This window comes from Phoxinus phoxinus, assembly GCF_949152265.1.
Source record: "Phoxinus phoxinus genome assembly, chromosome: 16".
Classification (NCBI taxonomy): Eukaryota; Metazoa; Chordata; class Actinopteri; order Cypriniformes; family Leuciscidae; genus Phoxinus; species Phoxinus phoxinus.
Genome location: NC_136891.1, coordinates 12,045,296 through 12,189,474, shown reverse-complemented (window position 1 = coordinate 12,189,474; position 144,179 = coordinate 12,045,296). Strand labels below are relative to the sequence as shown.

General features: G+C 40.7%; 5 protein-coding genes across 7 annotated transcripts in view; 4 read left to right on the top strand and 1 right to left on the bottom strand.

The window, feature by feature from the left end:
* Positions 1-26,500: 26,500 nt before the first annotated feature.
* On the top strand, positions 26,501-100,634 carry htr1e (5-hydroxytryptamine receptor 1E). Of its 2 annotated transcripts, none has more exons than XM_079584055.1 (2): positions 26,501-26,639; positions 98,499-99,725. In XM_079584055.1, the coding sequence occupies exon 2, from the start codon at positions 98,575-98,577 to the stop codon at positions 99,694-99,696; it is 1,122 nt and encodes a 373-aa protein (XP_079440181.1). In that variant the 5' UTR covers positions 26,501-26,639; positions 98,499-98,574; the 3' UTR covers positions 99,697-99,725. The 2 variants fall into 2 exon arrangements, with proteins under 2 accessions (XP_079440181.1, XP_079440180.1); XM_079584054.1 differs by lacking the exon at positions 26,501-26,639 and adding an exon at positions 84,874-84,943 and having other exon boundaries at positions 98,499-100,634.
* Positions 100,635-105,768: 5,134 nt separating this feature from the next.
* On the top strand, positions 105,769-125,394 carry znf292b (zinc finger protein 292b). Its single transcript, XM_079638926.1, has 8 exons — positions 105,769-105,979; positions 112,754-112,908; positions 112,996-113,074; positions 113,903-114,038; positions 114,141-114,343; positions 117,326-117,462; positions 117,626-117,767; positions 117,859-125,394. The coding sequence occupies exons 1-8, from the start codon at positions 105,818-105,820 to the stop codon at positions 124,813-124,815; spliced, it is 7,971 nt and encodes a 2,656-aa protein (XP_079495052.1). The 5' UTR covers positions 105,769-105,817; the 3' UTR covers positions 124,816-125,394.
* A 2,746-nt stretch (positions 125,395-128,140) lies between these two features.
* On the bottom strand, positions 128,141-131,597 carry gjb7 (gap junction protein beta 7). 2 transcript variants are annotated; one of them, XM_079584430.1, is made up of 2 exons: positions 131,238-131,597; positions 128,141-130,185 (listed from the first exon to the last, which is right to left on the bottom strand). In XM_079584430.1, exon 2 carries the CDS (start codon positions 130,169-130,171, stop codon positions 129,398-129,400), a length of 774 nt encoding a protein of 257 aa, XP_079440556.1. In that variant the 5' UTR covers positions 130,172-130,185; positions 131,238-131,597; the 3' UTR covers positions 128,141-129,397. The 2 variants fall into 2 exon arrangements, with proteins under 2 accessions (XP_079440556.1, XP_079440557.1); XM_079584431.1 differs by lacking the exon at positions 131,238-131,597 and adding an exon at positions 130,325-130,448 and having other exon boundaries at positions 128,147-130,185.
* Positions 131,598-134,340: 2,743 nt separating this feature from the next.
* On the top strand, positions 134,341-139,078 carry smim8 (small integral membrane protein 8). The gene is made up of 2 exons (XM_079638925.1): positions 134,341-134,820; positions 138,371-139,078. Exons 1-2 carry the CDS (start codon positions 134,680-134,682, stop codon positions 138,527-138,529), a joined length of 300 nt encoding a protein of 99 aa, XP_079495051.1. The 5' UTR covers positions 134,341-134,679; the 3' UTR covers positions 138,530-139,078.
* A 2,672-nt stretch (positions 139,079-141,750) lies between these two features.
* Positions 141,751-144,179, top strand: part of LOC307012371 (uncharacterized protein) — a 32,634-nt gene continuing 30,205 nt past the window's right edge. Inside the window, exons 1-3 of the mRNA XM_079638927.1 lie at positions 141,751-141,980; positions 142,517-142,588; positions 142,662-142,785. Coding sequence (XP_079495053.1) covers positions 141,932-141,980; positions 142,517-142,588; positions 142,662-142,785 — 245 coding nt within the window. The 5' untranslated portion in view covers positions 141,751-141,931. The remainder of the gene's footprint in view (positions 141,981-142,516; positions 142,589-142,661; positions 142,786-144,179) is intronic.

Genomic DNA, 144,179 nt, shown 5'->3' with positions numbered 1-144,179 from the left:
AGAAATTCACTGCAGCAGCAGAGGGATTGAGACTTAGTGAGGAGGCTCTGAAGGATCTATTAAATTATGCCCTTGATGAGCCCATACCCTTTGGCATAATGAGAGGTTTGAAGAGGTCGACGTTTGAGGAATTCATAAGGCTCCTAGAACGTCACATAGATCCTCCTGATTCAGTGGGCCGGGAGACCCCATCTTTGGTGGTCCAGGAGGACCCGACTCCGGTGGTCCCTGTTCCGGTGGTCCCAGTTCCGGTGGTCCCGAGTCCGGTGGTCCGGAGACGGAGTAGGAGGAGAAGGGTCTCCCCAACGACTTGTCCGGTGGCTCCTAACTCAGAGACCATCCCGGAGGTGACTGCCATCCCGGAGGTGACTGCCATCCTTGATGTGCCGCCCAGTCGCCCTGCTCTGCCCGCGCCGCCCAGGCGCCTTGCTCTGCCGGCCCCGCCCGAGCTGCTCGCCCTGCCGGCGCCACCCCAGCGACCTGGCTCGTCTGCCGATCCAGAGATTGTTCACGTCACGTCTGCCGAGCCTGTTTCTTCGGACAAGATGGCCGCCGCCGAGCCTGTTCACTTCACGCCTGCCGAGCCTGGGTCTTCGGACAAGATGGCTGCCGCCGAGACTTTTCACGTCACGTCTGCCGAGCCTGTGTCTTCAGACAAGATGGCCACCGCCGAGCCGATGGTGTCTGTTCCTGTGCCTGAGCCGGTGGTGTCTGTTCCTGTGCCTGAGCCGGTGGTGTCTGTTCCTGTGCCTGAGCCGGTGGTGTGTGTTCCTGTGCCTGAGCCGGTGGTGTGTGTTCCTGTGCCTGAGCCGGTGGTGTGTGTTCCTGTGCCTGAGCCGGTGGTGTCTGTTCCTGTGCCTGAGCCGGTGGTGTCTGTTCCTGTGCCTGAGCCGGTGGTGTCTGTTCCTGTGCCTGAGCCGGTGGTGTCTGTTCCTGTGCCTGAGCCGGTGGTGTCTGTTCCTGTGCCTGAGCCGGTGGTGTCTGTTCCTGTGCCTGAGCCGGTGGTGTCTGTTCCTGTGCCTGAGCCGGTGGTGTCTGTTCCTGTGCCTGAGCCGGTGGTGTCTGTTCCTGTGCCTGAGCCGGTGGTGTCTGTTCCTGTGCCTGAGCCGGTGGTGTCTGTTCCTGTGCCTGAGCCGGTGGTGTCTGTTCCTGTGCCTGAGCCGGTGGTGTCTGTTCCTGTGCCTGAGCCGGTGGTGTCTGTTCCTGTGCCTGAGCCGGTGGTGTCTGTTCCTGTGCCTGAGCCGGTGGTGTCTGTTCCTGTGCCTGAGCCGGTGGTGTCTGTTCCTGTGCCTGAGCCGGTGGTGTCTGTTCCTGTGCCTGAGCCGGTGGTGTCTGTTGCTGTGCCTGAGCCGGTGGTGTCTGTTGCTGTGCCTGAGCCGGTGGTGTCTGTTGCTGTGCCTGAGCCGGTGGTGTCTGTTGCAGTTCCTGAGCCGGTGGTGTCTGTTGCAGTTCCTGAGCCGGTGGTGTCTGTTGCAGTTCCTGAGCCGGTGGTGTCTGTTGCAGTTCCTGAGCCGGTGGTGTCTGTTGCAGTTCCTGAGCCGGTGGTGTCTGTTGCAGTTCCTGAGCCGGTGGTGTCTGTTGCAGTTCCTGAGCCGGTGGTGTCTGTTGCAGTTCCTGAGCCGGTGGTGTCTGTTGCAGTTCCTGAGCCGGTGGTGTCTGTTGCAGTTCCTGAGCCGGTGGTGTCTGTTGCAGTTCCTGAGCCGGTGGTGTCTGTTGCAGTTCCTGAGCCGGTGGTGTCTGTTGCAGTTCCTGAGCCGGTGGTGTCTGTTGCAGTTCCTGAGCCGGTGGTGTCTGTTGCAGTTCCTGAGCCGGTGGTGTCTGTTGCAGTTCCTGAGCCAGGGTCTGTCCCTGTCCCGCCTTGGTCTTCACCGCCATGGCCGCCCGAGTGGTCGTCTTCACCCTGGTCGTCTCCGCCCTGGCCGCCCGAGGGGTCGTCTCCGCCCTGGCCGCCCGAGGGAAAGTCTCCGCCCTGGCCGCCCGAGGGAAAGTCTCCGCCCTGGCCGCCCGAGGGAAAGTCTCCGCCCTGGCCGCCCGAGGGAAAGTCTCCGCCCTGGCCGCCCGAGGGAAAGTCTCCGCCCTGGCCGCCCGAGGGAAAGTCTCCGCCCTGGCCGCCCGAGGGAAAGTCTCCGCCCTGGCCGCCCGAGGGAAAGTCTCCGCCCTGGCCGCCGAAAGGGTCGTATCCACCATGGCCGCCCTGGTGTCCTGCACAGCCTGCACCATCCTGGCCCTCAGCCAGGACTCCTGACCTGCCTGAAGTTCCGTGGCTCAACCCTCCCGTCCCTCCCTGGTCGCTGCTTTGGACCTTATGGACTTTCATTTTGGCTCTGTTTTGGCTCCCTTCTCTCCACCGCCTAGTATCTGTGTCTTGTTTACCTGACCTGTCTGCTGTGGTGTTTGAGTTGTGTACGTTTTTGTTCCCGTCTCGTTTTTATGTCTATCTTTAGGGACGCCAGGTGGCGTCCCTTTAGATGGGGGGTAATGTCACGGTTCTGTCACTTCAGTCTGGTTTATTCTTAGTTTAGTGACAGAGCTCTGACATTCCCAGTTTGTCATGTCTTGTGTTCTAGTTATGTTTATTGTGAGCACATGGCTTGTCATGTGTTTCCTTTGTGCCATGTGCTCTCCTGTCTATTGTCTAGCCCCTCCCATCTTGTTATCTGATTATTGGTTTAATTGTCCCACCTGCTTTTCTCGTTACCTTCCTTGTTTGCCTCCCTATTTAGTCTCCCTGTGTTTGTAGTTCTGTGCTTGTTTTATATTAATGTTCACCCGTGTTCAGAGTTGTGTTCCGTTCCATGCCTGCCTTGTTACCTGGATTTATTTTCTACCATTATTAAATTATTCTCTGCATTTGAGTCCTCGCTCACCTTTCCACAACCACACCGTGACAGTTACTGAATGAATGTGTAATCATGTGAACTTAAATGAAAAGAGTTTCAATGAAATAGTGTTGTCTGTCCTACAGTAATATTATTGATTATTCGACTGCACTGACACTATTAGATGAGAACAAAACTTGAACTGAATTGAGCTGGATAAAAACACTATTGTCTTCTGTAAAGCTGCTTATATGTGAAACTGAATTTCTTAATTAAAGGTACAATACGTCATTTTTTTCACCGCCAGAGGCTGCATTTTCAAAACAATAGCAAAGACGCTAATGGATCCCACCTTCTATTCGGATCTGGCCACAAGACCTCGTCAACATCACAGGTGATGTCCTCGTGGGCTAGGCATCGGGGAAAATATCACCTTGTGTGCCGAATCCACCCTTGGATTGATCCCACCTCAATGTCTCCGCATGCCTCTTCCATTGCTTGCAGAAGAGTCATTCGAGCGTGTGATTGCTGATCGTATACTTTCCACCGCCACGCTGAAAAGAATTCCTTGATTGCATTTAGAAAGGGGCTGTAAGGGGGCAGGTATAAAAGTGTAATATGGTTATGGTTGTTGAACCAATCTCTGACCAGAGCAGCCCGGTGGAAACTAACATTATCCCAGATGACAACAAACCTGGGATGCTGTGGTCTGTCAGGCACAACTGCATGTAGTGCATCCAGAAATGCAATGATCTGTCCAGTATTGTAGGGACCTAGAGTGGCATGGTGATGCAGAACTCCTTGGACACTAATTGCAGCACACAAGGTGATATTTCCCCCACGCTGCCCAGGGATCATTACAACAGCCCTTTGTCCAACTTCGTTACGGCCCCGACGCCTGGTTTTGGCCAGATTGAAGCCTGCCTCATCCACGTAGATGAACTCATGTGGCAGTTCGGTGGCATCAATATACAGAACTTCAGAATATACAGTCTGTAACAGAAAATATTGAATACATTGTAGTTACATACAGTAACTACAATGTCTATATTTTCACACAAGTAGGGGCTGGGTTGGGTCAGCATAGACAAACACTACAAGCTACAGGCAGGGCAGGGCAGGTAGCAGCATAAACCCTCATTCCCACATCACAATATATAGTGTGTAAAGTAAAGTGACACATACCTGCACATAATCATGGCGCAGATCTTTGACCCTGACCATGTTCCTCTCAAATGGCCCCCTGTACAGCTGCTTCATTCTGAAGTTATGTTTCTGTAGGATGCAACTTAGTGTAGAAATGCTGACCCTGTTGATATTGTTGAATACATTTCTATTTGCAATTATGCATTGTTGCAACTCACGAAGTCGGATTGCATTATTTTCTCGCACCATTTCAATGATGGCAAGCTCTTGTTGTTGAGTGAGAGCCGTTCCCTTCCACCTTGAGGAGGTCGTCCAACCACTCTGTAGAAAATGCCACCACAATATGTCATTGGTTAGGTTCTTTTTCACATACTGTACTTTCAAACTGTACACGGTACTGTAACATCACAATGATATTCCTTTACATATACCCATTTTTATATAGTACAGTTTGTACAGTAATACTGTTATATAATACAGAATCATGTGACACATACAGTAGCTACAGTCTGGAGTAGAAACTTGAAGATATATCTGTTCTCCAGTCGGAATGTCCTTATTATCGATGCTACTGTGGCGACTGAGGTTAGGGTGGACTCTTTGCCCAGTCGCTCTCATGAACAGGCCATGATTTATCACATGGTTCACCAGAGTAGCCCTGCTGTCATCTGATACACGTCTCCGCACTGGTTCTCGTCTTTGTCCTCGTCCTCGTCCATGTCCACGTCCGACTCGTCCCTCTCTTTGTCCTCCCCTTACGCTGACTCTCAGTGCCTCCATGCTTGCAAAGTTCTCAAAATGGCTTACCTGAGGCCTATTTGTAGTCTCAGACCGATTGGTGTTCTGTTTTCTGTACAAGTGTTTTCAGGTGTGTATAAGTGCATACAATTGCCAGATGAGTTTTGAATTTTGAACAGAGTGTTTTCCCAATGATAACACGTGATTTCGTTTTTGAACAAAGTGTCTAATGTAAGAAAACGTTTGTAGTGTTTTGCAATAAGCGTGTTACAGAATTGCAAACAAAGAGCAAAGTTGACAATGTGTTTAAGCTGTGCACTGTGTTTATATGCTACAAGAAGTTTAGGTGTTGAGGCTTTGGTCTAAGCCATAGGCAACTTCGGTCCTGGAGGGCCACTGTCCTGCAGAGTTTAGCTCCAACCCCAATTAAACACACCTGAACAAGGCAATCAATGTTTTCAGGATTACTAGATAGATACAGGCAGGTTAGTTGTTATCAGGGCTGAAGCACTTGTGGTGGTGATTAGACGAGATCTGTGGTGACGTCACAATTGTACTGCATTGTGGGAAATATAGGTGCCTGAAGTGTAAATATGAAGTTGACTCGCTCCCTCGGTCTAAATCGAGGGAATGCGTGTCTGTCCATATAAACTTTCCTCGTCCACTTCACGAAGTGGAACGCACTTCAAAATGGCGGCAGGGATTCCCCCGAGGGGAAGTGCTTAGGGAAGTTCGCAAGTGCGTGTCTAAAAGTGGACTGGAACGCAGCCCTGGTGAATAAGTATATAATTTTGATAGGTTGTGTTTAGAAAAGGAAAGCAAGTCACTTCCTGTTAGATTTTTGTGTTTTAGGTAGAGAATTGTGTGTAGTGTTTTGAAAAAAGTGTTTTATGCAATTGAAAACTGAGTCAAAGGCTGAGAAATAGCTTATGGTTTTGGAGATTTGGTGTGTAGTTACACTTTGAGTGAGATGTTTCAAAAATCGTGTGACATGAAAAGATTTTGTGTAAGCAGTTGGAAAAAAACTGTTAGCACATAGTTGATATAACTGAAGGCTAAGAATAACATGCAAAGGACTAGTGTTTGGTGATTACCAGTCTGCGTGAAAGGTGCAGTTTTTTCACAGTCTATATTGATTTTATTAGTCATGGAAGACAGGACTGTGTGGGATACTCGAGAGGACCTCCTTTAACAGCCAGTGGCTTGTGACTGCAAACCCACTGAAACAGGGTTGAGTCTGGTCAGTGTCTGGACAGGAGATCTTCTGTGAAGCTACGGTTGCTCTTGAAGGACGATAGCAGTGCTTCATAACACTAACACCACAGCACACACACCACACTGGGAAAAACCCTTTCTCAGAAAACTAGATCCCCACATGTGCCCTGACGGCATCATTCTGTCTGTTCCTTCATAAATAGTAGAATGCCAGAAAAACACTAATAATATTAAAGAGAAGACACATTTATTTTATTTCAGTTGAAAATGCACTGTATTTACACCACATTGATTTTGAATGTACACTTTCCACTGCAGAAAGAAAGTCATATGGATTTGGAACAACACGAGGGCAAGTAAATGATGACAGAACTTTCTAATTTACTGAATTGTAGTAAATCAATGCAGGTCATTTTCTTCCAGTGCTGTCCTGGTCACAGGACTCTGCACAGCACACATAGACAACTATTAACATTAGTTTTACATGTCAGTGCTGGATCTACTAATGGAAGTAGAATACATTTGCTTAGTAAAATGTAATAAGCAATGTGTTTATTGTGTGGTAACTGATTTATGCGAGCAATAAGGCCCTTGATGTGGTGTTGTGAATTTAGAGCAGACTTATATTGATGTGTGATCATTTGTCTTCTCAATTTCCGCACAAACCATCCGTATCAACATGGTTTCTCTGTTCACTCATAACGTGCATTTTCTGACGGTGACCTTGCTTTGGAAACAGATGTATGATGCCATTCACCTCAACCCAAACCCTGACACCATCTCTGTCAGATCTAGATCTAGGACCGCACATTTCCAACACATTAGAAAAAAACGCATGCTGTGGTTCATCAGAATTATGACAATAAGTGTAAATTTAAGTCTTAATTATGAGATGAAAATTTTAAATTTTACTAATTGTGTCATAATACATACAAAACATCTAAATTAAAAGAACACAATAAATCGAAATTGACATACTAAATAAAATGATTTAGTATGATATAATTATGAATTATTATGTCATAATTTTGCCTTTTTATGTCATCGTTTCTATTTTTTTGTGAGATTTCATAGTGTGAACGTCATAATTTACTCCATCATTCGCTCTCATTGAAATTAATTGTGTTCCATGGAGAAAAGTAAAGTCAATCTGGTTTGGAAAAACGACAGAACGCTTGTTGAAAAGCCAGTAAATGTAAGTGATAAATCCTTCATTGCAAGTTTATTTTTTTCAAAACACCCATTTCAAATCAAGGAGCTTATGCATGTAAGCTGAACATGATGACCACTGCAGGACAGTAACATCACTGTGTGTGTGTGTGTGTGTGTGTGTGTGTGTGTGTGTGTGTGTGTGTGTGTGTGTGTGTGTGTGTGTGTGTGTGTGTGTGTGTGTACAATGCTTGTGCTCTCAGTGTGTGTGACAGGATGGGCTGTTGTCCACTAACCCACAGCAGTCTGATGTGTGTGTCTTTATGAGAGCGAACAAAGTCTGGCTATTTTCCTTCCAGTGTCACAGAGCGTAAATGCAACATGACAGAAGCTCTGCCAGACGCCTGTGGACTTCAGTGGCTTCAGCGTTTAGATGACGCTCCCCATCGACAGACCGAGAATTACACCGCGCTGTGTGTGTGTGTGTGTGTGTTTACCCACGGCCTCATTAGTCACAGAGTGTCATGTTGGGGATCAGACATGTCGTTTCAATGCTTTGGCAATGCAAATTGTACTTTTGTCATGCCAATAAAGCTATTTGAAGGGAATTGAACTGAATAGCAGCAGTTCCGCTTTACACGGCACTTAGGAACAATATGAATGTCTATATGAACATGTCTGTATGAACATGTCTTTATAGGCTGACTGTTTGTCTCTCGTTGTGACTGTTGAACCTACAGACTTACATCGAAGGAGGAACCTGACCATCATAGGGAACTGAAAAAGGGACAGCAATCCACTTTAGCAGTGAGTTTTCACAGCCAAGACACACATTTTCTTCTGATATATGAAGAGCAGTCATAATGATATGGCTATGTATGAAATGCTGAAATGCTCATCTTTAGTCTAGACTTTAAGTCAACACTCATCCTCACTTATAATAGTAAAGATACAAAAAAGCAATTCTAGAGTCTCCTGAGGTGTCGTTCGTAAAGATGTATCTGTCTGATTGACAGCACATGCGGGATGTTGTTGACATAATGACAACTTAATGACATATTCTGTTCTGAAAAGCTCATAAACTACAGCATAGAAAAGTATAACTATGTCTGGCAAACACAAATGTTTGACTATGTCTAGTCAACAGAGCCATCACTTCCGCCCACTGAACCTGATACACTCTGCCCACCGGATCACAGTCACCTGAATTCTAATCACCTGCACGTCATGATTACACTCCCTATATCAGCCGTTCCCTTCACTTCAGTGTCTGGTCTCGTCTCTACACGACCTAGACACTTGAACTTTCAGCTACAGATATCTACTTACCTGAAGTCCTGTCATTCCCCGTTGTCTCCATTCATCGTCATCGTCTTGGTTGTCATCGTCATCATCTGTAAAGACATTATTCCAGTTCAGCTAAGTGTTCACCATTATCAGCACTCCTGTCATCGATCATCACTACCAGCATTACTCACTCTGCACTTTCAATAAACCTGTTTGTCACACTTTACCCTTGTCTGCCTTCTTATGGATGTGACAATAATACAAGCACAGCTATAGTATAGCAAATAGTTTTCCTGAATGAGCACTTATACTGTGTGGTCCTTATTCTGAAAATCTTTGAATGCTGAATGCCACATTGACATTACAGTATCATGTATGCACAGAATAATAACATTATTAGTATATATATTTTTTTAAATCTTTCAGTCAACAATGTTTCAATAATAATACAAATTGATAACTGGAACACATAACAAGAGCCAAAAAAATCTCATGACATGCAATTATTTATTTATTTTATTCAATTTAAACACCATGCAATGACTATTAGACAACAGTTGGTGAGTTTAGCAGAAGTGGGACAAAAAGGTTTCATGACTGACCGCCCTTGCAATATCAGGAGACAATTAAATGAAACTATCTGGCACAGATGCGGGGAGAGATTTGAGGCTTGGATCCAGTAAAAAAAAGAAGAAAAAAAGAAAGAAAAAGGATAGAGGAGGTGACCGCAGACATAGGTGCAGCGCAGTGATGGGAGGGTTACTGCTAATGAATAGTGTTAAAAATTAAGTAACATCCCTGAGGGTGAGCCAAACTAGCTAGCAGGACAGCATTATGCAAATGTGTTGTAACTACATCATGAAAATAGTGGCAGGACTACAAATACAGATTCAGGGTGTTTTCTGTTGGAGAGATTAACTCCCTTTGGTGTGGACTTCGTGATTTGTACAAACAGCTTTATTACCAACGCTATCTCATGACCAATTCGTACGTATTTTACGAGGTGACTAATACGTACGATTTGTCTAAACCCCATGACGGGTAGGTTTAGGGCCGGGGCAGGGGGTCATTCATACGAATTCTTAGCCACCAATGTAAAATACGTACGAATTGCTGTGAGATCGGGTTGATATTACACACTAAAGAAAAGGTCAAAACAAAAGTGTAATAGGTCACCTTTAAGCAGTGTTAGAGGACAGGAAACCCTCGCCTGAATCGCATGCAGAAGGTAAGTCCTGCACTACTGTAACAGATTGAAAGAAAACACCGTAACGCTAATCTAATCTAGTTTCTTGAGATTCAGATCTCACACTCATTCTCATGTAACACACTGTATCTCAGCTGCAGCACAGAATCAAATTAAATACATTACCAGCATGTGATGAATACAAATCTGATAGAAAATAATGAGGCAATATTTCAGTACATTAGACGAATCCAAAAGCACACACAGATAGAGCAGGTTTGTTGAACAATAATGAAGCATCTGTGAATCCAAACATGTTCTTATAATTACACTTGTCATTATGAGCCCTTTAAGCTGCAGATTTGGATGGTTTCCCTCTCACCCTGGTAATTACATTGCCCCTTTTCTTTTCGTTTCTTTTCTCCTGGGACGTTTTGACAGCTGAGATAATTCTGCATTGAATCTAAATCAAAGCTTCTCCTTAAAAGAACACAACAGGCTTAATTAAAGCATAGAGAACAGCTGAATATAAATAATGTGTGCTTTTGAGGAGTGTGATATTTCCAACAATGAATATTAATTATGCATAAACCTTGTTTTTTATTAAGTCAGAGACACATTGATAGCAAAGAGAGAATGATAATTCTCATTTTATTGTTCAGCTTTTTCCATTCTTACAAGCCAAGCAGGATGAGCCTCTAAACCAGGGGCGCCCAATCCTGTTCCTGGAGATCTACCTTCCTGCAAAACTCCGTCCCAGGCCTGATCAAACACACTTGCAGCAGCTAATGTAGATCTACAGGATCGTCAGCGAAAAGTCAGCAGTCAGGTCTATAATATTGCTGAATAAGTGTCCCTAAATAAGCAGCAGGGGTCTGTCTCCAGGGCTCGTCTAGTTGTCATGGCCAAGACAACCTGACCATGTGTGATCCGCTGTCACGTGAGGAGGAGGCGAGGAGACGTGGAGTGAGATTTATAGTAAAGTGTCTCAGTGCAGTCAGCACTTGAGGGTGTTTCTGACTGCTGCACTGTGGGAACTTTAAAATGAAAACACTTCGCTCCTGTTTTGCTTTCTCCTCGAGGGAGGGAAGTTGAACGTCTGCTCCCCTATGGCAGCCCTGGTGGCAACTGAGGGGCATCTCCTCTGGTCAGATGAACGAACATGGTGTGGTTTAATTCCCAGCTGAATCACAAGTATTCATATTGTGGATTGATATCATTCAGAATACTTCATCCAGTTCCTTCTGCTTGAGATAGGGATACGCCAGTATTTGTTGGGGGGAGTTGAAGCTGGCTGTGCAGTGGACTTGTCTTGTTCTCGTGGTCTTCACTGAGGATCTGTGCCGTTGGCTGTCTAGTTGACGAGGTCTTCACAGAGGTCTGTCTCCAGGGCTCGTCTAGTTGTCATGGCCAAGACAACCTGACCATGTGTGATCCGCTGTCACGTGAGGAGGAGGCGAGGAGACGTGGAGTGAGATTTATAGTAAAGTGTCTCAGTGCAGTCAGCACTTGAGGGTGTTTCTGACTGCTGCACTGTGGGAACTTTAAAATGAAAAATTTTGGGGGGTAACGCTAACGCTAGCTTATGTCTCTTTGGTGTGGTAAGGTAACAGTTCAGAAATTAGCTGCTTAAAGAGGACCATAAACCAGATGGTGGAACGCTGGCCTGCTCTTTTTTTAGAGAAAATCAGGTATGTTCAAGAGTGTAATTACTTGTCTATCTTTCTATTATTATTTGATGGCATTGTTCAGTGTCATTTACAGACCCCCATGCTCTCCCAGATGTATATGACTTACTTTCTTCAGATGAACACAAACAAATATTTTTAGAAAATATTGAATCTCTGAGTATACCCCCAAAGTTGACGCTTTAAAACCCTCACAAAGCGAACCGCAGTTGATGAATCAATGGGTTTGGATGGATTACCTTTGTTTTCACTTAGTGTGGTTTTTGAAGCATCAACTACCGTCCTGTACACTTGTATTATATAAGCTCTCAGAAATTATTTCTGAAAATCTTTGTGGTCATCAAAAGAAAAATAAATTCATATACACCTGGGACAGCATAATGGTGTGTAAATGATTAGCAAATGTTCATGTTTGGGTAAAATCATCCCTTTAATCTTTTCTCACGCACAACATTTTGAAATGTAATGCTCTGTATTTTTCTCTATTTTTTTATTTATGGTTCAACAGGATTGTGTGAAAGAACCTCAAGCAGGAGTTTTATGAAAGCATTGATTAACACAGTCTTTGTCTTGAGATCTTTCGATCTAAGAGTGAATTTTGGATACAGCTTTCACAACAAACCACGGTTGTTTCATATCCATTATACACTTGCATAGTTTTTTGTTTAAGTAATAATAACATGTCACAAATCTATATTACTATTAATACTATATTGGTTGCCCAATACAATCAAAATTGTGCTTTGTTGGTTCTGCATTCTTGTAGATAATTCTGGTTAGTGTAGCTATGTAACTTAATTTTTGATTTTTGGTGAGGACCAGCCGGCCGCATCACAAATATCTTGAATGGGAAAACCCGATGACCAAGCCCATGACGAAGCCATGCCTCTGGTCGAATGGGCCTTAATACCTATGGGGCAGACCTGACCCACTGAGGTATAAGCCATAGAAATGGCATCCACTATCCATCTAGACAGTCTTTGCTTAGCCCTTTGGATCGGCCACCAAAACAGACAAAAAGCTGTTCTGAGTGTCTGAAAGACGCAGAGCGCTCCAGATAGATTCTCAGTGCTCTGACAGGACAGAAAAGATTGACCTCCCCTATCCTCGGCAGAAGGGGGAAGGGCCAATAATGTAATAACCTGATCTCTGAACAGCGTTGAGAGCACTTTGGGTAGATAACCATGCCTGGGCTTGAGTGTTACTTTGGAGTCACCTATTCCAAACTCCAAACAGGAGGGGCTCATGGAGAGCGCCTGCAGATCCCCCACTTGCTTGATAGATGCCAATCTCAACAGGAGAGAAGTCTTTAGCGAGAGAGGTTTAAGGTCAACCGATTGGAGCGATTCAAAGGGCGGACCTCTTAGAGCCCCCAGGACCGTGGATAGGTCCCAGGGAGGCACCGAAGGAGGTCTGGAGGGGTTAATCCTCCTAGCGCCTTTCAGAAACCGAACCACCAGTTAATTTCTTCCTAGTGACTGGCCAGCTACCAGAGCGTGATGTGCTGCAATGGCTACCACATACACTTTGAGCGTGGACAGGGAATGGCCCACGTCCAACAGCTCCGGTAGGAAGGAGAGCACCACAGGTACCTCACATGACTCTGGGTCAAAACGACTTTTCAAGCACCAGCTGGAAAAACCTGACCATTTTAAAGCATACAGTAGACGGGGTTCCTAGCCTCAGAGATAGTGCTTAAGAGAGGAGGTTTCTCCGCATTGGAACAGGCCATGGGACTGTGTCTGACAGCTGAACCAGCTCCGGATACCACGGTCTGGATTTCCAGAGAGGGGCCACCAGAAGGACTCTGCATCCGCTCTCCCTGACCTGTTTGATGACTTGTGGAATCATTGAAACTGGGGGAAAAGCATAAAGAGGGCGGTTCGGCCAGGGATGGGCCAACGCGCCCCTGCTTTTCGAGAAGAACACCGTGCAATGAGTGTTGTTTCCTGAGGCAAAAAGGTCTCTCCGAACACACTCCATATCAGACTGACCGTCTGTGGGTCCAGGGACCACTCGCCTAGGGGAGTGTTACCCCGTGAGAGCACATCCGCACCCATATTCTGAATGCCCGGGATATGCGTTGATTGGTCTGTGCCCATACGAGGAGGTCTCACGCCATGGCATACAGGCTGCCTGACCTGATGCCCCCCTGGCGATTTATGTAGGCCACCACCGCCATGTTGTCCGTGCGGACTAAGACGTGGTAACCCTGTAGGGCCAAACCAACTGCTTTCATCTCCAGACAGTTGATATGTAAGCTCTGCTCCGTGCTCGACCAGAGGCCGGAGGCAGGCTTGCCCTCGTGCAGCGCTCCCCAACCTTGGTTGGAGGCATCTGTGAACACCACTTTCCTCCTGGAAACCACTCCCATGGTCACACCCTCGATGTACCAGTTCTGAGCCCGCCAGGGAATCAGTGTTCTTTAAACAACCGTGATTCACCGTGATGCACAGGCTGCCTAACTGCTTGACTGCCATGCATGGGTTGGCTCATGCCGTTTCAGTCAGTGCTTCAGCGGGCGCATGTGCAGTAATCCCATACGGAGTACTGCTGATGCTGCTGCCATGAGACCGAGAAGTTTCTGAAATTTCCTGAGGGGTGGGCTCTGAACGAGGCTGCCAGCGTCCGCACAGAGAGCGCGCGTTCTTGTGTGAGCCGCGCTGTCATCGTCACCAAGTCCAAAACTGTGTCCAGAAAGACAACGCTCTGACTGGGGATCAGTTTGCTCTTGGCAATATTGATTCTGAGACCCAGGCATTGTAAATGACCGAGAATCAAATCCCTGTGCGCTAGAAGCTCGGTTCTCGACTGTGCTAGCACCAGCCAATCGTCGAGATAATTTAGAACGCGCACTCCCTGATGTCTCAGGGGAGAAAGCGCAGCGTCCATACATTTTGTGAATGTACGGGGCGCCAATGACAGACCGAACGGCAGAATGGTGTATTGATAAGTCTGACCCTCGAAAGCGAATCTCAAGAATGGCCAGTCACGAGGGTCTATCTGAATATGAAAGTATGCATCTTTCAGATCCATTGTGACAAACCAATCCCCGGGGCAAACTTGCGCGAAGTTTGATTGTTAACATTTTGAAGGGCTGTCTCATGAGAGCCTTGTTCAAATGTCTTAAATCTAGAATGGGTCTGAGACCGTCGTCTCAACTACCCCCTGAAACTTTGGGGGTCTGTGAGCGAATTGGAGCGAGTAACCTAGCTTTATAGTGTTTATGACCCAACTCGACACATCGGGATGGCTTGCCAGGCCAGCACCCGTGTGGCTAGGGTTCGACACACTGATTGGGATGGGTCGCCTAACATATGGGGACCTAATACCCTTGGACTGACTGTACCAGCTTTCGTCTGGGGGGAAGTCAGTGTTACAACAGGGAAGGGGCCACCTGGTGGAGGGGGACAGTAAACCCGTGAGTTGTGAGTCTGAGTTTGGCCTGGTAGACCTGCAGCATGGACATCGTGTGCAGGGCCGACGCAGCCTGACCGGAGGCGGAATACGTGTGTCCGGCGAGGGCTAAAGTGGTTCGGCATGGTTTGTTCGGATGAACATTGCTCTCAAAATACTTGAAATTTGCTTAAATCAATAAGAAATTAAAATCTGATGTGAACAAGAAATTAATTGTTCAGAGATCTGAACATTGTTTTGAGAGAAAAAAAGTCTGATTTGAGAATTGAGCCAAAGTGACTGAGAAAATTGTAACTAGACAGGACAAGGACTGTAAGAACACATGCTAGAACAAATGAGGGAACTGATAAGCTAATTAATTGGACGACAGGTGTAATGATCCTCACAGACACATAGGCCTACTAGAAAAACTAGAGCTGTGTCCGAGATCGCCCCCTGTTGCCTGAAATAGGGCACTATTTGAGGGGACAGCCATTTGTAATGGTGTCCGAAATCATAGTGGACATTATCAAGTGCACTCATTCAATCCTACAATGCACCGCGATAACGAGTGTTAAACCGATGTACGATACACAATACCCATAATGCACTGTGAGGTCGTGCCGAATGAATTCCCGTATCTGACCAGAAGATGGCGTCTGCAGCTGAATCATCCATTTTCCTAACCGCTGGTCTAGCGTAATATCACACAGACATAAATTCCTTTTTAATTGATTATTAAATTGTTTAATTAAGGTTTATACATGCTAGTTTCCAGTGGTGGGCCGTCAGGGCCAGCAAGGCCTTCTCTGCTGGCCTAAACACTATGAGAATCACTAACTTGCACTTTAATATTTTTTTTTTATGAATGAGTATTAAATTATTCCCAATAGTCCGTTCTCATAATTTCATAGCTTTTCTCTTGGTGGCGCTGCTTCCAGTAGTGAATATTTATTTTAGTGCTTTTATCCAATCATATTTCAGCCATCATGTGTTGCCAGGGTCAAATATATCTGCTTCGAGGCCTTCAGAATCGATAGTGCGGGCGCCTGTAGCTTAAATGAATGGCAATGAAACTGTTGCTTTAACCAATCAGATAATCGGTCAGATTTAATCAGCCAATCATATTTAGAGTTGATTGCACCGGGGCCATCTAGCAGGCATACAATAACGTAAGCATTTTCACGCCCTTTGATTGGATGGTCAGAGCGTGTACTATTATTACTGGTAGTCAGAGCTAGCTAACCGGATCTGTTGCGAACTGTGTAAACTAAAATACCTGTAGATTTAATAGTTTTTCAACCCACAAATTAATGTTTATTTCCTTCCTCGACCACCAGCAGGTTCAAACCTACCGGAAAAAATCCCTTATTCAGCTTACGCAGAGTCACGGAACTCTATCGATCTGTCCGGGTAAAAACAGAACAGACTGCAATGTAAAGTTATGCCAGGACTGATTTTGAAGGCAAAAGTCCCGCTGATCTCAATGATATCGTACAAAAATCTGTGTTTGTGGCTGTAACGTTACACATCGTCATGTTTTGCGGTGTTTCCCTGTTTAACATTACTGCTTCTGTCGAGCAGACACTCTCAGCACTAAAGCCAATTAAAACTTATGACAGAAATACGACGGGACAGACTGGACTTTCAGCACATTAGCCTCGATGGCGATAGAAAAGGTTGCTGGGACTGAAAAGCACAGACAACCTGTACAACCAAGTAATTCAAGTCTTTTTGAGGAAAGAAATTAGGATGGATTTTGTGTAAAAAAATCAGTTTTGGAGAGTAACGTTACACCGTGTCCTAACTACACGCGACGCGATAAAATTCCAGCGACAGCAAGTGTGTCTGTCCACACTAGACGCGACGCGACTGTGAGACGGCACACGTCAATCAAAAAATCACAGCCATTCAGAATAACGTGTGGGCGGAGTCTCTCTGTGAAAGCGCACTGCTGGCCCGCACTCGCATTGGAAATGGGTAAGGACATAATCAAATCAAGAAATAACATTATTAAAAATCAAAACATTAACAAAATATACTTATTGACTAATTTTGTTATGAAGTAGGCTACAGTTGTATGTTTGCATAGAATTCAGTTTGAACGCTATATTATATGCTTTCCAAATCTGAGGTAAATTATCCATTATCGCTTGTGGCACCATGACCTATTTTTAACTAAAAATAAATAATGTGTACTCATAACCAGTGTAATTTCTTCATATGACAATCAGTTTATTCAATGAGATCTCTGTGTGGGCGGATCTGTCAGCTGCGACGTCGCAGAAATAGGAACCGTTTCTAAATTAGAAACTTCGCGTGTCGCCGTCGCGTCTGGTTAGGACAAAAACTCTGATTAACATGGAAAAGATACCTTTTATCGCGTGTCGCGGCGTCGCGTCGCGTGTAGTTAGGACACGGTGTTAGCCTAGGCCTATATGCATTTTTTGCCCCTGTTTTTGTCCGTGCTGAATATGATTTTCTTCCTAATTTTTCTGGTAAATTTATGATCGAAACAACTTCTTTTTTTCCAAACATTAATACTATAGGCTAGCCATTGAAGGATAAGACAGGGATGAGGATCCGTTTTTGAATTTATAATCGGAACGCAAGAACCACTGTACACAAAAGCCGAACTCAATTGCTCGTTTCTCTCTACCCGGCCTTTCGCGAACTCACCGCATTTACCCTATAACTGCCGGAGCAAAATAAAAACAGGAATTTCACAACAATTATTGAGAGTAAGTATGTGCGTGCGCTGCTACACTATTAAAAGTTATTAATTCAGGGTGGACATCACTGAAGGCCTATGTGTGAAATGCACGGCCCGCCACTGCTAGTTTCCATGATAGAGTTCAAGATAAATCTTTTAATTACTGCTGGAGCTATCAGTTTGTTAAGTTTCCAATGATTATTAAACAGCAAGTACAAACTATACAAAAGCGGCGCTATTAATGTCTGAATTTACTCACTCGTTTTCATTCACTCCCTCAAGTGGCCTATATTAGTGGAGTAATGTAGGTATCACATGCCTGTCCTGTCTTGTGCTGCACATGGGTGTTTTGTTATTTTGAGCCATGTGCTTGTGTCATTGTCTGATCCCTCCCCCTTGTTATCTGATTATTGTTTGAGTTCATCCACCTGTTCCCTCCTGATTAGTTTCCCTTTTTAAGTCCCCTCTTGTTTGCAGCCTGTGTTGGTACGTTGTTTCCCATTCCCCAGTATTTTTCAGGTTCTGTTTTTGTTTTGTATTTATTAGTTATGTTTTGTGGGTTTTATTTTGTGTTTGATATATTTTGTAAATAAATAGAATTCTCCTGCACTTGAGTCCTCGCACCTTTTTGCATTGTACCAGCCGTGACATGACGTACCGACCCAGACTGCAAAAACACCCATGTGCAGCACAAGACAGGACAGGCATGTGACAGTGGGGAATTGTGAATGAGGGTGTAGAGGGCAATTTTGAAGACACCATACTATGGTGTAGTCTAGTTTTTTGTAGTGAGTATACTGTGACCCCCCGCCTAACCCGTCTCATACTAACCCGTCTCATCACCCCATAAGCACCACCACACTCACTAATGCATACAGTATGCAACGACATGTAATTGAGAGCATTATGAGACTAAGTGTTATCAACATGTCAATTTATTATAAGCAACACAAGACTTTAACAGCCAATGACATTTACAGCTGAGGAGACTGCTGATTTTCTACTGTTTAGTGTTAATCATCATTTAACTTAACAGTTAAGAGCTACATTTAGCCTTAGATGTTATATGAATATGGTCCCTGAAGCACAGGTTTTATCAGCTGACAATAAAAAAAATTAATAAAAAAAAAGATTATAGGCACAAATACAAATTTACTTTTAGAAATGGTGCTTTTGAAAGAAAATGGTGTTATTGTTTTGGCAAGTTTACTGTTTAAATTACAACATGTATGAACAAATTTGTGTGATATTCCTTTTTAAAATAAGTTTTAATAGATTTCATTATTATTATTATTTTACAGTAATTTTACTGAGTTTATACCGAACTTTTATTTTGACAGGTTGTCGTAAAGACATTACAGTTTCTGTGTGTGTATGATACGAATGAATGACGAGTTTTATCAAATGAAATGGTGAAATTCTCATGAAGTGACTCTCATAGCAGCTCTGCGATGAAGTGCAAAAGTGTAGCCTACATCATGTCCTCATAGCTACAGTGAAGCGCTGAAAACACCACGAGCGTGAAGTCACGCTTGCTTCAGTGTGTGTGTGTAGTAGAGCACACATCGAGCGCTCATTCCCAGAGACGCGTTGAACAACTGCAGTCTCTTTGAGTTTTTAATATTCACAGACACTAGTCGAGATTTGATTCATTGTACAGCCCTACTTTTGATTTATTCATTCAAAAAATGACAAAATTCAGTGACGTTCTGCTTTATACAGTTGTGAGTGGATTCCTCGAGTTGATCTGTGTCCATTGCAAACACAGACGCGGTGAATTTATGAATGAAAGGTGAAAGTTCTGTCACAAAACGAAGTTGTTACGTATCCTCACGCTTTTTTTAGTGGGTATACGGAAATACTTGGCATTTCCTAGTGGGTATACGGCGTATACCTGCGTATCACGTAGACACCACTTATAGGTCATCTGACAGGGCACAGAGGTAAACAGGACGGAACCAAAAACATTGAAACAAAGTAAAAACAGAGCATGCATGTTACAATTTCAGCTTATTTTTAAAATAATAATTTTTAAAATAAAGTTAGGTGCTGTATGGAGTTTTTCTACTAAAATTAATCAATTTTTTATTACCTGTGTAAAGGGGTTGTAATCTCACAATAAAATTATCCACTTGGCGGGTTTTGCTATTACCTCTGAAAGCAAGTATTCCTATTTCTATGTGAAGTCTCCTGGTCAGATTTGCCGCGAAATCCAGTGACGTGACTGAGACCTGCATGCGCGCTCCCGAGCGTCTCGCCTCTCGCTTCGTCTACTACTTTGCACTCAACAGCGACGACACTGCAACTTTATGACATGGAGTCTGCTAATACTAGGAAACGACTAGCACAACACAGACTCAAACACAAACTCCACATAATAATACAAAACAAAAGAAAGCACGCGCAAGAGCACTCGCTTGTAAACGCATTGGTTGCAATCTGAAACATCACCGCTAGATGCCGCTGAAAACTCCATACAGCACTTATTACAGCACAATGTCCATACAAAACATTTTAATATTTTTTTATTTTTTTTTACTTTTTTGCTTCAAATCAAAGTTTGTAGTGTTGTGATTCACCTCGTAGCTGATTGGCTTGGTTCATAGCTTATAGTTATTTGCTGAAGATTTTTTTTTAAATCCCTATGGCAGAAATGAATGTAAAAATGACAAAATCTATATTACCAATGCAAACTATAAGAAGAGTTTTGAAGATTCAGTAGTGACTGTTAACGATAAAAAAAAAAAAAACTGTTCACAAGTTTGTTTGCCCATATAATCTTTAAGCTAATAAGGTTAAGCGTATTTGGCTTGCTGTCTGCAGTGGAGGGGCTCGAGGAAGCAGCTCCATCTCGAGCTCAGATACACTCTGCAGTGGGATTACTAAGTGTGTCCACCAAAGCGTTTTTTTTTTTCACACGGCGTGTTTTTTGGTAATGCTTTAGATTACAGCCCGGAAAGTAGGCTACTGTGTAATTAAGACGAATTTACAACATAACTTTCGGTAATTATAGTGTACCTATAAAGTAATTACGTAAGGGAACAGTATGTAAAGTTTGGGGAATAAAGGGGTAACAACCAGGAGAAGTAAAACAATATTTATACTATATTATAGAACTAAGGGGTACTTATTCTACTATTATACAACAATCTTTTTCTCTAAAAATTACAGGGTACATAACTATGCATTATACCGTTTTTTGTTTGTTTGTTTGTTTGTTATGTTTAAGTTTGGGCTTACATGTTTCAAGGCAAGTAAAGCTAAAACTATAAAAAAAAAAAAAAAAAACTGGGAAATGTACTCTTGTTCCATGTAGTTACAGGGGAAGTGTGACATTGCGGGCCGTAAATAAAGTGGTGCTTGTTAACCTCTTGTTTCATGTAGTTACAAGGTAAGTACAATAAAAAATACACTAATATCACTGACTCGGAAACCTTTATTTGAAAAACAACTTATTTCAGTTGGTCTGAAACGATAGTCTAGAGTTTAAAAAGTTTAAAATATTGTCATTTTTCTTACAAACACCTATCGTTTCACTTCAGAAGACATTGATCCACCCATTGGGGTCGTCTAGATTACTACAGTTATTGCAGTAATGTGCTGATTGATGCTCCAACTTTTAGGAACACATGAGCTTGCATTATATGTATTCCCAGAGATCTATTTTTTATTTTTCTCAAAACCTTCATTTGTGTTATTTGTATTTCTGGGTGTACTGCATTTTCTTTTAATACATAATACAGAAGAAATAATAATCCATTTAATTCGGGCTTCAGATTCATCAGTGTAAAGAAAGAAAAAAAAGAGGGAAAAAAGGGAGAAGCCAAGCAAGAGAAAAAAAGCGGGGACAAAACGTGCTACTTTCTGTCAAGAGTTTTGAAATTAATTGTTTTAAAAAAGCAGATTTAAATAAAAAAGAATGTTGTAAATCTGTTTTTAATTAAGTTGTTTTGTAAATAAAGGTTTCCGAGTCAGTGATATTAGATTGTGTGTACTGTATGTATTTTTATTGTACTTACCCTGTAACTACATGGAACAAGAGGGTAACAAGCACAACTACATGAAACAAGAGCTTTCCCATATGTTTAAGCAAAATTTGCAATAGTTTGAGTTTTCAGTGCACTTTTGTTAAAAAGATTACTGTATAAATGCGTAGATATGTACCCTGTAATTTTTAAAAAGCATACAGTATGTACTGTATTGGTGCACCATTATTACAAAAAGGTACGTTCTTGCTAAATTGCTCCCAAATGTTAGATTTTTATATCATAATAGTAGAATAAGTACCCCCCTAGTTCTATAATACTTACAGTATAAATATATATTTTTTTATTCTCCTGGTTGTTACCCCTTTATTCCCCAAACTTTACGTATTGTTCCCTTATACTTACATGTAAGTACTTTATAGGTACACTTTAATTACAGAAAGTTACACTGTAAAATCACTTGAATTACGCAGTACTTTCCGCGCTGTAATCTAAAGCGTTATCTGTTTTTTCAATTGTTTTCAATGGGAGCGCCACGTTTTTAAAACGCCGTGAGCGTAACGAGGCGCTGAAAGTTTTTTACAGGTCGCCGATAGTTGAAGAATGTTTAACTTTGGGTAAAACTCAGCGCTCATCACTGTCACTTTTTACCCATGTTGAGGGTAGACTTGACTGAGTTGTCATGAGCAGATGTAAACACTCAGGAGAAGTAGTTGGAACAGATGGAATAAAATTTATTCACTCCAATTAAGGCCAAAGAAAGGCAATACAAATTAAAAACAAAAAAAACAAAAAAACAAACATACTATTTAGTAAATAAAGTAAATTGACATGAGAGCCAAAACAAAAACAATCACAATGTTGTAGTTGCTTAGAAATTGACCTTAACACAAGCCACTATAGAGAGCATTGACAAACTTATGTCCTCTCACCACCTGCCCTCATGAGAGAGTGAAGATATTCGTCTTTATAGGCATGAAGGCACCCCTGAAATTGGCACATACCAACAATATTACAATACAGGGGTGTCTCAAAGGAATAGGCCATAAATGCTTAAAAACAGCCAAAATGCTACATCTATTAATCTAGAAAATACATAATATTACTTATATGGTCCCAGCTAACATTTGGCAAAGCCACAATTCATATTAACAGCTAAAAAAAATAATAACTCAAAATCCGGGTCACTTCCTGTTGACCCGGAAGTCACAGCATCATTTAAACCCCAGCATTGTGGCAAAAATTCCTTTACACCAACAAACAGAGGAGTCATCAGTTAGACACAAAGAGGGTATGTTAAAGCTATGTTCCTTTAAAACTAAATAAACTGATACATAATTAACAAAAACAAGTGTTGCGTGGTTATTGTAACTGGATAAGTTCGTGAAGTAAATGGCGTGGTTTTAAACAGTAAAATATGTGTTGATAGTAGTAGCTATAGCATATAAATCACCGTAGCATTAGATGTTAAGTGTGCACGAATTCTACGGGATTTCTGTGGGAGTTTAGATGAAAGGCTAAGTTAATGGCAGTATGAATTGAAACAGTATGAAGATTAACAGAACACATTAACACGCTAGACAAACAAATAAAGGCAACATTTGCACTCAGTCTTTGTGAACTGGCATAGGTAGCGTATCGCTGCCGTGACGGTAGCTATGCGCCCCGTCACAACCCAGCCGTCCAATCACAGTGAAGGAAGGGCGGGACTAATACCACACCGACCGTCACATTCTGCTTGTACAACGTCAACAGATGACAACAACAAGCACAATAATGGAACAAAATAATTTAAAACAAGAGCCAGAAAAAATACGTTACATTGTACCGATATTTACATTTACATTTATGCATTTGGCAGACGCTTTTATCCAAAGCGACTAACATTGCATTATCCTATATATTTATACATAGGTATGTCTAATCCCCTGGGATCGAACCCACAACCTTGCATTGTTAACGCAATGCTCTTACCACTGAGCTACAGGAAAGCATTTCTATACTTCTATATTTTAATATGGAATCAACACAGAAGCAAAATATATGCTCTGGTGTTTAATTGAAACATTAGATTTACTCCTCCCGAAATTACGTTTAGGAACTTAAAGGTACACTGTATAGGAATGTCTCCCATCTAGCGGTGAAACTGTATTTTTGCATTCAAACGAATAGTGCTCTCTAGCTTCTCACTTTTTCATATGCGCTTTGCAACTACGGTAGCTGTTATGTACCAAGAAGCTTTGACAACATGCCCAATAGCACTTTGAGTTTAACTATACATGTTATACTGTTATGCTGCCTATATAATGAATTACACAACCAAGCAATGAAAAAAAGCTTGTAATTTAGACCGTAACATTGACTTACCTGTCGAAAAGAAAGCAGGCAACTTCAGGATCCGTTTCAAAGTCTTCCTCCTTCATTTGATTTTTCCACCTGGGAAAAGCTATCCCGATATTTACCCTCGTTTTGTGAATTCGCCGGTCACATTTCCTTTTAAATTCAAAATTGGCTTCCAAATTTCAAGGATTACTTCTCCTGTGGCTCGGCATAAGTATGATCCTGAATTATGAAGTACCGTGCAGTGCTGGTTTCAGTCACGTGACGCTGGCTCTGAACGAAAACGCGTTGTGGAATCACGTTGAGATAGGCTAGTGCTTTTTGTCCCTCTCTGCTGTTATAGTTTTTCAAGATGGCGGAACGACATGGAAGCCTCTGTGGACTTACCTGTCCCATGTAAATAAAGACAATAAATTCTTCGCTTACGAGGATATGTCAGATCATTGGCAGAGGTAATTTTACACCATTGAGGACATATATATGAATAAAGACATTGATTTTAATAAAATACTTAAAAAACTACACAGTGTACCTTTAACTAAGACAACAGTCACTAATGAATGATATAATGGTAGATTTGGACCAGAACTAATTTTTATTTTATTTTACATTTTTCATGTTTGCTGTTGTATCGCTGAATCCACCAATAACCATAATACAGAATCACATAGGACAGCCATTCCCAAACTGTGGTCCGCGGACCACTTGTGGTCCGTGAGGGTACTGCAGGTGGTCCGTGGAAAGGCAAAATTAAATAATATGTTTTTACATTCATTTTACGAGGAAATTCCCATAAAAAAAAATGTTAAATAAAAAGAATATGTACTAGGCATATATAAAATTTTAATTAAATTGTCAAGTTATTGTGTGATCACTAGTGGCGCTCGGCCATGACGTTCAAGTTCAGTGCCGTTAGAATCACAATATGGATCGGTGGATAGCAACAGGTTCTCTGAAGAGAAAAGAGGCAGATATTGATAGTGAGTCGGACTTATCTACGTCTACAAGCCAGATTCCTCATAAAAAAACTAAGAAAAGGAGGGTGAAGAGAAAATACTGCGAAAGCTACTTAGCATTAGGTTTCAGCTACACCGGCCCCGAAGACGAGCCGTTGCCCTGCAGACAGTTGTATAACTTACAGCGCGCTGCGCGCAAGGACAGAATTGAGCTCTCTTTCGCGTCTGAATGGTCAAATACACACAACGTTATGTCTAAATGTCCGTTTTGGAGAGTATTCGCGTAAACAAAGTTGGTTATGTCTTTACAGAACGTACAGTTGTGAGAATATCGGATGTGCATCAGTAGTGCTGGATCTGCACACTCCTGTCTTAAAATGACAGTGCGTAATAAACCTATTGCCCTCTGTACACTTAATATTGATCAAACAACAAAATAAAAAGAGAAAAGCATACACTGCTGTTTAATAGCTTTAATAAGGATTAATTATATTTAATTTATACAAATAAATATATCTGCTTGAAAGAATAAAGAATGATGTATGTAAGTTAAAGACTAATCATTCATTGGAGGAACAAAAAGACTGTTCTACTTTAGAAGTTTAAGATATTATTTTGTTTCACAGTGCTAAATCTGTGTCTGTGTTGCATGTTCAAATTTTAAAAATGATTTATATTAACAGGTTAATAGATGTTTTCTGTAGGAATATAATGGGTTTGGAAATTTTAGAGAAATTTGAAATTAATGCATTACAATTGAACTAAACCCATTCTATTTTAGTCGACTAAATCTACTGTAGATTTAGTAGACTAAAATCTTATTGGATTTAGTCGACTAAAACTAGACTAAAACTAAAACAATTCAGATGACTAAAATATGACTAAAACTAAAATGCCATTTTAGTCAAAAGACTATGACTAAAACTAAAGCAAAATTTGCTGTCAAAATTAACACTGGTGTAAACACATTTTATTATGCGTAATATGAGGTGGTCCGCAAAAATTCTTGATTACAAATAGTGGTCCACAAAACCCCTGACATAGGATGTTGTGAAAGATGACATTTAAAAAAATATATAGATTTCATATTTTATAAAAACAATTTAAGACATTATTGTCAAATCTGTGTCAATATGTTGTCTTTGTGATTAAATTACACTAGTCTAATATTTGAAAATATTTTTGGTGGAAATGTTCATTAGTTGGTTGAACTGTTACATTTTTTAAATGGACTTTCAGATAAATCCCCATCCTCAAAAATATTAACGTGAAAATTTAGTCCCATAATGTTACAAATGTTACGTGATACACACTGAAAGGTTGAATTGATGAATGAACATGAGTGTGAGTGTCTCAGTATTTGGTATGTGTCGCGTGAGCTTCACTGCAGAAGAGTCCCGTGTTCAGTCACTTATTTAGCCTACTGACATGCATTAGAATAGACACAGGAATTATGCACAATCTGAAAGATTTACTTATTTCTCATCATAATGTATATTTTACATTTCATAAATTTAATTTTCTCTCATAAATCTTTGTTTATTGCCAGGTTTAAATGAAAAAAGACTAATTTTTATTGTGGTCTTAGACTTTAGGCTACTTTATCTATTTGTTTGTTTTTTATATATTCATCGTAATGAATAGGCTATATACAGAACACAGCAGTTACGATATTCGTGTCGCTGACTGGCGGATAATAAAGCGTGTTATCAGCAGCATCGTGACGTGTAATCTCGTCTCCATGGTTGCCAGCCTCAGCTGATGTGAGGAGCCTCTGCTGTTTCACATCGCGCGCAGGGCTTCACGGGCTCGGACAGGTGATGATGATGATGATGATGATGATGAAGCTTTCAGAGGCAGATGTCCAGGTGTGTGTGGGAGATTCATAAATACACACCTGATGAAACCGTTCGGCAGGGCCAGTTACACACCGATGTGGATACCGACAAACGTCGACTCTTTTCCATGGATGGTCGATATTTGATTCTGCAGAAGTGCACGGACGCAAGAGATCATGCAGGTGAGTCAAAGTTCCTCGCTCCGATAAACCTTTGTTGTTTCTTAGCTCTGGATTGCATTGAAACAAAAACTTCATGAGAAACGAGTTCCAGTCTGACTTTTCACAATATGATTCTTAAGGGGAATGGGATTTTTTACACTTTTATCAAGTAGCCTATTTGTCCCGTTTAATTTCATGACACACGGGAGAGCTTCGAAATGGACTCAAGTCATTCGTGGACTATTAGGCGTACTGCACAGAAAAGCAGTTGATATCTGCACTTGTTTGATGATACACTTTCATGTGACTGAAACATGCGGTCTGTTCACACGATAACTATTAAAGAAAATGTAGTTCTAAAAATCGTTCTCAATATAAACAATAGCAGGGTTCACACCACAGCTTTAAAGATAACGATATAGATAAAACATTTAGTAGAACGATTTTATCCAGCTGATTAACGATACATTTTTTTTGACAGCCAATCAGAATCAATCCTGCTGTAACGAGCTCGAGCATTTAAAGCAGCAGACAATTGTCTGCACGCGCTTACTGTGCGTTCACACCGGACGCGAATAGCGCGTCAAATTCGCGCCTGCCGCGTCTAGTTTGACGCTTGAACATTTTGAATGCATTCGCGCGTCCAAAGGGAATTGGAGCGAAATTGACGCGCGTCCGAGGCGAAATCCGCTTCTTCTGGGAGAGACAAGTGCTAGGCGGTAGAAAGGCCGCCAAATTTAAATATAGGCTAGGCTATACTGTCATTGTGTCACGAAATGTAGTTTTAAGAGTTGTTCAGTCGAGAATGTAGTTGTTTAAAGCTCAAATCTGTGGTTTATTTAAAGATGGCGCCTATTTAAAAATTTGTATGTGACGTTTCGGAGTTGTGATATCCAGGCGATCACCGGGCGCTCAGCGCTCATGTAACCCGCCTGGAACAGCCTTACCTTGGCTAGTCCTCCTGACGTTTGCCGCTGGTAAACAATGTTTAAATTCACATTATATAGATTCGGTTCTATTATGTGAAACATAAGTTAAAATACATTAATGAGTCATTATAACGTAGGTCAAACGACTTCTCTAATTATGGGAATGGTAAAATGGTAAATTATGTGAGTTTTTCTTCATCTCATTCAGAAATGTAGCCTATGACTGCAAGTGTTCAGTGTCACATTCATAATTAACATCTGAACAATGTCATTCCTTCTTTCATGCGGGCATTTAGTCATTACAAAATAATTAATTGAGGCCAAACAAATAATAAGTTATTGAGGCCAAACATTTAAAATGACATTATTATCTGAAAAGCGGGCCTGCCCCCGTTTATCACGTCACTTCACCACGTGACAGCAGCAAGCAGGCTCCGATTGGTTAACGTGGCGCGAATTGATGCAGAAGTTCAGATTTTTCAACTCGGGCGGCAGACGCGAATTCACGTCAAGCGCGTGAATGCACAAAAAGCACTAGCCTACATAAAATCATTCGCGCGGAATGCGCTTAACGCGGCAGACGCTCAATTCGCGCGAACTTGACACGCGAATGAGGCGTATTCGCGTCTACCGCGCTGCACTCTACGCCTCATTCGCGCCGCAGGAATTTTTTATGTGCGTAACGTGTCTTTGCATTGGCTTAAAGGATAATTCCGGTATTTAACACTTTGAGTCTATATTGTAGTTTGTTTTGGATGAACAAGAGTGGTGGACAACATTTTTTTGACAATGGTTCCTCTCTCGAGTTTTTGACTATAAAAGAATTGGCCATGGACCCATTTAACATTGCAGTCAATGGGCATGTCCGAAAATGGCATTAAAACAACCTTTAACATTAGTTTTCAAAACTGTGCAACTCACCGAGTGATTAGTGATGTTAGCTGATGTTCCAGAAACAAAACGTGTTGCGAAATACAGTTTCTGTCGTGTTTTATTCGTCATTTTGTAAAATCCCATTGAATTCTGTTGAAGGACTGAGTGCTCGTTAATATAAATGCGCTACCGGAAACGGAAAGGGGGCTGTTTACATTTGGTGGATGTAGTCTTTTTGCTCGCTTCCGTTTCTCATAAGGCTAGCGAGCAGAGCAACTTTGCTCCGGGAGAGTAAGCGAAATAAACAAAAAACATTTTAGGAACTTTACCGCAGTTTTTGACCGCACAAATTCTAACCAAATTGAAAGACGTGACCACTGACCAGTGGAATATGAAGTTGAACTCGACTGTGACTGCGAGTGTCCCGCGAGACATAAACATCGGTTATCGCCATCAAGTGGTCGGGAGTGTGCTAACGCTTCAGATTCAAATATTGAGCGGAAGTTACACGGTTGTGAAGTGTCTGAAAAAATAGTTCCACTATAGCAAAATAAACGGATTAGAATCATATATTGCGACGATATATTGTTTATAATCATCAACGAACACCACTAACCACTCGGTGAGTTTAACAGTTTTGTAAACGAACATTATTGGCTGTTTTAATGACATTTTTGGACATGCCCATTGACTCCAATGTTAAATGGGTCCATGGGCAATTCTATTATAGTCAAAAACTCGAGAGAGGAACCATTGTCAAAAAAATGTTGTCCACCACTCTTGTTCATACAAAACAAACTACAATATAGACTCAAGGTGTTAAATACCGGAATTATCCTTTAACATTAAAATCATTCGCGCGTGACGCGCTATTCACGTCCGGTGTGAACACACCATTAGAATAAACACAACGATATCGTGCGCTGGACTAGCCTGGCTAACGTGGTCTGGGAACCACATGTTAATTTTCTCATATTTGAGGCATGGTTTACGAATGCCCAGAGCCGTTTATTGGGACGCTACGAATGTCTATCAAATGCACTTGTACGTAGCTCATAGCCAATCGTTTCAATTATACCAGTTGACGTATGTAGAGCGACAGAAATTAGACGAGGACAAAGACGATGGGTCTTAGATTTATGTACACGATGGCATTCAGCATGTCACAGTAAGAAATTACAGATTCAATAAAACTCCAATAAAACAGTGTCATTAACACTGAACATACTTTAAAATAATTAATTTTTCTTAAGAAAAACATACGCTGTTGAACCTTTTTACAAATGGCATCAGTATTGGCATTAAAATTTAATTTATTATCAATCACTATACCCAGGTATCGATATTTGTCCTCAAGCTCAATGTCTCTTCCATTTATAACCGTATACTCCTATAGGAGAGACCGAAATGGCTGATTTTCCAAAGTCTATAATCATGTCTTTGGTCTTTGGTCTTTGATATATTTAGATTTAAATTACAATTTGCACACCAGGAGACAAAATCCCACACCACAGGTCCATGAGATGTCTCCTCACTTGCTAGGAGACTCACAATCACTGTGTCATCTGCAAACTTTAGCATATACCTATTTTCAAATGTACTCCAACAATAATTAGTGTACAAAATAAAAAGCAAAGGGGAAAGAACACACCTTTGAGGGGAACCAGTAGAAGAACATAACTTGGAAGAAAGCAAACCATTGACTCTCACACACTCAGTCCTGTTCAATAAAAAATGGACAATCCATCCTACTAAATTAAGATCAAGGTTTAATAGTCTGACAAGTTTATCGGCTAAAACAAGTAGCCTAATTGTGTTAAATCAAATGCGGATGAGAAGTCAATAAAAGCTAGTCGTGTCCTTGTTTTTGGGGTCTCCAGATGTTGAGCTACTAAATGTACAAGAGTAGTTATGGCATCCTCAACACCAGTCCCTGCTCTGTACGCAAACTGGAGAGGATCTAAATTGTCTTCTACATGATTCAATATCTCCTCTCTCACAATTTTCTCAAATGTTTCCATCACCAGAGAGGTGAGGGCTACCGGTCTAAAACCATTTAAAACCTTCGGACTCCTGCATTTCGCCACAGGAACAAGTGTGGCATGTTTCCAGATTTTTGGTACTATTTGTGTTTTAAGAGACATGTTAAAAATCTGTGTAAATATGCCACTTAACTGTAAACTACACTCTCTCAACACCTTTCCACTAATATTATATGGTCCAGGGCTTTTTTTTTTACTTTTATCTTTTTAGAAAGCCTAGCCACCATGGGAGCATCGATATTAAACACCATATTACTTTGCCAAGAGTCATACTTCACATTATCATCATCCACATTAAATCTTAAATAAAAGTTGTTAAGTTCATTCGCTAAACACACATTCGATGTGTACCCATTTAAAGATATCGTAGTTCTGTTACTTTCCTGTAAACCTTTCATTAATTTCATTCCATCCCAAACTGCCTTTTGATCAGAATTTTAAAATCTATTCAGATTCAGATTCACTTTATTGTCATTGACAAAATACAAGTATAGAGCCAATGAAACATAGTTAGCATCTGACCAGGAGTGCAAACAGGAATAATAATAATAATAGAGTAATAGAATAAAATAATAGAATTAGAATAATAGAATAAAAGGGACCTGCACAGTGCAGTTGTCTAAAAAAATTGGGGGTTGGAGTTTAGTATATTGACCGCAGATGGGCAGAAACTGTTTCTGAATCTGCTCGTGCGACAGTGGAAGCTCCTATATCGTCTCCCAGATGGGAAAAGAGTAAATAGTCCGTGGGTGGGATGAGAAGTGTCTTTAATAATGCATCTTACCCTTTGTAGGCATCGCTTGTGGTAAATGTCTTTGATCGAGGGCAGTTTAGTGCCAATGATGTTTTGGGCCGTTTTGACCACCCGTTGAGGGCATTCTGGTCTGAAACAATGCAGTTACCATACCACACTGTGATGCAGTTTGTTAGGATGCTTTGGATAACGCATAGGTAGAAGTTCAGCAGTATAAGGGGGGACAGGCGGGCTTTCTTTAGTTTCCTAAGAAAGTAGATGCGCTGTTGTGCCTTTTTGATGAGACTAGCAGTGTTGATGGTCTAGGTAAAATCCTCAGAGATATGTACACATAGGAATTTGAAGCTAGACACTCTTTCCACTTGAGACCCATCAATATAAATGGGAGTGTGTGTGTAGCCTTTCTTAGTCCGTCGGTAGTCCACAATCACCTCCTTGGTCTTCTGGGTATTGAGTATGAGATTATTGCTAGCACGCCACTCTATCAGGTGGTCTATGGTCTATTTTTTCTTTGTAATTATGTTTTGCCTTCACAATAGCTGACAATTACTTCCTTCCTAATAATAGAATAAGCAACTTTATCACCACTTTTAAAAACACTTTTTTTCTTAAGATTTTTCAATTCTGCATTAAACCAAGGCTTATTATTTGAATGTCGGGTGATAACCATAGTATCAATCACATTATCTACACAGAATGATATATAACTACACACCACATCAGTCCACTCGTTAATATTGTCCGATGATGCGTGAAAAACAGACCAGTCCGTGCACTCAAAGCATCCTTGTAGGGCCAATATACCATCCTCATTCCAAACCTGGGCTGTCCATGATTCTGTGCCTTTCCTTCGCAGCACAGCTTTATATTCTTTAAAACCAGTCTCCAAACGTTGTGGTTTTTAATTGTTTACAGGTAATATTGTTTGGAAAAACAAGGTCATGACATATTTTGAAATATTAGGCGTGTAATGGTACACAGAAGTCACAGGTCGGTACATACCTTTGTTTTGGATTCACAACAGGAAAAAGCAACAAATCCTCAATGCTCGGTTTCTTCTCATTTATTTTGATCAGACAGTAGTGCAAATTACAGTTCCACCTAGTGGCATTTAGTCGCCCTGGGGTAGTTGGTACAGTACAGCCTAATTAGTGTATTGAGCACTAAGCAGTAACCAGAATGCACTCTTGCGCATATGTTTTTGTAAAGCTGATTAAAAACCAGATTCCTGATTGCTTAAAATAAAAAAAATTAAGGAATTGTTGATTTGTTACTCTAATTGAAAGATTGACCAATGCTGCGCCGTAAAATGCAACAGTTTTCAAACGTATTATTGGTTTTATTTTTGATTCATTAACGTGTTGTGTGTAGCCTACGCAGTCATTTTCTTTGCACGTGAGAGTTCATTAACATGCACTAACAAAGGCAGATGCACTAATGGCGTGTTCACACCAAACGCAAATTTAATTATTTGCTCGAGTAGATTACATACAAAGTCAATGCAAAGACGCGAATTCGCGCGGGGCTGCACAAATTACGTGAATTGTGCGACGCGTTTGCTGCGAACGCCTGATATTCGCAGCAATTGCGTCTTCCGCGCAAGTTGAAAAATTCGGATAATTCCCATGATGCTTAGTTGCGCAAGCCAATCAGCGAAGAGCTCATTGATACGTCCGGTTACTATCACTGTTGTGTGTGAAGAGACTCCTTTTCGAACAATGTTTTCAATCGTGGGATTGATGTGAAAAACAAGAAACATCCCACGAGTAATCTAGAGCGAGTAACGCGATGCAAATATACACTTCGCGTTCACACGACACTTCCACGACACTCGGCACAATGCCTCGTCATAACAGTGGAAACAACTTAAAACTATAATGAGTCATAGTTATAATGCTGCGTTAACACCAAACCCGAATAGAGCGTCAAATTCGCGTCTATCGCGTCTAGTTGGACGCTTGAACATTTTTAATCCATTTGCGCTTCCAGAACGAATAGGAATGTTGTGCATTAGAACCACACCAGACATTTAGGTATATTACAAAATGATTTATTGAGGCCAAATAACATATAATACCAAATATCATACTCAAAGTTCAGATATTTCAACTCGGGCGTCAGGCGCGAATTTGTTAAACGTGTGAATGCACAAACAGCAAGAATTCGTGTCCACCGCGCCGCGCTAAACGCCTCATTCGCGCCGCAGGACCTCCAGACGCGCGTAAACGTGTCTTTACATTGACTTAACATGGAAATCACGTTTCAGGGTTCAGGACGAATCCATGCCGTTACACCCCTATTAAATATATTAATTGATTTTGCTCTGCTAAACAATATTTTACATTACAAGAACTACTAATGTACTGGTGTACCATAAGTCATCTTAAGAGCTTTTGAAAAAGGCATTAGATGTTGTGTGTTCTTGGGTTGTCATCAGTCATGACATTATGTTCCTGAAGATATACATTAGTCACCTGATATTTACAGTGCAGGTAATTGGCTCCAATAAGTTGAAGATGGCATATTTCAAACTGTGTGATTCCTGTGCTTCATCCTCACAGTCACAGTCAGGCGGTCAGAGGAAGTAGGATAGAAAATGTTGTTCCTGAACAGTGGAAGCTCTAGCGAGAAGAGTCAGATGTGTTAAAGTGCTGCTTTGAAGATCAAGTTTATTTCCAACAAGACCCCTCAGTCTGATCCGAACAGCTTGATTGGCACATTTCAGAGCTGACTGATTTATGATTTATGAATCTGTCACAGTGTGATGCAGCTGTTATTAAAGGATGGAGCCGTTTAAAGATTCACAGGCGATGTCTGAGTACAGCAATCAGACAGACGATCTACAATGCAACATTTGAATGTAGTGTGCATACTAAGTGCTTTGGGCTGAATTTCAGTACTGAAATCTCTTGAAAAGAAGTGCTAGATTTTTACATTTCCCAATGAAACATGCTGCCATGATGCTAGGTGTTGTGGGCAGTGACCAGGGTGTTGCTAGTAGTTTACTTACAGTTAGGGATTTGTTGAGATCACTAACCCTACCTTATATAAGAAAAAAAAAAAAATATATATATATATAAATATATAGTGAATCACACTGTATTCTGGGTACTTTTAGTGGGTCCCACTTTATATTAAGTGGCTTTAAGTACTATGTATTTACATTGAAATTAATACTTTGATACAATAGACTTATTGTGTACATACTTGTTTTTACATTGTACTTATATTTTGAAAATACCTGCATGTAATTACAGCTGTAATTAATGTATGCAATTACATTAGTAATTACACTGTTGACCCTTCCCTTACACCTTAACCCACCCAAAACCGACCCATATCACCACACATGACCCTAACCATACCAGTATCACACCTCAATAGCAGCAAAAGTGTTTTACAATACAACATCCACACAACAAGTACATTGTACTTATTTTTCAACATTTTGGTGACATTACAGTTACACTGTAAGAGTATTGGACATGCATTCATGTTATACGGAAAATACACGGAGGTCATTCTATCATTTTACTTATAGTGACATAAAAAGACATTTTATTGAAATAACACTTTGAGTGGGTCAGAGATGCACTAGTTATATAGGAATAGTGTGTTGAAGACATACTCCAAATATGTTGTAATGTCATGAGTTCAGGCTTCTAATGTTTTAGGTATCATTGAAATGAATGTCTTGCATATTGCGATGACATAACCGTTACACTTGAAGGGTACACTCGCTAATTTCATCATCTTTGTGAGCTTATAGTAACTGTAAATTATTTTACAATTATTGGCACTTTTAGAATTGCAAAACATTTAAAATTCACTAATGTTACAGTAATAAATTTGCTGAGGTTGCGATTTGATTTAATTTCAAGTGCTCTTAAAGTATTGTAGACTCCATCCATGCTACAGTACATCTGCTCCTTAATTGTACCTCAAGAAAATGAATTATTATTTATGTCATGTTGCAACCCAGGTTCGTTGGAAAAATGTGCCTCTACAGTTTTGCAAAACGTATCAATGCATACAAATCACTGCAGTTTTCAGCTGAGATGAGCATAGGTAGAAAATAAGCAACAACTTTTATTCCTTTTACACTAAATTATGATTACATGGGCAGATTATCGATTAATGAGACTTATTTGCTCACTACTATGTTATATGAGCTCAAAACACTTTTATCATAGTGCATGATTTTAAAACGAACACATTTGACGTATTATTCTTCAGCAGATGTGTTTTTATTTCACGTTTGCTTTTGTTAACAGTTTAGGGCATGTTAGGATTTAGTGTAGGGTCTACATTATTTTAGCGCTACTCACCGGACGTTTAATTATGAATTGCTGTGATAACATAATCAATAACCTATAAAATAAATTGTTGCCAGATTCACGAACATCTAGAAAAAGCAGAACATGCTTTTAGCATTTCACTTTGAAAGTGTCACGTGTATTAGTCCATTAATTGTTTGATATGTCCCGACGGCAGGGGAATCCTAGAGAATGACGTATTGAGAAAAGCACTAGTTCTGCAGAACAGCACTGCAATATAAAGTTAAGGAAACTAAACAACCGAGAGAAATATATGTCTACCTCAGATTTAATGTTTGATCTGTACATCAGCATCGATGAATACCATTATAATCTCGTTCACAGTAGAGAAAGCTGCTTACACACAGGGAAAGTAACCGTGAAGACGTTGAACATAAATGCAGCTTTTGTGTTTTTATCAGCTTTTCCGCATATATAGAGAGCCTAAGTCCCTCCCTCCGCTTCCGGCTCATGGGACCTTATTTCGGAAAAAATATGTATGGTAGTCAATGGCGAGAGACAACTCATCTTTTTATTGGAATTACACATATGATGTTTGTCAATTTAAAAGATAATTATGAAAGTCAAGAAAGTCCCAGTTTGTCATAAAACGTATGACAGAGTAACATTTAGTTTTATGTGAAAATCGCTTAATGAACTACATCTCTCGTCTTGCACTATGTACGTCACCAATGTGTGCAGTCTGGTTCAAAACACTTAGTCATGATGGCGTAACGTTACGATTATAACGTAAGACTATAGAAAAAATGACAGACGTTAGCTTCAGTAAAGTTAGCTTCATTCATTGAGAGAGAAGGTATGACGTCACATGTGCGCTTTTTGGGTTTGTAGTCTTTGTAATTACGTATTTTCACAGTCTTATACCTTAACAGTTTTACATCAAACTGCGACTTTCTTGACTTTAAAATGTATCTTTTAAATTGACAAACATCATACGTGTAATTCAGGGCACAATTCAAACGAGATCAAAATATTTGTTGTCTCTCGCCATTGACTACCATACAATATTTTTCCGAAATAAGGTCCCATGGTGGTCCACCAGAAGGGGAGGGACTTAGGCTCTCTATACTGGCCCTGATCATCATCACACAAACACTTACCGCTTGCTCCATTTCTGTAAACCCGTTTTTATGAATGACTCTCTCACCCGTTGCTCTAGTGTTCGTCAACAGCCGCTTGCGCCCCTGCTGGAGAGGAAGACTAACAGCAGATGGAGATTATGAATCATTAATCTACTGATATTCCTGCGGTTCCCGGATGTGAAACGTTAAATTTTCTGTCAAATTTGAACCACTGAAGTGAATTTGTAAAGAGAAATAAAATGGACTATAAAATAAAATGAAAATTGCCTGTCGAATATTATAGGTTATATACATAAACATAATTAATATTTTGGAAGTGAAATCTGAAAAATGAATATGGTTTATTGAATATTTAATAATGAAAATGTTTGGAATTTAAATATTCACATCTTAAAAATATAACCCATTGAATGTCAGCCCATAAAATTACAAGCCCTGAAAATACAATGCATTAAAATGCAAGCACAGTTAACGTTTTTTTTTTTTTTTTTTTTTTGCAATTCAACAAGCTTTTTTGTTTCAAAAACATTTGGCATTCATTTTCTTACATACCCGTGCGAGATGCAATATCATTATATCATTGTGCAGAAATGTTTCCACAGGCGCATATCTCCTGGGTTAGTCATGCTCATAGTTCACATGCAGTGGTCAACACATTCTGACTCAGCTATCCACTGACATTCACAGCCCATATCATACCAGTGATTCACTCTTCTGCATGATGAACATCTGGATTTGATCCTGTGTCGTGTGTACAGCTGTACTCTCTTTCCCCGCAGCATCACCACGCAGATGCTTCACAAGAGTGCTTACTTTGTGTTCTTCCCATAATGCAGTGTCATTTCATTTACCTTTCTGTTGTATTGGAGGAGCATAAGCATTCAGTCCTGTCAGTCATAATCATAAGTGTATATAATCAGCATTCATTCCCAGCATCAATTCTTCTTCTTCGGCGTACATCCGCCCCCCCATCTCCGCCTCCGTTCAATGGGTCCTCTTTATATATTCTGTATTCTGTTATATGGGGTTTAGCTAGAAGCTTCCCCAGACAGCAACATAGTGTCGGCCCAGATCCGTCCCACATCTGGGCTTTGTGGAATCCATGTGTACCAGATCCGTCCCACATCTGGGCCGTGTGGAATCCATGTGTACCAGATTTGGCCAACATCTGGGCTGTGTGGAATCCATGTGTACCAGATCCGCCCCACATCTGGGCAGTGTGGAATCCATGTGTACCAGATCCGGCCCACATCTGGGCCGTGTGGAATCCATGTGTACCAGATCCGCCCCACATCTGGGCTGTGAGGAACCCATGTGTACCAGATGTGGACCGGGTCTGGGCCGACACTCATGTTGCAGAACTAAGCCCCTCTTTCAAGGACAGCAAGTTCGTATCCAAATTTGTTTACATTTACCATGAGTTATTATGACTATATGGAGAGATGAACTCATGAAATAAGACATGAAACCTCTGTCAGTGTACCTAGGACATTTTTTGAAGCACTTTTTTATTTTTTTTATTTTTTTTTATTTTAAACTGATACTGAAAATATGCTTAAAATGGTAACGATAGATTTAAACCTTTTCAAATGATAGTTTCATGTCCCTATAGTAAAAAATAAATACACCAAATTGTATTTAAAGTACATTTATTTAAAAAATAAGTAGAAAATTTAGCATACTAAAAATACATTAGCTTTGTATCTACAGTATGCATTAATTGGACATATCCTGAAATATGCTTATTTCATACTTTTTCAAAAGCACACAGAGAAACTTTGATCACTACAAATGAAGTGCTAAAGTAGTTATTATTATTTTTTACATCGATTTTACAAATGCAATTATAAGGTAGGTATGAGATGGAATATAGTGTACTTTCAGATACTTCTTGTGAACTTATAAAGCAAACACAAACGAGGATCATTAATAGAACACAGCTGACACGGATGAACTAATAATGACTGTAACCAAGGAGATAGATGAGTGGCGGGAATCTGAACAAAGACATGTGACAAAGGACAACAACCTGAAAGTCCATGAAAACAACACTAAACAGAACATAATGTGACATCTTGTTTGGTGCTTGTTTCCAACTTTTTAAATTTTACAGTATGATTCTACAACATGTTTGAAACCTGTCTGTTAAATGTGATTATCGTGATATGTTCTTTATGCACAACAAAGTACTTGTAATATGTTCAAAGTTTGTCTTTGTGCAAGAAATAAGCTAAGTACAATTAAAGGGTATTTTCAATTAGCACATAAATACGTATGTAATGTGTTTTAGTATACTTAAATTGTACTTAAAATAGAAGTTTGTGTATTTCTTTTTTCTTGGTATATGAGCTATAATGCACTAATAACAGAACTTCTGATGAATATATTGTGCTGTAATGATTGATGTTGTGCATTAAGCTATTAATAGCACAGCAAGGATAAAACTATTGTTTTCATTTTCTGATCTTCAACAATGGATAAAAGGATCTTCAAGTCAATGTGTTGAAATCCATCATCCTCTTTTTCTTTTACACATTCGAAAGAGACTTTTATCCAAAATAACTTATGTTTAGATTGAATTCAAATATGTGAGCCCTAAAAGTGATATAAAGTCATGGGATATCTTTAATGTTTTTTTTGTTTTTGTGACTGGGTTACAAATCTCATTTAGCTACTTAGTGGAAAAGAGAAGATGCGTATCCTCAACTGAACAGAGCTGGTCACATCAAAAAGAGAAAAAGATATGATTGGTTCAAAATGTATAGACATTTTAAGAAATAAATCATTTAGAGTGTTTTGACAGTCTGTGTAGTTGACAGTCTGTGTGTACCAGAAACTCAGTAATGATGTGGGATTGACAGATACAGATTTAAAAAAACAATACAGAACTCTAAACTCTAAACTAGAGGGTTCTTACGGTTCTAAATAGAACAGTTACTACGTGTAAAGAACAGTCTTTTTTTTTCTTTTCTTTTTTGAGTGTACGTATTTACATTTGATCAGATCTTGCTTTCCCTGGAAATCAAACCCATGACCCTGGAGTTGTAGGAAATCTCACATCGAGTCATTTTCTGAACAATAACTGCTGTTATGAAATACTTCCAGGTTGACAGTATCACAGTTCCAGTCACTTTGCCATGTCTTTATCACATATCAAATGTTCACAGAAGTTAAAAGAGCTCAAACATTCTGCTCAGGGTTTATTCTAAGCACTAAACTTCAGTATTGTTGGATCGGTGAGATTTCAGGGCTACACGGCAGAAATAATAATGAAGCAATCGACAAAATGTCCTGTTGCTCGTCACTTTATCTCACCATGTCTGTTCAGGAAACAGTGTTAAACTGCTGATCCTCACAGTGTGAAGCAGCTCTGATGCTGCGATTCATTTACAGACTCCAACCTGAACCCACTGCAAACTTTAACACTAATCCTGCATTTCCTTGAGGCAATGCAAATCTAGTTTTAGCTGTAGTCCAGAGATTCAGTTGTGTGTATCAGTGAAATGTGTGGAGTTTGTCCACCCACATGCGGTTTTCTTGACCTGCTGTAGTTTTGCCTGATTGCAGAGAATCGTTTCAATCAAGAAAATCAATACAGTCATACTTTTGACCTGTTGCAATACTCATACAAACACAGAGAGAATGAAACACAGACATTAAAATAACACTCTCATCTTTACATCCTCTGAGCCGCGCATCAATGGATGACCTGTTCAGAACAGTTCAAATGTTTTACATATTGCAAAGAAAATGGAAGAAATCTGCCATTATGGTTTCCACAAAAACATTAAGCGGTTTTCAACATCGATAATAATCATAAATGTTTCTTGAGCATCAAATCATCATATTAGAATGATCTCTGAAGGGTCATGTGACACTAAAGACTGGAGTAATGATGCTAGAAATTCAGCTTTGATCACAGGAATAGATTACACTTTACTATATATTCACAGAGGTATTTTAAATTATAATAATATTTCACAATATTACTGTTTTTACTGGGTTTTGGATCAAATGCAACTTTGGTGAGCAGAAGAGACACATTGAAATGGCACAGACAAAATGATTGACAGCCTAGATGTGATATTTTGGTCTCACAGCCTTTGGTCAAAATAACTGCAATCAAGCACTTCCTAAAAGCATCAAGAAAAAGCGAAGCACATCACTGAAGATCGTCCATGTTTGACTGCCTGTTCTTTTCTCTGAAAGCTTCATTTTATTTTCTGAAAACAGAGATGGTGTGGTTTACCAGTGAGCTGTAATTTGGTCTCGTCTGTTCTCACAGAATTATCCCGGGTTTTGGCTTGTTCAGGTGTTTGGGGGAATTGCAGTCAGGCTTTCTTACAGGGTCCTCATCATTTATTGTAACTCGGTTTCATTGAACTGGCAACGGATTGTGTGAGCTGAGCCTGTATGGTTTCTCCACCATTCGAACAATAGTTTGCTGAAATCGTCCATGAAGTTTTCTCTTGCGTACACGTCCAGTGGGGTTGGCTAAGTGCCATGGACCTCAAACCTCTTGTTAACATTATACGTACGGTGGAAACAGAAGCAATAAAGTCTCTGGAGATGCACTTTTAGCCTTGAGATCGTCCATGCTTGATTATAATCTTGTGTCTGACCTTCTCAGTTATTTCATTGGTTTGATTTTTTCCTTCTGTCCATGTTCTTCTTGCTGTACATACAGGGGAATGAGTAATTTTCTCTATTCAAACTGCCTGAATACCTGACTTCTATACTGCAGGCATTTTCAATTCACGCTCAGTCCAGAGTAAACCAGACAATTTGTTCGAAATCGAACTATTTTTGACTACTTCAAGAAGGAGCCAGTAATATTTTATAGGACTTTTCTGTGAAATTACCTAAGATTTTAAAAAATATTTAGTTTTGTTCAACTGCACACTGACGATATACTGTACATGTGGGTAACAAATGTTTAATTTCTGAAATTTTCTGGAAGAAATGGGGGATTATTTGTGGCTGGCACTTTACATAGACCCACAACTGAGAAACAATGCAGACGTAATACACCTGCCGCGTGTTAACAGCCTTTGAGAGAGTTCTAGTGATGTGGTTATGAAATAAATCATCAGTAAGAGCTTCAAATCTCATTATTATCTTCGCTGATTTCTCATTATAGGGGCTTTCGCACTGGGTAGTTCTAGGAAGTACAACTATATGTAAAGGTATTAGCGTATGCTGTGTGGTTGATGTCCAGTGTTGCTGCGCAGAAATACATAATCAGGTCTCCTCAAAGTTGCATTGGATTTTCTCCCCTAGCGTAAAGATTAAGAGGTCGATCTATCACTGTTTTCCATGTTCGTAGAGTTAGTTTGTGGAGTAAATATTAGGCTATAATCTGTGTGTTTACACAGCCTTTTTTTAAAATGGCGGGTGCTGGTGTATCGTGTGTTAATATTTTTCCTTGTAATAATGTATGATTTGCAAAAATGAAAACTGCTGCGTCTGTTTAGATTAGAGAATCAAAGTGTATGCGCGTTGTTCACACGCTACATATTGGCCAAGCACGTGCCCTTAAAATAGCATATGACTAACACGCAACGCGCCACTGTCTTTAGACTAGGTTTTTCCTGGTCAGTGGCGGAATTGTTTTCTAAAACTGCAAAATAGCACCTGGGAACGTTTGCGCCGGAACACTCCTCTTTTCGTTGAACCGACCCCGGGAGCGCAAGTTTATTCCCTAATTTACCGACGTGCGTCTGTGGAGGGAAATGTCAGCTGTGCGCAGGTGCAAAATAGAATGATACATGCGTCGGTGTACAAAGTCAATTGTGCTGGGTGCAAGATAGGGAATATAATTTCACGAGTTTACACTTACATATAATTAGAGGGAGTAAAGTTTAATGCGTATTTGGCGTGCTGTCCGGGGGGAGGGCTCCAAGCTCGGAGTTTGGCCTGAACCCAGAGTACTCCTCCCGTATGTAAGTGGTTAGGACTAGAAGTGTGGAGAAGGGGTGGTGGAGGGATACTGCTAAATTGTCAATGGATTGAGGTGAGACTGCTGTATCTATATATATATATATATATAGGCTACCTCTTAGCATTGATTGCTGAGTGCTCTCCCCTCGTGTTAATTATCTGAACATGCTCCTCCCGAACTTTGATAATAAAACATAATTTAGTGCTCCAGCTTTGTAGCTGTAAAAGCAACAATGGATAATTGAAATTAAACAAGTGGAAATAACCACGTTCAAACTGTGAACAAACAAGTGTATTATTTGACAAAGATTGTTTTAGTAACTCAGTAGCCTATGTATTTTTAATAATGTTTAAATGGTGTAATATTTGTGAATTTGATTATGTACTTATCCATTTTCTTGCGAGTGCCGTCAAGATTACTCTCTGGTGCTGTGCACTCGCAGCGAGACTCCGCCCCCACACGCTGTTCTGATTAGCTGTGCACAGAGCCATAGAGACAGAGCCATAGAGAGAGAGAGTTGCGACATTCTTTGATGTCGCCGCTGTAGCTGTCACGTGGTTCATGTAAGCCCCAATAGTTCCAAAACATACGCTGGCTGTCATGTTATTCTATGGGACAGACAGCAGCGATTGCATTATTGAACGGTAAATATAAAATAAAACACATACCCAAGTACTTTTTCAGCTGTTATTGCATTTTGTTAATATCAGTTTTGCATTTGGAGGGGCAACGAGGTACTGTATATTACTTTTTTTAGTTTTAGGCTATATTTTTGGAGGGAAAAGCATAGTGTTCATGGTCGCATGGGTAGTAGCACTGGCTTTAGCGGCTCTAACTTAACTTTTCCATATCATTCATCTGATGATGGACGTCTCATGATATTTATTTTAGCACAACTGGGCTGTATTAGGCTATTGATTCCCGTGATTTTGCTTATAAATTCCTATTCAGCCATTAGCCTAACGTTACCTTCGTGATCACGCAGAGATCTGCCGTGGCGGTCCGTTCAGTATTCGCTTAGAAGCTAGCTCACTTCTTCTGATGAAAGTGGCCACCCCCAGGACCACAACATGAAACATGATCATGTTAAGACTAAGAATATAATTTTAAGATTAAGCCATACACATATCAAAACTATAACAGATTAAAAACGAATTCCACTGATACAAATTAAGGTTTTCAAATAAAATATTTTTTATTAAACAATGACAGACAACAAAAATGTGTGCTTGTGTTAATGTGTGTGTGAACAAGAAAACCAAAAACCAGGGGCAGGTGATCCAGACAGGACTGGTGATGGCCATAACAATCCTAGAGGTCCAGCATTGTTCTCACAAGCCGCTACACTCAAAACAACAAATTAAAAGTTAGTATATCCCAAAAATTCAATTAAATAAAAGTTGCTATAAAGGTGGTAGCGATTCATTACCGAACGAATAAGATGCTACCTTCACAGCTGGCGAAGTCGCGCTAACTAGCAAGCAGGCAATGCTAGAAAATCGGTTGATACAACCAAGATAAAATATAAATAATTACGCTGTGCATGTACAAATGAAGACCAGTATAAGCATCGCAAAGGGCCTCTAAAACAATATAGACAGTTGACAATTCAAAAGAGGTCGATATTTCAGCAAGTTCAACAACTCGACGCGCAGCAATGTAAGTGAATGGGGTTCAACGCACAAATGACAGTGTTTGGAACTAATCCGATCTTCAAATCCCAGAAGTAGGCGGTTAAAAGCGCCGCCATTTTTTACAATGGAGGTCTATGGGAGTGTCGCAACTCTTTCTCTCTATGGCTCTGGCTGTGCACTCTCCGCCAGACTCCGCCCACATGCTGTTCTGATTGGCTGTGCACTCGCTGCGAGACTCCGCTGCAAGACCATTTCCACAATTAAAAACACATTGCCGTTTACTGTATAAGCTGACCATGCTGAATCCAGAGTTGTGTGACATCAGCAAATCCAGCGTTCACCGCTGTGTGTGTTCTGTGTCAGGCTATTCATGCACACATGATGAGCAACTCCAGAAAACAACCTGACCTGCTAAAACACATGAGTTATGTCATTGCAACTACACCACATATCAGGAACCACGAGATTGTGGAGCTCTGGATGGAAGCCATGTCCCAAAGTCACAGGACGTTTTTTGTTGAGGGATTTATTTGGTAAACATGTTTCCATCGTAGTTCATGCGCATGTCTTCTAATCAGATAAAAAGTGGATGTAATCCACGTTAGTCTGATCAAATCAAGCTGTACCATGGTATTTTTGCTAACATGCTGTAAAGTTCTGCAGTCTTGGACTTTAATGCGGCAGGTTTTTATCAGGTCATCTGAGCGATTGAGGTCGTGGCAGAACATTACGGCAAGGAGCCGACAACTTGACAAATGCTTCTACAGCACTTCTGCGCTTCTGGGAGGCTGTTTTTGCAGATCACTTTTCAGGTGCCCCAGGTGGGCATTGACTTTATGCTCTTTGCAAGACCAATTGGGCAAGAGAGAGAGAGAGAGAGAGAGAGAGAATGAGAGAGAGAGAGAGAGAGAGATGAGGATGAGCTCAAGGACAGGCTGAATCTGCTTTAAGTCGATATCAGAACGTGGTTATTAGTTTGAAAGCATGAGAGAAAGTATGCACAGTAACTCTGATTACATACACCAATATAAGCGGTTAGTAATCGTCAATCAGACATTCAGACTAAAAAAAAACTTTAATGAAAACACCTAAACGGATCTGAATTAAAATTTAAGTGATTGAAAGAGGTTGTGTAGACCTGAAGGAATCTGATCAACTGGGAAAAATGAAGCATGTAAATACTTGTAATCTGACTATTTTCTCAGTTGTTGTGGCAAAAATGTCTGCGCTGCGTAAGAGATACTCTGAATCAAATGAGATTTTATAAAATGATTTATTCTTGCAAGAAGTTCCCTGTCACCACACAGAAGTTACCCTGTGAAGTGAGTGAGACACCGAAGGGGAGGGCTGCGCACATTTTATACCCATTTTAAGGTCTTCAGTTGCTCTTCCGAGTAGTTTTCCTCAGACCAAGGACCCATTACTGCTAGCTTCAATTTATCACTAGTTGACCCTTAAGCCACCGCCCAAACTAGATGACCTCTGACCTCTGCCCAGCCGTTCCCAGTGTCTCGCTCTTTCACTTCAGGTGTATAAACATACATAAATTTCATACACAGAATCTTCTCTCACTACAAGGGAGAGATACATATGTGACATTCTTTGAATCATCTATATTTTACTAAAGATCAATGAATATCATAAAATTGCCATCACACAGTCGTATTCAAAACAAAAGTACATTGTGCACATGTGCAGTGTTGTGTTTCACATCATACGTTTCACATCTTACATATGTGCGCATGTTTATTTACATCTCATGTCTCATCAGTGGAGGTCATGTAATGCACATGTAAACAGACAACAGCCGAGGCCTGAGGAGTGTGTGAGTGATTGCGAGAGTGTAAAATGCTTTGCTTCGGGGTAAAGTCAGCGTCACACATGTGGTTTGATCCACTCCGGAAAACACTCACATGGCTTTTTTAGTTGCCACGACAAAATCTGCCTGTATTATAACAGTTGCCTGTTTAGATTAAGACAAGGAAAAATACTTTATGTGTAATGAACAAGTATTCATTTAAACGAGCTTTATGCAAATTGTTCCAGTTTAATTCACAATTTATATTAGTACATTGTTCAATAGATTAATATGTATTTTTTCAACCTCAGTGCTGCTGATGGTAGGTCTGTGTTTACAAGTTTATTCTCTATCACGTAAAGTCTCAATATACTCAATGGAGAAAATTAATGTTTGATACTCAATTGCTGCTTCATTGCAATTGTGTCTGGTTGAGTTTATCCTTGTGAAAAATAAGTCTGCCTAATTATATTGAATGTTTAAACCCTTAAAAGTATTTTATTTGCAGATATGATAAATATATAAAAAAGCCATTTAAGTCCACTTAAAGAAAGTAGGCCTACAATTTAATGTCTTTCTTGACACACACATATATATACACACACACACACACACACACACACACACACACACACACACACACACACACACACACACTATAAACAGTAGCCTAAATTTGTAATTATGCCAAAATTAAATCATTATGTTTTAACAATCGTTTGTCGTGCTTTAAAGGAATACACTTATTTTGATGTGTTGACTAACATACTAAAGCAAATGTAAAGTACTTTACTTTAAGTATAATTTAAATATATATATTTTTATTTTAGTGTTTTTCAATATTACATTTAAAGTTAATATATTTTAAATTTCAACCTCATCATTGCAAATTTGTAATTGCAATATTTCAATACATGACAAACACGTTTCATTAGGAAAACATTTTAAGTCTATTTTAGTTTACCATAATTTTTTTTTTCAGTACAAGCACCACTAATTATAAAATTAACTCATGTTCAACTAATAGCATTAATATAAATTTAAAATATAATAGTTCTCATTAAACTGTAAATAACATGCAGTTCGGTGTCTGAAAACATTACATTCATCACTTACTGTAAGTATATTCGGTAACGCTTTAGATTACAGCCCGGAAAGTACTGCGTAATTACAATGAAATTACAGTGTAACTTTCGGTAATTACAGTGTACCTATAAAGTACTTATGTGTAAGTATAGGGGAACAATATGTAAAGTCTTGGGAATAAAGGGGTAACAACCAGGAAAATACTGCGTAATTAAAACTAAATTACAGTGTAACTTTCGGTAATTACAGTGTACCTATAAAGTATGTACGTGTAAGTATAGGGGGACATAATGTAAAGTTTTGGAATAAAGGGGTAACAACCAGGAAAATACTGCGTAATTAAAACTAAATTACAGTGTAAGTTAACTTTCGGTAATTACAGTGTACCTATAAAGTATGTACGTGTAAGTATAGGGGGACATAATGTAAAGTTTTGGAATAAAGGGTAACAACCAGGAAAATACTGCGTAATTAAAACTAAATTACAGTGTAACTTTCGGTAACTACAGTGTACCTATAAAGTATGTATGTGTAAGTATAGGGGGACATAATGTAAAGTTTTGGAATAAAGGGGTAACAACCAGGAAAATACTGCGTAATTAAAACTAAATTACAGTGTAAGTTAACTTTCGGTAATTACAGTGTACCTATAAAGTACGTACGTGTAAGTATATAGGGAAACAATTTAAAGTTTTGGAATAAAGGGGTAACAACCAGGAAAAAAAAAAAAAATATTTAGGCAAATTATTAAGTATTTTAGAACTACGGGGTACTTATACTATAATACAATCTTACTTTTGGGAGCAATTTAGCGAGTAGGCTACATACACTGCACCTTTTTGTAATAATAGTGTATACAAATACAAGGCTTTTTTCAAATTACGGGGTAGCCTATATATCAGTGCATTTATAAGTAGGCTAATTTGTTTTTATTGCAAAGGTGCACTGATTAAGTTGTTTCAAGGCAAGTAAAACTAATGCAACTTTTTTTTTTTTTTTAAATGCTGGGGAAATATACTCTTGTTTCATGTAGTTACAGGGTAAGTATGACATTGCGGGCCGTAAATTAAAGTGGTGCTTCTTACCCTCTTGTTTCTTGTAGTTACAGGGTAAGTATGACATTGCGGGCCGTAAATTAAAGTGGTGCTTCTTACCCTCTTGTTTCTTGTAGTTACAGTGTAAGTATGACATTGCGGGCCGTAAATTAAAGTGGTGCTTCTTACCCTCTTGTTTCATGTAGTTACAGGGTAAGTACAATAAAAACACATGTAAACACACAATCTGATATCACTTGGAAAACTTTATTTGAAAAACAACTTATTTTAAAACGGATTTACAACACTTTCTAAAAATACCAAATATTTAAACATTTTAAAGACTATCGCTTCCGTTCCGACCAACTGTCACTTGCGCGTGCATGAGAGGGTTGAGTTCACGCTCATGCCCGCAATGTCATACTTACACTGTAACTACAAGAAACAAGAGGGTAAGAAGCACCACTTTAATTTACGGCCCGCAATGTCATACTTACACTGTAACTACAAGAAACAAGAGGGTAAGAAGCACCACTTTAATTTACGGCCCGCAATGTCATACTTACACTGTAACTACAAGAAACAAGAGGGTAAGAAGCACCACTTTAATTTACGGCCCGCAATGTCATACTTACCCTGTAACTACTACAAGAAACAAGAGTATATTTCCCCAGCATTTAAAAACAAAAAAAGTTGTAGTTTTACTTGCCTTGAAACAACTTAATCAGTGCACCTTTGCAATAAAAACAAATTAGCCTACTTTATAAATGCACTGATATATAGGCTACCCCGTAATTTGAAAAAAGCCTTTATGTATTTGTATACACTATTATCACAAAAAGGTGCAGTGTATGTAGCCTACTCGCTAAATTGCTCCCAAAAGTAAGATTGTATTATAGTATAAGTACCCCGTAGTTCTAAAATACTTACAGTATAAATAATTTGCCTAAATAAAAAAAATTTTTCCTGGTTGTTACCCCTTTATTCCAAAACTTTACATTGTTCCCCTATATAATTACTCGTACGTACTTTATAGGTACACTGTAATTACCGAAAGTTACACTGTAATTTCATTGTAATTACGCAGTACTTTCCGGGCTGTAATCTAAAGCGTTACCGTATATTCTTTTAAGGTAGATTATTTCCATAATTTTTATTCACAATAAAACATGGTTATGACTGCTTCACCCAACGGTTCTATGTATCACTGCACAACACCTTTAGCAACCACTCTTAGCAACGTGAACACGTGTTTGTTCTCATTGATATTGTTCATTGATGCTATTGCTACGTCTACATTAATCCGGATACATTTGAAAACGGCGTTTTTGTTTAAAAACGCTCTCTGTAGCTTTTTCATGCGTTTTCCAAAGGTTTCCCTTCCACACTGAAACGAAAATGTATTAGTGTGGACAAAGCCTGAAGCTTACTTTATTATTTAGAATAGTATTGTGTGTGAGAAAGAGAGAGAGACAGAGTGAGCGAGTGTATTACCTGCATTTAGATACAGCATTTAGATACTGACACTGACAGATAGTCAAAGCATTTGTCAGTCATGTCTTGTTCACAACAAGTTTCAGTCCTTTCAATATAAAAGTCTTCCCCACTGACTGACTCACTTCTAAAGACTTAAAGGCATCTACTGACGAAATAATGTAACTTCTGTTGCTGTTCATGGTCAGGGACTATTTTTTCCAGCGGAAGGAAGGCTTTTAGTGATTACTTCATGAAAGTTGCATTGACACATATTTTTGGGATTTAATATTTGTATTGTGTGGTAACCGTTTTATAAAAGCAACAAGGTACTCAAGGCTAGTCCTACATGGTGAATAAGTCACGACTGAAGGGCACTGTTAGTCACGACACAAAGAGGAGTGCCTGCAACTTATTCATGATACAGCACTAGCCTCGAGTACCTTATTGCCTCCATAAGTGCTCTTTTTAAAGTGTACTTCTTTTTCCTCAATGGTATTCATATTGCAGAGATGTGGCAGGATATTATGACTAGCACATTTTAGACACGACACAGTGGCACTTCCTCTGATGTGTTTCTAGCAGTCCAGAGCTCCATCAGTGTGAGACTTTCGGCCTTAAAGAGACTGTCAGTCAACACTGAAGAGATGAATCCCCCTGCCTGGAGACACACACACAGTCTGTTTCTGCTGAGTCTCACTGGGAGACATCACGCTTTCTCTTATATTTCCAACACGGCATTTCTGCTCTGCCGCTGCATTTAATGTCATCCTCCAGTGAAGTGTTGTGCTGGTGGCTAATCCGTGAGCAGATTTGTGGTGGGTGCTCATCACTCAGTTAGCAGATATACTGTACGCTGGGTTATGGATACACACAGTAATGTAATAATCAGGCGTTTAGTAAACTCTTTCATCCACACTGTCTGCCGGCAGTGATGTGAGCGTGTGTGTGCGATGACTGAAGTGGCGATGACATGAGTCATTCTGTAAGTGGTTTAAAACACACTCGAGTGAAGGTTCTATAGAACCTTGAAGGGTTCTGTTCAGCTTCATACTGTATATAGAACTTTTTGTGGGTTCCCATCATGGGATCATTTAATTTTTAATTAGTAATTTTTTTTTAAATAAACTATGATTTTAACTGCTTGAAAGCATGGTTTATCATTAGAAAATATTGAAATAACCTGTTAAACATAAAAGTATTATGCAATAATTTAAGACATTTCTCCACATATATAACCTTCCATATAATGCCACGTCTGGTCTGTGTTTTGTTTCATTTGGACTTTGAGTTAGTTTTTCACTGTTCTCAGTTCAGATTCATGCGTTTTCTTTTGGCGCTTTTCCACTGCATGGTACGGTACGGCTCGCTTTAAATAGTACCACATCTGTTGAGGTTCCAAGCGTACCGATACTAAAATGTGACTTGAAAATACTGCAGATCACTGATTGGTCAGACAGAATCGCCACTACCAGCATCATTGTATTTGCGACACGAGACATCCAACCTGCTAGATTTAAATAGCCAGTAACAGCCACTGCTGTAGCACCTGTTTTTAAACTGCTTGCTTGAAGATTAGTTTTTTTTTACTTCCAAAAAAGAAATATCTGAATCGTGGTCAGTGGACGAAGTGCAGACGTTCCTCTCGTTGGTTGCCGAGGAGTGTATAAACTATAACGATCAGTCTATTATCCCACACACTAGAAAAGCAAGCCGAGCTAAAGCGAACCGAGCCGCACCACGCAGTGGAAAAGCCAAGCGAGCCGAACCGTACTGAGCCGTACCATGCAGTGGAAAAGCCAAGCAAGCCGAACCGTAGTGAGCTGTACCGAGTCGTACCATGCAATGGAAAAGCCAAGCGAGACGAACCGTAGTGAGCCGTACCGAGTAGTACCATCCACTGTATGGTACTACTCGGTACGGCTCACTACGGTTCGTCTCGCTTGGCTTTTCCATTGCAAGCGAGCCGAACCGTACTGAGCCGTACCATGCAGTGGAAAAGCCAAGCAAGCCGAACCGTAGTGAGCTGTACCGAGTCGTACCATGCAATGGAAAAGCCAAGCGAGTCGAACCGTAGTGAGCCGTACCGAGCCGTACCATGCAGTGGAAAAGTGGCATTAGATCATGCTCATCTGTTGGTTTTTGATTTACTCTTATGTGTCTCACCTGTGTCTTGTTAATTACCTTGTTTAGTCCAGTGTTTCCCTGTGTATTTATAGCCCTCATTTTCAGTTGCCCTTTGACCAAAGGTGATAAATATCCAAAAACGAATATGCCCACAACCATATAACTTTTAAATCACAATATAAAGCTTAAAACAAGCTGGGCTTTTCAAATAAAAAAATAAAAAATAAATAAATAAGCTCATTACACACTATGGCTATATTTTTAGGGCCGCCTTTAAGGCATGTTTGCATTCAAAAGCAAGCTCCCGGACCTTGGATGGGCTGAGCCTGTTTCTTCTGTCTGAGATAATCGGCCCACTCTTTCAGTTGGCAGAGATGTGGCCACATTCCTTTGATTCCTCTGATACCGGGCAACGATCCTATGGAGACCTCTTGTCATCAAAATGACTTTGGAGGCAGTCACAAACCTACAAAAAGTAACAATTGTTTACATACAATTAATTATAATAAAGTCAAAATCAATATTACACATACCTCTCTGTTAAAAATAAGGCTAGAGAAGAGCATCATTATAGGGATAGTTCACCCAAAAAGGACAATTAGTGTCATGATTCTGCCCTCGTGTCCTTGATTTTCTCTAGTCTTGAGGCAGGATCATGACAGACCCATGTTTTGTGTGCAAGCACATGGCCTTGTGTTTGGGCTGTGTGCTTGCGTTGTCTCATCACTTAACCCCGCCCCCTTGTTCTCCTCGTTAGCCTTCATTGTTGTATCAGTTTCACCTGTTGCCATTTATTAGTTTCTCCCTATTTAATTCCCTTGTGTTTGCTGTCCTGTGCCGGTTCATTGTCTATCATACGTTGTCAAACTTTGTGTGAATATACCGTGAGTTACCTGTCTGGTCTGGAAAGTGGTTTTTGATCTTGTTATTACTGTTAGTTTAGTGTCTAGTTTATTTTCTGAGTCTTAGTCTTTTGTTCCTGTCTGTTTTGCCCCCTCGTGGGTTTTGTTTTCCCTGTTTTTGTCTTTAATTAAACATTGTGTGTTGCATACTGTCTGCGCTTGGGTTCATCTGCTATCTACATAACAATTAGCCCATGATTTACTCACCCTGAAGCCATCTTAGGTGTATATGACATTCTTCTTTCAGACGAATACAATCAAAAAAGTTATAGTAAAAATGTCCTGGCTCTTCCAAACTTTATAATGGGAGTTAATATAGGTATATTTTTTTTGGAAGTCCATCAAACCCTGGCTCCGCCCTCCTGCATACTTCCGCTCAATTTTCATTTTCCTTCAGTACTACGTCTGGGATTGTGGTATATTCTTGGGTTTTCTCCGATACTTTTTTTTTTACCTGTCCTATCAGCGAACAGAGGGAGTGGCTGAGAACGATGACGTTGAGGTTGTGCGCTAGTTTGAGTCGTCCTACGTCACGACCAAACGTTAGCGATTGCCTATGGCAGATCCAGAGTGGCTCTGGGCAGATCCAATATTTTTAAACTTCAACAGAGTGCCCGCCTACAAGGAAGTTAACACTTGTCAATGGAGAGAGGCCAGACTCTCTGTACAAATGAAATGTACGAGAGTCTGGTAGAACCAGGCTATCAAAGCCTATCCGTCCATGATACAAGTGCTGGAAACTGCTCTGGTAGATTAATAAATGTCTTCTGAAGTGAAAGCCATGCGTTCGTGTAAGAAAGATATCCATATTTAAAACTTGATTGACTAACATAACCAGCTTCCGGCAGATGGCCGTACGCAAGTCAACTTACGCCAAAAGAGTAACACTTGAACTTGAAGCACAGGACATTTTTTTATATAACTCTGATTGTATTCGTCTAAAACAGTTGTCTCAAACCGGTTCCACGGAGGGCCTAGTGTATGCAGGTTTTCTCTTTTACCTTGAACCAAACTGATTGAGTAGGTCACTAATTGGTTAAGATCTCCCCTCACCTGGTAGTCTAGGTCTTAATTGGGCACTAATTGAAGGGAAAGACCAAAAACCTCCATACACTAGGCCCTCCGTGGAACCGGTTTGAGACAACTGGTCTAAAAGAAGAATGTCATATACACCTAGGATGATTTGAGGGTGAATAAATCATGAGCTAATTTTCATTTTTGGGTGAACTATCCCTTTAAGAGATACAGGGGCGGTTTCCTGAACAGGGTTTACATTAAACCAGAGCTGTGTCCCAATGTGAAGGCTGGATCCTTCGAAGGACACACCATGCATATAGCCTTCGTAGGATTTCCTAATTGCGCAACCAGGAGTTCCCGATTACCGCTCCAGGTTGCCAAGCAACGGTGCGAGAGGACAACTGCCATCCTGATAATTTGATATAATTGAGTAAACAGCTATGGAGCCAGAATTGGCTATTGTCATTTTTATGTTTTATATTTTACTGGAGGACATGGTGAGGATGTTTCAGGTCATGTAGGCTACTTTCGGCTTAGCCGAAGATTCAAATGTTAATTTATGTCTTACCTTCCGATTTTGTAGGCTGTATTTATTTTATTATGCACATAAATTGAGCATGGTAAATATTTTTACACAGGTTTTCAACCCTATTTGAATATAAAACCCAGTTGAATATAAAAAAGTCCAGTGCGAATGTTACTCCCGCTCGTCATCAGCAGCTGTTGCTAGGCGACAAGAACAATCGTCCGTAGGCTAGACTGGTCCGAGCGCTTCAGATGCGCCCTTTGAAATGGGTCGGAGCTGTAGTTAGCAACAATTTGTTAATATTGTGACAATAGGCCTACATTTTGTTACTTTAATTTTCAAAATAACCAGTGGTGGTATGTAAGGAACTACATACTTTGTTAATACTCAAAATTAACGTTAATACTCAAAACCCCGTGTCCTGGCCACATTCCACCGGCATTGGCCCCTACCAATCATGGCCTCCTAATAATCCCCATCCATTGAATTGGCTCTATCATTCTCTCTCTCCTCTCTCCACCTGTATCCGGTGTGTGGTGAGCGCACTGGCACCGTTGTACTGTCGCTGCCGTTGCATCATCCAAGTGGATGCTGCACACTGGTGGTGGTTGAGGAGAGACCCCCTGATATGAATGTAAAGCGCTTTGGGTGTTCAGTAGTACATATGAAAGCGCTATATAAATGCCTCATTCTATTCTGCCTCATTCTAATACTCACGTACAAATGTGAAGTACTTTTTTCCCACACAGAACAGCAACACTACAAAATTGTTATTTTACAACATGATGCATTGTTTTACATTAAACTACACTAAAGTATATAGTTTAAATGTATCAACCTTGAAAATATTCAGAAGTAAAATGCAACATATGCAGTAATATAAATGCAAAATCATCATAAAAACTTTTTTTTCCTGCAGAATTCCTTTACTTTTACTCTTGATACCTTAAGTACATTAGAGTATGCAAGATAATTTTGCTAATTTTGGTAAGGCCACCAGCAGGAGGCCTTGCCAGGGTCTCTATTGTGGAGCCCATCCCGGTCCAGCAGCACACCAGGGTCTCCCGCTCAGCTGAATAAAAGTCTACTTTTTAATTTATTTTATGTACTGTAAATTTAAATGTTTATGTTGATTTTGAGATGTTTAACATACGTTGGAAATAGCCTGGCCATCCTCTCCCTACTCTCCTATGCTCTCCTCGCCTCTGCCTCCCTCTGCAGTCCCATGTATTCTCTAATCAAGTCCAAAAACTCGTCCTCTCTGTCTCGCCTTCTTCGTGGGCCTGCTGCTGGTGCTGGTGCTGCTGGTGCTGATGCTGGTGCTGCTAGTGCTGATGCTGGTGCTGATGATGCTGGTGCTGGTGCTGCTAGTGCTGATGCTGGTGCTGCTAGTGCTGGTGCTGCTGGTGCTAGTGCTGATGATGCTGGTGCTCGTGCTGGTGCTGCTAGTGCTGATGCTGCTGGTGATGCTGGTGCTCGTGCTGGTGCTGGTGCTGATGCTGGTGCTGCTGGTGCTAGTGCTGATGCTGCTGGTGCTGGTGCTAGTGCTGCTGCTGCTGCTGCTGCTGCTGGTGCTGGTGCTTGTGCTGCTGCTGCTGGTGGTGCTGGTGCTGATGCTGATGCAATTTAATAAATTTAGCTGTCTGCTCCTTGCTCCCTGAAACAATTATTAAACTAATATTAGCACAAGTTTAGCATCAAACCACCTGACAAATGAAGTTAAGATTAAGTTTATAAGAAAGAAAGACTTGTGGCTTTTAATTCAGGTTTCACTAGCTATTTGAGTAAATGAATACATAATACTTACATTTAAATGTGAATTTGCCGCCCACCACCGAACTCTCGGCCGTAATTTGTTTTTAAATCAAAATGCTGTCTTTACCGGCGCGCAATGACTTATGGGGTAGGATAGGATCCTTTTATGTATCCTTCCTTTCACGGGGAAACGAAGGGTGCATTTGACGTCATTTTAGCCTTCGTCGCGCCTTGATGACGCAACTGGCCTTCGAATACGGCCTTCAAAGGATGCAGAATTGAATTGGGACAGTCTTCATCGCGCCGCGGTGACGCAATCGGCCTTCAAATGCGACCTCCGAAGTGTGCAGCCTTTGAATTGGGACATCCTTCGTTGCGCCTCTGTGACGCAATCAGCCTTTAAATACGTCCAATCGGCCTTCAAATACGGCCTTTGGAGGATCCAGCCTTCACATTGGGACACAGCTATGGAGTAGGTTTTGCTGAACGGTCTTGATACCGCCATCTCTGCTTGGTTGGTGTCCATTAGAGCTTTGGTGGTGATATGAGGGTTGTCGCGGAAGATCTTTCTAGTTTAGTTTAGTTCCTTTATTGTCCACAAGTGGAAATATGTCTTTGGCTTCACTATACACCAACACAATATAAAAATATACATAAAAATATGTATGCATAGCCTACATATCCACCCCTACTCATATTCATATCCATATCTTCTCAACATTTAAAATTCTAATGGCAGTTGTCACAAATGACATCTGGTACACATTTTTACTCACCCTAGGTTGTCTAAACTGTCTCCTTGATGGTAGCAACTGAAAAGTAGAATGTAAGGGATGAGAAGAATCCTCTATAATAACGCATGCTTTTTGTTTAACTTTTGATAAATATATCTTATTCAGTTGTCTTTGTGTCTGTCTTACCTACAATTGCGCTAGCTACGTTAACCACCCTTTCTAGCAAAACTCAAGTTACTATCTATGAATGTTCCCAAGTCTTTAAAACTATTGACTATTTCTTCCTGGTATCCATTGAGTTTCAAGGGTTGCAATTGTTCAGAGATTGTTCAGAGATTTGTTTCTACTAATCACTAATTCTAGCGACTCTATAGCCCCTTTCACACAGAGATTCCGGAAAATACACGGATAAAGTGACCCGGGATTTGACCCGGGTTCGTTTGAAAATGGTTCATTCACACTGCCAGTGATTTGCCGGAATCAGAGAGCGCGTTCACACACAACCCGGGTATGTCCCGGATAGACGCGTGACGTTATGATGTGACGTATAAGGTACGCACGCTCGATCATTTTTTTTCGGATTCGGTCGTACACTAACGCATCACGTACCGTTCCACAAAGCTGGCGAACGATCTCAGCTTCGGCGCGGATTGCAAGGAGCTCTCGGGTCTCTGCTTCAGTCCAGTTTGCAGACATCTTTTCGTTCTTTCTTGTATCGATGACGAACACAAACTTTCTTCTAACAGAGTAACAGAGTCGCACGATAACTGTCATTGCGAAGGCTCGTGCATCATCACTACGACACACCCCTTACGGCATTTGTCCTGGCTTTTGTTCACACAGCGCGCGTTCCGGGTCTGAACACGGCAATGTTACTAGGTCCCCAACCCGGCATCGATCCCGGCATTAAACCCGGGTCGTGTTTGCGTTCACACAGAAGGCGTTCCGGCAATTTGCCGGCAATTTGCCGGGTTCAAAGTGCTGTGTGAATGGGGCTTATGAGATACCTTGCACCTCCAACAATACTTGTACGTAGATCATGACAGAGTTCTATCTTCTTGGCCATGGTGACAGTGGCTGAATCCGAAATCGCCCCCCTATACCCTGGAATAGGGCGTTATTTGAGGGGACAGCCATTTATAGAGGTGTCTAAAACCATAGTGGACATTAAACAATAGGTACTTTGTGTTTGTAATATTTGTTTACAGACAAAGACAGGGAAAAGGCAAATTAATAAATTTTTTCTCTGTTTATTGCACATATCTTCTGACAATTGTATGATAGATAATTCCAAAAAATAATATAAAATACAGTGACTAATACTAATGTAATGCTGTATTTGTTGTAAGATACTGAGCCAGGAAGTGAGGTGAACTAACAGGTTTGCATACAGTAGCCTGAAGACCCAGCTAATGAATCAATTAATCATTTCTGTTTCTCACAGTTCAGCCTTGGCTGCATTATAGTTTTTTCTTATTCTAAATGTGATCAACGTTGATGTGTTGGGGAACTTGGCTATTGATATGTAACATTTCAGTTATATTCTGCTGAAATTAACAAAATGACTTGGAAAAAAAGATTTTACAACACTCACAAAAATACATCTTATATTTCCTCGGCGCCCTCTGGGGTGCGACTCTCTGTGGAGGGTCGCAACGCTGGCAGTTCGGTTTTTCTGCCAGTTCGCCGTTCAGGACACCGAGGTGTCAGCGTCCCCAAACGATCCTCCGAGGAGGGTCGTAGAGCAGTCAATTCGGTTTCCCTGTCGGTTCGCCGTTTCAGGGAGCCGAGGTGCCTGCTTTTTCCAACGATCCTCTGAGGAGGGTCGTAGGAACTAAGCTAGTTAGAGGTAGGCAAGATCTGAGGACTGTCGTTATCTCTAATGAAACTTAGACAAGAAGTCCCGACGCTGAGGCTATCAGGCTTCTGAGGGTTCCTCCGGGGCAGGAACGGTTTTGAGAAATCGTTTCTCCTCGGCGCCCTCTGGGGTGCGACTCTCTGAGGAGGGTCGCAGCGCTGCCAGTTCGGTTGTTCCCTGCCGGTCCTCCGTTCAGGGCACCGAGGTGTCAGCGTCCCCATACGATCGTCCGAGGAGGGTCGTAGAACGGTCAGTTCGGTTGTTCCCTGCCGGTTCGCTGCGTCAGGGCACTGAAGTGACTGTTCAACCAATCCAGAGGCCAGTCTCGAGAGACTGGTGCCCTTAGCAGAATTTCTGGCAGCGTGCAAACTACTGCCACATATTTCTCAGTGGGTCCTGCACACTATAGAAAAGGGTTTCAGAATTCAGTTTGGTTCTCGTCCACCCAGATTTATAGGGATTTATCCTCCCCACAGTGGTGGACCCCAAGCAGGCTCTGGTTATGGAGCAGGAAGTACTGACACTTCTGCAAAAAGGAGCTATAGAGGGGGTTCCTCCTCCCAGCAGACAGTCAGGGTTTTTACAGCCGCTACTTCATTGTACCGAAAGAATATGAGGGGTTGCGTCCTATTCTTGACCTGTGTCAATTAAACAGCAGGTTTCAGAATCTCATGTTCATAGTATGCTTACGCTAATATGATTGTGTCACAGATCCTCATCACAGGAGGTTCCTGAGGTTTGCTTTCGGGGTCGAAGCATACCAGTATCGGGTTCTTCTTTTCGGCCTAGGTTTATCACCCCGCACCTTTACAATATGCGTGGATGCAGCTCTGGCTCCTCTGAGACTCCAGGGCATTCGCGTATTATACTTTCGACGATTGGTTAATCCTAGCTCAATTTGAGCAGATGGCAGTCCGGCATCGAGATGTTGTGCTGTCTCATTTAAAGATGTTGGGGTTGCGACTCAATGCCAAGAAGAGTGTGCTCCTCTCAGCTCAGAGGACCACCTTTTCAGGTGTTATAAACGATTCGACGTAAATGGGGTAAAACTAGGCCAGTCACTCACTGTGGAACAGTTTCAGACTGTTGGGTCTCATGGCAGCTGCGTCCAACGTAATTACTTTTGGCCTTCTGTACATGAGACTCAGGACATGGCTCAGGACCAAGGGGTTTTCTCCGAGGGAAATCCGTTTTCGCATGATCAAGGTCACGCGGCTATGCCTACGTGCCTCGGTCATGTGAAAGAACCTTGGTTCCTCGCCCAGGCCCAGTGTTGGGGGCTTCTTGTCGACGCTTTTGCTATCGACGGATGCTTCCCTCACAAGTGGGGGGTGATCATGAGTGGTCACTTGGCGAAGGGTCTTTGGCAGGACCATCTCCTTTTGGCACATAATTGGCCAGAAGTGATGGCGGTATTCCGAGAATCTCAATACTTCTTGTCAGAACCGAGAGGTCACCCTGTGCCTGTCCTTCTGGACAGCACACTGATGGTCTCGTATATCAGAGCAGATATCCTTTTGAGGCAGGGGCTGAGGCCCAGGGAATGGAGACTTCACCCCGAGGTGGTGGAGCTTCTTTGGGGTATTAGGTGTGCTCGAAGCTACACCTGTACGCATTTCCCGATATCTTTTGCTCCCGGGAGTTACCCTCATCTGGAGTCATGGATACTGTGGGCTCGGCCTCTGAGGGGGCCCAGCTCATAGATTAAGGTCTCTCGACTGAGGTCGTGGAGACCATACTCCAGTCTAGAGCTCCCTCCACGAGAAGACTGAACATATGCATTGAAATGTAAACTGTTCTCTGCCTGGTGCGGAGAACACCTTCTGAATCTTGCTATCTGCCCTATGGTACAGTACTTGATTTCTGCAATGAATGTTTCTTTGCTGGGTTATCTCTGAGGAGAGATCCGTATGTCGTCTTCTCCGTGGTACTCGAGGCTGAGGCCTGCACGTACTTGGATTTGCACCTGGTATGGTGGTAGTCTTTCTTCACCCCAGGCCGGGTTGTTTTCCTAGGTCCCTACTCAATTTGCGGGTCAATTGTGCAGCAGGCCTTCTGTCCTCCACCTTAATCAGGAAAAGCTAAAGACAGATATTGAACAAGCGAGTAGTTGAGGCTGTCTCACTTGCTTATGTAGCGGCTGGACAGCCTTCACCTTTGGCTGTCCGGGCCCACTCTACTAGGAGTATGGCTGCCTCTGGGCTTTAATTTCAGGAGTTTCTCTCCACGACATCTGTATTGCGGCAGGCTGGTCCTTACCGCATACATTTGTATGACTTGGACCTAGACTCCACTCCAGGGTCTAGGGGGCTTGTTTCATAGTATGCGCACAGTCTTCATACACAACAGGCATTTGTCATATGGCGTCGTGGGTATAGGGTTCCCACCGCGTCTCAACGCAGCTCGAGTTCCCTTGAAAGGGAACGTCTTAGGTTACGTATGTAACCCTGGTTCCCTGAGAGGGAACGAGACGCTGCGTTGCTTTGCCATACTCCCAGCATGCCTGTGATCATCTTGCTTCAGGCTTTTTCAAAGCTAGTGTGTTGTGACCTTGGGAGTGCTTTATAGCTTCCTGGTCGATGACGTCACCCGCCTATGACGTCTCCCTTTTTCCATTGGACTGATTATACACGTGCTTCACGACGCAATCACGCAAGGCGTTCCCACCGCGTCTCAACGCACCGTCTCGTTCCCTCTCAGGGAACCAGGGTTACATACGTAACCTGAGACGTTTTCAACTGGTGTTCACATGAACATTTCGGTTTATCATGTGTGAGATTTTCACTGCTGAGCTTCAATAATGATTCAGTTTCACAACACTCAGACTGTGAATGACTGTAAATAACATGCACTCTGGGTGTGATGAAGTTGATATAGTGTGATATAGGCATCAGTCAGTCAATATTTATTTCGTTTCCAGGCAGAACGGCTGTGCGCAGGTCAGCTGAATGAAGAGAGACTTGAGTTCAGTGTTTAGCTGATTATTCTGCGTAATGAACATGCACTCTACAACTGTTCACTGTATTCTCTCGCAATGAAAGCAAATTTCAGTCAAAGAGAGTGTTTAAATGGAAAATAAAACAAGTCATGACAAACTTTTTGTATGAACTTGTATCTTCTTATACTGTACATTTGAGGAGATTTTAGGTGTTATAGTGCAGGGCTACACTGAAGAAAGCTGATGTAGGATTTACTTTAAAACTATTTTTGTCCTCAGAATTGCATGTCAACTTCTGACTGTAAAATTCAAAAGTAAAATATTGAATGAAACATGACATTTTGAAGTAGAAAGACTATACTATTCTGAAATAGTATTGTCAGTTTCCTTTTAAAACATACTAAAATATGTTTTGTTTTTAAATACAACTTTAAAAAAACATTATTTACAGTGTGTGTCAGGCATGTCCAGTGACTGCTGGAGGACGCTGAGGATACTCTGCTGACAAGTACTTGTAATGCCTATAATTACTTGTAATTACCTCTTTTAGCATACTCTGGGAAAAGACTGTGGACATGTGAAGAACACAAGCCCAGAAAAAGCTGCGTTTAGGTGGTCCTGAGACTCATTTGCATACATTTAAATTCCATTGGCATGGCTGGCCATTCAGAAGCCTCGGACAGCAAACGGACTGTAATCATCCTATCTAATGGGATTTCAAATTGAGATGTATCCACACTTGAGCGCTCAGTGCACTTCCTCCCGCAGCTCTCCACAGTCTTGTGAAGGAGGCAGCTGTGCCGTTATAGACCACCGCTGTGTGCTGATGGAGGATCTGTCACTCTTATGATATAAGGAGTCGTGGCAGCTTTGTGCCGGGTCTGCATCACCTGAGTACATTTCACCGTGAAGAGCCCTTAATGTGTACTACAGATGAAATTATGATTAATCACAGATCAGATGAAAGATGTTCAAGCATAGACACGGGCCATGCAGACTCATTTATATTGGCTGCTCGTGACAGTGTCATTAAATGATCACTGAGCTGCAGATGAAGCTGGTTATTTTGTCATTTACTCATTGTGTGCCACAGGTACAGGAGACATTTTTCATTACAGAAATAGTTCTGTCCTCATTTTCTTTCTCTCTTGTATGCTGTTAGTTTCTTGGTGGATCACAAAATTAGGGTTTCTGAAGAAGTTAATGTGATGCATATTTGTCATTCAAACATGAATGTAAACAGGCTTGTTCTCTGTAAATACGGTTCACTTCGCATTGCATCAGTCTCTGATGTGTATGGAGAAATTGGCAAAAGCACAAAAGAGCAAATTCCTTTTCTAAAAGAGCAGCAACGTTTGATGCAAAATGTCGCACCACGATTGTAGCTGATGAGCTCACAGAGTGAATAGCTTGCCTGGGATGTGCCCACGCCGTGGCTGCGCTCACTGAGACGAGCTGCTAGCACTGAGAGAGCGAGAACAGCGCTTAACCCTCAGGGGTCTGAGGTGTTTTCTGGGTCCTGGAGGTGTTCTGACATGCTCTAACATTTGTGCTTATTTCTGTTACTTGTGACATTTTCATGACTAAAGTATTATTACACTGCATTCAGCACAAACTCTGCTACAATAATATGTCAGCAGCATGTATGTAAAAGTTTGTAGTTTTGAGATAATAACATTTATGCGTGGTTTGTGAAAATGACCAAAAAAAAAGTCACTGAAATAATGTCATGAAAGACAAACTAATTATTTTGTCGCAAGGCTTTTGAAAATTGTATCACGTAGCCTAGAATATTTGCTCCAAAACTATGTGAAAATCATCCTGAATACTCATTCAGATAAGACAATATATTGATTTAAAATTTGTATGACATGTTTTGTGTAAGAAAGCTTTATGCGAGGAGGCGTTAACCACCATGAATATTGAGTGTTTCACACCTGAGAAAAGACAAAGGCCCTCCCATAATGGCCCTATTAGGAGCTCTCAGGCACTATCATTACATTACCTTGCACAAAGAATGAGGAGATTTTAAAAAAAAAATGGCTTTTTGACTGTTTGAATTTATTTACAACACAACATCATCCAAAGATACACAACAAATGGCAAAAAGCACATTATTTAACACACTGAACTAAAGACAGAGACTTAACCAGTCACACACCTTTCCTTTCCTGAAACATAGTGCATACCTGTCATTTCCAAGGTGTTTGATTTTTCACTTTACCTCCTCATGCTCATGTTGAAGTCAGCAGGACGGGTAGCTACCTAAAAAAATATATATATATATAAAAAAGCTGTGAGCATGCTGATATCAAGAAGAAACCAGGGCTGCATGATTGTGGGAATACATTTTAGATTTCTGGTGAAAATTCCTTTTTAAAATTTACAAAATACACACACACACACACACACACACACACACATATATATATATATATATATATATATATATATATATATATATATATATATATATATATATATATATATATATATATATATACATATATATATATTTGTTGTGCCTTGTAGGCATATACCTGCACTGCAAAAAATGATTTTCTTACTTAGTATTTTTGTTTTGTTTCCAGTCCAAATATCTAAAAATTATTAAATCAAGAAGCATTTACTAGAGAAGTAAAATGACATAAGAAATTCTATTTTGTTTTAAGATAAAAATAAAGTAATTTAAGTAATTTTTGCTTAAAACGAGCAAAATTATCTGCCAATGGGGTAAGCAAAAAAATCTGAATTCGAATAGAAAACAAGAAAAAAAATCTTAATTCAAATGGAAACCAAGAATTTTTTGCTTACCCCATTGGCAGATAATTTTGCTCGTTTTAAGCAAAAATTACTTAAATTACTTTCTTTTTATCTTAAAACAAAATAGAATTTCTTATGTCATTTTACTTCTCTAGTAAACACTTCTTGGTTTAAGAATTTTTAGATATTTGGACTGGAAACAAAACAAAAATACTAACTAAGAAAGTATTTTTTGCAGCAGGGCTGAATCAAATAATAAGAACAATAGTATAGCAGGCATAGTTAAAAAGGAACACTTCAGTAACACTACACTAGAGAAAAACATATTGATTATCATATGTTACTTCAAATGTTTACATCGATATGACGTTATGAAATGAGATTGGAGTAAAATCATGGTTTGCTTTTCAAACGCACGTCGCGCGACTGCGTTTTCAAACTCTCACAGCGCGTGCAGGGGACATTCACTGAAGCATCGAGCAACAGTTCAATGGCAATATGAAGTTTATGCAACAATAACACTAACTAATATAATTCAGGATTATTTCTTACCTTAAAATCGTTCTTGTCTTCAAATCGCGATCTTCTTCTTCAGATGTAAACCCAATAATCTCACAGCATGTCTTCCAAACTCGACGACTGCAGAGGACTGATAAAGTTTGCCGCTTTGTTGTTGAGGTAATGGGGGCGTTCGCGCGACACATGGACGATTTGCATGTCTATATGTTTTGCGCGTGTGGGTGTGGTCACATTAAAACTAATGAGGAAGGGTTAGAGAAACTGAATATCTTGTTGGTTTTATACAAATTACTTAAACAGAGAATATTTGTTTTCGTTTTGAATCAGATAATTTAAAACTACACACTTAAATGATTATAAATATATAGAGCTCACAAATGTGTGACAAGTATTCGCTGAGTTTTTTAAATGTTTTAGAGACGTGCTCAAGAAAAAAAAGTTCACGAGACGGAGAGGCAGAAAGCACACCCTGTTTAATTTCTTTATTTTACAAAAGCACAACGTTTTGTTTTGATTGTAAGTGGACACATACAAAAGTAGACATCTCACAGATTCTTTTTTCATTTTTATTAAGTCTGTATGACCACAAATGACGGAGTATTTTAAGTTTATTCAGCTGCTATGTGAAAAAAAACGCGCAAATCACGCCGGCGTGATTGCCGACCCCAGGGGGTTAAAGCACTGCAGCTGAGGACAGTGCTGACAACTGGACAGCTGAGAATGACGCTTCTCCTCTGCGACTATCGGGTGAGACTAATAGAGCATATTTGACTCTAAAAGACCATATTTTTGACTGCTGTTTGTTTCAAAACGGCGAGCCTCTGAGAACCTCCATGCCAAGCCGCGTTCATCAAAGACGGACACTCTCACTGTGTCTCACTCTTCTGCTTCACTCGCCCGCACCATTGTTGACGGCAGCAAAAGCTTTGCAGACCTGTCGCAAACCTGGCCTGTCAAGCTGGATCTGCTCTCCATACGATGATGGTTCTTCAAGTGTTTCAAGCCAAACTCCTCCACACTATGGATGAGTCCAGCCCAGACCCTTCTGCTTTCAAGGAGCTGCACAGCGCAAACAACCTGTCTGTATGTTACTAAGGGGGCTTTCACACTGGCAGTTTAGTTCGGAACGGGGCACGGTTTGCATTAAAAATCGCTAATGTGAACACTGTCATGCGGACCCGGGTACGCACTGGGGTACCGAACCAGAGACTACCTGGAGGAGGTTGCTACCGTGCCACGGTTTGCATGAATGTGAAAGCAACACGGACTCGGGCGCGCACTTGTTCAGGAAGTAAAGTAACCTGTGCATGTGTTTTAGCTGATTATGTAGTTAAATAAAACACATGTAAGGGATGATAGTGTTGATGATTTACCTTGGATACAAGTGAGAGTGAGTCTGCAGTGTATTCGCTCATGGCACGTGAAATCAGGGCAACAAATGAATGGAAATCCACAATCTACTCAAAAGAGTCAGTTTGCAAGCAGCAGAAAGTCACCTTATGCGACACACACACACAGTAAACCTGTGTTGTTAACTCAGCTGTGTATAATAGCACCAAATTAATAAAAAACACAATATATTGACCCGCATTCTGTTTTCTATCATGCGGCGTGTACGTTTGCGATGACGTAAGATACAGGCAAACGCACCAGGGTTCGATATAATCAAGTTGAGTGTGAAACCAGACCAACGCTGCGGGGGGGCGCCGGGAACAATAACGCTCGGGCTCGGACCGCAGTAAACGAGCCCAGTGTGAAAGCACCCTAAGACAATAGCACAGGCGATCAGCTGTATGATGGCCTGTTTAGTAGTGCTCAAAGTGCCTCCTATGGTTAAACTTGGAGATCAAGGACGCTGACAAGACAGCCCTCCATGACTCCCCTGTCTCTTCCTTGGGCCTATTCAGTTCTGCAAAGCTTTGCTGAGCGTTTCATGGTGGCCTGGAAGGCGTTGCAGTTTGGGGTGCACTGTACGACGGCAGGCCAGCTGTTGGCTCTTGGACAGAGCCAATGTGGTGCTGGCACATCAACTGCCTGGAAATGATGGCAGTGATCCTGGCCTTCAGGGAATTTCAGCTCAGTAGGTACCATGTCCTGGTCCGGTCAGACAACATGACTGTGGTAGCCAATATAAATCCCCAGGGCAATCTCAGGTCCCATCTACTGAACAAACTGGCATGCCACCTCCTCCTGTGGGCACAGGACAATCTCCATTCAGTAGGAGCTTTACATGTGCTGGGCTCCATAAACATGGGAGCAGATATTCTGTCCAGGAATGGGCCTTTGCCTGGGGGAATGAAGTCACCACCCCCTGACGGTACGCATGATTCGGAGCATTTTCAGCCAGGTGGAAGTGGATCTCTTTGCGTCGGAAGAGAACTTCAACTGCCCGATATTCTTTTAGAAGGAAAAGGACACATTGGCCCACAGGTGGCCCACACTGTGCCTTAAAGGGTTAGTTCGCCCATTTAATGGCTGTAGTTTTTAGCCTCTGGCCAGGAAATACTCAGATGACGCAAAATGAAAATTTTTCTCCAGAAATTCTCTTCAATCTGGTCTCAAGAATCAGTGCAGCTTATTTTGTCATCTTCAAACAATGAACTCTTCTAGTTTGAGTACTAAACAGCTCTCCATCTTTCACGTTCTTCTGATTTAATGCTTTATTGACGGACATGTTTGATGCATTCACTTGAATCACGTTGTGATTTTTCACACCTTTAATGCAGTGGACTATGATGTAAAGTGGTCAGTAAAGAAACTTTATGACACTGGGTTTTTCTGAAGGGTTTTTCTAGCTCTCTCAGACCCTTGGGATTCTCATGCTACGGAAGGAGAGTCCTTCACATCAATCTGAACACTTTCACATGACACCGGTCCTGAACCGGCCCTCCAAGAGACTACATCCATCAAGCCGAGTTCCTCTGTGACAGGAGAAGATTTAGTGCTGTGCCATCCGTGAAGATGACCGGGGTTTGCAGAGGAGCTTGGCATTATAAAGTGCTGTGGCCAGCATATCGTCTGCCATGTGTAATCTAATATAGCCATCGCTGAATAATTCATGTGTCTCCAGAGCTCTGAGCACCTGGCCCTAATTCATGATCTACTGTACGTGTGCTGATCATACGCAACACTTTGATCAGTGACTAATGTAATCTTCCCTTAAATAGAGCATTGAATAATCAATGTGCCCACAGCAGATGGTGTCAATAGCAGGCTAGTTTAGCTGTGTTTGTGCTGGTTTACGAGTCTTTGAAGGAAACATATCTGTGCTGATGTCCATCATTGGAGCTCTGCCGCTGTCTATAATATACTCATCATGACAGAACCATCGTACTTAGGAGATCTCCATTACATCCTGAGTCTGAAAGCTTAGGCAGCTGACTGACTTGTGAGTTAACATATGGATATCATACAATTCAGACAGGGTTTGAAATTAACCTTCACTCACCTGACAATTTGACTACTTATTCTTTGGTTACCAGCCAATCAGAGTTTCTTCTAACCAAACAACCAGTCAAAACAACCCCAGAAATAAACCAGATTATCAAAATCACTTCTTACATTTATTTCCAAACTCTAATTACAGAGAAATACCATAATACAAAATTAAATAAAAAAGTGTTGATTATGAATGTGTCAGAAAAAAATAACAGAAAGTAAAACTGAACATTTTAACAATTATCATTCAAAATGAACTAAGTTAAAATAATGCATGAATACATCATCAATCCTTCTTCCAAAGCATGTTTTTAGCACTGCTTCAGGAAACAAAACTATCTGACACTGAACATTCGAAGCGAGAGACTGGGTAGGTCAAGTTTACTTTTCCTCCTACTCTCAGAATAAAAGAGGTGTTGCCGTTCTTATAAATAAACATCTGCCTTTTATTCTGGAACATAAAACACAAAATCCTTTTTTTGAGTGCAGGCTCAATTTTCAAACATCATAGAACTATTTTCAATGTTTATGCGCTAAATCTATGATTCACCCAATTTTATATCACGGATGATTTTATTGTTTAATCATCATTGTAAAGTATTGGGTTTTCTGGCTGGTGACTTAATTGCATAATGAAAGGTACTTTAGACAAATCTTCCTCTACAAATGTATCAGACCCCAGATCATCTAAGGTTCTCAATAATTTAAGCAGGGATACATGTTTTATAGATAAATGGTGGCAGTTGAATCCTAAAGTGAGAGACTACACGTTTTACTCACACCCGCTTAATTGTGCACATTTCACCTATTTTTTTATTCCTAAACAATTTGTGCATGCAGTTCAGTCTTGCCAAATTGCATATGTCATTTTATCAGATCATGCACCAGTGCATTTTCAGATTGATTCAGCTTTCAACATTCCTAGAACTCCAAATTGAAAAGGTTTAATACGTCTCTTCCAAATAATGATCCTTTTTGCTCTTTCGTCATGGACATCTTATCACAATTTTAGCTCGATAACAGAGAATCGCCAGTGTCTTCAGCTATGATATGGGATGCAGCTAAAGCCATGTTACGTGGTCATCTTATTTCTTAAACTTCCCATCTCAAGAGAGCTTGAGATAGCAATAGGAAAAATCTTGAAAAATAAGTTATTAGGCTAGAGCAAATACACAAGCAATTCCCTATGGTTTCAAATCTAAAAACGTGGGTGAATGCAAGGTCCAAATTTAATATTGATCACACTTGCCATATTCAAAAGCTATTGCTTTTCACCAAACAAAAATATTACGAATTTGGTAACAAGTCCAGTCGTTTGTTTGCTCACCAACTAAATAATCACAATAATGATTGTTCAATGAATGCGATGGTGACATCTCAAGCGATCCCTCGATTATAGCTTTTTCAGAGATTTTTGAAATATCTTTATAGCTCAGAAGCGATGGATCTGAGTATGGCTGCCTCTAAATTATATTTCATTACCTTTTATTACAGCGGAGGATCGTTCTTGCTTAAATTCAGAATTTACAAGGAGGAGGTTTGGGCGGCAATTCACACCAAGCCGAACGGGAAGTGTCCAGGCCCAGATGGTTTTCCATTGTAATTTTTATAAAAGATTCTGGCCGAAAATCCATCCAATTCTTATGCCTGCTATTTATAAAATTTGGAAAGGTTATATCCATCCTTCCTAGAGACACGCTTCTACTAGTTTACTTTAAAGAGATAAAAATTAAAAAAGACTGTTGGGGTCCTATTTTTTCAAACGCGAAAAGCAAGTAACTTTGTAGGCGGATCTCGGCACAAATCTAAAATGGGTTGGTCTGAAGTAGCTTCATTATTCATGGTTTGAGCGTAACGTGAAATAAACCAATCAGAGCGTCCTCTCACATTCCCTTTAAGAGTAGGCGCGCTTGTTCCATGGCGGATTAATATTATAACAGCGGGTTTGCCAGGCGCATGCCAGGAGCGGTTCACAGCCGAGGAGACCGACGTTCTCGTCAGGGCCGTAAAAGACAGAGAAGTGACAATGGGGATGGGAGAAACCCACCCAAATTAGCTTTGGTTAAACAAACGTATAATAATTTGGGAAATGTGTAAGCTAGATTTATTTTTTCACATCTTCATGGACACAACAATGATTTCCCTCGTGTGTTGATATTTTTCCTTGTAATAATGTAGGCTATGATTTGCAAAAATGAAACTGCAGCGTCTGTGTTGATGAGAGAAACAAAGTGTATGCGCGTTGTGTACCTACATTATGGCCAAGCATGCGCCCTTAAAATACCATATCAATAACACGCGCAACGCAAAATAGCATCAGGGAACGTTTGCGACGGAACACGCCTCTTCGCTAAACCGCCCCCGGGAGCGCAAGTTCATTCACAAATTTACCGACGTGCGTCGGTGGAGGGAAAAGTCCGCTGTGCGTCGGGTGCAAAATAGGATTGATACATGCGTCGGTGTACAAAGTCAATTGCGCTGGCTGCAAGATAGGGCTCTTGGTCTTACAGACCCAAAAGCCTTCTCAATGTGGACTATAAGACGCAAAAGTAATGGCCCGCAGACTTGAAACGGTCTGTCACGGATCTCTGAGGGAAGACTCAAATGCAGAATGAGTGTTCAGGGGGTTTGTTGACCAAACAGCAGACAAGATAGTGAGGAAGAGGAGGCGATAACAGTCCAAACAGTAGGCAGGGAAAATAAAAGACAGACAGACAGACAGGAACGATGGCAGAACGAATGCACAGCAAACTAAGTAACTGTACAAATAACACTAAAGACTATAGCAACAAGAAAATAACGAGTTAGTACAGAAGGTACAATGTTTAACGAACCGGCAAAACATGAGGAAAAGAGCACACATTATAAAGGGAGCAGAAAACTTGAGAAACAGGTGAACACACTCAGACAAGGAACAGGTGAACACACTCAGACAAGGAACAGGTGAACACAATCAGACAAGGAACAGGTGAATATACTCAGACAAATGAGGAGCTGAGAACATGAGGAACAGGTGAACACACTCAGACAAGGAACAGGTGAACACAATCAGACAAGGAACAGGTGAATACACTCAGACAAACGAGGAGCTGAGAACATGAGGAACAGGTGAACACACTCAGACAAGGAACAGGCGAACACACTCACACAAACGAGGAGCTGAGAACATGAGGAGCAGGTGAACACTCATACAAACGACGAGCTGAGAAAATGAGGAAAGGGTGAACACACTCACACAAACGAGGAGCTGAGAATATGAGGAACAGGTGAACACACTCACACAAACGAGGAGCTGAGAACATGAGGAAAGGGTGAAAATACTCACACAAACGAGGAGCTGAGAACATGAGGAACAAGTGAACGCTGGCTACTGGTGTAACCTTGGTTCTATGAATAGTGGAAGACGACGGTCGAACATAGTGGAAGGAGTCGCGTCTCATGAGCCATATCGTGAGCTCTTTGCACCCATAACATTCTTCAACATTTGGAAGGGTCAGCTACATATGCACGGGTACTGTTTATTGATTTTAGTTCTGCTTTTAATAATATTATACCAAAGAGATTGTGTGACAAACTCCTGGGGTTGGGTGTTAAGGAGTGCATATGTAAGTGGATCCTTGACTTTTTAACTAATAGATATCAAGTGATTAGGGTTAATAACCTCTTGTCAAAATCAATGTCCACCAGCATTGGCGCCCCCCAGGGGTGTGTTCTGTCTCCCCTCTTGTACTCATTTTATACCAATGACTGTTTTTCTCACCACGATTCAGTCAAGATTTTTTAATTTGCGGATGATACCACTGTGGTGGGCCTCATCACCAATGATGATGAATCGGCTTACAGAACAGAAGTGTCTTTGCTGGCTGAGTGGTGCTCAGTTAACAACTTGTCCCTCAACATCTCCAAAACCAAGGAGATGGTTGTCGATTTTAGGAGCAAAAATAGTAAGTTGCTCCAGCCCTTGGCCATTAAGGAAGAAACTGTAGATTGGGTGGAAAGTTTCAGGTTCCTTGGGACCATTATATCTTCCTGTCTTAAATGGAACATCAACATCAGCCAGATTGTTAAAAAAGCTCAGCAGCTACTCTTATTTTTAAGCCAACTCAAGCAATTTAAAGTGTCCAAGGCTGGAATGCTCCACTTCTACAGGGCTGTGATAGAGAATACTCTTACTTTCTCCATCACTGTATGGTGGGGTAACTGCTCAGCGGATGATAAGTCTTCACTGAATAGGGTAGTTAGGACAGCGTCAAGAATATTTGGGCTGGACCTTCCTAAGATCTGTGACATTTATAACACCCGTCTACTCAAAACTGGTCTAAAAATTCTCAAAGATTCATCACATCCTGCTAATTCCCTTTTCACCCCTTTACCATCAGGTAGAAGGCTAGGAAGTATCAGATCCAGAACAACACGTTTTTTAAATAGTACTTACCCGCAGGCTGTGAGGGCCATCAATTCACACCAATAATCTTTAATCTGCTCTGCTTACACAGCTATGTCCTTCTCCTCAGGGTCACTAAATGCACTAGCACTTTGTTTTGATTTGTTTGATTATTTATTATATTTATTCATTGGTAGCAACCCAAGTATCTGTTTTTTTATCTAAGATTTTCTGTTTTCATTGTACATGTCATGCCTGATGATGTGCTGTTATTCTTGTCCAGTACTGTCTTGTATTGTCTTGTGTGAGCCAAATCCTCACCAAAATGAATTCCAGGCGATTTGTTTCGTACTGGCAAAAATAAAGACTTGAACTTGAACTTGATATCGAGAATCTCGCATTGATTTGTCACCTGTGACCCTGACTGATGACGTGTCGGAAGCTATATCCGCTCCGTTCATGTCACGGTCGTTCTCTGCAGTCATTCTCTCAGTCCGAGTGACCAGAGACTCTGGCGGTAGGGCTGGGCGATATGGCCAAAAAAAATTATCACAATAATTTTTTTGTATCAGTCGATATCGATAATTATCACGATAAATGTCAAATCTTTATTTCTTTCAAGTTTAAAGGCAGATTTTTGCTCCTACGTGAAAGTTGTAGAAACCAGAGCGTTAATTGTGATTTTAATTTTCTCTTTATTGTCAGAACATATCATGACAAACACTTGCCAAACAAGTGAACATTTGCAAAATCTGAGTTAGACCATTCAAACATTTGTCATTTTTCCTTAACAAAATAAATATCTTAATAGAAAAAAAAATTTCAAATGAGTTTCGTTCCGCTTTTGGCACATAAACATTATCTAACATTGAACTCTTGATATCGTTTCATTGAGAAAAATTATATCGCGATAACTATCGTTATCGTTTTATCACCCAGTCACTATTCATAGAACCAAGGTTACTCCAATAACCAGCGTTCTATTTCACTGTTACAGACCGCCAGAGACGGTCGAACATAGTGGAAGACGAATACAACCAAGTCATGAGGGCCGCTCACCTAGATACTGTCCGCTAACACAGCAGGACTGACCAAAGGAATAGAGGCCACATTGATCCTGTAGAATCTTATAAACGTGTAAGGTGACGTCCGCTGCACATATTTCAGAAAAGGGCATCCCACGTAGTGCTGCCCAAGAAGTAGCCACTGAATGTTGAATGGCATTTAATAGATGCTGGAACTGTCTGACCAGCCGAATCATATGCTTGTACAATGGTATCCACCACCTAATGAGACAACCTTTGCTTCGACAAGGCTGAGACTCTCTGACAGGCATCAAAACAGACAAACAGCTGATCAGTGGTGCGCCATGAAGAAGTCTTCACATACTATCGCAATGCTCTCACTGGACACACGGCTGTCTGGGAAGCCTCTTGATTAAACGCCGCAAGCTGAATGGGTTGGTTCACAAAGCGATCAGACAACACTTTAGGTTGGAAAGCTGGATTCGGCCAGAGTGTAACCTGATTGTTCTCAGGCCCCCATCTTAGACACTGTGGACTCACCGAGAGGGCATGAAGCTCACCTACTCTTCTGGTTGACGTTATAGCCAAGAGAAAAGCAGTCTTCATCGAAAGACTCTTAATATAAGCTTGTTCAAGTGGTTCATAAGGCGGTAAACGCAGGCTGTTAAGCACCATCTGAAGATCCCACTGGGTATGCATTATCCATGCCGGTGGATTAAGACGTACTGCTCCCTTAAGGAAAGCCACCACAAATTTTTCAGCACCAATCGATATCCCCCCCAAGGGGTTCCGATGTGCTGACAAGGCTGCCATGAATACGCTTAGAGTCGCTGGGGACCGCCCAGTGTCCAATAAATGTTGTAAGAATTCCAACACTGAACTGATGGAACAAGTGACTGGGTTAAAAGACCAATCTGTACACCATGAAATGAAGATCTTCCATTTACTGGCATAAGTGCGACGTGTTGATGGAGCTCTTGCATTCATGACAGTGTTCCTCACATCTGCGGAACACTGTGAGAGCTCCTGCTCAACCCCAGGGGCCATACACATAGACTCAATTTGCCCAGTAAGGGGTGCCAAAGCCCGTTCATTTATGACATTAGGTCCTTCCAAACTGGCAATGGTTGCGGTGGACCGGTCGTAAGGGACAACAGCAGACTGAACCACGGTCTTGCTGGCCAGCAGGGTGCCACTAGAATAAGCCTGTGTCGTCTCACCTGCACACGCCTCAGCACAGGCCAGAGAAGTGTAATTGGAGGGAAAGCATAGCGGACACAGCGGACAATGTGTTGTCTTCCTGCTGGCAAAGAGGTCGACTGCTGCGGTCCCATAAAGTCCCCAAACTGACTGAACTACCACATTGTGCAGACATCAGTCCCCTGGCTTCAGACCTGATCGAGAGAGTGAGTCTGCCACGCTGTTGCAATGACCGGGAATGTGTGCTGTTCTGATCGACAGGAAGTGCTGGCTTTCCCACAACACCAGCATTTGAGAGAGTCGAAGGCAAGGTAGAGACCTCGTGCCCCCTTGGTGATTGATTAAAAACACCACTGTGGTGTTGTCGGTCCGCACCAGGGTGTGCTTCCCCGATAACTCCTGTCTGAAGTGTCTTAGGGTGAAAAGCACTGCCCACAGCTCTAGGATGTTGATGTGAGATGTCGTCTGCTGCAAGGTCCAACTCCCCTGCACGCCCTGGTGTTGCCACAGCCCTTCCCATCTGGAGTGAGAGGCATCTGTTGTCTCTGCCCAGGTAAGGGAGAATCAACATGCCCTCCCATTGTAGCGGTTCTAGTGCCACTTGCATACACCGTGTGAATACACAGGGAGAGATGGAGAGGCCAAATGACAGGACTCAATATTGGTATGCCCTGCAACCTTTTGTTATGAGGTGCAATGGGGATGTGGAAATATGCATCCTCCAGATCCACAGAGGTAAGTCACCACAGGGCGACCAGGTGGTCTATGACCATGGGATGCCTCCCTTCTCGAGTCATACCCAGGTCGAGTAGCCTGCTGTACAAGCCTGTAAGACTGTCTCTGCCTGTGTTGGAGTGGATTTGCATGACGAACAGGCATTCGATGTGAGGATGGTCCATAATAGAGATGCGTGGATGGGCTATTATTTCATCCACAACCGCATCACAAAACTCATCCGTCCGCCATCCATCCGCAACAACGTTTTTGACCAATTTTCAAAACCGCACCTGCCCGCCATCCGCTGATTGGGCGATGGAAAGCACTGCTGATAACAGCCGCGAGACTAGAAAGCTCTTACCTCAGAATATCAGCAGTGAACTCCGTCTCCGATCGGCGCACAGGGACAAAAATAAATAGCCTAAATTAAACGCACTTTGGCACACCTGACCTTATCTGATTATATTTTCATTGTAGCCTAATAGAAAACGCATTTTGGCACATCATTTCAACATGCTGCTATTTAGCCTACTACTAATGAATGCCTATTACACTTTATTTTTTAGCAAATAGATAGAAAGCTTGAATAAAATAAGTCATTTACATTATAGGTAAACTCTACACACTGTCATGTCAGGGTGACGACTATAGGACAGTGCCGCCGCTCCCACCACGCGCATCACGCGCTGTGTGTAGGGCACCAAGAGCTGAGGGAGCACCAAAAAAATAGCCTAATGTAAAATCAATAATTATAATGGCGATATTATTTCAGTATAGAAATGCAGACATCCCAAGTCTCCCGGAAGTTCCGGGAGTCTCCCGCATATTGATAGCGGCTCACTGATGCCCGCAAATTAGTTAAAATCTCCCGGAATCTAGAGCGAGCGCGCCTGCGAGACAGAGACTGTGCTCCAAACCGCGTAGCGCGTGCACGGCAGAGAGGGAGAGAGAGGGAGAGAGAGCAAGAGACCGCGCTCATGTGCCTCATGAATCGCATATAATATCACTCCCCTATTTTCTTTGTTTGGATGTAGGTATAGTCAGATAACAATATTTAACAATGTATACATATATTTTTCATTTGATTGGTTCAACCGCCCGCCCCCCGCCCAAATTTAATTAACATATAATTTTTTTGCGGCTGTAACCGCCAACCGCGCATCTCTAGTCCATAATTTACACTGCACTCAAAGTGCTGGGACCGAGACTCCACTGCAAGAACTCTCCAAAAATCTGCCCAGGTACAAGTGGTAGTTGACGAAGATTGCTACGGCAAGCCTCTGGAAGTTTAGACTGTGCTAGCCAAACCTGCCGGCTAGCCTGTGTAGTAAGCCCAAGAGCCTTTCCCCTAGAAAAAGCGATTGAACCCAAGGCTTGTAAGGAAGCCTCAAGTAACTCTGATGCGGTATTATCTGGTGGGTTACTCAAAGCAGAATGAAGTGCTAACAGAAGATGAGCCATGGAATTTCCCACATGACTCAAGCCTGAGACAGTATTATAAATCCTAACCAACAGATCATCTGTGCGTCTACACTCTGGCTTAGGACAGTGAAGATTCTGTCTAAGAGCCTCATCTGGTGACACTATCAGTGAAGAAACGCATGGCTCAACTGGAGGCATGTTACCAAGGCCCTTTTTGTCAGCTTCAGCCATCGCCGCTAGTGTACGAGCCACGCGATCAGGTCTGGATAAAGGAGCTGACCGAAACACAGAAGAAACAACATCTGTGAAGTCAGGACAACTTGGCATTAGGAAATCCTCTTGCTGGGAAACTGAGCGACACAAGAGCTTTGACTGGCCTGGTAGGGGAGGAGGTGGATCCAAATTCTGCTTAGCGAGTGCCATTTTGAGTGTGTCCTGCAGAGAGAAAACCACTGAAGAAGGCGCATCCTGAAGGCCAGAACCATCGTCGCTATGGGAACGTTGGAACTGGGAATATGAGGGTATCGTCTCTTCCAAGGGACGTATAATAATCCTGTTCCTCCCTGTCTAAGGAGTCAGAGGCCGCAATAGATAAAGTGTCTGGTTGTCTCCTTGAAAATCTGGATGCCAGCTCACATCTGGGCAAGGGAGGAGCTAAAACACCCACCCCTGTCCCCTCACTCACATTCTGACGAGTAGGGTGTACAGATAATAAGGCTTTAATACTCTGAACTGCGTTCGCAAGCTCAGCTACTTGTTGGGTCAACGTACTTGACTCCGCGAACGCTGCCCCAGCTGATGGAGCAGAATTCTTAAACTCAGGATCTAATTCAGCCAGTCGATGTTGTCTCATCTCCAAGGACATCAAACCACATTCAGGACATGGGTCTACTAAAGCCTCTCGGAGGTGATCAATGCCTAGGCAAGTGGGAAATTAAATATGAGCATCCATGAGATCCATTGGACCTGAGCAGAGGGAGCATGAAGCTGCCATAACTTCAGACCAGTAGTTGAAAAAAAACCTGGTCAACCAATGGGGTTATAATAAAAAGGCGTTACAGTTGCCACGATAAGCATTGTCAATGTATCACTCTGGTTAAACAATGAGCATACACATAAAGTTGTTTCAGACAATAAACAATACTTCACACAGTCTGACAGAACCCTGGTTAACTGAGTTCACTGAGTACTCGCCTCAACACTGCTAGTAGCGATCGGTTCCAAACAAACCCTGGACAACCAGTGGGTATCCGATGCACGTCGATAATCCAATAAGTCCAATTATAATCCAAATATTTCCCCTGAAACACAGCTGTAGCGGGGATCTCTTCGCTCACACACTCACACAAACGAGGAGCTGAGAACATGTGGAACAGGTGAACACACTCACACAAACGAAGATTAATCAATGACTAAACAAGAGGGCGTGGTAATTGGAAACAAGGAGGCAGGAGCACATTGCCAACACATACATAGACAGAGTTCAAGCACAACACAGGGGCGGTAATGCACCAAAAAGCTGGATGCCAACCGCCGTAAAATTGGAATGAAGAAGAAGCACAACACAGACAGAACTGTCAGAGTAGAACCCTGACACGGTCCTTCCCAAAGTATTTTATCTTTGGATGCCGAAAAGGCTTTTGACCGTGTAGAATGGTCTAATTTGTTTTCAGTGTTAGAAAAATTTGGGTTAGGCTCCAGCTTTATTAGTGTGATTAAACATCTTTATGCAGATCCAGTAGCCAGTGTCAACAAAAATGACCTGATGTCTGAGGTTTTTCCAGTACGCAGAGGTTGTAGGCAGGGGTGTCCTCTATCACCGCTACTGTTTACCGTATTCATCGAGCCTCTGCCAGAATCCATCAGGACTAACCCCGATATAAGTGGGATCACGGTGAATGGGAAAAAACATGTTTTTTCTCTTTTTGTTCGTAGATGATGTTCTGATCTATTTGGAGAACCCACAGACTTCTATTCCAGCAGTTTTGAATTCAGTCGCTTAATTCAGTGCTGTGTTGGGTTATAAAGTTAATTTAGGACAATCTGTCTATATGCCATCTAATATTTCCTCTATTCTATCTAGTCTCCTTTTCAGGTTTCAGAAAGAGGTCTTAAATATTTGGCCATTTTTATCACTCCCAATTTGAATAACTTATTTGAGACCAATTCTCCTCTAATTCAAAAAAGTAAAACCGATCTTGAAAAGTGGACCTCTTTGCCAACTTCCCTTCTTGGGAGAGTTAATGTTATAAAAAATAATTTCTCCCTCTTTTAGATGATTTGTTTCAGAATCTTCCATGTTATTTAACTATTGAATTCCCACATATCTCATTCTATCTGGAATAATAAGCAACAGATAATTAGTCTTTCTAAACTTTGTAAACCAAATATTTGAGGGGACTGTCTTCGCCCAATTTGCAGTGTTATTATTTGGTCAGCTAAACTCAAAATGATGACGAACTGGTTCATGAACAGACAGGACACTCTATGGATGGACTTTGAATCTCTATCTTGTTACTCCAGAAGATTAATCCCTCTGGTTTATTAACAATATAGACCAGATGCATTCCATCATTGATGACGTAATTATTTATAATACACTACTGGTTTGGAAAAATGTGAAAAGATATTTGAATATTCCTCAAGTTAGTTCTGTCCGATCTCCCTTGGCTTTGAATCCTGATTTTCCCATCCGGGTTAGGAGGATTGGTCTGTTGGGTTGGAGTAATAAGGGCTTGTCTGATAGTTCAGGCCTGATGATTTCTGAATCTTTGTAGTGATTTGATCAAATCAGAGATGAGTTTAATATTTTCCTGCAGATTTTTTCAAGTACCTTCAAAATCAGCATTTCTCAGAGTCTCTTTTTAGGCAAAATAAATTCCGTTTAAACTGATCAGATTTGGAAGAAGCCATGATTTTAGCTAAATCTCTCAAAGCGATTATTTCCCAGTTGTATGCGCTATTGGTGTATTATGATTCTTCTCGTTATGATTCTTTGAAGCCATTGTGGGAACGGGATCTGGGAGTATCATTCAGTTCAGACTGGACTAAGATAATTGTCCCATTTTTCTCTACATGAACAAAGTTTCAAATTTTTTCACAGGATTTACTTTGCACCTGTTCGCAGTGCCGTCGCAGGTGGGGTGCGAGGCCCTGTGCGAACTTGAAATGCGAGGCCCTGCTCTTTGATGTGGAACAGTCACGCATAACTGTTCTAGTTCTATTGCACGCATAATCTCGCTCGACTCGCTGCAATATGTTTTTATCAAGTAGAATAATACAACATAATCATGAACATAGTCTGAGGCGCCGCAATAGGGCAGGCAAGACGGACTATTGCCTGGGGCCCCGCATTTTAAGGGGGCTACCGAGGGCTGATAATTTAAACAATCAGAAATGTTAATATAAAGACGCAGCAACATCTCTGCATCCCCCTCAGTTGGGCCCCTCTCTCGCTACGCTCGTTATGCTTTTACTTTTTTCAAACTGGTGCAGCGCTTACTCGCTGTAGGTAGAAAATGCATGATTTTATTTGTTAAACATGAAAAGGAATTATCCGTCTGGCATGGCAGCTCGCTCTAACTTTAACCTAGATAGGCCTTAATGTTCGCTAGTATAGGTGCATATCCAAGTGATTGTGCGGAGACGTGGAGCGCGCACTGCGGCAGGCGTCGGCGCGAACACTTTCATTTTCCTATCAACAGTGGAAACAACTTTAAATAGGCTACTCAATCTTTTCTGGTCATACAGAAAAGAATAATGCATCAGTCGCAAGTACTTTTATTTGTGTAAACTCTCAACAACAAGAAAACGTTGTGCTTTTGTAAAATAAAATATAACAAACAGGGCGGAGCGCGTCTCAAAAATGCGCAAACTGGAGCGCGTCTCAAAAATGAACTGAAACACAGTGTATAGCCTCAAAAACATGATGAATATTTCTATATAAAGCTTGAAATGTCCGCTTTTAAACGAAAAAGTTCGAAAAGTTCACCGGCTGATTAGGCTGTAATCCATAAGGTGCATTTCTCTCTAAAGGCATATCCACTTTACAGCGGAGATGTATATAGATATGTTTGCAGCCGACACTGATTTAAAAATATATATTTTTTATTAATAAACAATAAAAATGCCTCGTTATTTTTTCAGACATATTATCATTAGCCTGCTTTGGGGCAAGATTTATGCATGCGCTTGAGCGCGGAATAGGCTATTCCTCCATGCACTCAGTAGCCTATTTAAGCAGAAATTAATATAAACGTGAGATTAGTTGACTAATTGCTTAAATGAATGACTACTAGTCGACTATAAAAATCTTTATTCTATGGAAATTCTAATCAATGCATTTAGGCTAGTTGACATTTATTTAATTAGTATCCAGCTCTTTACGTTAAATTAGTTGAGTTAACAATTAGTTAATGAACTAATAAAATAATAAAACAAAGATTAAATTAAGATGCAAACTATATATTTCTATATAGCATTACATTGCGTGTTCCACCACAAAAGACAAAATTAAAAATAATAATAATAGTAATAATAAAAAACGCAAGATTGCGAGGCCCCCAAGTGGCGCGAGGCCCTGTGCGGTTGCACAGTTCGCACAGCCTATGCGACGGCTCTGCCTGTTCGCCTCCATAGAATGAACCCTAATTGTTCAATACCATTTTTTCATTTATTTTGGTCCTGTGATCACATTCAGCCGTTCTGGAAAGAGGTTCACTCTGCGATACAGGAGATAATTGGAAACCGTTTTATTTCATCCCCTTCACTTTATCTGTTGAACCATATTGCTAAAGAATTTGTTGACCCGGATACCAAGTCTTTATTTACAATCCTTTTATTTCTGGCTAAAAAAATGTATTCTGCTGAGGTGGTCTGCACTCCAGTTTCCATCGGTTACCATGTGGATATCTCAGTTATCAGCCTTTTTTCCTTCGGAGAAACTAACCTGATCTTAATCGCATGTCGGAAACCTGTGCATTCTTCTCTACAGAAACTCTGACCACCTGTTTCAAGAGGACTATGGGTTTTTACTCAGTTTTTATTTTAATTTTTCTGTCATGTTTCTGAATAATTTATGCAGTAAGAAATTAATACTTTTTTTAATATGTAATTGTTTTATTTCAGCGCTTTGGGTTTGTTTGTCTGTCTGTCTCTTCTTTGATGTTATTGTTATGTTATTGTAAAAATCAATTTAAAAAATCAATAAACCTGATGAACACAGTAACTGTAAGTTAATCAGCGCTAATAAAACATGACAGTGATTTTTAAACCCACTAAACTGAACAGAAGGAGAATCTGGTATCAGTCATTTTTACACTTTTACACTGTAAAATGTGTTAATCTGCTATTGTTGCCTTAAAGAGAGTTTTTACTTGATTTAATTTACTTATTTGGTTAAATTAATGTATATCGGTTGATTTATCAATATTGAATAATATTTTTGACTGAACAATTGTAATGTTATAATTTTTAGGTTATTATTTTTCCAGTGTAGCTTCCTGATGATTCACAGTGTTATAATGACAGGACACTGTAAACCCACTGTCTTTATGTGAGTCTGTCATTTAAAGGGGTGGTAAAATGCCATTTTTTCATTCATTTTGTAAAATAAATATCTGATTTCCCCAGAGTGTGTGTGTGTGAAGTTTTAGCACAAAATACCCCGCAGATATGTTTATATAGCATGCTAAAGTTGTCACTTTTTGAGGATTTGCAAAAACACAACATTTGTGCCTGGCCCTTTAAATGCAAATGAGCTGCTGCGGAGGGTTGGGTTTCAAGAGCTCATGTGTGTTAGCAGCTGCGATTACCTCACATAAAAAGATGGAGAGACTCAAGAAGAAGTGATAACATGTAGAATGCAACAGGACATTTCTGAATGGTTAGTTGATGAATTTATGTTGCTGATGTGGAGTTAACCATCTTCAATTAGCAAATTCTGTCATGGTAATCTATAAATCGCTCGCATAGGAACTGTTGTGAGATGCACACAGAGGGCCCTATTTTAACGATCTGAAACGCAAGTGTCAAAGTGCAAAGCGCAAGTAACTTTGTGGGCGGATCCCGGCGCTGTTGCTATTTTCCCAGCGCGATAAATGACTCTTGCGCCCGACGCAAATCTAAAATGGGTTGGTCTGAAGTAGCTTCATTATTCATAGGTGTGGTTTGGGCGTAACGTGAAATAAACCAATCAGAGCGTCCTCTCACATTCCCTTTAAGAGCCGGCACGCTTGTTCCATGGCGGATCGCTATTATAACGGCGGATTTGCCGGCGCACGCCAGGAGCGGTTCACAGCCGAGGAAACCGACGTTCTCGTCAGGGCCGTAAAACACAGAGAAGTGACATTGGGGATGATGGGAGAAACCCACCCAAATTAGCTTCGGTTAAACAGGCGTATAATTCGGGTAGTAAATGTGTAGCCTAATCTAGATTTTTTTTTTTTTTTTATCTAGATAGATCTTTTTCACATCTTCACGGACACAACAATGATTTCCCTCGTGTGTTAATATTTTTCCTTGTAATAATGTATGATTTGCAAAAATGAAAACTGCTGCATCTTTTTATATTAGAGAATCAAAGTGGATGCGCGTTAACATTATGGCCAAGCACGCGCCCTTAAAATACCATATCACTAACGCGCAACGCGCCACTGTCTTTAGACTGTTTTTTTACTGGTCAATGGCGCAATTGCTTTCTAAAACTGGAAAATAGCACCATGGAAGTTTTGCGCCGGAACACGCCTTCTCTTTGCGCTGAACCGCCCCCGCGAGCGCAAGTTTATTTCCTAATTTACTGACGTGCGTCTGTGGAGGGAAAAGTCCGCTGTGCGCGGGTGCAAAATAGGAATGATACATGCGTCAGTGTTCAAAGTCAATTGCGCTGGGTGCAAGATAGGGCCCAGAGTGACTTTCTATTGCATGTGAAAAGACAGATGCTACAGTTTGAGCTGACTCACAAATGTACTCTTATACTACAACTTTTCCTCTTCTCAACATGGACTGCGTGTTCCCGGGGGTGGGGTTTATGTACATTTGAGGATTGCTGGTGTCACTAACCCCGGAGGAATGTCGTGTAGTCCCTACCAGCCGTTTGTTGTAGTCATTTTCTTTAAAAGCAAATATCTTCCTTTGCTTTGAACTTTGAGGATTGTAACTTTGCAGATGTTGTTTATGCTCAAACAGCAACATTACACACTAACTAAAGTTAGAACAGTAAAATCATACTTACTCGTGTGTTCAAAGCTTTCCCAAATCATTTGAGATTTACAAAACCTGTCAAAAACCTTGTCATATTTCACCCCCAAATGAAAAGAAAGATATGAGAAATTAGATTTTTTCTTATAGAAAATGAATCATCATTCATTTTCTATTTCTATTTTGAGGTGAAATAAACCGCTATATATCATCACACCCTTTACTTCATTTGCAGTGTGCATAAAATGAGTGGTGCTCATGAATGTAGACGTGATAGAGTTTCTGTCTCTGTCCCCACCAAGTGGATGAATGAAGAACCTCCTAATATGCACATTCCCACAACCTCCAGTTCTTCATCTTTCCTGGAGCTTCAGAGACAAGATGTGAAAGCATTATCATGATGTCACGAGGTCACGACCCCAGCGCGTCACTGAGTTTCCAAATCTCATTCCCACTGTCATCGCTCCACTGTGAAGCCAGACACAACAAACACAGGCCATGACAAATGTTGGAGACGATGAAAACTGAAAAGGCTTAATGCGTCTGAAATCTCGATTCGAAAGCAGAACCCAAGGTCTTAGAGATGTACTCTTTGTGTTCATGCTGGATTCTTTTATTTAGGTTTTTTTTTAACAAAAAAAGTTGATTCAGCTCATCAGCTCATTATCACGTGGGTTAATGAGCTGATGAGTTGAATCAGGTGTGTTTGATTAGGGAGACAAAGAAAACGTGCAGTGTTGGGGATCCTTCAGGACAGGGTTGAGAAACACTGATTTAAAATGATGAATTTCTCTGAATTCTCGGAAACATTTAGGATAATGTAAGTACACAATTGAACTAAATATATAACAGTGCAAGTGGTTTTGGGATATTTTAACCCTTAAACAGGCAAAAGTGGAAAATGATTATCAAAAAATTATTCCATGTAATTTTCTATATCATCTGGACTTAAGTTAAAACATAGCCTATCGAAAATAATTTTTGAAGAATTGTATATATTTGGGATTTTATGAGTTTATGAGTAGCCTACCATAGAAACGGTACTCAATATTATTTTATTGAGCTCCTCCCCTTTTGGGCATCGACATATTTCATAATTTATGATCAAAACCTTTTCTGATCTTGACAAAACACATATTGTCAGGAAGGTCTGAGTCTCAAGGTTCCATATTTTGTGACAGAAATTATATTTGGACAGAAATGTATTAATTTGTTATGAATGTATGTTACCCGGTGGCTATTTTTGGTATTACGCCTAAACAAAATCTCATGGGAACTTAATTTTTTTTGAAAGCAACTTCAAATTTGGAACACAACTTGATTAGATATAAGGCTTTGATTTTATAGTAATTTATCGTGGAAAAATATTTTGTAAAATACATATTTTATAAAAAAAAGAAAAAAATATTAAGTACAGTATATTTGATTTACTGTAAGTTTAAACTTCCTGATACCTGATACCAGATACTTTTTCATACTGTAATTTTTTTAAGTTTCACTTCAGCAATAATCTGCTGAATGTTTTCTTTAAAACAAAACCAAACTTAGGTCTATATTCCAAAGCATTCTTGACTTAAAATCATTTAAGTTTGAATAGTGCATTTTAACGTCCATTCTCAATAAGGGGGGTGACAGAAAATAGTTTTTTGTTTGTTTTTTTGCTGCAAAAAAATCTAGTAAAAACACTAAGATATAGTCACCTAGACATACTAATATCAGTTTAACCTGTAAATTTTATAATTTGTCAAATTTTTAACTCAAAATACAAAGAATGGTTAACATTAGGGTTAATCCCTTTTTTTATACCCTAAACAGGCAACGTGACTCAGGAGTCACATACATTTCAAAACGTGCTAAATAACAACATGAACAAAATATTACTTGATTTTCTTCTTCAGCACCTTAAGTCAAGTCAAGTCACCTTCATTTATATAGCGCTTTTCTATATAGATCGTTTCAAAGCAGTTTTACAGTGATAATAGGAGATTAAAGTAACAGAGATTGTTTTGGCTTTACAGCAGCTCTAGAATAAAGTTATTGTCCTAAAGTTAGTTTTGATTGATTCACTTTAATACAAAAATCGTACATATTGTGCAGTTTATGCACTGTAAAGATGATTTTAGGTAAGGCACAATCTAATCCAAATGTTGGAAAATTAAAGGGAAAAGATGAAAAATGGAAGACGAGCAATTTAATTTGAATAAAATTCCCAGTTATGAATGTCATATCATGTCTTAGGTCTGAATCAGGGTTATTATATTTAAATATTGATTTTATTTTTTATTTTATTTTTAATTCAATGACCACACAGCCAGGTTGGTGGAATTTGTTTACAGTACAGCTCTTTGGTACAGGTTCCATCATTAAACATATAAAATAACATACATATACATACAGACAAACACATTAATACATGATACATAATACATAAGGGGTCATGCTTAATCCACAGTCCTCAGCGTTCAGAGTTCAGAATGTTTATTGCTATTGGGGATAAAACAGTTTTTGAAGCGAGTTGTCCTGGAGGCGATTGTCCTGTAACGCCTCCCAGAGGGCAGTAGCTGGAAGGCGTAGTGTGCAGGGTGGGAGATATCAGATATTATCTTGTGGGCTCTGCGTAGTGTCCGATTGTGGTAGAGTGATTCAAGGGATGGTAGGGGTGAACCAATGACTTTGGATGCTCTGTTAATGACACGCTGTAATTTCTTCCGGGAAAGTATATCAAGACTGCCAAACCAGACTGTGATGGATGTGGTGAGGATGCTTTCAACGATGGCCGTGTAGAAGCGTAGCAGGAGATGAGACCTTAACTCTGAACTTCTTGAGCTGTCGGAGATGGAAAAGTCTTTGCTGGGCTTTTTTGTAAATATGATCTGTGTTGATTTTCCATTTAAGGTTGTTACTGATGGAGTTTGAAATGTAAGGAGTAATGAAATTCAAGGAGTTTGAATGTATCAGTGATGGAAATGGGTTCACCTTCAATGAGCACAAGAGTTTTGGGGGATGGCTGACGTCTTAGGTCGACGATGAGTTCTTTTGTTTTTGATGTGTTGAGTAGAAGATCATGGTCTGTATACAGCAGGTCACTGCTTGGTTGATCTGTGCACGGTATGCGGTTCTTGGTTGTTGGTTATGAGTCCTTTGATGGTTGAATCGTCCGCATATTTGTATAGGCTGACAGAACTGTGGTGTGATGTGAGCTGGTTTGTGTTGGGAGAGAATAACCAGGGTGAGAGAACATATATAACGAAACAAACGAAAACTAAAACCATAGAAAAACATATTCGTAACTTGGATAGAAATAAACATTAGCTGAAATAAAATAAAAAACACCTGGTAACACTTTACTGTTATATAGTTTTTATTCATTTTTCGTTATTCGTTATTTTATTCGTTGTATTTATTTTAGAACATCCATTTAAACTACATTAAAAATGAGAAATGTTGCTTTCTACTATTTAAAATTATATATATTTAAAATGTTTTTTTGTTTTGTTTGTTTTTATGGTTTCGTTTCAGTTAACTAACCCCGAAATAATTTACATTACATATCAAACAGTTTTGATATCAAAAACTCATGAGCTTCGCCGACGGGCTTCTGGACGTGTGGACAGATGTGCGCTCGCTCAGGCCTGTGTGTGTGTGACGACAGCCGCTTTAGAAAGATCCCAACAACTGCATGTAATGAGTCGGCCTACGCAAACACGGCTCGCACGGAGAGGAGTATGAGCGCTGCTCGTGAAGAGCCTCAGAGGTGATTGTGTTATTGTGAGGCTTCAACCTCTTCTCTGACCTCGAGCGACCGGCCAGCCTGTCAATCAAACCTGTGAAATCACAGGCTACTGTTGTGTGATTGCTCATTCATGGCGTTATCATTACTGTGATTGCACTGGGACCTGAAGGAGACACCTAAAAACACTTGTGTGTTTGTGTGTGTGAGTGAACATGGACAGAAACACAGTCCTGGGGGAGAGGGAGGACTGGGTGAGTTTATTAACTCTCTTAGTTATTATTAATTCTTAAATGCTGCTCGTTTTATGAATGCTAGTTAGCAAACTACATGTTATCCCTCACTTAATGTGGTGCTGTCCATTAATACATGCTCATCATTCTGTAATGCTATTGGCCAATTGATTGAAAGAGACTGGACAGGATTTTGTTTTTCACAGCTTTTACTAGTGCTACTTTATGAAAGAAAAAAACAAAATAATTTACAGTAAGAAAAAGACAAGGGGCACAAAGAAAAAAATAACTAAATTAGAAAGAAACACAGGAAACACCCCTAAGGTACAGCCAGACGTTCCTGTCTGTCGGCCCACATATTCTCATCCACATCACACCGGATATTTTCCCTTCCAATGCAACGTGGAAAGAATCTTTTGGAATGCCTAATCCATCCTCTGCAGGCGTCTACTGTGACGTCCTCACACGCTGCATCCATTGCAGCCAGCAGGGTCATCTGTGTGTGTGGCTGGCGATCGCACACCTTCCACCTCCATGTGGAGAAGTACTCCTCAATTGGGTTAAGAAATGGTGAATAAGGTGCGAGGAATTCTATGAGCATCCTTGGGTGGGTCACAAACCATAGCCTTATGATGTTTGATCGATGGAAACTCACATTATCACAAATGACCACATACTTTGGCAAATCCTTTCTAAACAGACCCCTCTCATCATCAGGGATGACAGCCCTGTAGAGAGTCTCTAAAAAGTTGAGGAGATGCTGGGTGTTGTATGGCCCTATAAGGGGGATATGGGTTAGGACACCATGCTCCGAAATAGCAGCACACATGGTGATATTTCCTCCCCGTTGGCCTGGCAAATCCACAGTAGCTCTGTGACCGATGATATTCCGACCCCGCCTTCTGCATTTGGTCAGGTTGAAGCCAGCCTCATCCACGTATAGAAAGTTGTGAGAGGGTTCACTTGATTCCAACTCCATTATACGCTATATCCCAGAACACACAGTTGAATTTGTTTTGTGTAAATGTATAAAACTATGCTTGACACTTTATGACAAATAGTGCAACAATTTAGCATGTAATGGCTTATGCAAGGAAATAATGCCTAGATCTTTTGAGGGGTAAGACTATTCAACAGAGAACCATCTACTATATTTTGATCAACGTGACATGAGCAATTGAAAATGTGGAAAAAAAGGTGACACTTGTACATTATCAATTGCAATATGTACAAAAGCAATTGCAATTTGTTGAAAGGAATAAGAAATTGCTTTAATGATGTGCACAAGTGACTAGATGATTTGGAATTTGTACAAATAGTATCAAGAATTGCACTTTTGATCTAAGAAATGCACCAAAGCGACTGAGAAAAACTGTAATGAACATGACAGTGCCTTTAGAATGACAAGTCCTTGTGTCAAATTGCTTAATCATGTTGTCAATATAACAGTGTGCTCTGGAGGAATGTTCTGATGTAAACTATGGCCAAAGTTTGGATGGCAGTTACTGTATTAAAATGTAAGCTGCGGTACTTCAAATTTACACACTAATGTACGTGAGTTATTGATTGAAAGAGACTGGATAGGATTCACATTTACACTTTTACTAGTGGTCTAAAAAAAAAAAAACTGGTTTCTCATTGGTTGATCTACATTCTCTTCATTACTGAAAGTCAAGATTCACCTGCACAATTCATGGCACATTTACAAAAAGTCTAATAGAAATGTGTAGAAAATATGCTTGAGATTGTATGACAACTCAACTATTTTGCATTTAATGACTTATACGATGAACTAATGACTAGATGTTTTGTGGGGTAAGACTATTGCACAGAGAACTATTTAATACATTTTGAGCAACATGGCATTAGCAACTGATAATGTAGGAAATGGCAGACAATTGCACATAATCAATTGCAAAATGTACCAAAGCAATCGCAACTTGTTCAAAAGAATGAGAAACTGTTTTTATGATGTGCACAAGTGACTAGATGATGTGGAGGTTGAACAAGTAGTTTTGATAATTTCATTTCTGATCTGAGAAATGCACCAAAGCGACTGAGAAAAACTGTAATAATTTTTTTCAATTTCTGTATTATTTCTTACGTCTGTTTGGTAGACCTACCTGAAAAAATTAGCACTCTTTATTTAATTTGTATTTTGTTCTGTTGTATTTATTTCTCATATCGCTTGTCATTTGTTTCTTTATTTTATGACTGTTTGCTTGTATTCAATAGTAGCTTGAGAACTTTTTAGTTACTTTAATTAGCCTAGTATTCGTTTTTGCTGTTGTATCAAAATTGAGAAGAGTGAAATTTCACTCTTCGTATCTAAAATGTTGGTATTGTAAAAATCTTATTCTAGACAAAACTATCAAAACTATATCATGATATTGTCATTACATATCACCCATCCCTACTTGCTATTATATAGCAAGAAAAGTTCCCACATTTTTACTCATGATTTATTTAGTAGAATTCACCACAGGTAAATAGACTGCAGTGTAACCTGGTCAGAAACAGGTTCAGAAATGGCACACAGATGACATCTTAAACCCAGTCTTTTTTAAACTTGGTAGGAGTTGGTGAAATGAAAAACATAAGTTTCTAAGCAGTTGTAGAGACAAACTTATTCGCATTCATAATAGGTCTAGATCAATTTCAGCCTTATGGTGATTTTCATTGAATGCCAAATTTCACATATTTTGTGTATTTTCAAAATAACAAAATACTGCATTTAAATACATTTTATTTTTATACATTTTATTAAATTGGTATTATTATAAAAAAAAAATTTTATATATATATATTCATGTATTAATGCCCATCTCTGGGTGTTGTTTTCTCTGGCCTCAATCTTTGATAAATACTGAGATGAATGATAAATCGTTTTACTGAGATGCTGACAACACCCAAATTTACCTTCCCTAGACTGAAGCTAAAATAGGTAATTTCTTTAACTGTAAAATCGGAACACAATGTGCTATTTTCAAGTGCAAGGTGTCTTTTCTTTTCTTGTCTTTTTTTAATTCTTTTTTTTAGGCTTTTATAAAAAAAATTACAGTTATTTACTATTACTGTGTGTGGTTAGTTTAGCAAAAATTACTTTAGATAAACATCATATTTGTGGTTAATTTTTGTTGTAGCCTATATTTATATTGCCGAATTAAAGGTGTTTTCTTTCTTCTGTGGTCCAGGATGGCAGTCGCAGCACAGCTGAAAGGTTTGTTTGAGCGGCGCTCTCTACTGTACATGCGTGAATCTGCATTTCCTTCAGCCTGAGGCTTATTATTTCACCCCTGGTGTGAAAAGACCTTTACATTTGCCAAAAAAATATATTAAAATATTTTGTTATTAAAAAAACAAACAATCAAAAGCAGTGTGACAAAGTAACATAACACATTACTGTCTATAAAAAAATAATTATATAATGCAATTAGTTACTTTATTAGGGAGTAACACAATTTTGTATCACAGTACTTTTAAAAGTAACTTTCCTCAACACTGGGTACAAATCCAGCTGCTAGACTTCTTAAAGACCGCCTGTGGTGAAAATCCAGCTTTTAATGTTGTTTATGTTTATTTTGTGTTTTTAATATGCTTTAAAAACATAAGTATTTTCTCCTTAAAACCAAAGATCAGCATTGTTCTCTATGTCACAAATATGTTGCAATCAATCACATCACCAGGGGGGCGGGGCTTCAGCATATCATCACATTCGATGTTATGAACCATATGCCTTTAACCACTGAGTTGTTTAAAGTGCTTCTAAGGATGCTCTGAAATGGCAAACAAGTACATTGTTTGTGTAACAATAGCAACACATTATTAGCTGTTTGATAATGTAGTCAAGCAAAAGGCTAATCATATTAATTACAGTTATGTGTCTAACGTTGTAGAGAGCGATACACAAACACATTATCATTCTGAAACATCGACTTGTAGACGAGCCTGTATCAAACCAGTGAATGAGCTGAATCAAACCAGTATTTCCACTTATGTAGTGGTGGTACAGTTGAGTGAGTGATCATAGTCCGAGCTGCTGTGAGTGAGTGGAGGCGGGGCTCATTAGCATATTCATGGTACGGCGTATACTAAATCAAGCACAGGTGTAGAGTTACATTCAAGCTCATTTAAGGCATGAAGGAAAAAAAAACATTTAAAGTTGTCATTTTGATTGTCAAATATGAGCTTTAAGGTGTAAAATTGTGACTACCTGTTATGCTTCGCGCCTGCACGTAGGCAGGATGCTCAAAACTTCCGGTTCGCAGCTTGACGCGTTTAGGTCTATGGTTTAGGTAAGCATTATTGGACAGCTCTGAAACGAAGGTTGTAATCTGTTTTATTTAATTTTAATGTCCATAATGGCAACAAGCAATAGCAACATTCGTTGGCGGTGGCAGCACGGGCAAGACTATTTAATGAAGACCGTAAACAACTTAACTTTGTATGTCCATCATCCTACGAAGTTGACAAGCGCCACCTCCTGGATTGATGTTATGAAACAAGGGCCAGCAGTCACATATGTTGACAAATGATTTATGATATGAGACAATAGCCAGCAGTCACATATGTTGACATTCATTTATCTTGTTTTGTCTGAGGGTGTCGTGGCGAGGAGCTTAGAAATGATAAAAGCATGGAAGCATACACTTACATGCACAGTAATAAAGTTTAACAAATTCTTTGTTAATAAACTCTTCTTCTTCTATAATAAACCCAAACCCAATCACATTACGTGGGTTATGTTACAAAATAACGGAGTAGTGGAAACAGCTGGATGCTCCTGCATAAAAATATAATAAATATGTAATATAGTACACATATTTAGTAAAATACTATCTATAGCTCAGTTTTCCAGCCAACTAACTTGCTCTATAGGGTCATTAAATGGCTTTGAGGTACATGTAACGTTACATGACATATTGTTCTCCAACTGTTTTATTGACCTCTTTCCGCGGTTGAAAAACACTCATTGATCGATATTATGTATGAGGGATATACATTTCGGTAAGTTGTACTGTATCTTTCAACATAGGCTACCTATTGTTCATTCGTGTTTGTTGACTAATTGGTTGTAAATAAGAGTGAGGTTCATCTGCCGCTACAGCGATCTGTCACGTCACATTTACAAGTGCCCAAAACTGTATTGTTTGAATTTGAGAATTTATTACTGCAAAGTAGCAATATCCTGCTATGTCTTGTCTGTCTGTTTCAGTGTCCTCTTTTCTCCGTTATTTTTTTCTGCGTGAGAAAATGGATGTGTGGCAGGAGAGCGTGTGAAAAGTGTCAATTGCGTGAATCTCACTCTGAATGCCTGAGAGTTGGCAGCCTTGCAGTAGCTGTTGTGACAGCCTTTAACGGCACAAATTCTACCAGAGCCTCCACTATTTGCCCTTACCAGTAACATATAGCTGATCACAATTACTAAGCGGAAGTTAAGAGCATCCTACCGGAAGTCATTTGCCGCTATGGCGGCCCCCAAGGAGAAGTGAGGAAAAAGGTGAATAAGGGAAAGCACAACTACGATCATATTACACCTATTTTAATTTCCCTATCTCCCTTTTAAGGACTGACTGACCGACTGCCCGACCGGCCCTGAACAGCATTTTTATCAATTTATCATAGTAAATATTTGAGACAGACTCTCAAATATTTGAGGCGGAGACAAATAAAATAACAAAACCATTTTTAATGGATTTTTTTATGATACTTACAGATGTGCACTATCATTGTACACTCAAAAATTGAAGGGGGAGATTTGCTTACGTTTAGTATTCAGACATTTAAAAGAGTCTCTGTCATGTTGAAGTTTTGGCGGTCATCATTGTGCTGTAGAGTATTTCGCTTCTCTCAGGGAGCGATAGCTCTGCTAATACCAGTGACCAATAATGGCCTTCTTCAAATTCACATGTTAAAACGGTTATCTTTAGCCTGTGAGCATGTGCTATGTTTTAACTGAAGTAGATGAATTGGTTCCCTCTTCTTTGCTTTAAATATGAAACATATTACACAAATGTTGTGTTTCTTAGTGTGTATCTGTGCTCTCTTCCTTCTGTAAAGCATTTCCTTTCCCTCTAAATAATTGCATTCAAATAAACGTGTTCGCCCTTGAGACACAAATCCTGCATTAATTCCCTTCATTCATTCTGTGCTGTTTGTACCCGATGGCCTGCAGGTCAGAGCCGCCTGACTAGAGGAAAGCAAATCCAAGCAGAGCCACACATTCATTTGTCATCAATGCTGAACACTAGAGGAAATGGACAAACCAATGCCATCATCAATATCTCTTTCACAAAACCACTTCATCACAGATCAGTGATTTTTAGTTGAAAATAGCTGCTTCATAAAACCATCACAACACCCAGACACAGCACAGATTAATTCATCATCATATTATCAGGTGTAGCCAAGGTGTAATCGTCACACTTGTAGCCAATAGGTTGTTCGCACATGACGTCACGCTGTGGCGCGAAATGCAGATGGAGGGCAGGAAGCAATTTACTAAATGGTAAAGCACCATCACAAGCTTAAAATGCCTATGGCTTGCGTCGTTTTACTGTTGCTCAAATAGATCAAACCTAGAAGCCACAAGTAGCTTTTATAGTTTATGTAAATTTTATAAATTTTTTACTTTAAAAGTTGTCACCTTTAATGGTGTTTTGCGTTTGCTGAAACTGAAATTAATATGGATACCTGCTTAGCTTTCAACTTTTAAATATTCACATTCTTCATGGTATCGTTTGCAGGGAAGAGAAGCTATTTTATAGCATTGTTTTCACTAAAGTTTTGTAGAATTCTGTTCACGATGTTGATCTGGTTACCGTGTCACGCGTGCTGCTGCTTCAGCCATCATACAGTAGAAATATCCAAATAAAAAAATGTGTTCAACAAGCTGACAGAAGTCGATCCATTTCTTTGTTAGAAAGGTGAAATGTAACTGAACTTTTATTGTTATCTTTGTAAATATTCACTTTCCCATATTGCCGAATAACCTCTCGGAGTAGGGAGTTGCATAGTTCGCCGGTGCTAGGCTAGCATGAGTCAACGGTATGTGCTAGCCTGCCATTAAAAACAGTTTTACTCACTCCACAGTACACGAAAATCAAATAAATTATAATGCCAGACTATCGATGTAAATGTCTATTGAGAGAATAATGTTAGAAAATCAAAGTACTCTTGCATCTCAATGATCGCATTACATTTACAGGAACTAGTTTCTCAGCAGCGGTGGAATTTTACTTTGCTACGGTTAGTAGTACTGCGCCGAAAAGTAAACACAGAACATAAGCGCACTACAGTCGGGACGTCTAGTAGTAGTAGCCTTGAACAACGATATTGAAAAATATTTGATTGTAAACTAAGGAATTGGCAACATGGTGATTCGTTGTGCATTTCGAAATTGTACAAATAAACCAAATAGATGGTCACCAAAACGTTTCCACAAATTTCCATTGAGAGATCCAGAAAGGAACCAACTGTGGATTCTTGCTCCATGCTTCACTCCATTGGCATGGCTTTCAAACGTGGCCATAGTCTTATGTCCTATGTTGATTTCTTTGTGAAACATACTCTGCTTCTGTAATGATGAGTGTCAGCGGCAGGTAAATACACTTGCGTGATTGTCATGTGGACCGGTTCTCTTGGTTGCCTAGGACGGTAACTTAATATCACTCCGCCGGTGCTGTAGACTGTGCTAATAAATACAGGGAACAAAGTATAACTATTGCAATGCAATGAAAGGGTAGTTTGATTTCTAACATTATTCTCTCAACAGACATTTACATCGATAGTCTGGCGTTATAATTTATTTGATTTTGGTGTACTGTGGAGTGGGTAAAACTGTTTTTAATGGCAGGCTAGCAGTTACCGTTGACTCGCGCTAGCCTAGCACCGGCGAACTATGCAACTGTAAGGACTGGAGGAAATTTTTTGAAAACTGTCTCCACTGATGAATAACAACCAGGCTAACTTGAAAATGAGGTCCGATGTCCAAAATCCTGAACCACCCCTTTAATAAGGGTAGAAGAGAGGGTAGGAGGGGGGTTCTTTCTAAAATCGATCAACATTTCTTTAGTTTTTGCCACGTTAATGTTAATAAAAGACAACTTGCACCACTCTGTAAAATCATTTAAGATAGCGCCATGCTCAGGGTCCTTGTGTGTCAGCAGCAACACTATTACCGAGTCGTCAGCAAACTTAATGATATAACGCCTGGTGTGCTGGCTTTGGCATGCATTTGTATATAAAATAAACAAGATCGCGGAGAGGACGCAGCCCTGGGAGGAACCAGTAGAGGAAAGGAGGACATTGGATAAAATACTATTCACTCTCACACGTTGAGACCTGTTAGTTAAAAAGTTCATCAACCAACAGATAAGACAAGGATCAATATTGGTAAGGTGCCAAGGATATACCCTTGGCAAGGTGGCTTAGAGAGGCTTACAGTGGAAATACACATGTGGGGGTCGCCCAGAGGGGGGACCATGCACATGGCGGCACCTAGCCAATCACGAAAGCTGCCGGTGGCATAACTCTGGCGTTGACGTCAACAGTGCTGGAGGAACTCAGGGCTTCTCGGGGAGGCTCACCTGAGGAGAATATCGCACGTATCTAGTCCATGGAGTGGAATGGCGAGCAAGCAAAGACACCTGAGCGGGTCCTAGTACCGGCTGGTTGAAGCGAGTACATAAGAGGACACTGGCTCCACTCGGAGATTGTAGAATCTCGCGAACGTGTTGGGTGTCGCCCAGCCTGCAGCTCTGGAGATGTCTGTTAGCAAGGCGCCATGCGCTAGAGCCCAAGAGGAAGCCACACTCCGGGTGGAATGGGCCTCACACCAAGGGGGCATGGTCGACCCTGCTGCTGCTATGCCAAAGCAATGGCGTCCACTATCAGTGAGACAACCTTTGCTTGGAGAGAGCCTTTCCCTTTAGTTTCCCACTATAACAGACAAAGAGCTGGTCTGAGGCCCTGAAACACTGCGTTCTGTCTACGTAAGCACGGAGGTCTTGTTCTGGACAGAGCAGTGCCAAGCCTGGGCCTGCCTCCTCCAGGGGCAGTGCTTGCAGGTTCACCACCTGGTCTCGAAAGGGAGTGGCGGGAACCTTGGGCACATATCCAGACGGAGTCTCAGGATCACGTGAGAATAGGCCGGCCCGAATTCCAGGCACGCTTCGTCAACGGAAAATGCCTGCAAGTCCCCTACCCTCTTAATGGAGGCCAATGCAACCAGGAGCGCTGTCTTAATTGACAGGAACTTAAGCTCCACTGATTGCAGAGGCTCAAAGGGAGCACTCAGCAGGGCAGTTAAAACCACTGAGAGGTCCCAAGAGGGAACGAGAGGAGGGTGAGGAGGATTCAGTCTCCTTGCTCTTCTCAGGAACCTGATGACCAGGTTGTGCTTTCCCACGGACTTACCTTTGACTGCGTTGTGATGTGCGGCGATAGAGGCAACATACACCTTAAGGGTGGAGGGAGACAGCCTTCGCTCCAACCCTTCTTGCAGGAAGGAAAGCACGACACTGATCGGGCAATTTCTGGGGTCTTCTCGGCGAGAAGAGCCCCAGTTGACGAAGAGGTTCCACTTCAACGCGTAGGCGCTGTGTCTCGTGGACAATGCTCTAGCGGAAGTGATGGTAGCCACCACTGCTGGTGGTAGGGTACTCGAACCTGCCTCGTCCCGTCCAGGAGCCACACTTGGAGGTTCCAAAGATCGTAGATCGGGGAACCAGAAACACTGGGCAACACCGGGCAACACTGAGAAACACTGAGTAACACTGGGTAACCCTGGGTAACACTGGGTAACCCTGGGTAACACTGAGAAACACTGGGTAACACCGGGCAACACTGAGAAACACTGGGTAACACTGAGAAACACCGGTTAACACCGGGCAACACAGAGAAACACCCAGTGTTACTCACTGTTACTCACTGTTCCAAAGTGTTACTCAGTGTAACAGTGAGTAACACTGGGTAACACTAAACATGCGGTGTTTAGCGTCATTATTGTTAGTGCATTCAACTGGCATGCTGGAGATCAGGGAACCAGAAACACTGGGTAACACCGGACAACACCAAGAAACACTGGGTAACACTTAGTAACACCGGGTAACACTGAGAAACACCGGATAACACCGAGAAACACTGGGTAACACTGAGAAACAGCGGGCAACACCGAGAAACACCCAGTGTGCAGGGTATTGAAGGCGGCGTTTTGGAGGTGTAGCAATGAAGAGAGGGGTGTTTTTGTTTGGGTTGATTTCAAATATCAACAATGTCCAACAGCGTTTTAGAAATATAGCTTACCCCACCTTTAAGATCAAATGGTTGATCGGATGGTTCGAGTGGACAGAGAAAGTATCATTGATATATAACACTCTTGTTAACTCATAATCTGTCTGTGTGTTTGACAGGCCGTTGCTGATCCAGCGCAGGAGTCTTCGGGGCTTTAGTCCTGGAGCGGAGCCAGTGGGATTCTACAGCTGACGGATGGAGATGGAGCGATACCTGGGAGAAAACGCTGGCGCTCTGGCCAACAGCACCAACAGCACGGCCACACCCGGAGCAGCGTTCCCCCTGGAGGTGCTCTCACATCGGTTAGCCGTGGTGGCTCTGCTAGCGCTGCTGACACTGCTGACGGCCCTGGTGAACGGCGCGGTCATCGCCGCTATCTGCACCACCAAGAAGCTCCACCTCCCTGCAAACTACCTGATCTGCTCGCTGGCCGTCACAGACCTGCTGGTGGCCGTTCTGGTGATGCCCATCAGCATCTTGTACATCACGGTGGAGGTGTGGCTGCTGGGGCCGTTCGTGTGCGAGGCCTGGCTAAGCGTGGACATGACCTGCTGCACCTGCTCCATCCTGCACCTGTGCGTGATCGCACTGGATCGCTACTGGGCCATCACTAAAGCCATCGAGTACGCCCGCAAGAGGACGGCCCGGCGCGCCGCTGCCATGGTGGCCACCGTCTGGCTGATCTCCGTCTTCATCTCCATCCCGCCGCTGTTCTGGAGGCAGCGCGGCGACGGCTCGGAGCAGTGTATCATCGAGCACGACCACGTGGGCTACACCATCTACTCCACCTTCGGTGCTTTCTACATCCCCATGACTCTGATCCTCATCCTGTACTCACGGATCTACAGTGCCGCTAAGACGCTGTACCAGAAGCGCGGCTCCTCAAGGCACCTCAGCAGCCGCAGCACCGACAGCCAGAACTCTGTGAACCACTGCCGGGTCACGCACGCCTTCTGTGTCTCGGATGTGTCCAGCTCCGACCCCACCGTGGAGAACACCGCCTCCATCCGCGCGCCGTCCTTTGACATGGATGCGGCGGAGCTGGACGAGAGGAACCAGATCTGCACGTCTCGGGAGAGGAAGGCGGCGCGGATCCTGGGCCTGATCCTGGGAGCTTTTATCCTGTGCTGGCTGCCGTTCTTCCTGAAGGAGCTGCTGGTGGGGCTGATGCTGCTGAAGCCCTCGCCGCAGGTGTCCGACGCCCTCACCTGGCTGGGCTACGTCAACTCCCTCATCAACCCGCTGCTCTACACCAGCTTCAACGAGGACTTCAAGCAGGCCTTCAAGAGGCTGATCCGGCGCAAGGAGCACACATAGACAGCTGCCTAACAAAGCGTTCTGGAAAATGGATTTGTACGTCAAAACCATAGACTGTGTAAAGATATGGGCGTAGTGTACATGACGTCACCCGTAGTGTTTCTGAAGAGCGAGTTTCTGAAGCCCAAAGTGGGCGGAGCCGGTCGTCGCCATCTTGGCAGCCCATCACTCCCGGATAAACGTAAATGTGCCGCGAGGTGGATTAGCTGAGGTGATGTAACGCTAATAGACAGCAGACAAACGTCTGGTAGTGACATTAGCGGAAATCTACCTGTCACTCAAGTGACCACGCCCTTAATTATGCAGAACTTTAAGGCTTAATATAATTTAAACGGGTGAGTTATAAAAAAAATCGCCCTCCTCACAGTCGTCATGAAGGGCAAAATTAGCTATATAGATGAAAACCACTTTTTGTTCCAGGCTGTAAACACTGCTGTAAAGTTGGCCATTTTAACATGGGGTTCTATGGAATTGACTCGCTTTTTCAGCCTGTCTCTAGTGGCCAGTCGATGAATTGCAGTTTAAGTCACTTCTGTGTTGGATTCAAGAGAGAGACCGGAAGGTCTAAACGTCCAGCAAGAATAGGGAAAGCACACGTGATGCAGTGTTTTTGGGAAGAGCGGATTACGTTTTTTAAATAAAATCCAATGAAATACCACTGTCTGCTTTTCTAGCACATCATCATTTAATTCCCGAGCAACGGCGTGAAAGGCACAGTGGTCTTTCCTGTACTTTGTACTTCCTACTGATACTGGAGTTTGGACAGGACACATCCAAAGGGCTTGTGTGTTTTTGTATGTAACTCCAGGTCATTATTTCATCCTCATTCTTGGCTGAAGCATTTGATTGGTCAAATCTGTGTTGTGCAAAATGACGAGTCATCGACATTATAATCTGTGTTCCAGGAGGAGAAAGACAAATAAAAATACTTGTAATACTAGTTCAGTGTTAACCAAATTTGTTTTAAGTTGATGAACTTTAAGTTTAATATTTGGATTGCATGCAGAGTTTCCAGGTCTGTGTCCAAATATCAAGTCTCAACATATGCCACTCCCGTACCTGAAACACATACATTACAGTCACAGGTATGTGTTATACGCTATTTAAACTTGAAAATCACTGTTTTAAACATAAAATATAATTTATGCAATACTTCAAACCTTTAACTCACAGGAAAAAATCAACCCCAATTTAAACTGTTACACATAACTCAAACACTACAACATTATTGCAATCAAAATCATGTCGAAGCGCATTGCCTCAAACATACTTAAGTAACACTAACTCAGGCAGCTCGAGTCATGTCTTCAACTCAACAGTGCTCTCATGGGGGTGGGGGTTCAGTTCCCATCATACACCGCGGCGGAAATGTATAATAATTATTGATTTTATTGTTTGTGTTATTGCAATGGTGTTGTTGATTGGTGTTCCAGAGTGACCAAACCAACATTGAGATAAAACTGCTCTGCTGGTGGATATGCTGAGGCAAAGTCACATGACGTTTCTTTGATGTGCATCAAGAGATTTATTTGGTAAATGTGTTTCCATCATAGTTTATGCTCATGACATCTTATTGGATAAAAACTATCCATCAAAACTATTTAACTCCATTTAGTGCATACATTTTTATGCACATTTTTAGAATTTATTTATTTAGAAGCCATATTCCAACATTTGCATAAAAATAGGTACACTGAAAACCCTAATAAGTTGACCTCAATTAATTTGAGTGAACTCATTCCCTCAATTTAATTGAGTACTGGGGTCTCCCAAAACGTGCATATTTAAGTTTACTTAACTTGGTGCTTATGTAGACTTGAGTTAAATTGTTTAGTTCACCAAACTTGACGATTATTTAATGTAGTGGAACAATAAAGTTCACTTAACTTAGTGTTAATTTCCACTCTTAACCCGAATTAGTTGACTTTACTCGCAAATCGCGTGGAAACCCGTTGCCCTATACCACTTTAGTTTTTACACAAGCTGAAACTAAACATGTTGAGTTGTATTAACATGGAACCCTAACTTTTTACACAAGCTGAAACTAAACTTTTCATTTGAGTGTCACCATTGTTGAGATTCATATGCTGATTGTTGATGTATGTGTGACAAAATAACATGGCATTTAAAAAAAAAATCTACATAATGTTTTTACAATTGTTCAAATTATAGCAATTCTGTTGGATTTCCTGCTGAAAAAATCACAGGTCTTTCATATCAATCATATGGAAAGACCCAGACAATAAGAGATTAAACTCTAGATGAAATGAAGTTCTACTGACTTATAACCTTTATTGATGACAACATCAATACGCAGTCATAGTCACTGGATCACTTTACTCTTGGCTTTTTTGCTATAACAAGTGCTATAACAATAGCTTTTTTGCTATGTGCTTTTTAAACACACAGGTAAAGCAGCCAGAGAAAAACTAATGTTCAAATGTCAAGGGCCCAACTAAAGCCAATAATTCATCAACATCTAAACCTCTGTTAATTCTCAATACCGTCTGCTGCCAAGGCCTGTGCTCATGTGTAGAGCCCCTTGGACGCACGTTAGATGTGGGTCTTTTCACGTGACCAGGCAGGTTTTTGAATTAGCCCCCTCCCCTTCCTTATGAAACTAAACATACCAAGTTATCTCTGCTAAACCTGATTAGTGCAATGAATCTTTCAGCTAAATAGTACAAACAACTAATGTTGTTTAGTAATGATAGCAGGGTTTTACATTTAGATAGAACATAGTATCATAGTAGAATAAGTAATGATCACTCGTAAGTTTAATTAGAAACAAAATCTGGGTTTAAAGTGTAGGTGGAAGCTTAGCTAGAGTCATTAGCCGAGTTTCCATTACAGATTTGCACAAAACTTTTGCGATATTTTCTAAATGTCAATAAAAAACCATCTGCGAAATGACGGCGTTTCCATTAACTGATGAAATGCGACTAAAATGTCATTTTTCCTCTCGCAATAGTCATTACAAAAATCATGCCGCCGGATGTTTTATCTTTTATGAGTTTAATAAAGAACTCAGTCTCGTCTTCTGTCCAAAGACACTGTGTCATCTTTAAATAATAATCGACTGTTACATATATGCCAGGTGACCTGTAAATGCAAAAAAAATTCATTTGCAGTTTGGCGAAATATTCCTTTTTCGAATTGCCTGAAAAACCACTTCATGTAAGAGTAAAACCTTTTTGGCAAAATATGGGGTTTTTTACAAAATTGACGTGTTTCCATTGGGCGTATTTTGAATTGAATTTGAATTTGCACAATTTAAAGGGTAATGGAAACATGGCTACTGTGGTTTGAGTTTTGGAGGGCACGAACACGATAAGATCATTCTCTTTGGCATGTTTTGGAGGGAGGTGTTACACTCACTACTGCACACCATGTACATGTCTATTGGTGGAAGGGTTTAATCAGCTCATAGATCACAGCTCGTCGTGTCAGAAGACTTCAGTGTGCAACAGGATTGTGGATTGACCTCCTACACACAAACTACAATGATGGTCACATTTGAGCCGTGGTGCATGATGGGAAGTGAGCCCCGCCCCTGAGACTTTTAAGTGCAATTAACATGCTTGTGTGGTACAACATTTTTACAATCTTAGTAAGCTGAGCTAAAGCCTGGATATTTATAACATCTACACTGCCGGTCAAAAGTTTGGCATATTTATGCTCACCAAAGTTGCATTTATTTGATCATATTATTTGAAATATTATTATTACAATTTATCAATTGAATGCATTAAAAGCAATGCGAACTGCTCAGTTTGCTGAAAAACATGTTCAGTTGCTCACGGCGGTCTATAGGGCCTGCATAAACATACTTTGGACAAAATATTAATATAGGCCTATCTATTCATATAATATTCCATACATTATCAGAGCTTGGTAGAAAGATAATTATTATATTTTTTTAGACATTATTAGACAGATCATTAATTAATATTAAAAATTATGTTATTTAGATTGGTATTAAGATTGAACCCTGTTAGCAGCACAACTGTTTTCAACATTGATAATTATCATAAATGTTTCATTGATCATCAAATCACCATAGACTGATTTCTGAAGGATCATGTGACACTAAAGACTGGAGTAATGATGCTGAAAATTCAGCTTTGATCACAGGAATAAATTACACTTTACTATATATTCACACAGAAAACAACTGTTTTACATTTACAGCTGTTAAACTGTATTTCTGATCAAATACATACAGGCTTGGTGAGCAGAAGAGACTCTTTCAGAAACTTTTTTTTAAAAACTATGTTCAAAGCTAACACACAGACAACGCCACAACACTATCATTTAGATTTTTATGATTCTTTAAAGATCTCCATTTACTGCTGCATATCTAAACACTTTAGCTTAAATATCAAGTATTAATGCATTTAGTCATTTCAATACAACCCAGATTTATTTCAAAAGCAAAAGTTATGGCTGATCAATCTGACTATGCAGAATATGTCCATGATGTGTGTCGTAATATACTGAATAAAACAAAGACAGAAATCACATTAGATAGTTGTCTTTCACCATAAGTGGACATAGAGGTGCATCTGAATTCATTTCTCTACTCATGTTCATTTCTAGAAAAAACTGATAGTTTATGCAAAAATATTCTTTATTCAGAAATATTCCTTGTGTTTTTTTATATATCTTAAATAAAACATGTTGGGGATATTGTGTTCATTGATAATCCTTCCTGTTAGTCTTGGATAAAATCACTGTAACTAACAGAAAACAGGCCCGTAGTGACATCATCCTCTTCCAGGAAGTCGCATCATATTTAATGCACACATACATCAGTAAGTTTAGATTCTCATGTGTTTTATGAATTTTGTGCTTCGTGGTTTGAGTCAAATCGTCCCCTTGGAATTATAAGGTTTTGAGTCAAAATTGAGTTATTCACATATTCTTATTCTGTGACAACTTATTTACATTATGTAATGTTGTTTTTTAAATTGTTTACATTTTTTAACTTTTTGTTTAGAAAATAAAAAGGTTCTTTTTACACAGTCGAATGGAATGCAAAAAACTTTAAAGCTCAATATCTCAAAACCAGTCAGAATGCAGATAGAACCTTATAATTCCAAGGTGGCGAAATGCTTCATCTTATTTGATTTTTAAAAATCAAATCAGTTTCATCATATAAAATGCCATAATCGGACGATACTAATAAAGATACTGAAAAGTGTTTTCTGTGTTTTCTCCTCATAAAGGTATAGTTTTTACTCCTTCCTCGCCACACTTACAGCTCTGATGAACTGCTTTCTTCCTACACATAATGATCTTATTCATGTGTCAACAACACACACTTAATGACCATGCTTAGCTTTGATGTGCACATTGAAAGCAGACAGTAAGCTGATTTCAATGGCAGTGTGAGTTTCATATCAGTTTAGATGAGTTTAGATCAGACCAGTTTAGATCAGATCAGTTTAGATAAGATCAGTTTAGATCAGATGAGCTACTGTGAGTTTCTCAGCCCGTCAGGGTTTCTCCAGTTTCTCACTGTCTTGTAATGCTGTAGGAAACAGTTTATCTAAAGAAAAGAGCTATACTTTTAATGGTTACAGGGGTCTGTCTGTCTGTCCTTGATGAAAGATATACTTCATGCTGGACACTGACTGTCTGGGTTATACATTTGGAGAATATACATTTTATATCATAAAAGAGAATTGCTTGTTATTGTATGGCATACCGAACCCCATTCGGCCTTTGAAACCACATATTATGGAGGAAAAATAAGCAAATAAAGTAAAATCATAAAATCCTGTCAGTTCTCGAACGAATTCTTATGTTTTTCAGGTATTTTCTCCAGGCTAGTGGTCACCAATTTTCACTAATTTTTCAAATATAATTATTTCCTAGCATTAACATTATTTTAAAATAGTACATGACGAGCTATAGTTTAAAATATTCTACATATTAACCTGAATAATAATATTTATTGGCAGCGAATATTATTTCCAGAAATGTGCCTCTACGAATGTAAGAGAAATGTTTGCCCCGAACGAGCGCAGGGTCACGTGACTCGGCCAGTACGTCAGCACGCACAGTGATTTGGCGTCACGTGACGCGCTGTGCGTACGCGGCGGAATTGGAAGTGAAGATGGCGGACGAGGAGGCCGAGCAGGACCGCGGCGAGCAGAGCGATGCTTCCAGCGCTCTGAACGCGCTCGCAACGCGCCTGGAGGATGCCGCAGCCGCCCTGAGGAGCAGCCAGGAGTCTCCCGGAGAGCGCGCGTCGCAGTACTGCTATGAGTTCTGTCAGGTGAGCGCGCATTCACAGCAGTGTCCAGCTCACTCATAAACACAGGTCCCGCGGAGGAGAAGTGCTGCTTCAGTGTGTGTTCGACGAGCGTACACACTGCCCTGCTGTCCTAACGCGTTTATAGAGGGGCCGTGTGTTATTCCGCGTCGTTGTTTTGTCTGAATCAGTGAGTGTGTGTATCGGACGCAGGACAGTGTAAACAAGCACGCAGCGCGCGCGCGCACAACTGCAGAACCACCACCACCATCATCATCATCATCATCAATAACAGCATCATAACCCATCATACACTGCACAACACTCTCATAATCCTACACTAGTCCTGCACAACATCATATGTCACACCCAGGACATCATCATTATAACTATTACTAACCTCACAGTCTTTCAGTGCTAATCACTGCACTGATAACAACAGACCCTTATACACTTACAGCGTTTCTTCATCACCATCAGGATCTGCATTGATTGGCAGATTATAACAGCAGCATTGTAATCTGATTTGTAATCTCACTGCACATCACTATAATAATCTGTCAATCTATAATTATATGTGGGGAGTGGCAGATTATGTTGTGCAGGAACATCATAATGTGAGCAACATAATTCATTATTTACTAGCTGCACATCATCATCATCATCCTCTACCCTGTAAACATAATTTAAAACATTCAGTTTGACTGTAAATCTGTTTGTCTTAACTCTGTGAGTCTAAGTTGTTCTCCAGTTGTGTGTGTGTGTGTGTGTGTGTGAGAGAGAGAGAGAGAGAGAGACTGTCCACTGGCCAGCGTTTCAGATTCCCTGTGATAAACAGATGTTTAAGACCGTAATGTTGCTCATGTTGTGTTAGCTCAGGGGAAGTGTGTAGTGCTGAACTGATGCTCTCTAGACCAACACAAGTCCAACACCACTCTTTACCCATCCAGTCCCGTATCTAGATCAGTGTATGACATCTGTATCTGATGATCACTCATTAGCCTATGTGTTCAGTGCTATCTCTGCATTATACACGAGGTCCGACTCCTCACAATGCTCACATTCTCAAAAGTTATATGATTATAGCCATACAGTAATTATGATGAAGACAATCATTGTTCAGTACTCACTTCAGTTACGCAGTGTAAACTCAAGCTTCATTTATTCATATTTAACCTGTGATCGCAGTGAAATGGGACGGTAACACTTTACAATAAGGTTCGTTAGTTAACATTAGTTAACGTGAACTAATAATGAATTGCACGTATACAGCATTTATTTATCTTTGTTAATGTTAATTTCAACATTTACTAATACTTTATTAAAATCTTGTGCACATTAGTTCATGCGCTGTGAACTAACAATGAACAGCTTTATTTCTATTAACTAACGTTAACAAAGATGAACCAATACAGTAACAAATGTATTGCTCATGGTTAGTTCATGTTAGTTAATACATAAACTAATGAACCTTATTGTAAAGTGTTACCAATGGGACTGTATGATGTCCTTTGAGGCTTTGAAAATATTAATATTCAAAACTTAAAATAAAAAAAATATGTAGTTTGTGTATAACGTTAGTCTCGGCCAGTAAGCGTTTGCTGCTGCTCCAGGGTCAGTGTTTTAAGGCCTGACGCTTCAATAGGGTTTAAAAACACAGTTATTACCTTATTCCCCAGATGTTTATTGCATTAAGAGTTGCATACATTTCCAGAACAGAAATCTGAACATTGCATAAAATCAGGTGTTAGATATTTGGTGCCATATTAGAGTCAAATGTTTTTACAGAAAATACTATCAACAGACAGAAAAAAATACTTTTTCTCCATATTTTTAGGAATAAGTTGCAAATGGATAAAGGCCTTTCAAACAAACACTTGAGTGTATTTAGGATGTTTCATTCTCACTAGTCTGAAACGACACATTATTAACAGCAGGAAAGTGTTTTTAATGCAGTGTTTGCCTGTAATGTAGTGTCTACACACACACACACCTCCAGAGCACAGTACTGGTGTGATTGTGCTTCAGAAATACATGCAATGTGTTTGTGTCTCTGAGGTCTCCATCCCCCGATGATGACCTCTGACCTTTAGAGTCTGATCATGCTCTCGATGAGACACACGTGTGTGTGAGAAGACACCAGTGTTTAGGCGTGTTCATTGTGTAGTTAAATTAAAGTGTAGCAGCAGTGTTTTATATATCTATCAGTGTATTCAGATGGCGGACCCGGCTTGCCATGGTACGGTAAGAAGTGAGCAGCGCATCTCAACACTCAGGGTAGTTTACGGTGATGATCTTTTCCATCTAGAGCCAAACGCTCTTCATTCAAGCCCAATCCGCCTCTCGCACACACACCTTTCTCCGGGTAAACGCGTAAAGCGCCGCATTAAGAGCTGCAGACGACGCGGTTATGTTAACAACAGTAGATACTTTAATAAAATAGTTACTTTCGCTAAAACACTGCAGAAAACGAGAATGCAATTATTTGTATCTGTCACATAGATGACTCCGTTTAACTACACCAGGTTTGAGAGTTAACGTGTGGCGTCTTTAGATGTTTTTTCCATACATTTAGCATTATTAATCAGCATATTACGAGCATTTCATAATAAACAATGTTAGACTTTGGAAAATGATTTAGAGATGGGAAGGAAAGACAAAAAACTGAAGTTTGAGTATGAGTTTTGATTATTAGATTATGTACATTGCTTGTTTTTAGTAGTTTATTGCTTTAAGCAAAATTTAAAAATGGCTCCTACTTTTCTTAAGAGGTAAACCTGCACCCCCAGTGTGTTTCTCAGTCCCAAGGCCTTCTGTGTGCCACACACAAAGGTGTCTAAATGTAAAATAATAATAACTTGATAAAACATCCCTTCTGAAATTGTTCATATCCAATTGGGGGAAAAAAATCATTACTTTTTTATATATATATATATATTTTGGTAAAAAAAAAATTTCAATATCACTGCTTTTGGTTCTATCTTTGATGACCATTTTGAGTGTTTAGGAGTTTTTTTAATTTTATTTTACAAAGTATGAAATGTATAGGCCTAACTGTTCCAGAAGAGTTATGGTCGGGACCTCCGCTGAGAAGAGATTTAGAGACCGCAGCTTTAGTTGAACACGCCTGGTGTAATATGGTGAATATGAGTGAACTGGTGCTAAACCAGTGGTCGGGTTATGCCGATAGATGATCCTGTATCAACGAGTCAGAGTTGGTGATGTCAAGACGAGATTTGGCTCGTTCACAGCCAACAGGTGGTGTGATCTCTGGTTCTGCCGGCTGGTGTGTGTGGTCAGAGATGCTTCACTGTGCCAGAGGTGTGCCAGTGTCCTCTGAGGCGTGCAGGCTTCATTTAATCTGTCCTAGTGTTGTCAAAAGTACTGACTTCTGTACCAAGTCAGTACTGAAATTAAAAAAATGCGAGGCTTTGAGCACTGTTGAGCAGAATCGTAAACGCCTCTGATTGGCCATTGTGTTCACGAGCTCATCGGAAATGTCTGTGATTGGCTACAATGATCAGCGCACGGGAGCGTTTGAAAGTGTTTTACCAAACGGGAGCGTGTGTGTCTGTGTAAGGGCTCGCTAAAGAGCCTCATTGATGTATATTTACAACATGTTTTCTATCTGATGAGCGCATGAACACAACGGCCAATCAGTGGTGTCCACTCAACAGCGCTCAAAGCTTCACATTTTAAAAATGTCAGTACAGAAGTCAGTACTTTTGGCAGCACTAATCTGTCCAGATTGCCACCATCTCGCCGTCTCATACCGCCTGTAGCGCAACGATGTCCTGCTAGCTCACGCTCCCCGTCTCTGACCACCTCTAGCGCAGCGATCTCCTGCTAGCTCACACTCGCCGTCTCTGACCACCTCTAGCGCAGCGATGTCCTGCTAGCTCACGCTCCCCGTCTCTGACCACCTCTAGCGCAACGATGTCCTGCTAGCTCACGCTCGCCGTCTCTGACCACCTCTAGCGCAGCGATGTCCTGCTAGCTCACACTCGGGAGTGTGCGACGGCTTAACCGTACATTCACCTCCAACGAGTTGCACAATCCTACAATGATAGTAATAATATTATAATTAATAAGAGTAATGAGAAGAACAATTTGCCTATTAGCTATTCAAGTTTTCATAATTTTGTATAATTAGGATATAACAATATACTTCTAGAGAAGCTTTAAGCCACTACTAAATGAAGTTGACTCACCATTCTCAGCCCAGTTTGAGGTGTATTGAGCTGTCTCTGTCTCTAGCGTAGCTCTCATCTCCGCCAGCTGTGGGAGAATACTCCATTCATTCAACCACAGATGCCAAACGCACCATAACCATAACCCACAATCAGTTCTTGCTTTTTCCTTTGTAGTGAATAATTCACTGCCACATTCAAGAACATTTGAGTCCTCGTAAGTCCTATAAAACTTTGTGCAAGATTAAACTTTGTGAAACTTTGTTTCTAGTGCATCTAGATAATGTAAATTTTTCAATTAATTTCCAAGCAGCATAAAAATAAAATGCACATTTACCAAATTCGGCCAATACCCTTGGGACTTTTAGCTGAATATGAGAACCAGATCTAGTGCAATAACTATTTGTATAAAAAATGTAAAGAATTTAAATATAAGAGGGTAATTTACCTAAAAGAGCCTTTGCAATAAATGAATACATATGCAACTTTCTCCTTTGATGTAAAGATAACTAAATAATCATATAAAATGCAATGATGACTCTCTCCCAGACACAACTTTAGCGCAAGTCTGCAGATTGTGTGAGTGTGTCCTCGTGCTCGCCTTTCGCGTCTGGTTTAAAACAAAACATTGACAAAAAGGCGACGTGACGTTTTTCTTGTTGACCAACTCCATCTTTGCTTGCAAAATTATGAACAACGATTCAACTTTCCGGTGCATCATTTCTCAATGTAAAAAGTAACGTGAATAATTAAAATACGTAGGCAAGTAAATAAGTAGCTAAATAATGAGATAAATGAGCAAATAAGTAAACTATTGCCCCACCGATATCAGCCTTTCTACACTGTTTCTGTCATGTTTATTTGGACGTCATGATTAATTTAGTGAATAAAGGAGTGTGTTCAGTCTGGTATTGGCATCAGGGTCAATTATGTGAGATTTCTTTTTGGTTTTACCATTATTCAAAAACACACACATGTAATGCACACATTCAGTCACTTGAGCTCAGTGTGTGTTGCTGTCGTGGTTTATTCAGATTCTTTCACTGTTCTATTGTGTAACTTTATTCATTATGTCTTCTGATTCTGGTGACATTGTCTTTTCACTCTATAAGACCAGTAAGTAATGCAATGCGTACATAAGTGTCACATTTTTACAATTTCAGTATCAACTTGGTACCTTTGAAAAAGAAGCATATAAATTGATTAACTGCATGAGTTGAAGAGTGAATGAACACCTGCCGTTAACTGAAGCCTGTTCTATACGACACATCCTATGTGAGATTAATCAGATATCCTAGATTCACAACATTAATGTAACATTGCAACATGTATCTGCACGAAAGGATGCAACAAGGTTTTTTGGATGCACTTGTCCCTTAACAACACACTGAAACTAAAGCACAAACCGTTCTCATTATAGTGTTATATGTATATGGCAGATTGGCGCTGCACAACTTGCACTTAACTGTATTTTCATCTACTTCATCAAATTATTCCAGACATCCCTGTGCGTTTAGAAGCCATGACGAGAAGCGCTTTGCTAGTGGGTTTGGGAACTCTACTAAATGCATCATGTATGAGATTAATCAGATATACAACATAAAAATACTATTGCACTTACACTGCCGTTCAAACGTTTGAGATCGGTACGATTTTTAATGTTTTTAAAAGAGGTCTCCTGCTCACCTAGGCTGCATTTATTTAATTAAAAATACTAACGAAAACAGTAATATCGTGAAATATTACAATTTGTGAAATATAATCATCATATCAGAAAGATTTCTGAAGGATCATGTGGCACTGAAGACTGGAGTAATGATGCTGAAAATTCAGCTTTGATCACAGGAATAAATTACACTTTATTATATATTCACATAGAAAAAAAGTTATTTTATGACAATTTAAAATTAAACAGTATTACTTTTTTTTTAATCCAAATAATGCAGCCTTGGTGAGCATAAGAGACTTTTTTTAAAACATTGAAAATCTTCCAATCTCAAACTTTTGAATGGAACTAGCCCTAATATTTAGTTCTATGCACTCTTACAAATGAGCAAATAGTCTAATCACTGATGTCTCTGTGCCTGTGACACTACAGAGCATTATGATGGGTGACGACTGGAAAACGAGTTATTAATCTCTTGCAATGGTGGACAAGTAATAGATTTTTCAATATGACCAAAATATGACTATGACCAAACTATATTATATGATAGCAATATACCACAACATAGTTTATTGTCATTTTAAATTTGTATTAAAAATTAGAACAAAGACAGTAGGATTCAAACACTAGGATTAATACAATAGAACAAGCATTAAAAGTAACTAATTTTTTCAGTTAGTGTTTTTTATTTAACATGTAATAAGAAGTTGAATAATCATTACAATAATGAAACTCTTTTATCATCAATGTTTTTGAAAAATAATGTATAAAAGACGAATATGATTGTTTAAAATAACCCAGCCATACTGGGAACAGTGAAGGAACACTTATCAGCTGAAGTGTGTTACCCAAGTGCTTCATACCAGATCAGTCCGAGAGATGCAACATCAATGTGCATGCCGGTGTCGGTCAGCTTGTATAAGTGTGTGTGTGTGTGTGCAGGCGCTGGTTGAGTACGCCGGCCTGTGGCGGCTGGAGGAGGAGCCGCTGCCCGTGCTGGAGGTGTACATCAGGGCTCTGCTGAGCTTCGCACAGGTGTGCCCGCTGCTCTCGGCCCACTGCGAGAAGGTGCCCGTCGTGCTGGAGAGGCTCGCGCTGTAAGTGTGCCCTCCTCCGTTCTCTCTATTAATGCTCATGTGTTACTGCAGTTTATTCTGTGAGTTTATGTTGACTTTTGTCTGTAGGAGTTGTGCAGAGTTGCTGATTTCCATGCCCAGGAATATCCCAGATGCACTGTGGGACAGGTTCAGGTCGTCGGTCCAGGTATATTCACGAGGCTGAAGTTCTTGGGCTACGGTCAGACTGCCAGTCCAAATCTGATTTTTGTGCATATCAGATTGAAATCTGATCAGAACTAGCTAATGTGAACAAGAAAATGCAACTTTTTTACGACTCCGTTTCAAGCTACATCCATATGTGCTTTGAAATCCCATTCAAATCGAATTTCTGGAATTCAGTTTCAGTCTGATCAGATTTTGCCTGGTTTATATGACTTTCTCACGCCACGTAAAATGTAAACGTCTGGCGTTGTAATTGGAAACATGTTGAAAGTCGCTGCACAAACAAGGCTGTTTTGTTGCAAAGTGCCGGACGAGCAGAAAATGACAATATAACGGAGAAATGTCAGACAACAGCAGGAAAGAAGCTACACACACCAACCTCCGTTCCTGCCGCTGCCTCAGAAGACACATAGTCCAGCGCACAGCTACACACGTGCATGTTGTACAGTTTAAATAAGACAACATCTGTATTGCAAACCCCTCCATGTTGCGGTTGTTGTATTTGGCGTATGCCTACCAATGCAACGTCATTGCCATGAACCTAATGCAGATATTCCTGAAAACGGAAGAGCTGCATGGACACACATCGGATCTGAATAGTTGCGATACAATGTGTGGACATTAATAATTTTAGATCAGATTCCAATCAGATGCACAAATAATTGGATTTGGACTGACAGTGTGAACATAGCCTTAGTTACTAGTATTCGCATTGATCAGCTTTGTCGTCTACTACAGTAAAGTGCACAACTTGATAGACAACAACAAATAAGTTTACTAATGTTTATGTTGTGTGCTGTCGTGTCTGTAGATCGCCCATCCTCTCGTGCAAGAGAAGGGAATCAGTCATCTCGTCATTCTCTCCACCATCGCCCGAGAGCAAGGGGTCTGGACCAATCCCACGCTGCAGGCCATTCTCACCAGTGACACGCCCCCGCAAGAGAACGGTGAGAAACCTTAAACTAGTGTTTCTCTCTTCGTCAAATAACACCTGACTACAGTCAGCCTGTCGATTACACAAGCATTGAAAGTGTTTATTTTCTGTCCAGTGCAAGAGTTCCTCGCCCTGGAAGGCCCGACCCTTCTAAGGATGCGAGTGAAGCAGCTGATCAAAGAGAGCTGTGTAGATCAGGCTGCGTCGCTGGCCAAGGCCTGTGCCGAGCTCTCCGAGTTTGAGGAGAAGGGACACTTTAAGCAGATGTACCTGGTGTGTCTGTGCACGGTTGCTCCGCAGGAGCTCATAATGGAAGAGGTGAGATAGTGGACTGTTTACTGAGAACATACTTCTAGCATCTTACCACTCCTGTTCAAATTTAACAGTTATGAAAGATTTCAAGTATCAAGCCAAAGCTTTGATAAAGTTTAACTGTTAAAGTTTGAATTAGGGCTGTCAAATAAAATCTCAAATATTCGTCACAAAAAACCCCCTCCACATTCGAATGCAAAAACTGTGCAAAAGGGCTTCCTCCTGACGAAAACCCTCTCAGTTGGTGGCAAAAATCATGCAATGACATACCTGACCAAACCTGCACATCGGTCGGAACTGAGCGTGCGTATTCATCAGCTGGAAACAAAAAGTGCTCAGCACTCGCTGCAGATCAAGTCGACTGTGTTGACAAATTGGTGTTTTTGACAAACAATATTTAGATGTGTAGTGTGAGTAGAAGTGGATTGTTTCTGAATGGCAGTTTGCTATTTTGCTATGTAGTTCATTGCGCTGTGTGTTTTCTCAGGTTACTGATGCGCTCAGTTTTATGCACTATTGCAACCTAATTTCCCTTGCATGCACATTAATGAAATTTATTTTATTTCAGATCAATTGTTTGAAAAGTTAATGCACTTTAAAAAGTGAATGTGATTTCATTTTTTTTTTTAAGGTGCTATGTTTGATTTGGTTTATATTTGCTTATCGCGCTCGCTTGCGCCCTCTTGTGGGCGTAGGAAACTACTGTACTTTTTTTCTCTAACATTAAGTATTGCCTTTAGAATTTGAATATAATTTGAGTTTTGTTTATATTTAAGATAAATTCTAATTTAGCTTTTCAGCTATTTTGACAGTCCTAGTGTGAATTCAAATTTGAACTTGATTGTTGTCATAGACCAACGCTACTTTTGCGTCAAGTCAAGTCAAGTCATCTTTATTTATATAGCGCTTTTTACAATACAGATTGTATCAAAGCAGCTTCACAGTGATAACATGAAAATAATACAAAAAAAACAATTTCATCATCATCCACCTTTAAGGCAGATCTATAATATTGTTGAATATTAAATGTCCCCAACTAAGCAAGCCAGAAGGTAAGGCAACAGCGGCAAGGAACCAAAACTCCATCAGGTGACAGAATGGAGAAAAAAACCGTCATCGAAGGGTAACGCCCCTTTTTGGGGGAAGACAAACGGATTCCCCTGAGAACAGAACTCGCTCTAATAAGTTTCTTGACAGCAAAAATGGCACAAATATACACACTCTTTGCCGGCCGAGGACCGTGAGTGGTATTTAAAGAAGCTACTGGATATGGGGATACAGAGGTGTCCCTTTGAAATGGTCGAAAATTGGATTAATGACCCCACGCAGTGGCCAAATATGGACTATTCAGAGTTTCAGACATCTAACGTTAACACTGTCTCGTGGAATCACCAAATAACGTTAGCCTATTTTTTTTGTCATTAACACACTCACAGTATGACAAACTAGACGATGTCTAGAGGAGTCGGTGGTTTACTTGGATCATATTTCACTTGATTTAAGCTATTGACATAGTTTTGTTGTCGACTAGCTAACGTTGTTACAAGGTAACGTTAGAAAGATGAAGCTGCTAGCTGCAGTTTAACTGTTAGTTGGTATGATAACGAAATTAAAGCCAGTAACTAGCAAGTATACTACTTCATGTTAAATACAGATAGTTTGGGGGGTTGAATTAGTGACACAAGCAGAAACCAGCCAAGTCCACTTTAGTCCTAGCCTGCCACTATTTCAACAGTAAAATCAGTTAACAGCCAAGGTAGCGTGCCTAGTGAGAGCTAATCACGTAACTTTAACGTTATAGCTGCTAACAGCTTCGTCTTTCTAACTAACATTAGTATAGCCAGTCGATAACAAAACTATGTCAATAGCTTAAAATAAATCAAGTGAAATATGATCCAAGTAAACCACCGACTCCTTTTGACATGGCCTCATCGTCTAGTTTGTCATACTGTGAGTGTGTTAATGACAAAAAAAAAAAGGCTACTTACTCTTTAAATACCGCTCACGGTCCTCGGCCGGCAAAGAGAGTGTGTATGTTTGTGCCATTTTTGCTTTTTAAGAAACTTTGCAGATCTAGAGCGAGTTCTATTCTATCCGTTTGTTTTCCCCAAAAAAGGGGTGTTACCCTTCGATGATGCAAAAGTAGCGTTGGTCTATAAGGCCTTTGGAAGAAGTGTTAATTTTGTCACCTATTTTTAATTTAGTCTTAGTCTTGTGCCAAATGTCCTTGTTAGTTTTAGTCATTCACATATCTTTTTTTGTTAGTCAAGTTTTAGTCGACTAAAAGTCTCGTCATTTTAGTCAAAAGAAAACTCATATCAAGTTTTAGTTAAAACATTTTTTTTTTTTTTTATAAATTATTTTTGAGATTATTTATGATAACCATTTTAGTCAAATAGTGTTTCACACATCTCAAATATTGGTTAAATGTCATAATTACCTGACAAAATTGTTGAATGATTTTTGTTGAATGCAACTAGTTTGTTAAACGTGTCTGGTTTTCTGATTTAAGAGAAACATTCACAAATGATTAACTTGTTCTGAAGAGTATTTTATTTTGAACCAACACAATTCAAAAGCTGGGGCCCAACACACTCCGATTGACAAGTTACAAAGTTTTTTGGTTGCCTTGTGTCTAATTTTTCTGTTCAGAGCAGAAATAAAATAAGTATACCCAGAGAAAATGAAATGAATAGGCCTACTGTACTGTAAGGTTTCAGCAGTTCTAAGCTCATCACATACAGACCTACTGCAACAGACAAGACAATAACTGGTTGTTGCAGCAGTTCGCTGATCACCAGTACAGAACCGAGAACTGTTTCTTTCGGACACATTCAATACAGAGAACCGATGAGCTGGAGATACTGCGTATGCGTGATAGCACGCATTCTCAGTCTCTGAACCGAACTTTCTTTCAGCCAACTTTTCATAATTCAGAGGACAAAATATAGGGTTTACATCTGCAATTTCTTTCCCTTTCTTTTTCAGCTCTCAAAAGTGGACTGTCGTGATGCTCTAGAGATGATTTGTAACCTTGAGGCAGATGGTGACGAGAAAGCTGCATTTACATTGTGCTCTGGTTTTTTGACCCGTCAGATTCTACAGGAGGATACCTACTGTGCTTGGCAAGTCACACATGTTTCCAATCCTTGTAAAATCAGTGTAGAATTGGGAAATGACAAATAAGAATTGGCTGCAACTATAATAATTATCTTTAAAAAAGGCCTTTTAATTTAAAGTGTGCTATTTCTAAATAATTTGAGGGATGTTGTTTGTAATCTTTGGCAGGGAGTTGACTCTGTTCTGGGGGAAATTGCTCAAACGATTAGAGCCTTCAGATCAAGGCTTTTTGGACCGATGTCGTCAGATGTCATTTCTGTCTAAAACTGTGTTCCACCTACTCTTTTTCATCAAGGTCATTCAATCAGAGGTGAGCCTGCTCTTTTTCTCGCCTCCATCCTGTTCATTTTATATGTGATCAAATGTCTTGAAAATTAAATACTCCTTTTCCAAATCAATAGATGGACAAAGTTGGACTTTCGACTTGTGTTGAGATCTGCATACGAGCTCTGCGATTGGAATCGTGCGAAGGAAACACCAAGGCCACTGTCTGCAAAACCATTTCCTGCCTCTTACCCTCTGACCTGGAGGTCAAAAGGGCCTGCCAACTGACAGAGTTTCTCCTGGAGCCAACCGTGGACTCTTACTATGCAGTGGAAACTCTTTACAATGAGCCAGACCAGAAGCTAGATGAGGAAGACCTACCGGTATCGAACTCGCTGCGCTGTGAGCTCCTTTTAGTCCTCAAAACCCTGTGGCCTTTTGATCCCGAGTACTGGAACTGGAAGGCATTAAAACGCCACTGTTTGGGTCTAATGGGGGAGGAGGCCTCAATTGTGTCCTCCATTGATGAACTGAATGACGGTGACTCTGAGGACTTAGGGGAAGAGACCAGCATCTTTAGTGAGGAGTTCAAAGATGTCTCACAGCGCTTTCTGGATACAACTAATGAACTAAATGAAATGGAAGATCACAAGCAGAAGAACAGAGAGTTGAAAAAGTTGAGAGAAAAAGGGTTCGTCTCAGCTAGGTTTAGAAACTGGCAGGCTTACATGCAGTACTGTGTTTTATGCGATAAGGAGTTTCTTGGTCATCGAATAGTGCGTCATGCGCAGACTCACTTCAAAGATGGATCCTACAGCTGCCCAATATGTTTAGAGACCTTTGAAACAAAAGAGACTCTTGAACCACATGTTGCATCGCATGTTAAACTTTCTTGCAAAGAGCGCCTCGCTGCAATGAAGACTAGCAAGCAATTATCCAACCCCAAAACGGCTGCTCCTGTCATAGCTGCCCTGAAAGCTAAAAGCAGTGAAAATCAGGTGCGTAAAAACAAGACTAAAAACAACAGTGGTGGACAATCCAACAAACTTATTAATGGAGCTGCCAATGACTCTGATTGCTTAGACTTCAAAAACAGTTGTGAAGGTAGTATTTGTCCAGTCCAAAGCTGCAGGAGGGGATTTAAATATTTCCGAAATCTTGTTGCCCATGTGAAAGATCACGGCGACAACGAGGAAGCGAAGTGCTTCCTTGAAATGCAGAACACAAAAGTGGTGTGCCAGTATTGCCGTCGTCAGTTTGTCAGTGTTGATCACTTAAATGATCACCTACAGGTGCACTGTGGCACCAAACCATACATTTGCATACAGCTTAATTGCAAAGCCAGCTTTGACTCCAATGCCGAACTTATCGTACATAAGAAAGACCACCCAGTCTTCAAGGCTAAGTGTATGTTTCCGGGTTGCGGCAAGATTTTTCATGAAGCCTACAAACTGTATGACCATGAGGCACAGCATTACAGAACATTTACCTGCAAAGCACCAGACTGTGGTAAAGTGTTTCATTCACAGGCCGAGATAGACCTCCATGCTGAGAGCCATGTGGTAAAAGTGGAAGTCCAAGGCACTGACAGTCAAAGTATTCAACCAGAAGAACCTCACCCAGACCACTCCAATCAAATAGATCAGGACTCTGCTCAGCCTGGCTCTCTCTCAGTCTCCCATTTCAATGACAACAGCACAGGGTCTCAAGAGGATCGTCCATCTGGCATGGGGATAAAGCATTCTGTTGAAAATATGCTAAGTAGCGCTTTTACAGTTTCCGCTGAAGAGTGTGTCCATTCTGGGACAAGTAAACCTGAACAACATCCCATCCAACAGCAAAACCCTCAGATCAATGACCACTTGGGCCTGTCAGCTGTGGGCTCTCAAGCGCCTCACTTAATTCCGCATAGACCGGAGGAATCTCTTTTGGAGGCCTTGATGAGTGATTCAGATCCCATGCCATCTACATCTTCATACCAGAGTGTATTAGAGGACTTTCTGCCTGTCCCACCAACTGATCGTCAGCTGCAGACAGCCGATTCAGGTACTACATTATACAACAATAACAATGGAGTATTTCGGCAGTACAGTCCTAATCCTTTAGCTCCGGTTCAAACATCATATCAGAGCCTGTGTAGTAACAACATGGACGCTCCAGCACAGACTTCCCACAATACAGCACCACTTGTTTCTTTGGGTCAGATGCTTCCTCCTGTTTCTCAGACACTTCCTTTACAAATGGCTTCCATGCCAAATAATGGACAAGTATTGGAGAACAGATTGGTAAAACCAGTAGATATGAATGTTGTCCAAGTGGTGAAAAACAAAGAGAGACACAAATGTCCCTATGAAACATGTACTCGAGACTATAGCTCTTACAGAAGTGTTACTAAGCACATGAGGGCTGTTCATTCTGAATTTTACACACAGTGGAAACTAGCAAAGAAGAACAATGTTGCAGTCCAATCCCCGCTCAGATCTGTTCCTGTAAACGGAAGCCTCAATTCAGTTGTGAATCCACAAGACCAGTTGGGCCAAAGAGTTGCCTGCCCTGGTGTTCAGACACAGAATCCCCTCAGCCAGCATCCTCCCTACCCCACAAACTGCTCAGTTGCCCCACAGAACCCCAACTATCCTTCTGTCTCCTCTCAAGTCACTGCTTCCCCAGGGCATATCCGTACGAATGAAATGGGCAATATATTAGATCCCATTGTTCTCTCTCAGCTTGGAAATGGTACAAATCAGTCTCAAATGGCAGCAGACCACTTGTGGGATCCCAGGAACAATTCAATACTCCAACAGCAGATGTGTAATTCTCAATCAATGACCCAAAACATGAACACACTTTCTAGCAGTCAATTTACTCGCATGAATGCAGCTTCTAGTGAGGATGCACAGAAAAGAAGTATGAGCTATACTACTCTTCAACCGCAGAATAATACTAATGTTTACCCAGTACCTGCTCAAGCAGACAGCGTTCAAAAACTCAATGGGAACTCAGATGAAAGTATACATTCAGTCAGCAATCTCAATCCACCGCAGCAAATTATGGGCCCTAATGTAGTGGTAGCCCTTAATTCTGTAGTAGAGACAAATCTGGGATCTGCTCAAATGTCTGTCATGCCCTCTTTCAGTGACCATTTGAACAATTCAGTTTCAAAAGATTCTTCCGCAGATTACACACGGCAATCAAATGATAATTTCTCTGCAGTAACTAATAGTCAGTGTGTGGTGAAGTTGGAGAGAGATACAGCTTTAGGTTTACCACTTCAGATCAATGAAACTCCCCCATCAAATAGCAGTTCTCCAAGTTGCCAGAATAAAACTGGAAATGTGTCCAGTGATAAAGGCAGCAAAAAAGTTAAACGAAGCAAAAGAACAAAATGGCCTGCAATTATTAAAGATGGCAAGTTCATTTGCTGCAGGTGTTATAGAGAATTCCCGAGTCCTAAATCTCTGGGAGGACATTTGTCAAAACGGGCTCATTGCAAACCATTTGATGAAGCTGATTTGACAGCGGATCTCCCAAGCTCATTTCTTGATCTTCTTAACTCGCCTCATCCAGCACCATCTTCATATGTGAACCTGCCACAGAATAAGGGCCCTCTTGATCCAAAACTATACCCAAATGTCACTTTTCCCCAAGCCAATGGCACCTATAACAGCAATGACAAACAGATGGGGGTAGTGTTCAAGCAAAGCTCGTCAAATCTTTGTGTGAGTTCTGGACAAGAACAGCAAACGGTTCCAAACCCCTGTGGTCCATATGCTCAGAGCAGTCGTATGTCTGAAACTAGTGTCATACAGCATACTGGTAGTGTCAAACATCAGCTTCAAGCCAGTTATTCTGAGATGTCTAACCCACTTTTTAATGACGATGTCAGTGATCCTCTTCTTTCTCAATTGTTGGGTGATGACCGGTCTACATCCAGCCTGAATAGCAGTTCATCAGATCATGTCAGTCAAATTCTACAAGCTGAAACTTTAAACAAAATGAAAGACATCAAGGAAAGAACAACCGACAGTGCAAGTGACTTGTCGAATGATGGACTTCTGGCAGCCATGGCAATTCTTGCTCAAAACCTGGTGTCTGAAAAGAGTGTCAAAGAAAGACTACGTGAACAGATATTGGCTGGAGACCTTAACAAAAAAAACAGCTTGCCTCGTGGATCAAGTGTTGACAGTTCCTACTCACAAATGTCTGTAGCAAGTCCTGACATTGGGGATCCACAACATGCCTCAAACTTGATTGAGAATGCGCCTCAAAGTGAGCTGCAACCTGTGGGAAACACAGCCAAAGTCCCTGTCGAGGCAGTTTCACAATTGGGTGACGTGAGGCCAAATGATGGCTTAATTCACACTGTTTCGTCTGTGTCTTCGGGAAGTGGGGTCAATGATCAGTCCAACAATATGCCCATAACCGAAGTGGATGAAGTGTTGGAACTCCAAAAAGCTCTTGAGAATCTTGACCTAGACAGAGAAATCAGTGAGGTTACCAAAATTGAGGCTGTTCCTGCAGTAAGTGAAGCACAGCCTAATAAGCCTATTAAGCCAGAGAGTAATGATTTACCCAAGGAGATACCAATTTATGTAAAACCATTTGTTTGTGACACAAATGGTTGTAATTACAGTTGCATGACAAAAGATGCTCTTTTTAAACACCTTGTCAAGATCCACAATTACACTGATAAAATGTTAACTCAAATGAAAGACCAGTTTAATGTTGCCCCTTTCGAGTGTCAAAAATGTTCCAAGGCCTTCACACGCAACTCCAATCTCAAAGCCCATTATATGTCAGTTCATAACTTTTCACAGGAAGAAATAAAGAGGATGAAAATTAGGCCTAAGCCCAATCACAAACTCCTAGATAGTGATGCAGGAAGCCCTTGTCCAGTGCCAGAAATCCCCAATCCAGTTAAAAATCCACGTGTCGATGCACGCAAACAGCAAAAAGTTGCTAAATGTACATCAGGCTCCAAGAGAGAAGATAATGTCAAAAAATCACGTTGCATCGCTCCATCGCTAGTCCAGAAATCTTCTTTTGTGCCTCAAGGCAAAAGTCCTGCATTGGGAACACATACAGTAACTCCGCAAACTCAGATGGCTGTTCAGCCTTCAGTGATTGTGTCTGGCTGTTCTTCGGTGACTCCAAGAATGGATCAGAACGCAAATGGATGGTTTTCCACAAAGTCTTCTGTTTTTGGTCAAACCCATGTGTCACCACTAAAAGAGATACTGCCCATAGCTCCTTTTACCCAGAATCCTTGTGCACCAGTACAGACATTAAATCAGTCATTGGACAAAAGGCCCAAACCTAGCAAGCCTCGAGTGGCAAAGCCAAAAGAATCTCCCAAAAAAACAAAAGAGAAAAAAGCAGAGATCGATGACGTTTTTAGTCCTTATAGACCTTATCGTTGTGTTCACCAGGGCTGTGTGGCAGCTTTTACAATCCAACAAAATTTGATCCTGCATTATAAAGCTGTGCATCAGTCTGCTTTGCCTAAATTTGAGGTCAACAGTCAAGATGAACAGAACGAAGAGGAGGTCGAGGACAAGGATGGAGATGAGGAGAGTGAAGACATATTGGACGCAGACATAAAGGAAGTGGATGAGTTCAGGTGTCAAGTCAAAGACTGTTCTCGCATTTTTCAGTCAGTTACAGACTTGCTCCAGCACTACCTTCAGCTTCACAAATTAACCCTTGAGAAAGCAGGTGCTAGGATGTGCAGCATCAACCTGGGCAGGTTTCAATGTGATCAGCCAAACTGCTCAGAGACCTTCACTGCTTTCTGGAAATATATCGGCCATGTCGACAAAGAGCATAAAGAAACCAATATCTCAAAAGTTGAGCCCATAGAAGGGATGTTCAGATGTCCGGTGGAAGGATGTGAATGTGCTTATAGCACACGGTCAAATCTACTGAGGCACACCATGAAGAAACACCAAGACGTGTACAAACGGCTGCTCATGAACCCACGAGAAGGCGGAAGTGGGGTTAAATTGGGTCGTCCCAGGAAGTATGAAAAGATTGAAGTTGTCGAGAAGGAAAACAGAGAGACTAACAAGAAAACCATTAAGAAGGTAGCTATTAAGAAGGTAGCTCTTAAAAAGAGAAAAGCTCATAAAAACAATTGGACCAAGTATGGGAAACCCATTTTGAAAACACAGGAAGAAGCCTCCGCCATGTGCACCAAACGCTTACAACTGCAGTACGCTTGTATGATAAAGGGCTGCGAAACGGTGACCAGTTCAGAGCGAAACATAATGAAACATTATGTTCAGCATGGGCTCCCAAAACAGTACCTGGAAGAACAGAGGAGTAACTTTATTTACTGTAAAAAGATACCCCGGTCCAGGTACAAGCGCATCACTTCCCGGAGCGATGACACGGATAAATCGGAGGAGAGCTCCATTGAGACGACTGAGAACGATGAAGTCGCTGAGCCTGGCCAGAGTGAGTCCGACTTCTCAAAGCCCACGTCTGAGAAGGAAAGCACAGAGGACGTCGACCTGTCTGACAGCAAGCCTTCTGACACGTGCTCGGAGATATCGGTGGTGGTCAAGCGACGGAGGGGGCGTCCACGCAAGATCGACTGTTTAAAGAAAAAGTCCTTCGGACCTAAAAGGGTGACGAGACTGAGGACTGCCAGGAGTTGTGCCGTCAACTATGTGGACTTGAACACCGACTCCATGTCCTCCAGCGCTACCATGACACAGGAAGACGTGTCTGGTCAGAATACACTGCTGAGTTCATTCAAGCCCATTGGATTTGAGGTGTCCTTTCTTCAGTTTCTCCAGGAAACAAAGACATCCCATAAGAGAAAGGCAACGGTACCGCTGAACGGAAGTGCGCACAAAAGACTGCAGACTGCCTTCCACCTAAAGACTGCGACAGTCGTGTGCAAAAGATCTGACGCACAATTGCACTCGAGAGATGTCCTTAAACTTGTTGAATTTAAAAATCCCCAAAAGTTGACCTCACTCAGCAATGTCACATTTGAGGTGCAAAAAGTTTTTTCTGATGTCCTTGAAATTCTTCTTAAGCAGCTTCATGAAATGCGACCCACAGTGATCCTTGAAAAAGACAACTAGTGTACAGACCCTCATGTCATGTTGTCTGAACTCAGGATAAAAATGGTGGTGAACTTGCTGCAAACCAGTGTCCAATCATTAGTTTTAACTGGAAGTTTCAGACGTGAATGCTGAATGATTGTTGCTTGTCAAGGAGCTGTGGGGATGTTCTATGATCTGAAAAACACTACACCCACTATCTTAAAGGTCCCTAGTGCGATGTTTATTACTTAACAGAACTGTGTAAGTTTAAGCTCACTTTATAGTTGCAGTAGATGATGAAATACCTCTAAAGCATGTTTGTCCTTTTGAAGCTGTTCAGCACATTTCTGTTGCCTTTGGAGTTGAATTTTTTTCTTTTTGAGTATTGTATAGACTCGTACTTTTTAATATTCCATTGGACTCTTTTCTATCCAGCTGAAAGTGAATCATTATCAATTCTGATGTTATGTAGTGCTGTGTATAATTCGTAACTGTTTTGGTCCTTGTAAATCGGAAATTTGTCAATAATGTTGTGTGTGGCGCTTTGATCAACTACTGCCACCAGCAGTCTGTATGTTAATCAATAGCAACCAATTTAATACAGCTTGCATTTTGTTACTCAGTGTTGGTCTCATCCTTAAAGGCACAGTCATATGATTTTGAACTGTGACATTCTTATGAGAGATTAAGTGGCTGATGTCAAATAATAATGCGGTGTTCTTGCACTGCAAACAATGCTTTTATTTGTATTTTTATCTTGTTTCCAGTACAAATATCAAACATTTCTTAAATCAAGATGCATTTACTAAAGTACTAAAATGACATAAGATATTAAAGGGATACTTCACTTTAAAATTAAAATTCTGTCATCATTTACTCACCCTCAAGTTGTTTCAACCCATTATGAGTTTCTTTCTTCTGTTGAACACAAAAGAAGATATTTTGAAGAATGTTGGTGACCAGACAGTTGATGGACCCCATTGACTTCCATAGTATCTATTTTTCCTACTATAGAAGTCAATGGGGTCCATCAACTGTCTGGTCACCAACATTCTTCAAAATATATTTTGTGTTCAACAGAAGAAAGAAACTCATAATGGGTTGAAACAACTTGAGGGTGAGTAGATGACAGAATTTAAATTTTTGGGTGAACTATCCCTTTAAAGGACAAGTTTGGTATTTTACACTTAAAGCCCTGTTTACAGATCGTATCTGATGAAATAGAACGGTTAAGATTAAAATTTGGACACATGCTCCTGTCCCGAGAATTTTAGGTTTATTTTGCTTTCCCCCCCACCCCCACAATGGTTGTCTGTGCACTGGAACATTCCTTCCTAAAACACATTAAACTTTCGTTTACAAAGACGTGAAGTTTTTGTCCAACTCCATTGAGTTGTATTGTATTCGCTGTGTAAGGTACGGTATTACTCCGCCGCGGGAAATGGAAATGGGGTTGTTCATATGCTTTTTGTAGTCTTATGCATTATTAGCTGTTTCTAATGCTTTCAATGAAGACAGCAATCTTCTGCTGCTTCTGTGTATATGCCCGTGGTTTGCTTGCAATTGGCAAAGGTGCATTATCGCCACCAACTGGGCTGGAGTGTCTTATTATTCAAGCTCTCAACGGAAGAATCACGGTTGTGACGCGTTTGGAAAAATAGGTCCACAGTTTTACAACTAATGTTAAAAAACCTTTTGGAATGCATCTTTTTCAGTGATTTTTGAGTGAGCATACCAATGAACATCCCTGACCACTCGGTGAGTTTCACGTCTTTGTAAACGCAAGTTTAATGTGTTTTAGGAAGGAATGTTCCAGTGCACATAGACAACCATTGTGGTGGGGGGTGGGGGAAGCGAAATAAACCTAAAATTCTCGGGACAGGAGCATGTGTCCAAATTTTAATCTTAACCGTTCCATTTCATCAGATACGATCTGTAAACAGGGCTTTAAGTGTAAAATACCGAACTTGTCCTTTAAGTCTTGTTTTCTGGGGAAATTAATACAAATGAAGTTTTTGCTTAAAACAAGTAAAATGATCTGCCAATTGGCTCTGAAAAAATCATCTTGTTTCTGTTTGAATTAAGAATATTTTTCTTATCCTATTGGCAGATATTTTCAGTTTTTTTTAAGCATCAACTCACTTAATTTTGATTAATTCCCCCGGAAAACAGGACATATCTTGTAATTTTTCTTCTCTAGTAAATGCATCTTGATTTAAAGGGGTCATATAATGGTACATGCACTTTTACAAGTTGATTGCACTGAAATGTGTGTTGGCAGTGCCTGTACACAACCATCATAAAATGATAAAAATCCATCCAGTGTGTTTTTTAAAAATCTCCTTATATGTTTTACCCTGTCTCAAATTGAGCTGTTCGATTTTGTGGCGTCACAAAATCTACGCCCCTCCCACGATTGTTGATTGACAGCAGCGTTTCAACACAGACCCGCCCTCGCTCGTGACCGAGCTGTCAATCATAGTCATCATAATCGCGTCATTGTTGATACGCTGGAGCACTGTCGATGAGCAGAACGGCGTCTCAGCGATTGTGGTGTTCTGCTCTCGAGTGTAATAACGAACACAATCCTTTTAATGTTCCTAAATCAGAACCGCTGAAGATGCAGTGGCTGAGTTTTGCTTTTTAAGGGAATATTCCCCACGATCAACACAAATGTTTTTTTGTTTGCGCTAATCCTTTTTCACCACTGGTAATACTACACTAAGCTTACTTTTGTATATGGTTTATAACAGTGTCTGTTACTGATTAAGAAGTAATGTAAAAAAAAAAAAAACTGTTATAACTGCATGAAGATGAATGGTAACAAACAATACCTACAAAATACTGTTTACATCCTGCAAATGCATATGATTCAAGACTATAAATACTCTAATTGATGTTTTTCAATATTATGCCGGAATAAATTATGTAATCTGATCGCTTATTTGCTTTTGTATAGGCAAGCATGTGTGTTGTGTCAAACGCCCCACAGAACAGAGGGGCGGGGTGAGCACAGCTCATTAGCATTTAAAGACACATGCACTTAAATGGCGTGCTGAAAACAGAGCTGTTTTTGACCAGGTAAAATTAGTGTTTTCTTACAATACTAATGATAATTTTTTATTAAAGTATATTACAAACTTTCAATTTAGACCCTAAAGAATCATATTAACTTGTACAAAAATGGCATTATATGACCCCTTTAAGAATTTTTTTGATATTTGGACTGCAAACAAGACAAAAATACTAAGAAAAGCATTTTTTGCAGTGTGAATATATGGTTATGCACAGAAATATAGGGACATTATGAGGTAAAATTATGAGGTTTTTAGAGGTTATGTCCCGTCAAGTTAAACAGCTTACGCATGCTAAACAGTATTTTATTGAAATTCTAGGAAAATATGATTAGCTATACAAAAGCCATGATATCACATGTAAACAGACATTGTTTATGATACATTGATAGGTGAATACATTTTAGAGTCTGAAACAAGGGTGAATGAGCCTAGGGATGCACCGACATGAATATATTGTCCGATAACTGATAATTCTTTATATTTGATAGTTGATAAATCTAAATCCAAAATTTTATATAATTTTTGAGTGAGCACACAATTATAATGTTCTCATAATTTTATGTAGCCGATATGACTGACTTGCACTGCACATGTTGCACTGAACTGTATTTTCCTTTTCAAAGTGATTCCAATCATATTTCAAGCAATTCAAAACCATAATGGTGAGCAGTGCGCATCTGAATCTCAGCTGATGGAAATAATCCATTATTTATAGGCTTTAATATATCGGCCAAATTTTCTTATTGGGCTGATAGCGAAAACATTTAAAATGAACATATACCGGCCGATAAATCGTGCATCCCTAAATGAGACCCTTCTGTTTACGTCAATTCATATCTAGTGGTTATTGCTTTTAGAGCTGTGGAGTCATTTACTTTTTTCCTCTCTCTGTTCTCAAGTCACTCACGTTCCCACTGACACACTTATCCACCATGAAAATCTGACAAGGATGTTTATTTTAGACATGAAAAAGAAACCATACTCAAATAAGTGCAGTCTAATCCAGTGGTTCTGGGTTTGCATTAGACATTACCACAATTGTTTATTGTACAAAAATAAATATATTAAAGAAGTCAACATTTGAAGTGGATTAAAAAAGTTAATCAAAGTTGTCCTAGAACAAGAACGGGTATTGTTCAAAATGAATGTATAATTTTGATGAAAGGTTTAATCCACTTCAAATGTTGACTACTGTATTACCGTGAGCTTTACAGCTCCAACAATATATTACGTTACTTGATTCTCAGCACAAAACACTGTTGTTGAGAAACCTCAGATGAACCTGTATTCAATGTCATCTGGGTTGTGTGTTCTTTGACCTTGGTTTACGAGAATGAGGGCATGTTGATGTTTGTCTAATTTGCCTAGATTTTACTCAAATGACACGAAATGTTTATACAGTACAACAAAAGATATGGGAAGTGCTCACTCTTCCCCTTTAATAGTGCATTCTTTCATAGCTACTCATGGCTGGTAAGTTATTTGCATTCGAGCCGTCAGTGGAAAAGCACAGGTTTGTTCTGCATGAGTAAGTCCGACAGGGTTCAGGCAGCAGCAAGCGTGAGGCTTTCCTGGCCGGCCGGGGCAGAATGAAGGCCGTTTTCCTTGGACACTGACAGAAGCTGTGGCGAGCCGAGCGTGAGCGTGGAGGGAGGCCGGACGCCCTGCACCGGAGCGTACCTCTTGCTGAAGCACTTCCAGCACTGTTTGGACACGATATACACCATCTCCACCACGTTCAGCACAATGCACAGGATAGATGTGCAGCCCATGATGTAGAGGAAGATCTTCTTCTCCGTGGCCTTGGCGATGTAGCAGTCAACGGTGTTGGGACAGGGGCTCTCCTCACACTGGAGCAGCCGGGGCACGTGGAAGCCGCTGTACAGCAAGTAGAAGGCCAGCAGAGTGGCCACCTCAAAGCTGGTTTTGAGGACCAGACTCATGATGTAGGTGAAGAGCAGGCCTCCGTCGATGCTGCCTTTGTCCCGGTACAGCCTCCTCTTGTGCTTGCTCTCCCGGTGCTCCCTGTAAGCCACGTGCAGAGCCACGAGCAGCGACGGTGTGGACACCATGATCAACTGGAGGGCCCACAGGCGCACCTGAGAGATGGGGAAGAAGTGGTCGAAGCAGACCTGCTCGCAGCCCGGCTGCTGCGTGTTGCACACGAAGTCCTTGAACTCGTCCTTCCACACCTGCTCGGCGGCGGCCACGAACACCAGGATGCGGAACACAAAGAGGATGGAGAGCCACACCCGTCCCACCACCGTCGAGTACTTGTTCACCCCGCTCAGCACATTCTCCAGGAACCCCCAGTTCATGTTTCATCGGGCCGCTGCGGAGGCAGAAGGAAACTCAGAGTTAAATGCCTTCCGGTCATCATATACACAGTAACGGTTCTTTAGTTCTTTAGTGGTATAGTGGTTCCATGAAGAACCTTTAACTTCCATGGAATAATAATAATAATTCATTACATTTATATAGCGCTTTTCTTGGCACTCAAACCCCTACTCTTTTTCGAAGGACATCCTGGGATTTTTAATGACCACAGATAGTCAGGACCTCGGTTTAACGTCTCATCCGAAGGACGGAACCATTCTGTTGCAAAAGATTATCAAAATGGTTATTTTAACTGGAAATTTCTTTGGGGAACCAAAAAAAAAGGCTCTTTTATTGCAAATCAGGGAAAAAAATGTCTGCATTGGTATTGATGGTTCCATGAAGAACCTTTAACTTCCTTGGAATCTTTCCATTGCTCCTTTAGATTAATAAAACAAGTTTTCATTTTAGTTTACTGAACTGTTCAGCCAGAAAAAGTTATTCTATGGCATTGCTGTGAAACCCCATCTTGGAACCATTATTTTTAAGATTGAATCATTAACACGCGGAGCGTTTAATGCCACATTTGCTTATGAGAGCAAGAGCAGTGGCTCTCTTCGACAGATATCAAGTTATACTTGTTGCCCAAATTTGTTCAGAGCAGAACATTCTATTACAAACGTTCTCCCAGTAACATTAACAGAGTGTTTGTTTAAAGTGATCTGGTTTTTAGCAATGTTCTCAAAATGTTTGCAAAAAAAACATTATATAGCTCTTTATTTATATATATTTTTAAATGTGACTTTTTTCAGAGAACATTCAAAAGTAGTGTTCCTGTTTACAGAATGATAAAGGGAATGTTCCTGTTGCGTTCTCATAACCAAGAGACGACAACTTTTTTAATACATTAAAAATTTACATTTAGAGAACATGCAGAAATAACATTTTCATAACTTTTAGTAAAACTGTTTCAGTGTCAGAATTCTTTCACCAAGTGTTCTCAAACATGTACAATACTTCTCTTAGCAAAGGCAAATGGCATTTTTAAACTGATAAGGAAGTGCTTACCTTTAATATAGAGTGATCCCCGTCGTGTCGGGCTCTGTGAATATGCGAGTGCTATTTGATAGTCAAACACACCTGCCGTCGGAGCCCCACCTGTTTGGTAACTATGACTCTGAAGTGGAAACGCTCTACCAGCTGATGAGCGTCCAATCAGAAGGCAGAGCTGCGGGGAGATGCTGAGCCTCATGACCTGTGTGTTAGCAGTGTAAACAGCGGCGAGTGCAGTGGAAACTGCTCAGACGTGTTCCTCACAGTCTCCGTGGGCCTCTTCAGTCCACAGCAGAGTCTCTAAACTCCTGATTTCCTCATAAACACTCCTATGAGGGAACAGACTTACGGAAGCTCCTGTAACCGCATCTTCCTGCCACTCAAACGTGGCGGTGCATATTACATCAAAAATGCTTCAAAATAAATTATACTAGATGTTTTAGTGTCGTATTGTTTTCTGAGGCTCATACAGTGCAGGGATGTAAAATGAACAGAGTTTTTCAAGTTAAAGTACCGATACTGTGTCAAAAGTTGTACTAAATTAATATTTTAAGTAATATTTGAAAAATACACATTAAATTGTTCTGAAGTATCTAAAAAATGAAACTGAAAATGTTAATGCAAAGACTCTTGGTTACACTTTATTTCCATGCTCAGCTGACATACTGACTATAAGTAACTTTACAACGATATGTAAACTTCCTCTCATTAGAGTATTATAGACTGTAATAGACTGTTAGTTTAGGGTTAGTAGAGTAAGTTGACGAGTAGTTGTAAAGTTACTGATAGTCAGTAGAATGTCTAAGTGGACCAACGCAATAAAGAGCAAAATATGTTTGTGTGTGTGTGTGTGTGTGTGTGTGTGTGTGTGTGTGTGTCTCAGTCATTAGTGTGTGAAGTGAGCTGTATGTTCATCTGTAACAGCCAGCATTGATGCAAAGTATTGCAGAGTAACACGACCGGGAACACATGCAGTTTTAATGACACACCTCGTGCATGAATAACTGATGCCCCAGCGTGACGAGGCCCAGTTAGATGCTCATATTATGGGCTCACATGGGTGCTAATGATGGGACCCTCATGGGGCCCATGGGTGATCAACTGGACACACCAATGGCCCCTTTATTCGGCTGGACAAAGTGCAAAAAGCATAAATCATTTCTAGTAGCGCAGTGGTCCTAGTGACATTTTATGTGTCTCAATGTTTAACACCTGACTCAGATCATCAGCTCTATGACCTGAGCTCTGCGTCAGATAAGAGAGACATTCAAAACTATAGTTATCTGGCAATATTATCATTTTCAGTCTTTAGCTGTTTATCTGCGCTAGTTCGGCTGGCTTCGTTAAGTTCATTAATTTTTAAGTCTTTCAGGATTTTACAATTACATAAAAGTAACAGTAAGACTTGGTTAATATAAACTGAAAAATACTCATCTTACCTTTAAAGAGAGTTTATATACCTAGACACGCAGGTGATGGTGTTCAAGTGGAGAGTGAGGAGCGAGCGTTGTTTGTTTGTTTGTTTGTATGAAATGATAAGGTGATAATGTATGTTTTTTTTTAACATAAATAAAAAGAAATGAGTCGGATTATGGATTATTAATATGTTTAAGTCCCCCTGTGGTCAATAATTGTATCACTTAAAACTCATCTTTGATCACCAAAATGACACATTTAAATGTTTTTTCCGTGAAAAAAATGTCTTCATGTTTTAAAATATGTTAAAATATTTTCTAAGAATATGCAAATGAGCCCCGTGACGACCACACGTTGATCTGATTGGTTACAAGGTATTTGTGACGTCAGAAACACCAGCGATTTCAAACCGAGTGTTTTTGACACTGTCTTTGGTTCACTGCAGTTTTAAGGTGAAAATACTCAGCAATGCTGTCGACTTATGAATTTACACATGTTAAATCATATTAAAAACACCACATAGACACATAAACAACATTAAAAGCTGGATTTTCACCACAGCGGAACTTTAAATGATTATGTAATCATATTAAACAAATGAAATACTTAAAATGTAATCAATTTAATTGGTTGAAAATATTTTATACAATAAGTTGCTCATAATGGTATAAACCAAATCGGCTGCAAAAAATTATTTATATAGCAACCGGTGATTGTTACAGGTGTCAGAAAATAACTGCTCTATACTCTTAATTCATGTTCCTGCTCTTATTATTAATGATTCATCAGACCAAATACTGTTTGTCTTCATAATCCTTCATCAGAGACGTCATCAGTCCTGTTATACGTTCATGTTCATCATTCATATTCAGATTTAAGTATTAGGATAAACCTATTGAGAGGATATTTATCACGGTCACTGCATAACTAAAGGAAATACAATTATTAATTAATCAATGTACAGAAAGACAACGAACAAACAATAAGAAAAAGAGAGTAAAAACTCCACAGATGTTAATGAAAACACTGCAGCGGTGTCTAGTGTTAAATGCACATTAATAATGATTGCTCAATAACACATTATAATAAACACTCTCGGACTGAACCTGCGTAAACACACAGTGATGAAATCAATCTAATGTCAACAGGAAAATAATCAACTCTACTGAGGCTTTACACATAAAAGCTCCTTTGTCCCCTGATTTCTCGGCATGAGGGACAAATATAGCAGACAGTGCAAGTATCGTTGTAAATAAAGAGAAAAAATCAAAAGACTACATTGAAATATAAACTAAAACATAACATAGGGCCTATAGAGATATTACGAGTCTATTGTCTGTTGAGCAGATCAGGGTCTGATTGTGATCAGTTTGATCTTCACTATTACTTCTCAGGTCAGTTTGCCCTGAACTGTGTCAGACTATTGATGGAATGTCAAATACAATGTCAATATTAATATTTTTCGTAAGGGCTTTAACTCCATTTATATATACAATATAAAGCCATATATTTATTAATGCAGGGGTTCAATCTTGTAGAGGGATGTTTGCGAGGGATATGCTAAAATGCAGCTATATATTTTCATGAGCTATCATAACATCATTATAAAAAATAACATCCCTTCCCACCAGAGGGCGCTGTGGTTTCTTTCGTCTTCCTGTGTAGGTGATCTCGAACCTCAATGTCGTGAATGACAGGTTACTCGGGTACAGGAGATACAGAGGGTCGAGGGCAATAAGAAAGGCATTAGAATCATAGACATAATAAATACATATGCATTTATTATGATTAGAATGAGCAGATCGCGAGGGAGAAACGGTGACTAAAATAAAGTGGCTTAAACACAGAACAGCAGATGGCGCTAATGCGACAATGTGAGAGCTGCCGTTAGACCTCGAAGAAGAAGAAGAAGTGTTATTATCGTTCAGCGTGTGTTTGACAGTGATTTCTGATATCCGCGTGTGCGCTCCGCTCCGCTCGTCAGGTGTGAGTGTAAGTGAGTGTGTTTGAGTGAGTTTGTGTGTGTGTGAGCCGTGAGGAGATGGTGAGCCCCCCGCAGGACAGCAGTAGCGGGGGATCAGGTGCTCAGCAGCCGGACAGCAGCTACAGGAGCCCCGGCCTCCGCGGCATCACCACCACCTCTCTGTTCCGCGCCGTCAACCCCGAGCTCTTCATCAGGCCGGCGAGTGATCATTCATGCACCCGTCTCTAATGCACATATACTGTACAGCCAGGCAGGGCTTTACCCGTCTCTAATGCACATATACTGTACAGTCTGAGCTTTACCTGTCTCTAATGCACATATACTGTACAGTCTGAGCTTTACCTGTCTCTAATGCACATATACTGTACAGTCTGAGCTTTACCTGTCTCTAATGCACACTGTACAGTCTGGGGCTGGGCTTTACCCGTCTCTAATGCACATATACTGTACACAGTCTGAGCTTTACCTGTCTTTAATGCACATATACTGTACAGTCTGGGCTTTACCTGTCTCTAATGCACACATACTGTACAGTCTGGGGCTTTACCCGTCTCTAATGCACATATACTGTACAGTCTGGGGCTTTACCCGTCTCTAATGCACACATACTGTACAGTCTGGGGCTTTACCCGTCTCTAATGCACATATACTGTACAGTCTGGGCTTTACCTGTCTCTAATGCACACATACTGTACAGTCTGGGGCTTTACCCGTCTCTAATGCACATATACTGTACAGTCTGGGGCTTTACCCGTCTCTAATGCACATATACTGTACAGTCTGGGGCTTTACCCGTCTCTAATGCACACATACTGTACAGTCTGGGGCTTTACCCGTCTCTAATGCACATATACTGTACAGTCTGGGGCTTTACCCGTCTCTAATGCACATATACTGTACAGTCTGAGCTTTACCTGTCTCTAATGCACATATACTGTACAGTCTGGGGCTTTACCCGTCTCTAATGCACATATACTGGACAGTCTGAGCTTTACCTGTCTCTAATGCACATATACTGTACAGTCTGGGGCTTTACCCGTCTCTAATGCACATATACTGTACAGTCTGAGCTTTACCCGTCTCTAATGCACATATACTGTACAGTCTGGGGCTTTACCCGTCTCTAATGCACATATACTGTACAGTCTGGGGCTTTACCCGTCTCTAATGCACATATACTGTACAGTCTGGGGCTTTACCCGTCTCTAATGCACATATACTGTACAGTCTGGGGCTTTACCCGTCTCTAATGCACATATACTGTACAGTCTGAGCTTTACCCGTCTCTAATGCACATATACTGGACAGTCTGAGCTTTACCCGTCTCTAATGCACACATACTGTACAGTCTGGGGCTTTACCCGTCTCTAATGCACATATACTGTACAGTCTGGGGCTTTACCCGTCTCTAATGCACATATACTGTACAGTCTGAGCTTTACCCGTCTCTAATGCACATATACTGTACAGTCTGGGGCTTTACCTGTCTCTAATGCACATATACTGTACAGTCTGGGGCTTTACCCGTCTCTAATGCACATATACTGTACAGTCTGAGCTTTACCTGTCTCTAATGCACATATACTGTACAGTCTGGGGCTTTACCCGTCTCTAATGCACATATACTGGACAGTCTGAGCTTTACCTGTCTCTAATGCACATATACTGTACAGTCTGGGGCTTTACCCGTCTCTAATGCACATATACTGTACAGTCTGAGCTTTACCCGTCTCTAATGCACATATACTGTACAGTCTGGGGCTTTACCCGTCTCTAATGCACATATACTGTACAGTCTGGGGCTTTACCCGTCTCTAATGCACATATACTGTACAGTCTGGGGCTTTACCCGTCTCTAATGCACATATACTGTACAGTCTGGGGCTTTACCCGTCTCTAATGCACATATACTGTACAGTCTGAGCTTTACCCGTCTCTAATGCACATATACTGGACAGTCTGAGCTTTACCTGTCTCTAATGCACATATACTGTACAGTCTGAGCTTTACCCGTCTCTAATGCACATATACTGGACAGTCTGAGCTTTACCTGTCTCTAATGCACATATACTGTACAGTCTGAGCTTTACCCGTCTCTAATGCACATATACTGTACAGTCTGAGCTTTACCCGTCTCTAATGCACATATACTGTACAGTCTGGGGCTTTACCTGTCTCTAATGCACATATACTGTACACAGTCTGAGCTTTACCTGTCTCTAATGCACATATACTGTACAGTCTGGGGCTTTACCCGTCTCTAATGCACATATACTGTACAGTCTGAGCTTTACCTGTCTCTAATGCACATATACTGTACACAGTCTGAGCTTTACCTGTCTCTAATGCACATATACTGTACAGTCTGGGGCTTTACCCGTCTCTAATGCACATATACTGTACAGTCTGGGGCTTTACCTGTCTCTAATGCACATATACTGTACAGTCTGAGCTTTACCTGTCTCTAATGCACATATACTGTACAGTCTGAGCTTTACCTGTCTCTAATGCACATATACTGTACACAGTCTGAGCTTTACCTGTCTCTAATGCACATATACTGTACAGTCTGGGGCTTTACCCGTCTCTAATGCACATATACTGTACAGTCTGGGGCTTTACCCGTCTCTAATGCACATATACTGTACAGTCTGGGGCTTTACCCGTCTCTAATGCACATATACTGTACAGTCTGGGGCTTTACCCGTCTCTAATGCACATATACTGTACAGTCTGGGGCTTTACCCGTCTCTAATGCACATATACTGTACAGTCTGAGGCTCAGACTCTGAGCTTTACCTGTCTCTAAAGCCCCATTCACACAGCACTTTGAACCCGGCAAATTGCCGGCAAATTGCCGGAACGCCTTCTGTGTGAACGCAAACACGACCCGGGTTTAATGCCGGGATCGATGCCGGGTTGGGGACCTAGTAACATTGCCGTGTTCAGACCCGGAACGCGCGCTGTGTGAACAAAAGCCAGGACAAATGCCGTAAGGGGTGTGTCGTAGTGATGATGCACGAGCCTTCGCAATGACGTAGTTATCGTGCGACTCTGTTACTCTGTTAGAAGAAAGTTTGTGTTCGTCATCGATACAAGAAAGAACGAAAAGATGTCTGCAAACTGGACTGAAGCAGAGACCCGAGAGCTCCTTGCAATCCGCGCCGAAGCTGAGATCGTTCGGCAGCTTTGTGGAACGGTACGTGATGCGTTAGTGTACGACCGAATCCGAAAAAAAATGATCGTCGTCTTTTCGACGCGTACCTTATACGTCACATCATAACGTCACGCGTCTATCCGGGACATACCCGGGTTGTGTGTGAACGCGCTCTCTGATTCCGGCAAATCACTGGCAGTGGGAATGAACCATTTTCAAACGAACCCGGGTCAAATCCCGGGTCACTTTATCCGTGTATTTTCCGGAATCTCTGTGTGAAAGGGGCTTAATGCACATATACTGTACACAGTCTGAGCTTTACCTGTCTCTAATGCACATATACTGTACAGTCTGGGGCTTTACCTGTCTCTAATGCACATATACTGTACAGTCTGGGGCTTTACCTGTCTCTAATGCACATATACTGTACAGTCTGGGGCTTTACCTGTCTCTAATGCACATATACTGTACACTGTACAGTCTGATCTGATCTGTACAGTCTGATCATAATCCGATGATGTCATGTAACGGTGATCTGATCTGATGATCTCGTGTAACAGTGTTTTCTGTTGTTCTTCCTCTCTCCTGCAGAATAAGGCGGTGATGGCCATGGGTCTGCTGAGCCTCACGCTGTGTGTCGGGTACATCGGGTATCTGCACGCCATCAGAGAGAGCGACCAGACACTGTACGAGGCCGTGGACAGTGACGGAGAGAGATACATGAGAAGGAAGACCTCCAGATGGGACTGACCTTCATCATCATCATCATCATCACTGCACCTCACATACATTCAACAGGAATAATTTATGATAACATGATTTTCAAATATGCACGTGTTAAGACACTTTTAAGAAATTGTGTATTAGAGGTAACAGACAGAAAAGTTACAAATAGTTACAACAAACAAATAATTCTATGAATTTTCACTGTTATAAGCCTGGGATTGTGTTCAACACTCAGACGAGAAGATTGTTCAATAAACACGTTTAAGAGACTGTTTATGTGACTGAGCTAGTCTTCAGCTGAGTTCAGTTAGCTTGTGTGTACAGCCTGTGTTTTCCTTCCTCATGCCTCTGAAACCTGATGATCAGGCAGCAGCTCACACACTATATCAGCGCTGCTGCTTCAGTCTTTAGTATGGCAGCCTACTGATGCTCACAGTCACGTGGTCAAACCTCAGGTCGTGTGTGTGATTGAACAGATTAGTGTTACTTCACTAAAGCCTTCTTCAGACTGTCCGTCCAAATCTGATTTCTGTGGAGATCCATTTAGAGACCGATCGTATTCAGCAAATTCAGCGTATTCAGTAAAAAAGGGTAATTGAGACATTTTATCTCACAACTGCAGGTTTATATCTCGCTATTCTTACATTATAACTTACAATTCTGACTTTTTTCCCCCCAGAATTGTCTAATATAAAATCGAAATTGCGAGTTATAGTCCTAACATATACGAATTGTGAGATATAAAGTCGCAGTTAGATTTTTTGTGTTATTTCATGTTTAGATCAGATTCAGTTCAGATACACGTGGATTTGGACTGACAGTGTGAACCGATGCTGGATCAGAATTAGATCTGAAAAGCCAGCGAGGCTCAAGTGTGTCTTGATGAACTGAAAGTGTGCACATGCTCTCTGCAGGAGTAGGAGAGAGGCTATTGTGTGTCCGATCTCATATATTTAATATTGAAAGAGGCATCCGTCAAGGCTGCCCAATATCACCATATCTTTTTCTGCTTCCTATACAATTATTAGCCATTCAAAATAGTTATTTGAAAGGTATCTCTGTTACAACAAACCGATCAATATCAATAAGCCAAGTAGCTGATGACACAACTCTGTTTTTGAATAATAAGGAAGTTACTGTAGCCTTAAATATAATTGATCTCATCTGCTTCTGTTTTTTTTCTTAATGTTCACAAATGTGCTCTTAGCTGTTAAACATTCCATTGATGTTAAAGTCTGTGACATTCCAGATCTGTCTGGGTAGAGTGTTGCTTTCCAAAGCAGATAGGTTATCTATCCTGCAATGGCTCTGGATGTTCCTGTGGAGATTTGTAGAATGCAGGACAAAATGATAGTAAACTTTGTTTGGAAATCTAAAAAGCATTTAATTAAAAAGAGTGTTATGATAGCTGATTGGACAATGGGTGGTTTTCATAAACAGGCTTTAATATGCTGGTCTTTAATATATATTATATTTTTTCTCCACATACCGGTAGATATTTTTTCTGGAAGTGGAAAAACCAAAATATAAAAAATAAACCTCTTTTTTTTAATAATTGGTTTGATAAAAATATACTTTTATTGAGTCGACTTTTAGATAAAAGGGGTGTCTTGCTCTCTTATGAACACTTTATGCAAAAATTATCTTTTCCAATCCCCCCAAGAGAGTATGCCATTGTTTTTGGTGCAATTTCTGATTGTGTGAAACATTTAGTCAAACCTGGCACTAAAGGTCCTTTATGCTCTCCACCTATTTTTGACAGCACTAATATATTTGTTGATCAATGTCCTCTCAGCAGCTTGTCAAACAAGAAAATTCGCTCAATTCTTAGCAGAGATCAGATTTCTTTGCCTGCTTGTAAGCTTTTGGAATAAAAAAATGTATGATATAGTATGGAAAGATTTCTGGTTTCTTCAGCAGAATTTTTTTTAACTGATAAAGTGGTTGCGTCTCTGTTAAAATTATTCACAATTGCTACCCAGTTAATTATACATTTGCTAAATTGAATAATAGTATTTCCCTTTTGTGCTCATTCTGTCACCTGTTTGATGAGACAATTATTCATTTATTTTGGGAATGTGTGTACTGTACATTTTTTTGGCTTGACTTTTCAAATTTTGTTAAAAGGTATTTTTCTTTAAACTTCTATAGCCTAAGCCAGAAATTTTTGTTTTTTGGTGACTCTGAAATTAGACCCTTATCATTTTAAATTTGTTCTTAACATTTTCTTGCCAAATTTTATATTCACAAGTGTCAATTTTCAAAGAAAACTCCTTTTTTATTTTTTAAGAAAGAAATTCTTTGAGGAACTCTAAAAACTCTACTGCATGTACGACTCATAATTGTGTCAATCATTTAAGCTAGTTTATTGTTGCAAAAAAAAAGAGTGTGCCACTCAAATGGGTGGTATGCAGTTATTTTGATAGAAGGAAACAATACATATTTCTAGTTTCGGTATTTGTTGTTCATTCTAAATAAATTATTGTTTAGAACGCATTTATAAAAGGATATTAAAATATCTGAAATACTTGAGTCACAGACATGCAAACTTTTGGTAAAAACACTGCTTTTTCACCGTTTCATGTTTTTTTGTGTGTGTAAAAATACAGTGATGCTGCCATCTTTATAAAGTAATTTTACCCCCTTGTAATCTCACTCCAATTGTCATTGTGTCCACTTAAACTAAAGCCACACTGCGTGTTTCTGTCACAGGATCTGAGTGTTTCTGAAGAGCTGATTTTCTTGTTCGGTCTGATTCCTGCAACATCATGTGCTTGTGAACTAGAAGCCAACTTTTAAACATGTGTGGTATGTAAACAGGAATTAGTTTTACCTGTCTAGTTTTGCCAGACATGACCAAAAACTAAAGTTTTTATTCCTCACCAATCCACTTTTTAGGTCTGATGATGATAATTAAATGTTCAAGACTTGCCTGTATGGTTTCCTCAAACTGAGTGTTTTTCATAAATGTCAGCCTATGTCAATAAAGTTATTACAGAAGGGTTTGTTTGTATGCTTTTGTAGTTGTATTCAAAGAAGACAGCCTAAGTTTCCAACTTATGCACAGATCTGTTTGGAATTTTAAAACAAGGAAATGTTTGATCACTTCTAATTAATTTATTTAATTTGTGAACAAATTAAAAACGCTAAACTAATTTTCCTAGGATTTTTTTTGTATAATAAGTTTCATACGAAAATGACCGTTTGTGAACATTCGTTCAAGTGTTCCCTGGCCCCACCCACTGGCAGTCCCTTATAAACGAGGCGCGTTCGCGGCAGCTCGGCTCCGGGTCACTCAGCGCTGAATGGGCTCAACATGGCGGACACTCTCGCACCCACTCCGGCTCTTACGCTCTCTCTGCCCCGCTGCAGGAGCAGTGTGTTATAAAGTTCCCGGAGGAGTGTGTCTGCAAGCACAGGCGTCAGATGATAGAGCGTGAAGCGCTGAAGATGAACGGCGCGCGCGCAGGTGCAGGTGAGCAACAAGTGCTTCTGTTAAAGTGTGACTAACGTTACCGTTTCTGTTTGAGTCTATAGAGCTGGTCAACTGAGACTTTACCGTTTTCTCCTCGGTTCGTCGTATATATTAGACAGTGTAATGAGTGTGTGTGTTCGTGTGTGTTGCTCCGCGGTGCTGAACAGTGTTTCGGCTCGTGTGAAGATGAGCCTCGAACATCAGGAGAGAGAGAGTTATGTAAAACACCATAATCCAAATCATGCTTTGGTCAATAATGGTGATGACATAAGTCAGAAGTATGCAGTCATAATTATTGGATTTAAAAAGTCAAAATGAAGTTAAAGTTATGTGAACGTTGACATTGTCATTCCAAGCTATTAAAAAGTAGGTATGGCTTTTTATGTTATTTAGAATTTTGGTCAATTTACGTTTTTTTGTGTGTGAATTTGACTTAACTGTCATGACTATGGTTTACAAACGCATGTTTCTCCGCTGTGTTGTGGAGATGGGCCTCGGAGCAGATCATTGAGTGTGTGTATGTGTGTGTGTTTCAGGGGTCCCGGGGCCTTCATCCCCATCCCGTCCCTCAGAGCACGTGCTGAACTCTGGAGCAGTCGTGTTCCCTGGTAAGAGCTGCCGGATCTGCTGTGTGTGTGTGCGTCTTGTGAGTGTGCGTGCGTCTCACGTGTGTGTGTGCAGGTGTGTTTGACCAGCACGGCTGTCATCTGGTCCTGTTCCCCGCTGAGGCGCACTGTAAACTCTCAGAGGAGCTGAGCAGAGAGGAGGTGTCTCACTTCATACACTACTGTCTGCGCCTGCACAGGTAACACACACACACACTTCATACACTACTGACTGCGCCTGCACACACACACACACACACACACACACCATACTGTCTGCGCATTCACAGGTAACACACCGAGAGGAGCCGGGTAAAGCTCTGTGTGTGACTCCTCTCTGAAAATGACAGTTTTTTGTTAGTAAAGTCTTAAAGGGACAGTTCACAGAAACCCATCATTGTCCAAGCGTGTTCTCCACTGAAGCCATCGCACAGAACACTATTAAACACCGTGATGGTTCATGTTTATCACACACGTGGTGGAGGGTGAAGTGAAGTGGCCTGACATCTTATTAGAATATTTTCATTTAATGTGTGTTGTGACTCGATCTCAGCGTCTCGTTTAACAAATGCTGTCTCTGCATATGCTGTGAGTTTGGGTTGTTTGACATGTATGGGAGCGCAATGTGCGCCATTTCAGCAGATTTGTAACGTAAATGATCTATAAACCTACGCCAACACAGGAGAATACATCTATATGTTTCTATATATGCAAACTGTTCATTCATCGTGACTTCAAAATAAGTTTAAACCCTCATGAGTTTTCATGTCTCTTGATGTTCACATGTTATTGTTCAAGAAATTACAGTGGCTGTAACATTTCTATCGTAAAGTGGCCAAATATGAAAGAGATGATGGTTCTGCCATTTAATGAAGTGGACAGAGCAAACGTATGGGAATTTTGGCGGTTTCTCACAAATGTCGCTCAAATACACGAGAAATACATAAACTGCTGCATTGAGAACCTTTACATAATTTAATGTGCGTCATGTCATCGTGTCACACATTAAGCATGTGCGTGCAGCCAACTCCAAATGGTGATTGACGGTTAATGCAACAGATACACCGTTAACTATTTGACTAAAACAAAAATAACAAGCAACCTGCATTGCCATCGTGTTCACACATACAATAACGCTTTTAAAGCCGACGAGCTTGCAGCGCAGATCATAGGTGCCTCGCGTCCACATTCAGTTCTGCTGCGAATTATGGTCTAAACTAAAATCTTTCATGTGTTTTTTTTACGCTTGATCCAGTTATTATATCACACCCTATCTGCACAAAGTACACCAGTCTGTCTGTAGTGCAGTAAAAGATGACTAGCCAGTCAAACCTACACAGTCCACGCAAAACTGCGGGTTCACAATACAACTACAATTAGCGGAAGTGGTTTACCGGAAATCGAACGCATTATATTTCAAAAATGGCGGCGCCTGCTCTTGAGTGAAAAATTAGGTGTATAGTGGTGATATATCCCAGCAGAACAGCACGCATAATGAGTTATTATAACTGTGAGCTGCTGATCTTTTTCATCACTGTGCTTTTGTGTCGTGAAGCAGCTTGGACTTCCTGCTCGACCTCTTGTGCTTCAGTGT

What these genes read in the sequence shown, in the direction of transcription:
- htr1e (XM_079584054.1), top strand. Translation starts at nt 98,575, where the DNA reads ATGGAGATGGAGCGATACCTGGGAGAAAACGCTGGCGCTCTGGCCAAC.
- znf292b (XM_079638926.1), top strand. Translation starts at nt 105,818, where the DNA reads ATGGCGGACGAGGAGGCCGAGCAGGACCGCGGCGAGCAGAGCGATGCT. An exon ending in CACGCCCCCGCAAGAGAACG is followed by an intron (nt 114,039 to 114,140) that starts GTGAGAAACCTT and finishes TTTTCTGTCCAG; the next exon opens with TGCAAGAGTTCCTCGCCCTG. An exon ending in AGGAGCTCATAATGGAAGAG is followed by an intron (nt 114,344 to 117,325) that starts GTGAGATAGTGG and finishes TTTCTTTTTCAG; the next exon opens with CTCTCAAAAGTGGACTGTCG.
- gjb7 (XM_079584430.1), bottom strand. Translation starts at nt 130,171, where the DNA reads ATGAACTGGGGGTTCCTGGAGAATGTGCTGAGCGGGGTGAACAAGTAC.
- smim8 (XM_079638925.1), top strand. Translation starts at nt 134,680, where the DNA reads ATGGTGAGCCCCCCGCAGGACAGCAGTAGCGGGGGATCAGGTGCTCAG. An exon ending in CCGAGCTCTTCATCAGGCCG is followed by an intron (nt 134,821 to 138,370) that starts GCGAGTGATCAT and finishes TCTCTCCTGCAG; the next exon opens with AATAAGGCGGTGATGGCCAT.